Here is a 144179-nt window from a genome sequence, read left to right on the forward strand (position 1 = left end):
TATTGTCCACTACCAATCTAACTTAGGCTGCTGACAGAAAACTGTATAACTTAAATCAATCCCTTCTCCGGCTTCTTGAATGTCTGTGCTTAGCCAACTACTCACTACTTCTAAAATAGCTGAGATCACTGAGCCTACTGTTGAGTAGTCAGAGTCTAAAAGAGCTACAAGACAACAAATGGTCATGCCCCCTGGTGGCAAAAGAGTGGTAGTGGCAGTGTCAACCCCTGGTAACAAAGCATTAGTTCCCTAGCAATGATCCCCATGCCTTCAGAGCATGGCAGCAGCTCCGGTGTGGACCTTCCTATCCAACACTTGCCATTTTGACTGGTGTAGGTGGTAAAGCCCCTCAAGCAGAGCAAGAATCTCTGGCAACAAAAAGCAGCAGGGTCCTCTGGGGTGGGCCTTTGCCATTCAACACCTGCCACTTTTGGCTGGCATAGGTGATAGAGCCCCTGGATAACAGACCTAAGTGTGTCTCTCTTCCCAACAGACTGGGATAGCGGGTAGCTCCACTGGGTTGATTTGCCAGTGACTGAGAGCTTGTCAACTGTGTGGGGCTTCAGGTAATGTTTAATAGTCAAAGACTTCTTTCCCCCTGTAATAAATACTGATATAGTTGAATGTTGCATGCAAATGAGGAAGTTTGTGCTCTTTAGGACATCTATTTAAAATTTATTTTCCCAGGTTCCTGGGTGAGGGCTCAAACCATATTTAGAAAGTTAGTGTGAAACCCTTCAGTCTAAACTCTTGATTTGTTACTGTCATCCAGTGTTTGGCAGAAGGGTTACAAGACAATGGTTGCCCTGCTCCTTGTGTGATCTCACTGGGACAAACAAACTTCTGTGATACATGAAACTGGCAATGAGGAAGCAGTCCCTGTGAGCAGGATGCTTACAATGGTTTATCCTGAACTGTGAGTGCCAAGTGCTGTTAGGGGGAAAGGGTCCGCAGCACCCTGGAAGTCCAGGTCAGAGGGTCCTTCCAACTGGGTGCTTAGTGCAAACTGGTTTTCATGATGACTACCCTAGGCCTCAGTGAGGAATTTAATTTGGCCAAGACCCATTGAGTTGCTCCAATGTCCCTGTTGGATCTCATTGGGAGAAACAAGCATACACTCCACTACCTAAAAATAGCTTTCCTTCTTTAATTTTATTTATCTCTTTTTTTTCCTTCCCTAGTTCTGTTTCCCTTCCTTCCATGGTCTGCTCTGGGTTCTTGACTTCCTTATTACTGTTCCACTTGCATATTCTGAAAACAAAAAAGTGAAACTAAGCAAACCTATTGTTTATGAAATATTGTCCCCCATTTGTTTTGCCATTCCAGGGTATGGAAGGTTGCTGAGAAAAATGTGCAGTGTGTACTGGAGCTTTGCTCCAGTGGAGTGTATTTGTGAGCAACTCTGAGAAATAGCTTTAATGACCTGTGTGTCAGTGGCAGCTGAAGCATCCACATTGCTAAGTGCTCTGAAAATAAGCCAGGTTCACATTCTAAATCTGTCCTGTGAAACATATCAAAAGATATAACATCTTTATAATGTATTATTGTGTATATTCTAGAGCTCTTGTCCCAACCATCTGATGACAGGATACCTGATTTTAAACACACCACACCAAGTCTGAGAAAGCAGCCAATCACCCTCCACGGAAATACAGCCTAGAAGTTTAGGAAGTGAACATCACTGTTAAGTTTTGCTTTTTTTCTTCACATTGTTACTTTCCATTTTAAACAGCACATCTTCCACATTGGACTAATGCTGCTGTCATAGTAACTGCCTATATATGTTAGTTCAAGAAAAAATATTTTCTTCATTCACAGACTTGTTTCTTTCTTACCCATGAACCCTCCTGGCTACTCTGGCAGCCATTGCTCTACCATCTGAGAGCAGACAAACCTGAGACTTAAAGGATTTTTCAGGACTTCTGGTCTCAATGACAACACTCTAATTATTCCTGCATTTCTAATTTACTTTTGAAATGTCTTGCTTAATGATTCAAGGTAGAAGTTAGAATCCTTGCTAATATGAAATGTAACACTTTATTTAGAACTCATGGCAGAGGTGATTAACTTTTATTAGACCAACTAGATGTTTGCAAAAAAACCTACAAAAAAAACTTTAATTTTGTGAACATCTAGTTGGTCTAACAAAAGATATCACCTCTACCATCAGTTGCGATTGCTTTTGCCTCTAAACCAATACAGCTACACCCTGAATACTGAACACTTTATTTAAGAAAAGCTTGTGATACCAGAGCTCACGTTGCATTATATTTTTAGCAAACTAAATGGGTTGTTTTTGAAATTGGATCCAACATGGTTTTGCATGGCAGTGTACAGACATTTATCAAAGCTACCACACAACAGGGTGTTCTCACGGCAAAAGCTGCGGTTTAATCGGTGTTCTACCAGCAGCAACCAAAACAGCGCAGCAGAGGGCAGCAGGCAAATAAATAAGGCTGCAACTATGAAGTACAGGAAAAATCTTCCTGTGACACCACCAACTTTACAGAAAAAAACGTTGTTATTCAAGCCAACTTCTGGCCCCTAGAGAGCACACACAAATCCATACCCCACTGTTGTTGAAAGCACTGAAATAACTTAGTTGACTGCAAGGAAGTGGACTTGATTCTATGACACTCAGCAGATTTGGGAGTTTGATCAGGAGAGGGAATCACAGGGTTAAAATAAGGGTGCCACAGGAAACCCTGAATGCCAGGGCACAACTTTGGCCTCAAACGGCACTCAGCCAGGGCACTCAGGCACACTGACTAACTGTGAGGCAAATTGCTGAATACATATCAACCTCTAATACAGCCTGGCTCCTGCTACCTCTGCCTGTCGCTCTCCTTTTAGTAAGCCTGTGCAAGTCGGCAGCGATACGATCTGGCTTTGGATCCAGCCACTTCATATGGCCGCAACCCAATCCAGGAATCCTGACCAGGTTTCCACTTCGATCTGGCTGAAGTGGCTCCGAAACTTTGGAGCCGCCTCAAAGATCCGGCCAAAGGGTATAATGGGGAATCCATGAAATATTTATAACTTTGTTGTTTTTTGTCCAATTTGGATGCAACGAGCAGAGATGGTAGCCTCTGGTGAGAGCATGAAACCTGCTAAGTTTCAAGATCGGTTCAGGGGTTTGGGGGGGAACTGTACCCCAGATTCTTGAAAACCAAACTCAGCTGTGTGTTACAACACAGGGGGGTCAAAACTGCAAGGACAGTAGCTCTTACTGAGGCCACAAAGCCTGCCAAGTTTCAAGGAGATAGGTGCAGAGGTTTGGGGGGAACTGCACCTCAAGCCGCGGACAAGCAAAACTTGTGCCATGGGTGACAGTGTGTGTGTTAAAGCACAGCAGGGTGACAGCTGCAGGGATGGTAGTCCCCACTGTGGCCACGACACCTGCCAGCTGTTGAGGAGATGGGTGAAGGGGGGTTCTGGGGCCCTGTACCCCTAGCTACTGACAGGCAAAACTCGTGCCAAGATTGTCCCTGTCTTGTGGCAGTAGATTGTTTGTATTGATTCTTTCTTCTCCTTAGCCTGGTTTTGTAGGTGCTAATTGATGCTCATTAAGTCATTATGTAGTAGCTAGGTCCTGTGTTTCCTGGAGTCCCTGGTCCCTGAGTGAATCACGATTGATTGATTGATTGATTGATTGATTGATTAGTAACTGGGGACACAGTAGTTTAGCAGCCAGGCCTGCAACAGTCTCCCCTCCATGCCCCAAGATAGACACAGTCAGTCCCACAAGCACCCATGGCACCAGTTTTGCTTGTCCGCAGCTTGAGGGGCAGTTCCCCCCAAACCTATGCACCGATTTTATTGAAACTTGGCAGGCTTTGCGGCCTCAGTAAGAGCTACCACCCCTGCAGTTTTGACCCCCCTGTGTTGTAACACGTAGAAGTGACAGCAGTTTTGCTTTCAATAATTTGGGGTGCAGTTGCCCCCAAACCCCTGCACCGATCTTCTTGAAACTTGGCAGCCTTTGTGGCCTCAGTAAGAGCAGTTTTCATCCTGCTATGTTGTAATGCCTAGACGTGACATGAGTTTTGCTTTCAAGAATTTGGGCAGCTCTTCCCCCCACACACCTACACCAATCTTCTTGAAGCTTGGAAGGCTTCATACTCTCTGTAGTCTACCACCCCTGAAAATTTCGTCCAAATCGGACAAAAAACAACAACGTTATAGATATTTTATTTTTCCCCCATTATACCCTATGGCTGGATCTCCAAGGTGGCTCTAAGGTGCTTTGGGAAGCCAAACGAGGCTAGCGCTTTGACCCGGGTGTGCTGCTTTGGACCCCAAAGCGCCCGAAGCTTCTCCGGATCTGAAGCTCTGTCTGAAGCCTCACACAGCCCTACCTTACCAGCCACATGTGGCTCTTGTGGCCCCTCACATGTGCTTCAGGTCCAAATCAGCTGTGAAGCCCAGACAGACTTTGGGTGACAAGAGAAGTGGAAAAAAATTACTCGGGGTTGCAGGAAGCCTTTGTATACCTTTAGAGATAATGTGTACTCAGTAACTGCAATGGCATTTTACCTGGTTGAAGTGTAGGCATGTAAGTGCACCTACATGTGTAAGTACAATTGTGAAATAAGAAGCCAAGTAAAATTGTGCTTAGCAAGGTAGGTGCATAAACAGGGTCTTAGTGGTATTTAAACATGTACATGGCAAAAGAGGATTCTGCCCCCTTTCCCCCACAAAAATGCTTTGGTTACTATCATAGCAATAACTACTAACGAAATTCAGACTAGATTGAAAATCCTCTGCAGAACTGGCTTAATAGTTTTACTTTGATTGTGTAACTGTTTACTGACTTTCCACAATGGTAACCTATTTGTGTCAGTTCTTATCACACTACCATGCCTGAGGCCAGTCTAAAGGTTGCTGGAAAGCCTGAGAGAGGAATCTGTGCATCCCTTTTGCCCCAGAAATAATAGGAATGTTACTTTCATTACTAGCATTCAGCTTGTAGCACTTTGAATTGCAACTTTGAATTGCTAAAATATAAAAATAAACAGATAGCATACACTGTTCTTTTTCTATCTCGATCATTTATACTACAAGAGCTGGACAAAATTCCCATGCTTTTGTTGTCACCCATATATAAAATATTCCACTGTGATACTAAACTAAGGATAGTAGCAATGTAGAAGATCACACTCTGTAAGCATAATATCAGCTCAGACAGACTGCAGAGTAAGGTGGAGATACTCTGCCCCACAGAGCTGCTTAGTTCCATAAGTGTGAAGCATAATTTGAAAACCCCAGTTAAAAAGTGCAAAATACATCTTTTTCTTGGCCAGCAGCTTGTCTCCCGGTTAGCTTTCCAGTGAGTTGCTATCAGAAGCAAACCAGTAGGGATCCTGTCTGCTCCAAAACACAAAAGCTTCAGTGAGCATGACAAGGCTCCCTTATTCTGTGCCCAGCTCAAACCTGGCTGCAAATGAATGTTTCTTCTCAAAGGTGTCTTTTCATAACTGTATAGACATTGCATAGCATATAGTAAACATGCTCAGGAGAAAAAAGCTGCTTTTGTTTCAGCCATTTTCTCTGCTTTTAATTTATTCTGTTATTTATGAGAGTGAAAAAGAGGCCAGTCAGTAATCCTAAATTCGGTGTTTCATTTTTTAATTTTTCTCTCTTTTGCTTCTTGTGAATAAAATGTTGCATTTCCATACCATGCTACTAGTATTATGGTAGCACTTACAAATCTGTATTAGCACTAGTGATAATTACTATATAACGGTAGCACAGAAATTATGTTTTTCTTTATTAAAAGTGTAACCAACATACTTTTATGCTTTTTTATTCCTTGTGAGATATTTCTAGACAGAGAATTATACATGCCTGTGTGCTAAAAACATAAGGAGAAGACAGAAGGAGGTGCACAGCCAAAAGGTAAGAGGTATATAGTTTTGATTAAAGTTTTGCATCTATGTGAATGGCAATGAAAGGATCTTCATCATTATTACTAATCTGGAAATTAGCTGTGCCATCATTAGCAACATCAACTTCTAATCCAGTGCAGTAGTCATCCTTTTCTCCAGAAATAACATCACAGTAAGTGCCAGCAGGAAGGCCAGTTTGCAGTGTTACATTCAAGTACCTATGTAAAAGCAGAAATGAAATGTGTTATTCAGATGTGCAAATGCAACTACTTGTCCGACTATAAAGCTTCATGTGATGACTGTGGGCCTCTAGTCCACCCTCCCTCCCATCCCCAAACTCAAGGTTGGATCATCCCTTTCTAAAATATTCCAATCAAGTGTTTGTCTAACTTGCTCTTAAAAAAAAAGCTTCCAAGGAAGGAGATTCTACAGCCTCTTTAGGTAGCCTGTTCAAATACTTAAGCACCCTTACAGTGAGAAAATTCTTCCTAACATCTAGCCTAAATTTCCTTTGCTGCAATTCAAAACCATTGTTTCTTGTTCTGTCTCCTCCATACAACCACTCTCCATATAACCACCCTAAGTTTCCTCCTCTCTAAACAAAATAGTTATTTCAACCTTTTCTCTTAAGTTAGGATTCCTAATTCTCAATTTTTTTTTTTTTTGCTCTCCACTGGATTATTTTTATTTTGTCCATGTGTTTCTTCAAGTATCAAGCTCCAAACTGGATGTGGGACTCCAGTACCTCTAAACCAGGGTTCTGCAACCTTTTTTAAATAGTGTACCCCTTCTGGGTACACTTATGGCAGAGTGGGGGGGCGGTGGCCGCCAGACACAGAGCAGAAGGGGGGCTTGTACGCAGCAGTGGCGCGGGATGGTGGATGGCAGTGACAGCGAGCTCCCCCATCCCCCCCCATGTCCAGCCGGCTGGGTGGCACCTCAGCAGCCCAGAGAGGCTGTGACGCCTGCTCCTGGGAGGCAGTAGCACAGGGTGGTGGGTGGCAGCACTCCGTCCCCACCCACTCACCCACCCCACTTTCCAGGTACCCCCAAGGGTATGCACACTAGGGTTGTGTGAAGCTTTGGTCACCAATTCAATTCAGAGGAGATTTGGCCCAATTCAGAGAATCAATTCAGAAAAGATTAAGGGAGATTCAGAGGGATTCAGAGTTTCGGATTGGCTAGGCAGAGACAGGCACAACTGGGTGATTGCAGGTTCTCCCACAGGTCCACCAGCTGTGTCTGCCTCTCCTGGGGTAGAGGCAGCCACGGGAGAAGCCGCCGTGGCTGCTCCACCTGTCCCCAGCCTCCCAGCACTTAAAAAAAAAAAAAAAAAAAAGAAAGAAGGAAAGAAAAGCTCCACACATATTGGCTGCAGCAGCAGGGATCAGGGCCTCTGAGGGCTTGTGGCAGAGCCCCCCAGCATAGCGTGGGGCAGCAGGGGTAGCACGGATTGCCGCCCCTCCTCCGCCAGGCACCTATGCAGCAGCTACTCCATGGCACAGGTGCAGTGTGGCTCAGCTGGATGCCGTGCGCTGTTTGGGAGCTAGGGCCGCCAGGGCTGAGTGGGATCCTGTACTGCCAAAAACAATACCAATAGCTGTCACTACTCTCAATCCATTTTCTATTTACTTCCCTAAAATCATCTCTTTTATCCCTTCCCCATTTTTCTCTCCATACAGATTCCCATTTATGGTCAAAGATCTCTCATCTGCATAATGAGGTATATACAGCTGACCAGCCTTTTTATTGCTGAGTTTGAGTCTAATGATCAGGAAACAGCAGCAGAGTGGTATACTTTCTTGAAAGAGCTTTTAGGACAGAAGAGGTAAGTAAGTCTGAATTTGTAACAGATTATAGTTCTGAGCTGTCCCATAGTTTATAATTCTCCATGAAAGGGATAAGAGCCATGAATGGTCCCATTACAACACTGTGGTAGACAGTTCTTTCCATTGGCCAGGGGATAACCTTGCTTCTCAACCTCTTGACCCCAACTACTTACCAATCATCATTATTGAAAACAATAAATCCTTTATTTCCACGTCCAAAGGCCACTTGATTGCTATTATTGTCCCACCAGTTAGAGAAAGGTTGTCCATCAACCACATTTCGGAAAATAACCATGTTCCTGAAAAAAGAAATGCATGGACTTGACCAACATGAAAATATACCCTCTGCACCTCTACCATCCGGTGAAAAAACACATGGGGAACTATATTACCTGTATTTAAATTTACCTCTACTGTGTCCTACCTTATTTGGCGCCATCGATGTTCACAGACCCAGCCATTTCCACAAGTGGTATCTGGATTAATTGTAACAGGTTTGGTTGTTCCATCCTCAAAGCTTGGTGGTCCCATCCAATCATTAATATCCTTTTGTTAAACATAAAAATAGAACACTGAATTAATCTGCTGGGGATGGCGGGTGGCAGCTAGCAAGGGTGGTAAGGCCAGCTGTAACATTCAGAGTAAAATTCATTCCCACACACAGAGGAAATGCAAGGCTCAACAATCACTCAAGTTCTAATCCTGTCCTAAGGTGTCGGTCCTGTACTGTCCCTCCACACAGGGGTCCATTTTATTCTACTCAATTTATTTCCAAATGATAGAAACATACCTTTCCATTCTGGAAATATCTTGGCCACCGAAAACTTGACATCACACGTGTAAATCCATAAGGATGGGCAAGCATGAAGCCCATTGCCATTTTATATTGTCTGAAGTAAAAAAAAAAAAATAATGAAATGAGAATAAGGAATGGGAAACAATGAAAAGAAAGACAGGTTCACACAGATGACCCTCACCTGGAATCCCAGAAGGTTAAAATGGAGGCTCCACCTGCACCGTGTCCTCTCTGGTTGTCATGATTATCCACAAAGACAAGTGCTTTATCAGAAGGCATAAATCCCCAGCCTTCTCCCCAGTTCCTAAGCAGACAATGGAAGAGTTAGATCCTTTGAAAATAATCATTTATGCATGCTGGATTGTAGTGATTAGAGTAAAAGATTTTTGTTTTTTCACCTTAAATAAGCCATCTTTTCTCCATTCCATTTCCGTATGACTGTCCCCAGTTTTGCACCATATTTGAATTCAGTCACTCGGCCATTTTCAAAGTACTCGCTGCTTTTGATTGATTCTCCACCTAAGTCAATTACCTGGTTGAAGTGAAAAATGTTGGTTATATACTCCAGAGTATTGAAAAGGACATATAGCAAATAACTCCAAATGGTAGATTTAGGTGAGAAAAAGTCAGTTGGGACAACAGAAATGCTTCAGTTTATTTGCTAATCTCCAGCTAACTATTTCTTTAAAAATGCAGTGTTGTTGAGCAAAATTAAGAATGCCTGGTTTTTCCCCAACATCATTGCCATGAGTAGTAGATTTAGGAAATAAATCACCATCGCCATAATCAAAATGAGCAGTTTGAGGATAAAGAGAATAAAATCACAGTTTTGACATTAAGGGGCCATTGCTAAGAGATTTGGGTCCATAAATTGAATTAACATTTTAAATTATTAGCTCTCCTAGAGATAATTAGGAATCTGATAGGTTTCCCAAGTCACTGTGTGTTCTATACTAACACAAACAACCGCATAACACAAAGCTGTTAATATAGTGGTCGAGTTGCATACCAAAATAAGGTGGGTTTCCTGTTTCCACTAGCCTTGTCAAAAATCTCTCCTTGTAATATCCTGGCTACCATTTCATAGCAATTTGGATTTCCTTGTTGTTCTGGTAACCTTGTTATTTAATGGTTTTAGCTTAAATGGCTCTTCTCTGTTTACTTCCCCCATGTATTTATAGGCAGAAAACAGAGCAGGGTGGTACTTCAGAAACTAACTTGTTTCCTATCTTCTGCCTGAGCTCAGATTGACTAATTTGGCAAATTACCATATTTATTTGAATCAAAAGCAAGGTTTTGGTTTTCATTCAGCATAGGGAAAAAATCCTTTTGTCTTGGATTTGAGTACAAGGTAGGGCAGCAGGTGGCTGCTGCATCCCCAGCTCCAGCCCAGGGACAAATTTAGGATGATAATTAGGTTATTTACTAGGAAAATTATAAATTTATAAATTTCCCTTGTGAAGAATTTAAATAGTGGTGGGTTGTCTTAAAGTCCAAGTCATCTTGGACTTGGTGAGTTTTCCTTTGTGTTATTAAATTTCATCCCATTTATAGTCCAGTCCTCAGGGTCATTCAGTTCTTTCTATAGAATATCTCAGTCCTCTTCTGTACTGATAATAATCTTCCAACTATCAATAAATTTAATTAGCAAGGTCCTGTATTGTGCACCAGTGTTGCTAATCAAAATATTAAATAAGATTAGGTTTAAGACTGATATTTTAGAAGCTCCACTAGTAACCTCCCTACAGGACACTAGTTCTGCTTTCAATATAAACAAGTTAGTCATTTAGCCTTTAAATCCCCTTAGTCAGTTTCTAACACACCTTTCAATTCTTATATTAATCCTCACCTCTATCTTCACAAGTATTTCCCATGTGGCACCATCTTCAAATACATTAGCAGATATCAAGACAGATTAGATCTACCACATTTCCCTTGATAGCTGACCTCTTACACAAAGGAAGCTTTTGTGCTAGTTTAGCATGATCTACTTTTCATCGGCTCGTGTTACATTTTATCCCAGTTTTGTATTTATTTCTGTGTCTAATTATTCTTTCCTTCCAAATTCATTCTAAAGTCTTGGAGGTCAGGCCAAAGAGACTGTACTGCCCTGGATCATTCCCTCCATCCCCACCCCTTTCTTAAGTGTATATATATATATTTGCAAGAAGCAAAGGTGTTTGTGGATGACATTTTTTATTGGAACAACTGAATGATTGGGATAGACTTAGACAAGCTTTTGTATACAATATATTCTTATTCACATAATAAATTTCTGTTTTCCAAGCATATGTTACCATACCTAGAAAAAAACTGATTCATTAGAATACCTTGCTATCAGACTTGTAATTCCATGTGTTATTGTTCACATTTTCTTTAATGGAAATTATCCAGTTTCTTTGACCCAAACATATTAAACTATTTGAGTTCTGCTTTCATCCCCAATATGGTAATATCTATTTCCATACATTCATTCCTGTTACCCATCTTGCCTGTGTCCCCTTATCTTATCTTATATTCCTTACTGAAATCAACAGAAAAGCATACATTTAGGTACAGCAGAAAAACTAAATGCATCTGTAAACCTGATTTCCCTGCCACTGCATAGCACACCCATTTCCTCTCCCTTATTCTCTCGCTTTATCTCTCCTTCCTTATGACTAAAGCCCACTGTAACTACTAATTTTAACTCATCCTGACTTAGTTCCTAAAATGTAAAGTGAGCATTGCCATAAGTAGTTTAAAGATAAACAATAACCTTGTTTTTGAACTCATTTCCTACTTCTTATAAGGATCTCTGTTTATATCTAATGCCAATTTTAGGAGAAGAGGTTATTTATCCAGTTAGGTATAGCGCTATTCCTTAGGCTTTTCTGTGCTTTGTTATGTAAAGACCAGTGAATTTTTATTTCTTTTTCTATTTTCTCATTTACAGATAAAAGTGGTGCAACATTCAATTAGTGAGAGCTGGATGCAAGGAGGAGGGACTGGAATGAGGAAGGGCTGGATGAAGGAGGGGTTGGAACAAGGAATAAAACCCAACAACTGGAACTGACCAATTTTTTAAATTAAATTTGAAAGAAAACAAATTCCAAATTGTTTCCAACGGGGGGAAGGGTATTTTTGTATCAAAATTTCTACATGAGCTAAAAATTTCAAGAAAAGGAAAAAAATAGAAAACTGACACATACTGCTTCTGAAATGAAATATTCTCCCTGAGAGCCCAGCTGAAGTCAACTGCAATTGACTCCTAATCAGCTTCATTGCAGTTCTAACCTTTTCACTGAAATTTAAGAGACTGCCAGATAGCACAGATTACAGCAACAGGAAATTAAACTTCTGAGACCTGATTCTCTTAATGTACCATTTACGTATTTAAAGTGTGAGTATGCATAAAAGCCAAGTGGGAAGTCTTCTCTCCACGGAGGTCAGGTTTTGACGTGGATCTCAGTGAGACCTGTATTTCACCCCAACTGTTTCCAAGGTATTGTGACTTCTAAACCAGAAGAATCCAGTTGTGGAAACCAAACACTGCACATGAATATTTAGATCTTAAGTCTCTGCCTCAATTCACAGGAGCTGCAGTTCTGCAAGGTGCTGAACACTTGGGTACAGATTCAACAAAAAACTAAAGCAGGATTGAGCACACACTGTATTTGGATAAAAACAACCATTGTTGCTTTAGAAAAAAATAAAAGTAAATTACCTCTTGGTAAATGAAAGGTCTTGATCCTGAAGGAAACCAATCGGTATTTAAATCTTTCAGTTTATCTAAAATTGCCTTCATGTCCCCAGGCCACATGTGCTTGGTAGCATCAATTCTGAAGCCTGCTACACCAATATCAATGAGGTAGTTCATGTATTCAGCAATCTTTGAGCGTACGTAGTCTTTCTCCAGTGCAAGATCAAGAAGACTAACCAGACGGCAGTCACGGACCTGTTTAAAAAAGCCTAGACGTTGATTTGAATCCTTTTTAATACAACATGATAAATCTAGTGTTCTAAACATCTTTTTTTCATTTGTCATTGGAAGTCACATCACAATGGAGGATTAACAAATCCCCGGTTTATCTGTTAGGCCCAAATCTCCGCTACGTGTTATGCAGTACAATTGTTTATATTGGCAGATAATAGGCATTGTTAATAATATTTTACACTTACTTTGTGATTTAGAGAAAAAAAGAACTGAAAAGAACTCAATTAATTCTGTACTCAGACATTTTTCAGGTAAACATAGATCACTAATAGAAGCCATTTTTACTTCACATTATTTACAGACAAAACAATGTTGTTTGCTTCCAGAGCACATGTTACTTTTCTCTTGACATGCATGTGATATTTTCTTGGAAGTGGATTAATTCCAAAAGTTTTCCATAAATATCATTTTAAAATTTGAAACACATTCACCTTGTTTATGCCCTTTTTGTCTCTTTCCAGTTAGAAATATTATAAGTTTACTGACATGAATTTTCCTTGAAATAAAAGTATTTTTAGAATATATGTGGAAAGTTAATTTCTGATGCACACTTGAGATTAATTAGATTTGAAATCCAATTTTGAAAGAAATTCAAAACCCACTTGACAATGAAAACAACATTATATACCTTACGCATCCAACTGCAGTTGGCATTTCAAATGCTTCTAAAAGGCTCCAGATCCCAATGCATAAATCTTATTTACAGAGATTACTTTTTAATTATCTTGAAAAACACAGTAATTTATAAGAAAATTATTGCCTAATCACAAACAGAAATAACTAGAACTTCAATAGTGATTGCCAAGGACTTATTTTCCCAGTTTCAATATTTCTGTAGGTCCTATTCTCCTATGTTATTTATGCTGTTTTAATCACTTTCATTAATTAAATAAACAGGAGACTATGTTATGTAAGGTATTTTCTCTCTATTGTTCTGAGCTATTCTCTGACCAGTAAACACCTCAGTTTTACTAATAAGACTAGTGAGGAAGAGTGGGAAAGGAAAAACATGGGGAAAGAAAGAGAAAAATATATTTCACAGTTCAGTTTACCTGTTCAAGATCCCAGTAATTTTCGATGTCCCCACTTCCAGTTTTACACTTGCCATCATTAAAGTCCCAGCCTGAGTACGGCACAGCAGGAAAATCTCTTGTCTTTGCATTGAAATAACTTCCACAGGTTGCATTGTTTTCAGAGCCAAGACCAGATCCACACATGTGGTTTACTACAGCATCCACATAAATATGAACCTAAAGAGCAGAGTTTACACTTCATTTTAATGGAACCATTTTCTGGACTGTCATTGACTGTATTATTCCCCCAGCCTCCACTTTTTTGATCAGTAGGGGCCAATCTTTTAGGCAGGTGTGCCACAAATTTGTCCCACTCTGATACCTTTCCCCAGTCGGATTGGCTGTTCCCTTCCCTACCCAGTGCTCCTTGCCTGGTCTGCTCTTTTGCTCTTTGCTTCCTTCCTTCTCTGTGCTCCCTGCCCAATCTGCTGCTTTGTTTTCTGCTCCCTGCTGCGTCTGCCACTGTACTGCCTGTCCCCTCCCTGGTCTGTCACATGCCATGTAACAGGTTGTCCATCCCTGCTTTTCATTATGCACACCTTTCCTTTTTCCATTTAAAATGCTTTCCTTCATTAAATATTATTTGTGTATTTTTCCTAATGTATTTTCCTAAATATCCAGCACCAATGACGCCATTCTATGATATGCATCTCACTGTTAAAGTGAGAGAGAGACTGTTTTGGGGACAAATGTGCTTCTTTTTCCTCTGACATGCCCATAGCTTTCCTCTCAAGTTCCCTTTAACATCGCTGATTTTGAATGCTAACAATTTACAGACCACCATTAATATGGTAATAAAAAATAACATGACTTCATGTACCATGCATCTAACTGCAGAGTCCTTCCATCCCCAACTGCTCCTAACTCAGTTTAAGTGAGAGATTTTCACTTATAACTAATTGTTAGGAATAGGCAATGGCTGAAATGCTTTTCCTCACTTCTAATGGGCTAAGCAAGCCTTCAGACCTAAAATACCTTCCGTATCCTCCACACTATTAACATAGGAGGAATTTCAAATAACACTTACACTAACGTTATTGCATCTGGTTACCATGTCTATAAATTCATCTTCATTACCAGATCGTGTACAAAGCTTGTAGCTGATTGGCTGGTATCTTTCCCACCAGGGTCTCCATGGATTAGTAATGATAACATTTTCACTTGGAGGAGATATCTGTGAATGAAATGATGTCACTTGATAATGCATCATCATTATTTATCTGTTCACAAATCTATTAAAAAGAACACAAAGACAGAGAATCAGGCCTTCTATCACTCTTACACAGTGAGTGCATCTACACATGAAGTTAGTCATGATTAAAGTTACTGTGCATTAGCCTAATGTGCTGTAACTGATTTTTGGCAGGTGTCTACATGTGCAGGCAACTGGCACTAAAGTTAGCACCAGTTCCCTCTAGTCTTGCCATGTCCCCCTGAGGCTACTGGGAGGAGCTCCAGCCTCCAGCCACATGGCTACCATGTTGAAACTAAAGTGAGCTGCCAGCACTTTAAAAGCAGGCTGGACAAATACCTTGCTGAGCTCATTTGAGACCAATTACCTCTGACCCATGGCAGGGGACCGGACTTGGTGATCTTATAGGTCCCTTCCGGTCCTTCTTTTTATGATTCTATGATCTTGGGAACTCTGATCCCTGGACAGCCCCTTCCCTGCCAAGGAGCTTTATGCCCAATTCAGGGCAGCACAAGACAGCTCCCTCTTTGCCCACCTGCCTCCCCATGCCATGGCTACTCCAGCCCCTGCCCATGACAACCAGCCCCCCACACTCCTGCTAGCTATGGTGATGCTGGCCCCAGCAGGTCCCACTGCCCAGACCCCAGGAAAGCAGCACACCTGCTAGCAGAGGTCAGGGCACTGGCTGTGGAAGGCCCTGGCCAACCCTCTCCTCCTGCACTCCCTTCTTCAGCTCACCTGCCTCACTGGTCACACACCTCTTACCCCCTACCCACTTCCAGCACCACTCTCAGGATACAGACATGGTTGAAACAAAAATACTTTATTTCCCTAACAACACCCACCCCCATCCCTTCCCCCATAACAAACAGAGCCCTCTACCCCCACCCCCTCAACCAACAGAGCCCTTCTGCCACCCTCCCCACCCACCAACAATAAAAAATTCACTTACAAATGGAAAACTATTTACAAATGGAAAGCTACTTACAAATAGAAAGCTACAATATTTTTGGTGCTCCAGCCCAGAGTGGGGGGCCATGGTGGTGATGCAGGGAAAGCCCCAGAGCAGGTGTCCAGTATGTCAGGCTTAGGATGTTTCCCTGTGGGTCTGGGGGCCATGGTAAGTGGGTGGCAGCTTCATGCACGGCCAGGTCTTCAAGTACGTGGTATGGGAGAAAGCAGTGTGGCTGGGGCCAGGTGGGTGGCAGTATGTCCAGGACGGGGGCCAGGCACAGGGGTTTGGTGGGCACAAGGTGCTACAAGATCTCCTCTCAGGGCCAGGTGGGGGGGGGCAGTGGGAGTAGGGTGCACACATGTAGATGTGTGCCCATGCTGCATTGTAAAATTAGGTTAATGCACATTAATGTGTCTCATGTAGATATGGCTAGTGATTCTCAACTCTTTAAGGCTCAAGGTACCCCTTGCAAAATGCTATGTGTGCATGCATACTCCTATATCAATAAGAAAGTAGTGCAGAATAATCCCATGATCCCATGTCCTAATCACAGGTACATCCTCACAGTTTAAAACGGTGATACTGGCTCACAATCAAAAATACTAACTATTTAACATTCATTTGCACTTCCAGGAGTTTAAAATGGGTTAGCTCAGGAGTTGTCAACTGTGAGTACGTGTATCCCTGGTGGTACTTGGGGAAGTGGGGGTACTAGGGAAGTGCACCACCATGCACCATGCCTAGCTGCTGCCGCCACGCATTGCCATTGCCTGCCGGCAGTAGCAGGCAGCAGCAGCACTAGCATTCCCCCCAGTCAACAGGCTCCTGGGGGACCCCCCTCCCCTGCTCATCAACCGGCTGCCTGGGGACCCCTTCCCTGCTCGTCAACCGGCTGCTGGGGGATCCCCCCACTGCTTGTCCAGTGGGTACAGTCCAGGAGGGGTACCCACCAGAAGGAGTACACTCCTTTAAAAAGTTTGAAAACTTTCATTTAGTGGCATTCTGATATTGGGGTTTAGCTTGGAAAAAAATAAGTTTGCTGGAGCTAAGCAGATGGGCATTTTCCAATTCTTGGCTGAATCTAGTTTTTGCTTAAGCAGCCTTCTTTCTGAAGGTACTTTGTCTGTCATTGTTTTGTTTCTTTTTTATTCCTGCCTTAAAAACTTCCTTTAATTTAACTGTAATCAGGCAGCATAACATCATACAGATAAAATAAGGTATAGATGATCATCTTAAAATAATAATGGATCTCCCAGTCTTCACAGCAGTAAATAAAGATTCATTTGGTACTTTGCATATTAAGGAATTAGAATTTCAGTGACAGAATACAAAATATATACCTTTTGGAATGCTGAAATAAATTATCCCCTTGATTATAGCAAATTTAGAAACATACCTTTTAGAAATATACTGGTTTTCTTTTCCTTACTTAAAGCCTATGCTTTGTTAAATTAGATTTAAAATTTAAATTAGTGAAAAAGTTATGTAAGCTATGAAGCAATGTTAGTCTGCTAATATAAGGCTACATACCTGAACTCCACCAAACCCATTAGGTGCTAAGTAGCGTTCACATTCAAGAGCAATATCAGTCCAACTCCATTCAAAGAGATGGACAATAGATGTCCTCCCAGGTCTTGTATTTGGATTGTATTGTGCCCAACCAAGTGCTACAGTTGCTAGCAAAAAGAGGATCCTCATGGTGATTTCAATAATAGATTCTGCTTTTCTCAGTACATATTTGAATTCCTGAAAGAGGGCAAAGTACATGTTACAAATTAAACATTTAAATGATTGGCTATTTTTGCATGTTATTTGTTTAACTTGTTGACCTTTTGTTGGACTATTTTAGAATCATCATCCAGAGAAGGTATACCACAACTTGTCACAATAACAAACTTTAATACATGTTACTAGGTAGGACTCAGGCCTGGTTTGTGTTTTCTTTAGTATCTTAGCAGATTTTTGTTTGTTTGTTCTAATTATATTCATCCCACTCTTAATGTGGCCATAGTTATACTGACAAAGGTGGAACATAGCTTGTTTTTCTTCCAGAGAGTTTTATAAGTGCTTGCATATGAGTAAATTCAGGCTACTTTTAACTGTATCGTTATAGTTAAAGCAGTACACCTTGTGCACACAGATAAGACATTAACACTTTTATTTCTTAATGCTGTCTGAAAATTCAGTATTTCAGAGAGCTGTGGTGCGCCTGTAGACAGACACAACAGTTATACCAATGTCAAAGGATAATGATACAAGCTCTTTAAATGCAACTGACAGAGTTGCATGATGCTGTAGTGCTACAACTAGCAAAACTGCTCCAGCATTAACCATGTTTCATACAGGGTCAAAATTAGGGTAATTTAACTAACTCTGTATCAGCACAAGATCATGCAAATGTAAGTTAAATCAGAATGTGTTCTCAAGCAGCCATTCCCCTCTGCTTTCAGAGTGGCTGAAACATACAAACATCCATACCCTCGTTGACAAAATCAAACCTGAACCTAGCACTCAGTTATATAACACTAACGAGATGTACCTGGGGATTTTGGCACTGTGGGCAAGGTTTATGGGGGGAAGGGAAGCAGGTACTGAGGGCAAGAGAGGGCAGGGGCAGGGGCAGGGGCCACCTGATTGGGGACTCCTACTAGAGACTCAACAGACTAGGGATGTTTCTGTGGCTGCTGCTCCAGCATAATCTCATAGAAACATAAACAATTAGGGTTAGAAGGGACCTCAAAGCAGGACCATCCCCAACTAGATCATTTCAGCTAAGGCTTTGTCAAGCCAGCCCTTAAAAACCTCCAAAGATGGAGATTCCATCATCTTTCTAGGTAACCTGTTTCAGTGCTTCACTACCCTCCTAGTGAGAAAGTTTTTTTTTTCCTAATACTCAAACTAAACCTCTCTTGCTGCAACTTAAGACCATTGCTCCTTATTTTGTAATCTGTCACCATTGACAACAGTCTAGTTCCATCTTCCTTGGAACCACCCTTCAGGCAATTAAAGGCTGCTATCAAATGGCCATGCTCCATGGGACTGCCATTCTGGAATCCCATCTTACAAGCTCATGTTAAATCAACTCAAAAAGCACAGACTGTGAAGGCTTAATTTTTTGGGTTTCTCACAAGGTCTTCACTTTTAAATAAACTGGGAAAAGGCTACTAAAAACTGTAATCTGGTATGATGTGGTAGAATGAGACAAGGTCTATGTAAAAGTCAAATAAACTTTCTACTATCTAACAATCCTCTCTTTACTTGGAATAAAATTATTGAAGAAGAAAAGCAACCTGTCTCAATCTTTGTTGTTTCATTCTTTCAAACTTGTTTAATTGAAGTGTGCCAGTTACTGTTGCTATCAGCTGTCCTTTTATTTGTCATAATTGGGAAAAGAGCTACTTAGAATGAATCATTTAACAATTTTTGCCCATATTTTCTGCTTATGAACAAAACAGATTAATGAAATTATTTATTTGCAACTGTTAGTTTAGAACATGTTTCAGCCTAGGAATCGTTTATGAGCAGGGTTCATTTTCTGTATTGATCCTTGTGTTATGTCAGCTTGTTCACATGATATGGGTTCTTTGCTTTGACTGGAAGCATGTCTAACAAAAAGCAAGAATACACAACGTAACTCCTATATCTTTGATTTTCTATGGAGGGGGGCGGGATGACACCATTTACAGGTCCAACAATCTTTTATGACACTTTCAAACATTTTCTTTTCTAGCCATTTGAGTTGCATTTTGTTTTGGACATTGCTGCTAGTAAAGTCAAGCAATTTCATGCTTTTTTTTTTTTAGAGAGTTGCATAGTTTTAGCTACAAGAGAACAGTTATATGTTCTGGGCCATCAAAGTAATGATGCAGATAAAACGTGACAAAAGCTATAAAATAGCAAAAAAATAACCAAAAAAAAAAAGTCTGGCAGGAGGTTTAATGGGCAAGTATAATGAGTTCCTTGCGATGAGGTGGATGATTGATCAAAATTCACTAGGAGATTTTGAAAACCCCAATACATCCTAACAATTCTAGCTCCGGAGTGCTTGTAAATAGAATGTAAAGACCAGAAAGACCCCACTACTCCAGGTTGATGGAGAGGGCTCACAAGATTTCAACTGAAAAGATACAAGAGAGGTTGACTCTGAAAATCAGATTGAAACCTTCTGGAGATTACAGAGTGGTCACTTTTTTCTGCTTGGTAAAAAAACAAAGCAAAAAAACCCTCCCCGCAAAAAGAAAAAAAAAGGGAAATGACACTTATAGTGGGCTTACTTACAACAGAGCAGGGCAAGGAATAAGTGAGTGTTGAATTCTCCGAAATCATGCAGCCTTTCCCAATCTCAAGATGTCTTCTCCCAATTCACATATTAACAAACGTCAGTCTTTTAAGCTTATTTTAAATATATGGTTCTAACTAATGTGTTAGCTGAATTAAAACATGTCTGGTATAAGTTGATATTAGAGCTGGGTGAAATAGCACCGTTCCATTTCAACTTCCATTTTGACATTTTGATGGGACAGCGTTTCATTTAGAGTTTAATTTAATTTCAAAACCACTGTTGCATTTTGTTTCGTTGAAACTGTTTCACTGTTGCAAAGCTGTTTCGACATTTTGCCCATAGGCTATAATGGGGAAGCATAAAAGTGGAGATCAAGCACCCTGATGGAAAATAAGTGGAGACACCAAGCAATAACAGTGCACCAGAATGAGCGCATACCAAAAATCTATCAAAGAGAACAACAGAATAAACACCACCTGTCTCCAATCTCTCAGGCCTGATCTCAAAGAGAATTTACAAACCACTTTTCACAGATAAGCCTATTTACTGAACTTCATCAGTCTCCTAGGTACAGAAAGTCATGGACTCAATATAGACATTTGAATTCTGACATGCTACAACCCACCAGACAGCTGACTCCCCAGGTACCTCTCCACTTTTACCTGTGCTGCTAACATCCCTCTTCCCCCACCTGAGCCTAGCCTGTCCCTCACCCCATCATGCCTCCATTTCCATTTTCACTGGCTGCCTTTCTTGCCTGCATTGCATGCCAGCCTCTGGCTTCTTTACTATTCCTGCCATCCAGGAACAGCATTACACACACACCAACTGCAAGTGCTTCCTCAGCCTGACAAAGGGTTTTTCAACCCGAAAGTTGGCTGAGCTCACTTGGAGCCTCACAACTCCAATGCAACCAGCAAGCCTCAAGCCTGTCCAAGATGTGACAGGCCAGGACTGTGTGTGTGCATGTGTTAGCTAGAGATTATGGCACTTCCTACCCATCTTTCACCAGGGAGATCCTCGGTCCTGGCATTTCCTGGGGCTGCTGTGCCACCAGCAGTCCCACCAGGCCTGCCCAACCCTGGCAGAGTGCAGTTTTAGCAGTTATGCCCAGGATCTGGGGCCTTCGGCTTCTCCATACCCCAGTCCAAACTTCCAAGTTTGTCCTGGCATGGAAGCTCAGGAGGAATATGTTCTTCCCCTGCTGGCTGGTGATGGAGTAAGTGCCACTTCCAGCTCTGAGAGCCCCATTAAATGGCTTTTAAAAAATTAAAAATGGAAATAGGTATGGACAGAGTGAAGAGGGTGGCATTCGTTCTGCCTACACCTGGAGCTTCGGGAATATCAGCAGCAGGAGGTTCACCTTGAGGAACACCAGCTGCTCCACCAAACCAGGATCCAAACAGGTGCAGTGGGGTATCACTACATCCCCATCAATGTTGAATTCTCTCACTTGGAACACTGGTCAGTGGACAGGACAGGTGTTTGTGGGCAATAATGGCCAGATCTGGCCACATCTGTCTGCAACTTACCCAATAGGCCAAGGGATTGCACAGCAGCAGCTCCACATCCTCGGCGAAATAGGCAGCCACCAAGGCCAGAGTGCTACCTGCCTGATGGGGATCTGGTGCATCTGGACCCCACCATGGAACCATGCCCTTGGCCCACATTGGCAGTGCCTGTCGTGGAGGAGGAGACTGGCTGGTGGATGGTGTTCTAGCATGGGACAGTGGATCCCCCTCTTCCATGTGTACCTGCCTCCACCATTCTGCCTCTCTGACTGTCTTCACCAGCACCTCCATTCACTGATCCAGGGTTTGGCTGCTGCATATGCTGCTACATGAGCCATACTGGACTGCAAGAGTTCAAGCCATTTCCTGATGCTCTCCTTCAGCTGCCTCCCCAGTGCCTGCATGTCTACTGACAGCAGCTTGTCCTAGCCAGGAACAGTGATCCCCTGGAAGCTCTCCATTTGGCTTTTCAGTTCCTTCACTACAGGAATCATCTGGCTAAGGAGGGCATCAGTGGAGTGCTGAGGGTCTCAGTGGCCTCGAGGAAGGGCTTGAAGACCACCACCATCTGGGAGATGGTATCCCACTCAGCTCTGTTAAGGGGGCTGCTGATCCAAATCTCCCCAAGCAAGGCCATCTCATGGATGGTCTTCTGTTGCTTCACCAACATCTTGAGCATCAGGTACGTGGAGTTCCATCAAGTCTCAACGTCCTGCACGATTTTGTGCTGTGGGATGTTCAGCTCTGCTTGTTTGTCCCACAGCATCTTGCTTCCATGATGCTCTGGTGGAAGTATCCTGCCACCTTCCTGCATTTCAAAATGAGCTTGCTAGTGCCATCACCAGCAGCCCTGCCCCCCTCCAAGGCACCCATGACAATGAGGTGGAACTTGTGTGCCACACAATGGATGCCAACAAAGTTGGCATTATGGACCACCTTGACCATATTGGTCCCATTGTTGGTGACCATGAAGCTGCAGGTGAGTTCACCCTGCCCAGTGAGCCACCTCTGCACCAAGTGGTTCATGGCGCCCACAATCTCTGTTGCCATGTTGGACTCATCCATCACCTCGGCTTGAAGGAGAGCTCACTGACGGCCTGACTGGTCACACCAGTGCCCTGTGACAGAGAGGTACGTGTACTCTCCACCCCAGCTGCTCCAGATGTCTGAGGTGAAGTGTAAGGCCACCTGCAGCCCTGCCTTATGCAGCTCCTCCCTCAAGTACTCCCTGCATGACTCATACAGGGAGGGTAACACTGTCCTACTGAAGGTGGCGCATGTGGGCACTTGGTAGGATGGGGCCACAAGTGCCATGAGCCGCCTTAACCCTGGCTGCTCAACTAAGCAGGACTGGCCATCGATACCAAACATCTCCCCAATGCTCTGGGTGATCTTGCTTGCCCTTGCAACGCATCCCCCTTTCTATCCTTCTTTCCCTGACTGTTCCAGGGTGGTCTGCCTCTGCTTGGGAGGTACAGGGGCTTTAGAGCAAGAGGGGGACTTCCCTTTGGGTACACTCCCACTGGTGCCATGCTAAAGAAGAGCAAGGGCAAGCGGGTGGTGCCTGCAGAGATGTATCAGCATCCCTGTGGTGCTCATGTGTTTTGTTCCCTGGCTGGTTTTGGCTCAGCAGTGCAGGTGGATAGCATACGTGGGATCATCTGCCAGCTCAAAATGATCCCACACCATGCTACCTGCTCGCTTCTGGGGTGTGGGTCTATGTGTCACTGCAATATCGCCTTCCTTAGCAGGCAGAGGCACAGCAACAGGGTCAACTCAGCTGAGCCGCTTGCCTCCACAACCTTTACCTCAGCCTCCTCTGAAGTACCTTCTGGGCAAGAAAACCTGGCTCTAGGGGAAGCTTGAGGGGTGTGGAGCACAAATTTCCCCCTCCTTCCCCAGAATTTCCTTTTCTAGATCCAGCTTCAGCTCCAGCTCTTCCTCTTGCACTGGACGGCTCAGCATGGGAAGTGAAATGGGGGTAGAGGAGACTGTCATGTGTGCTGGTGCTGCTGCTTGTTGTCATGGTGGTGAAGGTGGGGTTTATGGCTGCTCATCTTGGAGGGGATGCAGTCTCAGGCACAGGCAGTGGCACTGGCACTGCTCCCTTCTCCTTGCTGCATCTGGAAGCCTCATCCCTGCTAGCTGTAGGAAAGAGGCTGCATCTTAGTTTGGAGGGTGGGGAGACTATACTTTTCCCTCTACCCTCTACCACTCCTCTCTGAAGGCTTGCCAGCTGCCTTTCCACCATGTTTCATGGTGCATTTCATAGTGTCTTATTATATATATTTGTTCCTATATAAATTCTAAAATGTATGCAAGATGCTGCAAAGTATAAATGTATAGACATAAATATAAATGCTTCTCGTTTCCTATATAAATTCTATAGTGTAATATTCAAAAATTGAAAAGAAGAAATAAATGAATATAATAATAAAATAAAAGGGTATAGAAGAAAGCAAAAGGTATTGTGGAATCCCACTTGCTAGGCTAGCAAGTAGAGAATCATTCTAATCAATGGTACTAGTAGCCTTTGCCGTGTAACACTCCTGAGCTGCTGGAAGATAGCTCAGTAACTGTCAGACCGCAAGGCAGAAAGCAGGCCAGTTCAAACAATGCTGCTTGTTATGCCCTTTTTCCATCCCTCCCCCAGACCACTGGAATTGGAAAGGACCTCAGGGAAGAATCACAGTCACTGGCTAGCTACACAGTCAATATGAGAACAGTCCTTCCCTTCTCTTCCCCCTCCCTCTCCTTACTTTGTTTTCCTGCAGGGAAACCCAGCTTGAGCTTTGAAATGTGAAACATTTCAAAACTTTTGAAAAGTTTCGACTTCCCTCATTTCATTTCAAGGCTGTTTTAAAGCCCTTTGAGTTTCATTTCGATTTTGCTGTTTTGAGAAATGAGTTGAAACACCATTAAAACAAAACAGCTGGTGAAATTTTGCACAGCCCTAGTTGATATGCAAATGTCACAAAAAATAAGGCAGAAAAAACATGACAATTGCAGAAGATGAAAATTCTCAGGAAACAAAAATTAGACTGTCAATATTACTTTCTTATCTTAGTGTTTTGAACTTTATTTTAGAAAGGTGTTATAATACCCTATGCAAATTTCCAAGATTTCAGTAGGTCTAGATTAGAATTTTGTTAATTCAGCACTGACCAACATTAAAAATGTTTTTCAAATCTGTTTGAGATGCATTTAATGGAAAATGGTTTAAAGAAGTTTGTGGAAAGAGGGCTGTATGCATGTATGTATGAACTAAAGCAGCACAAACCGTAATAACTCTTCTTGCATGCTTTCATAATTTAACTGATCTAGATGTGTTTTAAATCAATAAAGACAGAGCATCTCATCAGAGGTAACTCCATTTTACTTGCACAATTGCCTCACTGATCCTTATTTTGTTTTCTCATCAGTTAATCTGGCTTAATGTGAACCGAGTAACACAGTCAAATTTAATCAAAAGTGCCATGTAGAAACCAGATCTGTTACATCCGAGATGTATCTTAAGCAGAACTTAGATGTCTTCAGAGGAAAGTAATTCAATTACCATGTAATCATTTTAGAATTTCTCTAATCATTAATTTGTTATCTGAATGTTGCAGTTTTCAGTTTTTTAACGCTTGTTAAAAGATACACTATTCCCAAATATGGAGTTCTTGTAGGACCATTAATTTTAGGTCATATTCAGGAGGCTTTCAGTACACAAAGTAAATTACAAGCAGACTGAAATTTATATATTTAGTTATAAATTTAAGATACTTTCAATAGTTTTCCTATTTCCTCACAGATTTTTACATTCTTCATTTCAGAAGAGGTACAACTGTAATCAGTCATCTGACTAACAAACGAAAGGAAAACACTTAAAAAATCCAGTAAATAATGGAAATGATTTTAACTCTTTACAAGACTCCTTGAAAATCCTGTCAGTAAACAGTACTCTCTTATTTTTGCTCTCTGTTATTCTCTTTGGGATCCATGATTAAAACAAAACATATTTAAATTGTGCTATTTAATGTATTTTAGAAGAGGGACCTTTTATAAACTCCAAAAACCTGGTTGATATAAGTATTTACCTCGACTTATTACTCAATTTTTAAATTCACATTTGTCTCTGAACATAACCTATTTCTATTCTTAGCACTTAATAATGGATTTTTAAAATTTATTTTGCCTTTGTTTCCTAGCAGATAGCACCACCTTGCTGTCATACATTTCTGATCCCATGGGAATTTTTATCCTAATGTCATATTTTGGTTGCTTGTTTGTAGAAGCAACTTGCATACCACATAGTTCAGCATAAAAGAGACTTTAAAACATTTCCAACCATGCTTCTTGCTTTAAAGTTCCATTTGGCCAACAGCCTGAATCTACACCATTCTGATTGGTGATCTTGTGTGCTATACAAACTAAGACAAACTAAGCACTTAGAAGACACAGGATTAACAGCTGATTGAAACAACATAATCTGACAAGAAATGATGATAGTGACCAAATTTACTGGATCCTGCAGAGCTGCCTATTTTATTGTTGCTATAATATCTTGCCTATAAAATAAGAATGGAATGTGTCACAAACTCACATTGCTGAAGCTACACTTCTGTAATCTAGCTGAGGTTCTCCAGTGTGAAAACTGTACAGCATTAGAGCACTGTAGCTACAAGAAACACTTCTACACTGGTCCTACAAATCAAATTAGATCCAGTTTCAGAAAGCAAAGTGCCACCAAAGAGCAAAAAACACCCAAGTATGAGCAGAGCATTTTGTCTGCTAAAGAATGATACAATACAATTGGTGACACAAACTACTGAATACAAAATGTTTCAATTCCAGTCTTCTATCAACTATGCAGACATATTTCAAGAATTACTTGGAGACACAGGGATAACTCCTCAAATGGGTCAGGGTGGAGGTGCTGGAGCCTGCCTGCACCATCCCTGACCAGCAGGTAGTGGTGCTCCAGAAGCCTCCAAGGAAGCTGCTGAACTGCCCCTCTGCCATGCCTCTCTCCACTTCTCTCCTTCCCTCCCCCTTCCCTCCACCAGAGCTGCTGACTAGGGTTTTCTGCCTAGCTGGAACTGAATGGCGGGGGGAGGGGGAAGACAAAGCTACTTCAGCTGGGATACTGGGGGGGAGCCAGGCTGAGCCCGTGAGATGTGAGGAGGTATCTGTTCCAGCCCCCCCCCCCCCCACCTCCAGCCAGGCAGCAAACCCCAGCCAGCAACTCAGTGCTGCTCCCTCCTTCCTCCTCCCTTGTGCCTCTCCCTCCTCCCACTAACAACTTTGGGGTGCAGCTGGGCTGTATTAACCTAGCCCATAAGGTGTGAAAAATTACCTCTAGGGAACTTAAGTTCCCAAAGGTGTGCTGAAGCAGAGCACCTAGATTTAATACAGGGACAGGCAAACTATAACCCAGGGGCTGGATCTGGCCCATCAGGCCCTTAAACATTTTTAAAAATTAATTTTTATCTGCCCCTGGCTGCCTGTCAAAGATGACAGGCAGCCAGCAGCAGCAGGGCCCAGAAGGAGCCAGTGGCAGGACCCACCAGCTAAGCAGCAAGGTGGGGCTGGCTCCACCCCACCCCCTAGTCTCCCACCCTCAGCCCCAACAGGAAGTCTCTGTGGCTTCTGATCTCATGACCCTAGAGCTGTTTCCAACCCTCTCTCTGTCTGAGTGGAAAGTAAGATAAGATTGGGGGAAACCACTGCAAACCACCCAGAAGCCGGAAGCCCCGTTGTGCTTGCATTCAGAGTAGGAAGCAGTGGGAAGGGGGCCAGATGGAAGTGGTAATGATGGAGTGTGTGTGTGTGTGTGGGGGGGTGCTGTTTTGTAAACAGGAGGGTAATTACACTCGCATAATAATCCAAACCAAAAATCAAGTCATGAATTCACCTAATTGGCTGTGCAGGTCAAAGCACAGCATATCATGCACAGTTCTTTGGGTGTGCTAAAATTAGTGTGTCAACAGTTTTCAGTGCTTTGGGTTTTTTGTCTTAAATTTAAACAATGTATGGGAAGTACATGCTATTGTGTATTGTCTTTATATTTTAACAAGTATTACAATGAAAATAATTTATTTCCACAGAAACGTTTGAATTTGCTTGAATATAACATTTAAATCACATTAAGCGCACTGTATTTAACATTTTTCCTAATATTTCAGTTCAAATACTTGTGGCTATTTGGACATAAAATTGACATGGGTGTACTTTTTTTTTAGTTTTGTTTACTAAATAGAAGTCAAATAAACATGCTAAATCAGATCACACTGTATTTAGGACATTGGAAAATTTTCCAGAAAACCCACATCACTGTATACAGTAGGGCTGTATTTAAGCTATTATGCAGTTACCTCTAGATACAATTTGTAAACACACAAATCAATACAAAAATATTTTTAAATACAATTAAAATAAATTATAGTAGATGTTTTCTTTTTTTGTGTATGATATAGGTTTTTTTTTCCAGGTTTCAAGATTGCAGCACCCTCCCTCCTGAAAAGAGTACTTCCAGAGCAAGGGGAGGGACTTCCAGTAGCAAAGATCAGGGGTTGGGGGAAGGACTTCCGGTCCCAATATGGTGACCGGGGGTAGGGCAACTGTCAAGGGGCAGGGCTACCCATACAACCCTCAACAGCTCACCAAAACTCAGTAAGTGGCCTTCCACCTGAAATAATTTCACACCTCTGATCTAATACCTGAATTGAAGAGGGTTAATTTTTCACACAATTGACTATTTTAAAAGCACTCTGTAGCCATATATGTGTCAGCACAGCTGTAAAGCACTTTCAGCAGTGCGATCACACAAAAATGTAACTTGTGTAAGCACCCAAGATTTCAAATGTAAGACTTCCTTCTTCAGGTGTTTCATCATAGGGAGGCAAATACAACATTGTGAAAAACAGGAGAAGGGATGAGGCGAGAAAAATTCTTAGGGGTAGCAGATGCATAATTAGCAGAAGAAAAGAAGTCTATTACGGATAGATCAAGGCCTGCCCAAAAGGAGGAGGTTTAGTCTCACCTTCCCTGTGTAAGAAGAATTGAGGAGCTGGATATATGAGAGTGAGGAATTTGCTCCTAATGGTGTGCATCTATGTCTCTTTTATAGTTTTTTCTGTGCATTCTGGTGCACAGTTGCTGTTTTATTTCACCCATGTAGATGTCATAAAGGTGCTTAGTGCATTGGATCAGGTATGTTACATTTTGGGAAAGGCATGCATTGGAATCATCAGAATCCATAATGCGTCTAACACCTTCTGGATCCTGATGGAATGAACTCACAGAAAAAAATATAAAATTTCTCAAAAATCAACCACTTCCTCTCTGACCTCACTATCCTTGTGGTCAAGGGCAATCTACCTAACACCATTCAAAGGCAAATTTAGGAACAAAAATTCATAAACTGACTGGACCCTAAAGAACCAGATAACGCACCGATATTGGTTTTATGGCACATTATATTCTTTCCACATAGGAAATGTGAGAATGACCCTCCTCCATTCTGGTAGGTTTGATCTCCCAACAATCAGCTTTTCTGCTACTAAGTGTATACCTGCTACCCTTGAGAATTTCTCTCACCCCATCCCCTCTCCTGTTTTTCACTATGCTGGTGCCATAATCTTGAATTTGAAAGCTTTTTTAACTTTATCCCAACTACAGTTAGTCCAATAAAAGATAGCACCTTAGAACCCTTGCCTCTTACACAATGTCCAGACCATCACAGCTACAACATGACTCTTACACTACTGTAGCTGAGAAACGTGATTTTCAGTTGTCTTCTCACTCATTTGCCATCAAAGATTGTCAACAGTATAAAATTGATACAGCACATGTGTAAAACTTATGAAATACCACCTTTTGCAATGGTAGTTAGCAATTATGTTCTAGAGTTACCACCCTTATACAGAGAAATGATATAAGGAACTTCAAAGTCTCTAGCCCTGAATGTAAGTCACCTTCATGTCACTTGCATTATTTTTCCCACCTCTGCAAAACGGCCATTTTTTATTACATCAGCATATATGTGGATAGCCCAAAATTTAGGGGACAATTATTTAAATAATTGTTGGGGATACATTATTAAAAAAAAGGAACAAAACAAAAAAAAAACTGCAAGGGAAGAATTCTGTTTAATCGGAGAAATCCATTTTGTATCTACTTAGCATATTCAAGGTCCCTTTGCATGTAAAAGGCTATGGACTTTGCACTGAAGTGACTCTCTCAGGGCTGCTTCATAAGCAGAATCTGATGGGAGTCAAATGGAACAAAAGGGAGACACACCAGAAAAATCTAGCCAGATTTTCATTTTTCTATATAAAATGAAATTACGTTCTCATATCCCAAATTCTTCATGGTATGTCAAATTCTTATTTTTACTAGAAGGTTGTAGTGGAAAACATCTGGATTGTTTTACTCCAATATCAAGAATTAGACTGCTTTAACTTTCATAGCCTAACATCTGCCTGAAATCTAGTGATAAATTATAGGCCTGTGTGAAGTGGCTAGTATTCGCTTTGGATTTGGCCAATTAGGGGGACAGTGATTTGATTTGGTGATTTGCACTGTCCTGGACCGATTTGGCCAAATCTGAATCAGCGATTCGGCTGCTTCGGAGAACTTTGAATCAATTTGGGCCTTTTTATTGGTCCCGATTTGATTGGATTTGGAGATTTGGTCACCAGATCAGGCCAAATCTCCTCCAATTCAAATCAGCACCCGAAGTTTGCACAACCCCAATAGACTACTATATTAGAAACTGATATATGTTGTACTGTATAAGATAGCAAGTGTAATTTAAACAATTTAATGTGTATAAGACATTCATATTGAAAGCAAGTGAGACTAGGTTTTCATTTTGTTTATCCATTGTCTGGAAAGCAGTCTTCCAGAAGTGGTGTAAATAAATAAATAAAAGATAATTTAGCATAGGGGTGGGCAGTCTGACCTGCAGGCTGGATCAGGCCTGTGGCAGACTCCATTTCCCAGCGACCCCTGCCTGTGTTGTTGCGGCTAGTTTCCATGGACACCCCAGCAGCAGTGGGGCTTTGACAGCACAGGAACAGGGTTTCTATGGAGACCAGCCCCAGCAGTGCTGGCAGGGCAGGGAGCTGCTGCAGGGCTGGGATCTTGCAGCAGTGATGTGGTCTGGCACCAGAGAACAGTGCTGCTACAGAACTGTGATCTGCTGCCCGCATGCCCCAGGCAAATCGTAGCTCTGCCCTGCGCTATCACAACCACAAGATCTGAGCCCCAGCCCCAGAGCAGCTCCTCAGCCAGCCGTGTACCCTGCCAGCTCTGCCGGGGCTGGTCTCCATGGAAACCCTGGTCTCACACTGTCACAGTCCTGCTACTGCTGTGGTCTCCATGGAATGTGGCTGCAGTGACGTGGGCACAGGCTGCTGGAAATGGGAGTATGGCCACCGGCTGGATCCACTATTTTGCCCATTCCTGATTTCCTGCTTAAAGTGTATACTTTAAAAAACCCACGAGGAAACAAAACTTATTCCTAAGTAGGGGAAGACTGTGTAAGATTAGAGAGGGAAGACTGACCTGGTGGTAAAGGACACGCTTTTCCAGTATACTTGAAGGCTGCTACTAAAGTTTTGTAACATTTCAGCTTCCATTAAACGATTTTGTATTCAGGTTTTATCTTTATAAAGATGTGATTCTATACATATAAAAACTCTAGCATAGTGGTTCTCAGCCTTTTCTGGACCAGGACTCATTTGTAAACATCAATGGCCAGTCCTGACCCAGCGCCCTCCACGCCCAGCCTGTTGCCCCCTCACCTCCAGCCCCCCCCAGTGTGTGCGGAAGGCGGGGCTGTAAGCAGCCCCTTGCAGCCTAGAACTCTGCCAGTCAGGAAGGGACAAACCAGAGTTTCCCATGTTTTTATTCTTCAGAAACGAATCTGTTTTTAAAGGTTTTTTTTGTAATCCTTTCAAATACTCTGGCAACCCAGATTGAGAAATACTGCTCTATGACAGCAAAAGCACAATGAGCTGATAGGAAAAGGGCAGAACAAGTGGCATTGACTAACAGTTGCCTGAAGGCATGACAGTGGGCTGTGAAAGGTATTAGAATGCCTACTTACCAAAATGCAATGTTCATTTAAGACAGGGGTTTTCAACCTTTTTTAACAAGTGTACCCCTTCTGCCTCATAGCTTCAGCTCATGTACTGCTTTATATTTTTGTCTTGTTTTTAAGGCAGGGGGGAGGGGGCAAAATTAAGGCCCCCCCGGTGTGAGGAGGGGAGCCAGGGCAGAAGTAGGACAGAGCTGTGACAGCAGCTCATTTGGGAGGTGGGAGGGGAGAGATCCCACCACTATGTGCACCCCAGAAGAAGCCTGGGGCATGTGTGACCCCCAGGTATGTGTGCAGGGTGGAGGCAGCTACCGTTGCAGTCCGGACTCTGCACTCCGCTGCTGCTGTCCCAAGAGCCGTGCGATGCCATGTGCCTGCTGCCACCAGGTGGGCAGGGGATATACATAAATGCAGATGCAGTTTTCCCCACCACCACCCAGATGTGTGGGGGGAGGGGTCAGGGGAAAAGGGGAAGGGCTGGAGGAAGGGGGCCAGATCCAGACCCCCAGTGTAGGGGGGAGTGGGACAGCGGCAAATGAGGCCTGGGCTGGGCCATGGCAGCCCAATGGCACATCCAGGGGCATGGCAGGGTGAGGGGGTCCCACTGCTGCATGCACTGTGGGGGAAACAAGAGGGGGCATGTGCCCCCCTGATGTGTATAGGATGAGGGTGGGCTGGGCTCTGCTCTGTCTCTGCACCTCGTTGCTGCTACTTCGAGACTGGTGCAATGCCGGGCTGCTCCCCGCCCAGTGACAGGATGCACTTGGCTGTCACACTGTGCTCAAAGCAAGCAGCAGCACCACGACACAGAGGGTCTGAATGGCAGGGGGCAAGGGGAAGTATTCTGTACCTGCTCCTAGGAGCAGGGCTGAGGGGAGGAGGGTGGCAAGGGCAGCAGCACCCCTCTGTGGACTGCCACCCCTCACTGCCACTGTGCCCTACTTTCCCATGGCCGGTTGACCACACAGCTCTCTAGGCTGCTAATGGGCCTTGCCCCCGGCCAAAGACATGCCATGAGCCTTGCCCTCGGCCAGTGACATGACACCCAACAGCAGCTCATAAAGTTGCACGTGCAACTGGCCATGCAAAAGCAGCATGAGGCAGTGGCTACCGTGTGCAAACCCCTCCGGTGAAGATGGGCAGTGCCTGGGAGGCTCACAGAGGTGAACTGATACCCTCAACCCCCTGGCCCTGCTCCTGAGAACAAGCACAGGAACACACTATTCCCCCTGCCCCCACTGTTGAGACCCTTGCAGCTCTGCAGGAAAGGGGTGGCTGCAGTGCCTCCTCACTGTCAGCTATTGGCTGAGGGCATTTGGGGCCAATCAGAAAAGTGAGCCGAGGTGGGGGGTGGGGAGGTGCCACAATGTGCCCCATGTTGCTGGCAGCACCCAGCATGCCCCTCCCCCTCCCCTGGGTAAGTGGCAAAGTGTGGAAATGGAGTGGGGGGGACACCGCTGCCACATCCCGGGGCATGCTCCATCCACACCCACCTGTACCCCCTATGCCCTTTCTAAGTAGCCCACGGGGTATGTGTACTCTTGGCTGACAACCCGATTTAAGACATAGTGACAAAAAAATTTTTAAAAAAATGCAGTTTAAGCATTCTGCTGAGTGTTTTCATAAACATCTTGCTCCTCTGGAATTTGGGGCTGATTTTCACAGAAATAGGGAAAAAAAGTTTGAAAGGACCTCAGGTGATCAACAAGTCCAACTCCTACTCAAAGCAAGATTATTGCTAACTAAACCATTTCATCCAAGTGCTTGTGTAATCTGCTTTTTAACTTCCAATGATGGAGACTCCAGAACCCTTTGGGTAATCTATTCCAGTGTTTAATGCTAACCTAAGAGTTCAAACGTTCCTTGTAGTATGCATCCTAAATTCCACATTACAGAAAATTGTTAAATCTTGTTCTGAAATCTTTGCAACATTATAAAGGCATGAAAACAGTCTAGAACTATTCTCTTTATAACAACCACTCATGTATTTAAGGACTGTTATCAAATCCCCCTCAAGTTTTCTCTTTTTCAGACTAAATAATCCCAATTGTTCCAATCTTTGATTTGTGTAATGTGTAACCTTATTTTGACCCATTTTAGAATCCAAGAGGAGATAATTATTGCTCATCCTGAGTACTGTGTTAAAAATAAGTTAATTAGTTTGTGCAGCTAATACACTGGATATATGAACAGTGCTTCAATTTTTTTTTCTGGTTGTATTTAGCTAATTTGACCAACATGACTGTGGCTTTAAAACTATAACAAAAAACTGAAACAAAGAACTCCCAAAACCAATTCCTTCCCCGCCCCCAATTCAGTTACCAAACAAATTCATGTGTCTGGTTACTAAAATTTAGATACAAGAAAGCATATGGAAATTAGCTGGTTTTTAAGAGTGGGAGAAAACACCTCTCAGCATAAACGCTTTTGCAGTCACTAAGAGTTTCAGTTCTTTTTGTTCACCTGGTGAGACTTATTTGAAAGACTATGAAAGTGAAGGCTACCTACACTCTTTTGTTTAAACAGGCTGTTTCCAAAATGCCTACTCACTGCTTTATTCTATTGTTTCAAGCCCACATACTCTGCTCAGAAATACGCACAGTAGCTCAGCAAGTGTATTGAAAAGTGTTCTTTGAAAACTTAAAATGTATGTCATCCTAATCTTCCCTACATACCTCTATGTATAAGGATTAAGGAACATAACAAATAATCCATCTTAAATTCAAATTAAAACATTTTGAAAGAAATACAAATGAAAGGAAACTTGATTGCTTCTTGCACGCTGGATCTGCAAGGTCGAGTGAGTGGCAGCAGCATGGCAGTTAACACAGCCATTGGCCCTCCCCGTCCCACCCTCCCCATTGCCAATATGTCTATTGGGCCTCTGTAGCTGGAAATTTGCTGACAGACCCCATCCCAAATTTACTGGCACCTCAATCAGTCCCATGGGAACCCCAGTTCCAAACTTTAGTTTCTAGCACTTCTGGTTCAATAACAGACCAAGACTAGTAATTTACACCAAACCCCTGTTTTAGCTGTTCTTAAATTATTACTGGCTCCTGCTTTATTGACTTTGCTTAGCAGAGTCATTTTCGCTACTCAAAGGACCACAAAGTGTTGAGATGCAGAAGAAATGGAGCTGCTGACATCAACAACAGAAACATGCTACCAACCATAAGTTAAAACACTAGTTTTTATTTCATTTGGTGGTAGGGAGGGGAGATGGACTATATAAAGAGTTCTCCTCCTCAGCCCTGTTTTCAGACAGAAAGCAGCATATCAGCATGCTCAAGGCAGAAAACAATTTGCTCTCAAATCTGCAAATGCTGATTCTGACTAGTCACAACAGGTCATAAATCAAGTACAGGGTAACATATGGTCCACGAATAAAAGAAAGATGTAAAATACACCAGCATTTTACTATGAAAAAAAAAGGAAATGCCTCATTGCTGAAAAGAGACAGACCGTCACAAAATGAAGAGCAAGAAATAATTTATTAGAGATTTAACAAGCAGGCTAACATATATTTTTCATGTAAGTCTTCTGATAGACTGTGGTTGGTTTAAAAGCATTTTAAAAGAACATAAGTATGTTCTGTTTTAAATGCATTTGAAATGTTACTACGCACTGTTCCATGCTCCTGTTGAACACACTGCTTCTTCCCACAGCTGGATAGCACTTGAAAGATATGGAACACAAAAGGGACCTGGAACATTATAAAGGCATGTTAAAAGTATATATGATGAGAAAATAACTGTTATTTTCTGACAAGTAGACAGGAAAGTTGGAAAAAATATTCAGAAGATTAGTGACTCATTTCTGGAACAGCTAAGTTAAACTTGCTATATACAGTACATATTATGGTTTGTATTTGATTAAAAATGTTAAATCACAATACAGTAGCAATATGGAATTTACAAGAAAATATAAATCACTATCCACAAACATTACCAAACCTGGAAAACAATCCGAGATGACAAATAGATAACAACGGATAATACAAATTCAGCTTCTCTCTGTATTAATTCATTGTGAGATATTACTAAATTTTCTGTTCTTTAAGGGAGAAACTGAAAGAATAAACTTGCTGCATATTTCCTCCCATGATTTTGGATAAAACTAATCATTAAACAATACTTAAAAACGCAGAAGCAAGGTATCTTTTTTACAACTATTTATAATCAATCTGAAATAAATTCTAACAGCATGATACTGAGAGATTAACAAAAGAAAAGAAAAAAAGAGTAGGGCCAGATTCTCAGCTGGTGTAAATTAGCATAGCTGCACCTAAATCAATGGAATAATTTCAGTTTATACCAGCTGAAAATCTGGACCATGAAATAAAAAGTTTTATGAAGTTTGAGAAGGAGCAGGAAGGAAAGGCCACATTTTGAGAACAGAAATCTATCGTGCGTCTCTTTAAATAAACAACTGACTCTGCACTAACTTGTTCCTTGAAAAAAAATCCCTTAAAATTTTAAGTTATTTGTATTACCAGATGTTCAAAACTGTTAAAAAAAACCCAAAACAACAGAATTCCTCCCTGAATCTATGCTAGAAGAAAACTGAGGTATTTGTTATGGAAAACATTGTACAAAAAAGGATACAACAAGAAAGGATACACTCTGCATGACAGTATTACTGCAGTATTTACGCAGGAATGTTTCTAAAGAAGAACAGCAGAATGTGGTTTAATTTTACTTGATTCTCAGTATTGTATTTACATAACTTTATACTACCTATCAATAGCACGAATGCCTTTTTGACAAGAAACTAGTTTTTGATCTCTTATCTCCAAAATTTAGGAGCACTTGTGTATGTACCAAAACTGACTCCTCACTCAGAAACAAGGAATACTCTTAATTACTTCAGGGTTTGTTCAGACAATGCCAAAATGTTCTGCCATGAATCAGTTCTCTGATGTTTACACGTTTGTATTTTAGAGGGTGTTTTTTTTAATTTCCAACAGTTCCCCAAGCTACTATAGCTTCAATGCAGTCTTTCAGGGTTACTTTTTCCACAGCGAAAGCTGGTGACCTATGCAACATCAACTTTTTCTATATAGCTAAGATCCCATACATCTGACATTTTATTAATATCAAATTTTGGCATCCAGCTATTCATAAAAATATTAGCTAGTATGACAGCTAACATATTGCGGTCAATAAAATCAGGGGGTGGGCATTTTTATTCTTTTGGAAAACTCATGCGTTACAGAATAGTCATAAAAGGAGACAGTAACACCTGGAATAATTACTGTCAGTTAAATTTAGCTATTGTCAATATTTAGTTTTAAAACATGATTAACACTAGTGACAGTAACTAATTTTCAAGTGTGCCATGAAAAAAATGCATTAATCAGTTTAAAAGTCCAACATATGCAATATTTAAGATTCACATTTTACAGTTTTGGTTATATATTTCAGTTGTGTCAGGGCTATCCAACTAGCAGCCTCTGGGCTGCATGCAGCTGTGAGGGGTTAATGTGCATCTCCTGGGCTCTCACCCAGTTACTGTTCCCTGCCATCCCTCCAGCTGCAGCATGTTACATGGTACAGCCCATCATGCTGGTACAGCCTGTGGTCCAGCATGCCTGCCAAGTACAGTGTGGCAGGGATGCCATGGCAGGGGAACTTGTGATGAGGCAGCCTCCAGGGTGTGTAACCCCTAGTTGGACAGCTCTGAGTAATGTTATAAAATCTACTTTTCAAACTGAATCGTTTGATCCTTGCAGATCCATATTTCTTATCATAAAGGTGTATCATATTTTTCATCAAACTGATTTACATTTTGGGCATGCATATGCCACCCCAGTAGCATGCCAAGGATTGTAGAGGTATGCTGCTCTGCGCATGCTACCTCCTGAAATAGGTAATGCTTATCAAAGCACCCATACCCTTTGGTTCCTGGTGAGCACAGAAAAAAAAAAAAAAATCAAATAAAAATAGGGTCCAGGGCCACTATTTGTAGACAAATTGAGATCATTCAATCTTAAGGATAGTTAGCCCTCCAACTTTACTGCCATTTTGAAATGGCCTACTGTCTTTATACAACAGAAGATCCCAGAACACAAACCACAACACTGAAGAAGCTGTTTTGATCACAACTCAAGTTTTAAGACTTTTACTCGGCTAACTGCAATTTTAATCCATTTGAATTGAGAATAAGTCTCTCAGAAGTTTGACAGCTATGAATTAATTATAAATACATAATGAATGACTGAAGTCCTTTTTTGTAACTTGAATGTTAAATAAAATGTATATTTAGTGAATTGGAAATAGGACTTTTCATACAAAAAAAAAGTTTGGAAGCCTACAATTTCACTATAATATATAAAAGTTCAATGTTTACCAATAAGGGTCTCCAATATCCATTTAAATATATTTTTTTGGACTCATCATGATATCGGAAATAATCTTAAAAAGGGTTTATGCCCCAAAGGAAAAGTTTATTTGTGCCTTTGTCCATATTAGAATTAAGCCAAGTTTTATTTTTATCTTTCTAATAATGAATATACATATAAATATCTGTTAGCAGCATTTACTTTTAATCTGAACAAATTAAATTTCTAACATTAAGTGTGACCAAAAGCCCAAACTGCACATTATCTCTGTAATGCCCAAACCACAAGATTCTAAAGGAATCCAATAAAAAAGTTGCATATATTACATAAATATGACCTCCAATGGATATTATTATTAGTATTTTAATAAATACCATTCCAATTACAGTAACATCAAAAGTCACAAAACCATAACTTTAACCAAACATCCTGTAAACTTTGCATTAGAAACAAGAAATTATTTTATCTTTATGGTCTGTCAGTTGGCCTAAATCAGTTTGACTATTTTTGATCTGCTTGCAGATATTTAAAAAAACAAACAACCAACCAAAAAATGCTCTTTAATTTAAGCAGAGTGCTCCCATCCTGAGCTGCACACATGCCCAGAAGAGGTAATGCCTCAGTTGGACCCAGCTCGCCTCACATCTGTAAAGATCAGGTGCTTTAGTGGGGCTTTTTTGACACTCATCTAATAGCTGATTGAATCCTCTTTAGCTAAAAGCGCCAAAAGTCCTGCTGAAGTGCCCAATCTATACAAATGTTGTAGAGCTGGGTCAAAATAATGCGCTGTGCCTTCCAGTAAAGCATGTTTGGTTGTCTTTCCAAGACTGCAAGCAGCCATACATACTATATTGTTTGTATATCATATTGCAATTTGACTGCACTCATTTGAAGTAGGGCAACTTGAGAAGAAGTAGATGCAATGCTGGTATATTCAGCTAATGCTTCAGTATTCAAGCCCTAAAACCTTACGTATGGTAAGAAAGGCAGGATAAGGTGCACCTTGTAACTGAATGTAGTTTCTCTATAAGGTGCACTCTTATCCTGCGCCTTCTTACCCCGCCTTCTGTCTGAATTCAGACTAATATGGCTAAATACCTCTCTAAGCTAGGAAACAGCACCATATTTAATAACATATTAAAACAATAACTGCTGCTTGTGGAACAATCCACAAATATATTTTTAAATGTAAATGTCCTCAACCGTAATAAAGTGTCTTGACATCAGGTGAACCAAAACATTTCCTGACAAAATGTTAGATTCTAGCTTTCACAAAGCTTCTATGCAGCAGCGCACAGAACCCATATCCCAAATGCAGAATTACCAAAGCAAGGACTCCCTTAGAGATGTCATCAGGAAAAATGAAATACTGTTATATGAGGTTACTGTACCAAAGCAGTAACTTCAACAAGCATATAGACCTACTAGGTTATGATCTGAAGAATTAAACTGAAGGCAGTCCTGGTCTCTTTTCAATGCCACAAATCCCTGACAAACTGCAGGGTCCGTGGTCACGTATTTCTTTAAAACTATTTTAATTGTTTGCTGGTTTGAGTGGGAAAAAAAGAATTCAATAATTAGCAGGAATGCTAGGAGTTGAGTACTGGAACATGGTTAGCATGCTTCTAAAGGAAGAGGCAGAAGGTTAACCAAGCAAGACTGACAAGTCTCACTTTATATACCAGCTTACCAGTAAATGGAAACAGAGTGACATTTTATTCTTTCCGGTAATCTACAGGTCCAGATTTAGTCGTCTGTGGGTGCAGACAGAAGTGACAATTTTTCGCTCAACCTGACCACAGAAAGAGATTGAGGACCCCACAATGGGGAACAGAGTGGGACTGGGGCAGGTGTTACCTAGCCAGAGTGGGCTGTGGGACAGCCATGAGTGGCTCATTCGGGTGGGGTGGGGGGGGATGGGAAGGGGACACACTGCTCCTACTGCTGCATGCACCCCTGGGGGAAACACAGGGGGTGTGTGCCCCCAGATGGGTGTGGGGTGAAGGCAGGCTGCCGTGGCAGGCTGGGCACAGGGGTGGCACTGGGGTCTTTCCCGTGGTGCAGGGGGGAGGGTCGGCCTGGGCTTGTGCTCACGGTGAGCGGCAATGGTGCTGGGAGGGAGGTTACAGGGGGGCTGTGGTGAATTCCAGGGTGGCTGTAGCCTACCCCGTAGCACCCCTCCCAGCACTGCCGTTGCCCACCCTGAGCACAGCCCTGGCTCAACTCCTCCACTGGGAAGAGCCCAGTGCCACCCCTGACCTCAGTCCACAGCAGCAGCATGACTTCACCCTGCGCGCAAATCTGGTGAGCACATGCCCCCTGGTGCCTCCCCCAGGGGCTGCACACAGCAGCGGGAACCACACCCCACCCTGTGGATGAGCTGCTTGTAGCTCTGTTCCATGCTCCACCCAGGCAACTTCTACTCCTGCCCCAGGCCCACTCCTTCCCTTGCCACAGGGCCCTCTGTCGGCCCCTGCAATACCCCTTCTCTCCCTCCCTCTACCGCCCAACAGACTTAGCAGCTAAATGCTACTCTCCAAGCTGCTGGGCTGCATATTGGCAATTGGATCAGTATTGGCTGACATGACTTTTTAACAATCGGCCAAAATCAGGTTTTGGCTGACTCCATTTTGGGGCATTTAAGACTGCTACATATCCAGAAGGGGCATGCATACAGGCCTTGGCTACTTGTCATACACAGTTAACCTTGTGCACTGTGTTACACAACCATAAACAGAATGCCAACCTGTGTGGAAGTGACATTTCTGGCAGTTAGATAACCAAAATGTCATGTAAATGCCAGGATGACTAAATCTACACATGCTGATGACTAAAGGAACAGACAACTGTTCAAAGGGCCTTATGTAAGGAAAATGTTTCTTTGTAGTCTCAAACTGTTCCGTTTTCTTTCTCACTAAAAACTACTTACCCTATTATTCTATTTTTTTCTTTTCCCTTCATTGGAGTCTTGCTTTGGTCTAGCAGATCGAGCAAATTGCTAAGCTTCTGTTAAGGATTCTAAGTTGAAGTGCAAGTAGAAATTATTAGCAAGAAACCAGAATCAAATTATAGCACAGAAATGTTAATCCTCTAAAATATAAATAATTTTTTAGAGAATAAACCTATCTTAAAAGACTCTTACTGGCTGGAGTCTCTCCATGGCAACTCTCTCTACACACAGCCATCCCCTTCCCCCTTAAGGCACCACGTGGGGGAAAAAGAGAAATCATCTTGGTCTGAGTGCACCAAGAGTACTCGTATGTTGGGAAGGGAGGGGAACAGGATGGATGGGTTGGGACAGGGTGGGGTAAGATAGGCTAGTGATACAGTGGTATTTTTACCTGTTTCCCAGTACAACAATCTCTTCCTCTGGTCGCTTCTGCAAATGATTTATCACTGGTGTCTCTCTTAAAATACTCTCTGAATTTGAATTTCTGTTACATTACATGATTTTATCTGAATCTAAAGGCTGAACAGGAACAATCCCCCAACTACAACCTATAGTTGTACTGTAAAGACAAAGTTGTAGAGACCAAATCACAATTTTCCATAATCCCTGATTCTGCAGACACTTACAAATAAAGTTAAGCAAATGTGTGAGTAACTATACTGAAATGAACAGGGCAATTAACACTTAAGTCAAGCATATAAGTGTTTAGAAGACAGGAGTGCTAATTAATAATAAAGACACATAAGGGAAGATTTTTATTATAAACCTTAAGTCCCTAGACAATTACTTCCCTATTGCAAACTGAAAGTCCACCTAATATTTTTCAATGATATGACTCTTTTATGTCAGATAAAAAATAAAAACTCTCTTTTTAATAAGAGATGCATGTTTTTTCCATAATCATTAAACTAAAAACCTCAAGAGCCAGGAAACTAAGTCTTGGGAACTGCCCTAAATTTAAAAACTAATATAAAAGTACTTGGCAAAAGGATACAACCACCATAGGTTTTTCAAACAAAACAAATCCATTTGCTTCCTTTAAAGCCTTAGTAGCTGCTTTTTCATTTGGAAGTCCAATAAAAGCTTGTCCTTTCATGCGGCCTTCTTTCATCAAGCGTATATCAAACCTAGAAAGAAAGAAAGAAAGAATTTAGCTCTGAGCCACTCCTCATACCTGCCTATATTTCAAATGTATGTAAATATAACAAACTATGGAATGAAAGAAGATGGCAGTAATACCTAAACTATAGAAATATGAGACTCTATCAAATACCACCAATTCCTTGTTCTGGAAAAAATACAGTGGTCTAGGCAAACAGGAATTCATTGCATCACTGAAACAAATATTAAGTACATACACAAACAACTCACTTAAGAAATGTCTAGCACCATCTATGATTTCACAGTCACTACAATTCCACGTTTTGGCCGATTTATCCTGACATTAGTGACAGTAACCTAAAGCACAGTATTAGAGTCTTAGCAACAGAGTCATTCCATTTGTAGCTGGCAGGCATGTGTCCATAGTGTTTAATCAAAAGGTTAATAGATGATAATGGTTCTATAAGGCTTTATAATCAATGGATTACTCAATATTTGTGCTATGCATAAATGAAAGTTTACCTATCGAAGAAAACACAATGTTTACGGTAATAGGAATTGCAGCTCAATATGAGATAGATTTAAGCTTTTTGTATTGAAGTATGATTATGAAAGTGTTTTCATCATCTATTACATTTTTACAAAACACTCTCCTACTCAAAGCAAGAATATATTTTCTAATGAGCCTGATTTTCTCTTACAAAAACTAGAAGCAGAAAAAAAAAAGAGTAAATATAACTATCTTCAACTGTAGCTGTAAAATTTGGGATGCAACTTAAATTTATTAAGCAACAAAAAAACTTACATATTTCGTTCAGTTTCTGACTGAAAATCAATGTATCTTCCAAAAATAAACTTGAGGTCCTGGAATTCAAAATATGCTTAGATAAGTAAAGATAGCGAACAAGATAAAACCAATGTAACATCTTGGGGCGCATACACTTGTTACCTATACCTTATCTACATTTAAGCAGCTCACTAAGCCATGTGAATGCAGATCAGAAGCAGCAGAGAAGCTAGAGTAAGTAACTCAGGGTGGGAGGTGGAGTTGGGTGGGATCGGAGGGGCTAGCAGGTCCACAGGGAACTCTGTCCAGAGGCTGGGAGCTAAAAATAGCCCAGTCAGGGGCAGGAGGTAGGAATAGCCAGTCTCAGGGCTGGGCAAAAGGATGGGCTTTCCTAGCCCCAAGGCTGTGCTCTGAACGCATAGACATTCACTAGATCGGGCTAACCCATTTCTGATCTTAGTTCACCTCCTCAGAATTAATTCTGATCAGGCCTGTAATTTTTTGCCAAATTTAACTTCCCTTATTAGGCATGATTAGGCAGCTGCATTTAAACGTAATTTCCATACATACCCTTGATAAATTTTTACTTACCTTTTCTTGAACTTGTCTAGCTAAATTCTTCACATAAATCCTGCAATTTGGATCACCTGGTTCATAATTTTTGAAAACAGAAAGTCTTTCCATTTCTTGAATGAGGCAAGAAGATAAAAAAAAAAAAATCAACAATCTTCATGCTTGATACATTGATATTTTTGTACAGTGCAACAAAAATATAATTTAAGGATGCTTCTAAGTATAATAGTACTGAAATGTACCCCACACTTTAAAACAAAACAAAAAAAATACATGTTTAAATAATTGATTTATGTAACACAATTTGCTATTCATTAAAAGATTATTTAATCTCAGGATACCTTCTCTAGAAAGCCTGCTTTTTTCTAGTTCCCTTCTAGAAATAAATTCTGATGGCATATCTTCTTCATCATCATCTTCGGTTGCCATTTTATCATCTGAGCTAGGAGCTGGGAAGATCTTGCCAAACCCTGCATTGCTGATTTCTTCTGTGGTTACAAGATCTAAACATTGAATACAATATTATATAAATAGTTTGTAAACATATACATGTTGAAATGAGAAGGAACACACTTTTTATGGAGAGGGTCTGAATATAGCAGACATTTAGTACACATGTAATCAGTATACATTTTTTGCATATCCTTGAAAAACAGTCTGCCCTAAATCCCTACTTGACAGAAGACATCTGTTCCATGTAATGCTCCAAGATTTACTTTGTTAGAGATAATACTTTCCAGAAAACAGCAAAGGCACACACGGAGCCAGGTACAGACACCATTCTCTCTCTGGCCACCACTGGCATTATTGTGTTTGTAAAGTTTTTTGCTTTGTTCTGTAAAGATATCTAAAGGAACTTCATAAAAACTAAAATATTGGGAAATATAGAGTTAAGGACAATGCCATAAGAAATGTTCCTGCTGCAGCACTATAAAAAGTAATGGCGTATATTAGTGAAGCACATCTAGGGGGCATTCCATATGAGGAGTAGAAACCACAAAAAGGCTGTTTTTGTCCAGTCTAAAAAAAGTAGTATAATCACACACTAAAAATACCCTCAAATGTTGTTATTCCCCACTTGACTTAAATGCTGTAAGATTAAAAAAAAAAGAAAGCAAGCCCATAATCCACTTTCAGTAAACACAGACATAATGTTTTCTAGTGCTAAGCATCCTAGAATTTTAAAATGTTGCCAATCCAGCATTCTAACACTAAATCCTTGGGGGGAGGGAAGATCTGCAAGTGGCATTTTAAATTTATTTGATATCGATGAACCTGTGAAATCCTTAAAGGAAATTCACACTTTATTAAGCAAAATGTAAATCACTAATTGTCATTTGACACAATGTAAAACAATATTGAACTTGATTGTTGTTCAAGTGCTAAAATGTTTCAAACTGCATAACAGAAGAATTTAAAGGGTTAGCTTTCTTACCATTGCTTTGTTCTCTCTCCAAGCTTTTCTGAAGAACAGTTGGGATGTCTGCAGTAATATGAAACTCTATTTTTTTATGGCCTACAGGTTGGGGTTGTTCAAACACATCTGAAGGTGATAGTGCAGGGTGCAAATTACTGTTTAAAATAATAACATGTTAATCATTTAAAAACTAAACTGTTATTCCAAAGTAATGGGTTAAAGAATATATAATGCAGTAGTATAAGAGTCTTAATTCTAATTTAGTTTCTTAATATACCAAGTTTTGGGGGTGTTGGTTGTAGCTGTGTTGGTCTAAGGACATAGGCAAACCAGGTTCTTTTGGTAAATGTGCTATCTTTTATTAGACCAACTGAATAGATGGAAAAACTGTTCTTTACAAGCTTTTGGGCACAAGTATCTTTTCTTCAGGCATATGGAGAGTATGCTGGTGTTTGTGTACTCTCTAAAGTTAAATACAAGCTTAAGCCAATATGCAAAATGAAGGTCTGCAAACACGCAAATGTGGCAGGGAAGATCAGGAGGATAGGAGTTAATGAGTGAGACAGGTAGGTGACGAGGTGGAGGGACACAACACACAAAAGAGGGGGATGCTGACCGGTAATAAAGTGTAGCTGGTCAAATGAAGAGACATTACCTGGGATTATCGGATTGCAGGCAGGTGCCATAAATCCCATGTCTATATTTAGTCCACAATTTTTTTTTTTGTATCCAAGAGATTTATGAAGTGAAGTTCATAGGCTAAGTATAAACAGTATTAACCTCATACATCCGATGTGCTCAGGACCGAGCACATGCCGGAAATTTGAAAATGCCAGATTTTTTAAACTGGCACAGCATTTAGTCCCAGAGCAATGGTCACACATGGAGGCGGCAGTGCAGGGTGATGAATGGCAGCGGCTGCTGCTACATGCAAGCTTCCCCCCTCCACATCCGAGAGGGCAGAGCATAGTGGCCACCGGTCCCGAAGCAATGGGGGGGGAGGGGGGTGGCAGATTTTTGATAATGCCAGATTTTTGATATCCGGATTTATGAGGTTATCTCGTATTTTTTTTCTAAGTGTGCAGGGAGAAATATACATTGCTTTTGCAAAGCAAACATATTTAACAGTAAATCATAATGAAATATGTATAAAATCGGAGAAGTCAAGGCATTTAAACAAAAGGCGATTGTTCTGTGTATCTACAGCTACTAGAAATGGCCCAACTCTCAAATTCAGGCTCACACTTCAACTTTGGCTGTGATATGGATCTGTGAATGATCTGGAGTTTTGTAAAAGTTTATTTCAGACTAGGGCACTTTAATCAGTTGGCAGAAATAAAGGAGAAATAGGGATTTGACTATAGCAACTTTCCCAGTACAGGAATTATAACTATGACACTAACTTGATATCAGACCAGCTTCAAGTCTAGCAGCTCTTAAAGTAAGATGCAAATGTCATCTGTTCAGACACTTGTTTAAATCAGCAGGACCTATTTCAGGCCATTACCCTGAAGCAGGACTCTGCACATTAGATGTTTTAAGGTGTAAGAATTACTGTTGAATAGTCAAAGAGCAGAGGTGTAACTGGTCGGTTTCTGCCTTGCAGCACTGGAATGGATGCCAGGGGTCAAGGCTCCAGGCATGAAGAACAAGGGCAGGACACCGCCACTTGCAACAGCCATGTCTCCCATTGTGGCTGACAAAGGAACTCCTGATACTGCAGAGCAAGAGCTTCAAGTCTCCCTGCTTCCATTCTAGCACCCTGCCTATACTGAATGACCTGACTACCCACCCTTAGTTACACTACTAACATGGGGAATGTCTTATAGTCACTCCTTTTACTCAGCACAAGAAAAGCATTAAAAAAATGATCATATCATACAAACCTGTGGGAAGCCGGTGGGGGGAAATTCAGTAAGTCTTTAATTTTTCGCTTTTTTCTCACACCACGCCTCTTTGTGGTTATTGGTCTTTTAGGTTGAAGTGTTGCTAGTTCCATTAATTTTGTTATTCTAAATTTTTAACGTAATAAAAACATCCAAAATAATTAAATTTCATCTTAATTATGTATTATTAAGGTAGTTTGTGCACATTTAAAATACTAATTTCCATCCAAACGCAGCGTGACAAAACCCATATTTAAAAAAAAGTCCTACTACTGAATAAAAATAAAATTAAGAAACTGAATAACTGTACAATAAACTTTTAAACTGCTTAAATGTATATAAATACACAATAGCCTCATTAAACAAAAACAGCATAAAATCCAATGTATAGACTAAATTTGACTGGAAATCAATATGCCTAAGTTACAAAATATAATAAAAATGAACACTTGTTTTAGGGAAGTAATTTTAAAAATGTACAAATGCTAAACAAGATTAAAGCAATTAAAAGTGACTTTCAAAATCACTATCAATCACCTCTGTATCCTACAAATGTGAAGTTTTAACTAAATGTCTCTTGCACATTACTTATATTAATTTAATAATGCTACTTTGTAAAACAGTTTAAAACTAATCTGGTAATAGTAATCATAGAAATATAAAAGTCTCATTAATAAATTATGACTTGAAAAAAAATAAACTATTCAAACAAACCTAATTAGAAACTATTTTAATGTTACTTAAGTGCTAAACTTGGTCATTCAAGTAATTTAAACTTTTTTGGGGGTTGGAGGCAACAGATGGAAGGCAACCAATGTTTTTATAAACTATACTAAGGCTTAGCTATGTGTATGCGGTACATCATACATAATCCATTTCTGGCATTAGAAGTCAGACAACCCTACATACTGGCTTCACTGCGGGGCAACAGGTAGAGAAAGTTCAGCTTTTCATAATTATCACAGAGTTAAGCAGTAATCTAAAATCCAAAACCAAATTTCACCAAGACAAAAGGAGAACACATGCATCATATTCAACTGACAAATCCATGAGGATGACTACTCAGAGCTAGGGTGGTTGGAAATCTAGCATCTCAAGTCTCAGACCATAAACTAGATTATCTACATCTTGCCAATAAACAAAGATTCTTCTGAATCAGTTTTGGAAAGGACTGGAAGAATACAAATATAAGAAAGCCAGTAGAATACAAATATAAGAAAGCCAGTAATGACAGTTTGGCCTATGTAAGCACTTTCTTCTTTATGCTGACTGAACCCTAAAAGTGCTCTCTGCCTTGGAAAATATATTAAGACCATAACTTCTTTAAAACTGTCTGGCAAAACCAGAAGAATAGATGAGGAGCTTCTGATCACACAAGGTTGGGACATATGTAACACCTATGCCAGTGTTACTGAAGCTTAAACCTGAAGTCAGACTTAAACCTGAAGAAATCTATTAAACAGGTTTCAAAGCTTCCAGGAAAGGTGCAGAAGTGTATCTAAAAAATCAAGTATTGTTGTGAGCTGCTTTAGTGTTTCAAGTGGACATCAATCATTCCATGACATGGGTCTGATTGATCCTCAAGGCATCCCACACTTCATCATTCACCTCCACTACTGCTGTAACTGGACACTCTAACCCATGGCCAGAACTCTACTACCCTTTCCCCCAACCTGCTTTTTTGTTGCCACTTTTTTTAATCAATGAATTCCCTTGCACTGCTTGTTCAATAAAAACGATCTTTCTAAGAGCCAGCTGTGTCCTCACTCCCTATCTGACATGGCCCCTCATGCCACCCCACCCTGCTTCTAGGCATCTCAAGTCAGAGGTGGGTCAAGTGCAAGCTATGAACTTTACTGAACTTGTTTAGGAGAAAAGCAGAAAAAAACCCTGTAAATGCTCCTAGTTAAAGGTCACCTACCCAAAGTGTAGGTACAAGCACTCTCCCCACTAACTGCAGCCTAAGAATCATCCTGTGCTGGGTGCTTACTCCCATCCCTGCTAGAGCCACAGCACTTCAACATCTATAAGGTACCTGTTCTACCTAGGATGCTAAAATATAGCACATGCGTGGACCCCTCTACCCTGCGACAATTGTGAACCAGTTCCCAACCAGTCACACTTTGGAATAGTTTAACTGTTATGCGTGTCCGCACTCACAAGTGATGCTTCTGGAGGCCAGGAGATGCAAAGACTGATTTCTGCTGGACTGGAATATTAAGGGAAAAAAGCTTACGAAAAAGTCTTTTACTGACTATAGTTACAAACCTCTTTTTTTCCGCTTCATCACTTTCATATTCTGATTCTTCACCGCTAGTTACTTGATCTTCCTCCTCGTCAGGCAAAGGAGGTTCCTCGGGAGGCAGTGGTGGGATTGGGGGAGGTGGCGCAGGCACTGGCAAATATTCTTCATACTAATCAGAAAAGGGAAAGAAAGAAATATTGTAGCTTTTAGTTACTGACCTTTAGAAAACTCACTCAAAACTCTAAGATACTAGCAAAATGCTACTCTCCTCAAACTGAAATGAGGAAAGAACACTAATTGAAGCATTTCACAAAATAAGGGGAAATGACCAGCTTCTCTGAGATTACTTTTTCATTCAGAGTGCTATGGCCTTGCAAAAAGGGATATGGTACAAACACATGGCAAGGAGCCAGAGGATCCAAAATTCAAACTTTAGTTCTTTACTCTGAATTTCTTCTGGTTTTGGACAAGCCACAAATTCTCTATTTCTTAAAACAATGGGTAACAGCTTGCAACAGGTATGGTGAGGATTACTTATCAATTACAAAGACAAAATCTATACTAGAATAGTGTGATAATCAGTTTTCCTTGAAAATAAACCCATACCTGATGTTGGGAATCTTGATGCACTTCACAGTAAAGAACACAACAACTTGAATGAACCAAAGGAGGACAGTATCACATGGTGCTAAAGTCAAAATAAAATGAAGACACTGAAGTGTCTTGTAGATGCTGCTCAGAAAAGAGGACTAGGCATTTCCAACTGTTACCAATTTTAATCCAAGAACACACATAATTTTCAATTCTGTAGAACTCAAGCACAGGGTAATAATTCCCAGAATACGCCACCTGAGTTCTCTGGGCAACGTGACCCTGTATATCAGCTATCCACCAAATGGTCAGCATGAACAGATATGATATGTCAATTCAAGTTGAGTGCACCTATACCGGGGTGGGCAATTATTTTGGGTGGAGGGCCACCTACTGAGTTTTGGCAAGCCATTGAGGGCTGACAGGCAGTCAGGGGCAGATAAATAATCATTTTCTAAATGTCTTATGGGCCCTGTGGGCTGGATAGAACGGCCTAGCAGGCTGCATCCAGAACACAGGCCGCATTTTGCCCAACCCTGACCTATGCCCTACCCTTAGGTAGTAGGAATTACAGTAGATCCCTTCCTATCTTAACTTGTGGGCTATGTCAGAAGAGGGCAGGGAGCAAAAACTGAATTAGGAAAAGGCAACTCAGATATCCTGGCAGCAGAAGTAGAAGCAATGGAGGAGTGGCTATTGGGCAGAACCCCACAAGCTGAGCTGGGTGTTAAGCTCTCAAAAGCCACCAGTTGGAAAGCCCTGGATTGTGGCAGTCCTCCTCTCATCTGATTCACAGCAGCAAAGAAACAGTCTTCATCACCAAAACCAGTCCTGCGGCAAAGCAAGTAAAACCCAGAAACTCCATATAATCACATCAGTAGTTTGAATTTCATTCATATTCTCGATGAATGCACAGATCAAAGTATGAGCAGGTCAAAGAACATCTCATGTTTTAGTTACTCAGTGAACCAACAGGGGAAGGACTCTAACTACATTTAATTTTTCTTTTGATTACTAAAGATATTGCCCCCACTGCTATAATCTCTGTTACTCTTAATGTTCTGAAGTTATGGTCAACAGTTTTATTTCTGATACTGTTAAGGTAACCTCATTTCATTTCTGAAAGACAACAGACATATACAACTTAACTTGGATACCAAACTAAGCCCTTCAATGACTAGCAAAAAATCAGCAGCTGAAACAAAAACAGAATTTCACAAGACATGGCAGACACATTCATTTAACATACCAGGAAAGAGGTGTAAACATACAAAAATTTACCATTGGAGGTCGAGCTGTAATTGGTCCAAATGGTGGGGGTAGGTTCATTTTATTCATAAGATGAAGCACCTCAAATAATAAAAATTAAGATATTTTCTTCAGATACAGCTTTCTTAGTGCAATGATTTCTCTGTAATAAGTTTTTAGCATTCCACATAATAAATGACACAACTCAAAACATATACATTTTTACAACAGTTATGTTCGTCAACTATAAATATGGTATCAGTATAAACTATCTGTAATCTTCACTCCCTATTCCACTAGAATTGGAACAAACTAAGATGTTCCTCGATGTTGGTCCTTCAAGCTGCTCTGCCTAATTTTATAGCATTGAGCGTCTTGAACGTTTACTGCCAGTTTTACTGAGACAACAACCATTACTAAATATACAAATGCTGCAGGTTTGTTGAGTAAGATGCTCTTCTTTGGTTATTTCCAAGCAGAAGTGCACTTGCAAGCTCTTTCAGTAATAAAAAGTTATTACTGAAGCAATTTGGGTTTGCTTCATTTGGTTTTGGTTTGTTCATGGCAAGTTAGGGTTTTTTGTTTGTTTTTTGGGTTTTTGTTTTTACATTTTGGACACATTGCCCAGTAGTTGAGAGAGAGGGGTGTTCACAACGTTTTTAAGAATAGGTTAGCCCAGGAGGATACTGATAGGGATGATCTTGCTTGAGCATGAAGCTGGACCAGACAATCTCCTGAGATACCTTCCAGCCCTACTTTTCTATGATACCAATCTTTGCCAATATTAAATTATTCATAATCCTACGCACTAGAAGTTTTGGCAGGTTTTAATCAACATAGGTCTGTTGAAGTAAGAGCTGTGTTAATTTACATCATGTGAAAACCTGACCCTATATAAACTTCATCTTCCGAAGTCAATATGCTGCTGTTAGAAAAAAACCCAAACAAACAGATGAAGTGTGCTAGCCAATGAATGCAAGCAGGTAACATCTGAAAGTGGTTATACCAAACCAGAGCAGAAGACTAGCTCAGAACAAATTTAAACTGTTGAGTATTAGAGTCAAACAATTACAAAGGTCATATGGAGTGGAATTTTCATTGCCATTAAAACTAAATTCATTTCTGGTCAGTCAAGTATTTTTATGTTTATCCTAACTATTTCATAGTAAAGAATAAATATTTGGAACACTGTGGCACTGGAAAATTAAAACATAAATATACGAAGAAGCTACAGCAATGCTGATTTGTAGGCCCATTGTAAACATAAGGGCTATCCAACTGGCAGCATGGGGGCTGCACATAATCTGCAAATGGTTAATATGCAACCCGTGGGACTTAGCAGCAGCCTCTCCCACTGCTGCACAGCTGGATAGACCCCAGGGGTTCATGCAATGCCTGTGGAGCCTGCATGGCAGGGGTGGAGGGATCATGTGGTGCCAATTCAGCCTGCACAGTAAGAGGGCCTACATGCTGCTGGTGAAGATTGTGTGGTAGGGGGATCCCATATGTAGGTCTGCACAACATGGGCTAAAGGTAACAGACTGTCATGTTACATCTTGACCTAGGCTTCATCTTTGTAGCAATGACGCAAGTCAAACACACACAGTAATAAGTAGGGCTGTGCAAAGCTTCGGTAGTCAATTTGATATGGAGATTTAGCTCGATCAGCTGCCCAATCCCTGAATCCAAATTGAACCAGAAACCTCCAAATCAATTTGGACAGATTTGGGGCTGATTTGGAGATTCAACCATAGGCTACACAGGTTTCCCCTTTATAATGTAACAAATAGGGACAGGTTCCCAAGGTGGTGAAGGAGGGAGGGAGGCTGGGACTCGGGAAAGGGCAAGGGGAGGGGTGCTGTTCCCAGGACTGCACCATGCTACATCTGTCCCCACTCACCCCAGCTCCTGGGCTGTGCCACGCTGTGGTGCAGGCAGTTAGTGTTGGCTGCTCCCAGGGTCACTGAGGCAGGGGCTGGGGGAGTAGCAGCAAGCGGAGCCCCGGGTGGTGCAGGATGCAGCACAGCATGTCTTCAACTTCACCTAGCCCCTGCTGCAGTGGCCCCAGAAGCGACCAGCATAAGTTGCAACAGGAATTGTCAGTAGGTGCAGGGGAGGGGACAGGGCACACCTCTTGCTGTTCCGTGCCTCTCAGGAGGGCTGTGGGCTAGGGGGATGTGTTAGGCTCTTCCTGGTGGCACTCTTGCCCAGATCTGCATGTGGGATGACACCAGGCTGCTGCTGCAGGCTGGGGCCGGCAGTGGCACTGGGCTGATTCTTCCTGGTGCTTGGGGAGTGCACGCTGAGCATGTGGAACAGCCCAGTGAGCAGCCTACGCCAGCTGCCTTCAGCTGCTGGGCTGTACCCTCCAGGGCTCTGCTTGTCCCCACTCATCCCAGCTCCTAATGCAGCAGACCCAGGAACAGCCGACACTACCTGCCTACACCACAGCACAGTGCAGCCCAGGAACTGGGGTGAGTGGGGACAAGTGGAGCCCCGGGGGGTATGAGGCACGGTGCAGCTCAGTGGCTGCAGGCCACTGGCATTGGCTGCTCCCAAAGCAGCTGCAGCAGGGGCTGGGGTGACTGGGGCCCTGACCCCACGGCCCTTCCCCCTCCCACCACAGACTTACTTGCTGGGGGGCGGGGGTGTGCCCATGCCAATCGCATAAGAGTGAATTTACCTTGCATATAGCACATTTTGGGTATAAAAAGAGTCATTGCAAAGGAGTGAATTTGCATATACATAATTTGCATAAATCAAAGGAAAACCTGTAGGGAAAAACTCTGCTAGGTGTAAAGTGGCTTAGCCCCAAAGTATAACCAAATATGGGAAAACTGTATTAGATATGTACTCTGGTTACACAAAGAAACTTCAGACTTCTCCAAAACTCAAGAGAAAAGAAGGACCTACCTACCCAAAGTCCCCAAGGGAACAGAGAAAAAAGCCTGGCCAGTGGACATGTTTTCCCCTTGAATCCAAGGCTATATAGGCAGTGTCTTTATTCATGCAAATAAATCTTTGTGTATCTTAATAAAGTTTTCCAGTTGTGACCAGAACAGTCTCAATGGTCATCAGCTCACTCTCAATCCAGTTAAAATCTAAAGGAACACTAATGGGGGAAAAGGGGGGGAGGGAGGAAAGGAAGGGGGCAGTACACATAGTGGGGGGTGGAGAATCTCACAGGGGTCTCTCTCTGCAGCATGCAAGCCATATGCTGGTGCCATACCCAACCCTCACCCATGCTGAAGTTATATCCCTCATATATACATTAAATCACACTAAAGAAAATAATGGTGGTTCCCCGCTTCTTCACTCACCTGTACATAAAATTTTGGCACGCTTGCCAAAGCGTGTGCTATATTTGCTAGGATTGCACTTGAAGGTGGTGGATAAAGGTATTTGAGGCAAGAATTTATAGGAAACGCGAGCCTGGGGCAAAAATAAACATACCAACATTTAGCATCAATAAACCAGTAATTATATTATCACACAGAAAATTTGACATTTATCAGTAAAATTAAAGAACTTCTGACCTACCAGTCTTAAAATCCATCCTTATTATAGCTAGGTTATGGCAAATGGAATGCAGCACTACATAAAATTAAGGAATTTCAGGTAAGAAAATAGAGTAGTTAACAGTGTCTCAAGTCAGGCAGAACACAGGGTAGGGTTGCATCTTAAAGACTACAGATTCACAGAAGTTTAGGGCTGGAAGGGACCTCATGAGATTACCGAGTCTAGCCCCCCTGCTCTTTCTGAACTAATTTATTCAGAAAGGCACAAGATACCATAAGCAGCAGTCAACTTCTTCAGATGTTATGAACAGATTTGGCTAATAGAGAAGGGGCCCTAATGGTATTTTCTAAACTGAAGTAAATACAAAGGATAGAGAAAGACAGAAAGAAGGAAGAGTCACTTCTGAGAAGTGAATTTGAGTTGAAGGGATTAAAGGGGATAAATAAAGCAGTTAACCCACTGAAGGGTATAAGTGTGAAAACTAGCCCAGGTAAATGGGATAAGAATGAAGAATCTCTGCTGAGATTCCTTAAAGAAGATGAAGGAAGCAAAACTTTGCAAAATTACACAGTCCAACAACAACCATGAAACCTGTGGCAGCACCACTAACTTATCCAGCAATACTCTCATCCCCACCAAGGTGTCTATACCATTCCACAGATCTTCCTTCTGCTCCACTATCCAGCTCAATAAGGAACAGCTGTATGGAAACCTCAAGGCTTTTTTCACAGCTGTAGACCAAGAAAATATTTCTATGACAGAGCCATACAATGATCAACCCAGGGCAGACTTAACTCCTACACAGCACAGGCAGAAAATCCACTCCTGGACTTCATCTGAGGACCACTGCCCCACCCTTGCCCTGCACATAATACAACCTCAGAATGGAAAGCCATGCTCAGCCTTAAAAACAACCCTGATATTATCATACAACAAGTTAACAAGGTGGGTGCCACTGTAGTCATGTACAAAACAGCATACATACAGGAAGCTGAGAGACCTTCCTAACATGGAGTTTTACAAATTCTGGACCAGGGATCCCATGGAACAATATCACGGGAAACTAACACAACCTCTTAAAGACAATATTTGTGCAAACACAGGAGAACATTTATGATTCCACCTGCCAGGAACCCAGGCCAGACATCTTTTATTTATTACCCAAGAGCCACAAAACTGGCAACACAAGATGCCCTATTGTCTCTGGCATTGGCACATCACTGAAGGAGTTTCTGGTTATGTGGATCCTATCCTATTCCTATACACCACTGGAGCTGCCAGCTATTTGAAACAAAACAGATTCCCTAAAGAAACTAGGGTCCACTGAAAAGCTTCCAGCAAACACCATTTTAGCTAATAGAGATCATATTTCTATATACAAACATCCATAATGTGGATGGATTACAAAACAAAGAACATCATCACCCATGACAACATTGCTTCTGCTTCCATCACACTCTCCCAGTTTGCCCTCACACACAACTATTTCAGATCCCTATACCTATAAAAGAACAGCAATGTTATGAGCCACATGTTTAGTCCTGCAGCATGATCATGTATTTATGATAGACCTTGAATCTGTTTCATCCACAACTGCCTTCTCATTCACCTACTACACTTATGAGCTTTGGCTTATGGCATGATTAACTTGCAACATAAATTGCATTATACCACAGATTCAGCCAATTTAGGGAAACCAGGCACAAAGTTGTTCCAAACACAATGTAAAACATCTTTGTGCCTGATTTATATTGCCCCTTAAATTAAACATGTGACATGTCTAGTTTGGAGGCAGTATTAAATGAGATTCTCAAGGGGTCTGTCCTCTGTCCAGTAGCATTTAATGACTTCATTAATGATGTGGAGGATGAGACTGAGTACACACTTGGAAAACTGCAGACTACACTAAGTTGGTGGAGCTGCAGATACTCTGGAGGTCTAGGATCCAGAATTACATGGACAAATTAGAGAAATGGTCTGCAATTAGATGGAGTTAACAAGGACAAGTGCAAAATCCTGCACTTGGGATTAGGGGTGCACCAACAGAGAATTTGTGGGCTGATACTGATGGCTGATTTTTAATGAAACGTATCAGTCAATACTGATCCAATATGCATCCAGGCGGCATGAAGAGAGGCATCTGGAAGGTAAGTCTGTTGTAGGGAAAGGGGCAAGTGGGGAGGGGACGGGTGGGGGCAGACTGAGAACCCCACGGTGAGGGAGGGATTGACGCTAGGGCAGGGCTCCCATATCTAGTTTTGGGCCCTACACTTCAAGGATGTAGACAGTGTGGAAACAGTCCAGCATAGAGTAACAAAACTGATTAGGGGGCTGTCACTGTGCGCTGGGGTTGCACCGAGCTCTTTCTGGCAGCAGGGTTAGGCCAGACTGCGCTCAGGATGAGTGGTGGCACCCCAAGAGGGAGAAGACTATAGGGGGGACTGCAGCTACCCCAAGATTTCCCGCAGCCTTCCCAGCCTCTCCTCCCAGTGCCACTGCTGCCCACCCCGAGTGCAGCCCAGCCCAGCCCAGCCCCTCCACCAGAAAGAGGTCAGCATCACCCCAGCCCCAGCTCGCAGCTGCAGCCCAACCCCACCCTGTGCGCAGATTTGGGGGGTACGTACTTCCCATGCCCTCCCAGGGTGCATGTAGCAGCAGGAGCTGCCAACCCCTCCCCACACTCCGTGACGGTCTACTCAGCTCTGTCCCACACCCTGACCTGGCTGTGCAGTACCCAACCCTGCCCCAGCCCTGCTCCCTCCCTCCCTCACTACTGGGGCCTTGATTTGCACCCCTCCCCAATGCCCCTTCTCCTGCAACAGGTTTGCCAGCTGAACCTCGGTGCTCTCCACACTGCCAGGCTGCACTTCTGGCCACCTGCATGCTGACTTCTGTTGCTCGCATGCACAAGGCATTTATCAGTGGCCTTATCAGCCACATCAGCCTAAAAAAGCCAATTACCAATACTGTCCATTTTTCTTATACCGATGTCAATCCAATATGGGACTGATATATCTGTGTACCTCTACTTGGGCTGGAATAACTGCATGTACAAATACAGAGGGGGGAATGATTGGCTAGGTTGCAGAGAAGGACATGGGGGCTACAAGAGACCATAAGCTGAATATGAGTCAACAGTGTGATTTTGCTGCAAAAAAAAAAAAAAAAAAAAAAAAAAAAAAAAAAAAAGCCAATAGCATACTGGGTTGTATTAAGTGTCACTTACAAATCAAGGGAAGGGATTCTGTCACTCTGCTCAGCATTGGTAAGGCCTCACCTACCTAGAATAGTGTGTCTAGTTTTTGGCCCCACACTCCAAGAGAGATGTAAACAGGGTGGAAAGAGTCCAGCACAGAGCAACAAAACTAATTAAGGCCAGGAAGGCATGACTTATGAGGTAAAGCTGGAAAAACTAGATTTATTTAGTCTGGAGAAAAGACTTCAGGGGATCTGATAATAGTCTTCAAGTACCTGAAGGACTATTAGAGAGAGAACACTGATGGGCTTTCCTCTATGGCTGTAGGGGACAAGACTAGAAGCTGATTGTTTGCATTGTCTAAGTCTGGAACTGTATACAGGACTGTCCAGGGACTATGCTGATAATCAGCTGATTGCAGGCATCAGCCCAACCCACCCTTAGGTCCCAAGGCTACCCCCAACCCAATCACAGGGATTGGGCTAGGGTCAACCCTGGGGTCTGAGACAGTGCTGCCCCTTACCTGATCCATGGGATTAGGCTGGGGTCGATCCCATGTTCCAGTTTGGTCCCGGAAGTTGTGTGATTTGGATCTGAAGAATTTTATGATCCATCTAAAACACTGCAAGTCTGCCCATATGCATCTGGCATGCTAGGACTCAAGATTTTGGGGAGGGGACAAAATTTCCCCAGAACACAATCCCGCCATTATTTTAACATTTTACAGGGACCAAATGCATATCAGTGACAGCTTCATCATATAGATACACAGGAATGAAAATAGAGAAAGCCTACCAGAACTTTAAAAACTTCCACTCCTCAATCAGACTGACTCTTGAATACTCCATCCAACATACTTGTATCTTAACACACCAATACCCAACTTCACAATGGCTGCATCACCACAGTATCACATTATTTGCACTGGCTTTTATAATCCAGATGTCCCTGAATGGGTTAAATGCTTTATTTTTCTCTTTTAATCTCTTGAACCCATCTTGTCCTCTCTAAGCAGTATGCTCTCCCTCTACCCCCTCTACCCTTAGAAAGAAGTAAGTTAAATACAATTTACAATGCCCGCTCATTGGCTTACAGCATGTAAGGAAGTAGACCGTTGCCTGAGGAAGTATATGCCATTTTTAAAGTATTAGTCTTTAAGGGTGCCTATACATGACTGAGTCGGCTCTGCATTCTAATTTGAATGCTCTAGCATTACCACAGCATCATGTGTATAAACGCTTGAGGGTTTAAAAATGGCCACAGAGGGCGGGGAGGGAGGGGGCATCATCAAATGAGTTTTAGTTAAAGCATCCCATGGCCATTTTGAAACGCACAGGGACTTCATATATATGACACTGTGGTTTTTTAATTAAAGCAGCTGTGTTTGAAACACACTTAACCCGCCCCCGCCCCTCCCCCGAGCAGGTGTACGGGCACCCTAAGGTGCCACCTTGCTCCGTCTTGTAACTAGGAAAAGAAAAACGCAGAAATTCTGATGTTCAAGATTTAGCTTTATTATTCAGTTATAATTAATGAAACTAAAAGGTTGTTGGAGGGATGTTAAACCTCATGCAGGGTTTAAATCAATTTCCATAAGATTAGACTGAAAGCAGGGCATAGATTTACTCTACTACCTGCCAACCATAGGAATTTCCATATCTTCCTCGTAAGTATCTTGAGAATGGCCAGTATCCTTTCTAAGACAGAATACTGGGTTACATAAGAGTTTTGCTATGATTCAGTATGGCAATTCCTATGCCAAAACTATTTAACAAGGCTATAGGCAAATTTGAACTTTCATTCATAATGATTTGGAAATAAACTGTGCATGCATCAGGGCAGGGTGGCACTTTATAGTCCAATCTGTTTAGAGGCATGAGCTTTTACAAACTACAGTCTAATTTGTCATACGCTACGAATAGATTCGCAGAGAGTAGGTGTACTAAAAAGAACATTTTATATATTCACATTAAGGCAATCTGTAAACACTAAACTTTACTCAGATATTTAGTTAAGACTATCCATAGGTATATGCAGAACAGGAGCCTTATTCAGTTACTTCAGTTTCCAAAGAACAAAACTGCTCAGTAGAATAAGAGTAAGTACTAACCCATGGCTCGGAGCAATTCCATTCTCTATTATAGGAAAGCTTGGCTCTTTCCTTTCTTTTTCTTCTTTTACTGGCTCTTCTAAACTGAAAAATAAGGCAGTATTAATTAAAAAGTGGGCAGAATGCAATAAAATATACAATACACAATGCCTTGCATATGAAATATTTCACCTGCTACATTATAAAATCTATTCTACTGTGACTTAGACCTATGGAATCTGCCCTGAGCTCTTGAAAAACTAGCAAATGTACACATGCCACTATTTATTATTTTTGCAAATGAAGTATTAAATGGAAGACATATTCAAGTCATGCTCTTCTTTGGTAAAATAACTATAGCATTTAAAATCAACAGTGCTAGAAAGAAGCAGAATTTGCAAAATACTACCTACTTGTGAAGTCTGAGTACCATATTTATCCACATTCAAGACAACTTTAAATCTAAGATAACATACCCACACTCACTGCCCTCCACCAACCTGCCCATCTCCATGCTGTAACCCCTAGCACCTGCCTACGCCTCCAACAACCTGGTTGTTCCCAGGTGACCCGAGTACAGGGGATGCCTCAGAGTGGCTCCTGTCCTGTGCTTCAGGAAGAAGCTGTGTGGGGAGCCTGACTTGGGCGGGAACAGTGGCAGTGACACACAGGTTCCTCACTCCAGTGCCAGCTCCCTATCCCCCATCCCATCTCCTCCAATGGCAACAGGCAGGTGCTTTAAGGAATAATTTGCATGCCACTGTCCCTGACCAAGTCAGGTTCCCTGTACAGCTACTCCCTGCAACATAGGGCAGGTCAGGAGCAACTCTGGGGCTTCCCCTTCACCCGAATCAGCTGGGGATGCTGCCACTCTCCACAGCTCCCAGCTACAATAGTTCCATGCTTGATTCTAAGACAAGGTATTTTTCCCCCTCTGTTGAGTGGAGAAAAACCCTGGTCTGGGAATTAAGTGAATATGGAAATTAAACATTTTAGTATCCCATACAAATTGTTAAAGGTAATTTAACGGTATTTGAAGTGACTCTGTGCTAAGCTCTATGAACAGTAACTGTGTCAATGTACAGCTCCCTAAAGGAAAGATGGAATCTGACTCTTTAAGTAGATATGCAGTGGAGGAGAGCTCAAGGAACCTCCTCATATTGTGTGCACTGCCTAACTACAAAGAAAATTGTAGCCCTTGGGCTGAAAGAAATGAAAGAGATGTTTAATGCCTAGTCCATGGTATGGTGATCAGTTCATGTATAGCTTCTTGAAGGACTAGTCAACCCAGGCAGTGTGGTGAAATTAAACCTGAAGGGAAAAATTCAGACAGGAACTGGATCCTCAGTTTACAGTTTTATACATGCCTTTACAGTTAAAACTATAACCAAATCTGCTATTATTTTTAAGTGAACATGATTTCTTTTGTGATGTATTGCAAATTGCTAAAACAAAATATTACAAAAGCCATTTATAATTTCCTGTACTGAGGTATATGTAATTTAGTTATAATACTGAATTTTGACAGAAATTACCCACATACCTTTTGCTCTTCTCCAAGGGTGCAGGATGGCTAAGTACATGAACACTATCTTGTTCCTTTGCAAATTCAACAACTAAGGTGTGACCTAAAATTTTCAACTGATGCAATCTTGACAAAGCCTTCAAAAGATTATAGAATAAGGAAACAAAAAGATTCATTTAGGCTATTCAGAAAATAAATATTAAAATATATTAAATATACAGATTAAAACTTGCATAGTACCTTCTGAGGTCCATTATCTTTCCCTTTTTCTGACAGTCTAGCTCTCACTATTGCTATCACATAATCTGACTTTTGGTAATAAATCTCTCCTTTATGAAGCTACAAACTGAATCTTAGTGTGATACTTGACAATATGGATGCAACCTAATTTGGGGGATAAAGGGCAACAATCACTTTGTTATTTATTTTCTGAAATGCTTAGGCTGTGAAAAGTTAAGACTTCAGTGATTATGTGGTTTATTTTTAGCTTGCCAATACCAAAGAGACCTAATTTCTTTTAAAACTAGACATTGCATTTCAAAAAACTGATGCAATGTAGTTGGTTATCCTTCAGAAAAGATATCAAAATGTTATTAAACCAAATTCTTAACCAGCTAGTTTGCCGTGCTCTCAGTAAAATAAAAGATGCCATGGTATCTTATTAATTTTAACTAACACAAATTAAAATAAGAAAACACCTCAAACATTAAACAACTTCTTCAAAAGCAGAGTTTCACCAATTCTGCAAAAGCAAATGAAGCTTCACCAGTTCTTTTCCGAATGTGTCAACAAAGCAATGAAATAAAGTAGCAGCTGATACAATATGCAGCACAGTCCACTTTAATACATACCAGATGCGTATAATTTAACTGTGTCATATACCACAACTTAAATTATAACCAATATTGATTATATGTAAAAAAGCTTTTGCAGTCAACTGATGAAGTGCATAGCATCTTTTCAGTCCACTGCTTATCTTGTAATGAATAGGACTCCAGTTCACTGCATATCAATTAGTATAAGACAGGGGTGCACTGATACATTGGTCCGTATCATGTAGGCGCCGATAAAAGGAAAATTGACATGGTCAGCAATTGACTTTTTTTGGTTGACGTGCCCAATAAAATTGCCAATAAATGCCATGTGCACATGCACAGCCACAGCATGCACAGGGCCAGAAGTGAAGCCCAACACCTTGAAGAGCAGCATCTGGCCAATAAGTCTGTGGGGGGGAAGAAGCGAGGAAGCGGGGAGAGAAAAGAGGCATGGTGGGGCAGATCAAGGCCCGGCTGTGAGAAAGGGAGGGGAAGTGGAACTAGGAACGAGGCAGGTGCTGCCCAGCCAGGGCAGAGGACATAGCTGTGAGTGGCTCGCCCAGGGAGAGGAGGGAGGTACCCCAGGGAAGGCATGAGGGCCACGTGTCCCTCGGACCTGCACACAGGGTGAGGGCGGGCTGCCACTGTAGGCTCGGGTTGGGCTCTTCCTGGCAGGGGTTGGGCCAGGACTGTGCTTGGGCCAGGCAGCAGTGGCACTAGGCAAGAGGGCTATGGGGTGGGCTACAGCCCCCACACCAAATGCCACCACCACGTGCCCAGGGTGCAGCTTCAGCCCAAACCCTGCCAGGATGAGCTCGACGCTGCCCCCAGCCCCAGCCTGCAGCAGCGGGAACAGCGCCCCCACCCCAGTCGAGCCACTCGCAGCTTTGCCCCTTGCCTTGTCCCACCTCGGCAGAACCTAACCTAGCCCCAGCTCCGCTCCTTCCCCTCACTGCAGGGCCTCGATCTGTGCCCCCCGCAACTCCAATTCCCTCTCCACGGTCTTACTGGCCAGACGCTGCTCTCCAAGTTGCCAGGGTGCATTCCTGGCTGTATGCTTGCTGCCTCTGCACGTATGCACGTGGTATTGATCGACAACGTTACTGGCAAAATCAGTCAAAAAAACCAAAAAAGCTGACTGCCGATAATGTAAATTTTCCTTTTATTGGTGCTGATACAATATGAACTGATGTATCAGTGTACTGTAATAGTGAAAATGGAAGCAACTGTGCAAAGGCTGTTACTAAAAACTTGAAAATGAACAGAGCTAGTTAGCTTCATAGCTGCTATTTCCCATAGTTTTCAACCCATCTTACAGCAGTTCTGAAAATGACTGACTCCTGTCATTTTCAAGGCTTTTAATAGCAGCCCTGAAACTGATACTAGAAGCCTTGAAAATAAAGGGAGCTAGTCAGTTCTGGAGCTTTTACTATCACAGCACTGACAGTCTCGTGTACTTATTGAGAATTGAGTCTTGATCTGCAGCTCACAGATAACGTTATCATATTTGTAGTTTTGTAATAAAGAAATATAGAGCCACCTAAAGTCAACTGATGCATTTTATGACACTTCCTTGAACACTTCAGTCTACAGCATGGCTTGATGACTAGAATATTAGATATGTATTCTGGAGACCAGGATTTAAATCACAATTTATGAAAATGGTATTTAAAATATAAGTACAACTACCAGGGCTCCCTTGTCCATACTATACCTGGTACATAGTAACGTGGTACTTTACCGTAACCGTTTCATTATTTTTCAAGGCACAGTGTTGATTATGCACATGTACCAATATTTCCGAAGGCCTCTGTCATGGCAAATGACTGTGATGGGAGATACAAATTTGTTTGCCCTATCCAAACTTTTCATATAATAGTGTTACAAGCAAATACACACATGCGCATATACACACATGGAGTATTTTTTTCTATTTTGGTATTTATTTTGCAGCTTTTTCCTTGACTCTCATTACTGGAGGACTCATGAATTATTAAGGCATAGGTATAATTTTTGAAAAGTGCTTTGTTAAAACATTTGATGACATTGCAAATACAAACCTTTGCAGCTGCATTTTCATTGGGAAAAGTGGCAAAGGCTGTATGTTTCTGAAAAATAAATACAGGCATTACTTTTCTATTACACTGACCTAAAAAGTTTTATCCCATTGATTAAATATTTATTAAGGAATTAAGATTAAAAATTACATACAAATTAAATTGAAAAATCTATTCCCATACTTGCAGGTTCCAAGTTTTTGACCAATCAATTGAATAAATATAAATTTAGAGGAAGAGATGGAAGACAAGGGAGCATGGGCTCAAAAAAAGGACAACAGCTTCCTGGGCCCAGATCAACAGAGAAATCCTGAACGAAGTAGAAGAGTTTGGAGGGGAGGAATGGAATGAATATATACCAACCTATGTAAATGCTGATATATCTACAGTTAAATAAATGCTGGGGTATTTATTTGGCTCTGATTTGTACAACGAATATATCGTTTTAAGAAGATGGTATATTAAACTTGTTTAACACCGGGGTTCTCCTAACAATCAAAATACTTTTCAACAGTGTCACTTGACACAGCGTCAAAACAATTTACATATACTGCATTTCACAATTTGAGACGCTTATTTATCATCATACATAGTTAATACCTCCTTCCCAAGCAAAGACTAAATCTCTGGCATGGTATGCCTAACCCAGTGAGGAGGAGAGAGGGGAAAATAGGCGGAGAGCAGGTTGCTGAAACCACAACTCCTTTGTAAAATTTTGATCCATTTCTGTTCCAAAACAACCTTTAAGATTTCAAAGTTTAGACTCCAGTTTTGTTAGCTTGCAGCAGTTTATGCTGTAATCCTATAAACGTTAACACACATGCTCAACTTCAAGCCATATCTGGTCTTAATCAAAAAGAATTAAAAATCTTTTGGAGGACAACAAAAGAAAATTCTCATTTCAAGATTAAACCAAAACATGTTGTAACAGGACATATTTCCTAGATGACAGAAAAGGATCCATGTTTTAATGTTGATATTAACAGTAAGATTTTCTTTTTAAATTAAAATCTAACTTGACTATGAAATACATTAAGTCCTAAACTTATTCTGTCAAACCATTTAAATATATAACCCTATACCTGGAACCTTGAGGTAAATCTTCTTAAACCTGATGCATGTCATCTACTGCATTAAAAGCTAAATCCTGGGAGGACCCAGACACTATGCAAAGATATCACAGGAAGAAGATCCCTAGCCTGTGATCCCAGGAAATACTATCACTTACTATCCAGTGAGCCCAGCTGACCTCCCACACCTATTTTAATTGGCTGCTTGACACATATTATGAGCAAAACATTTATCTAGCAAGTATATATTATTCACCATTTCTAACACTATAATATACCATTCACTGGAATATGCTAATCTATATTAATCTTAAATAAACATATAGATCTATACTGTATCTTCCACAGCAGCAGGAAGATGAGTAAAAGCTCTATTTAGTTGTAAATTTAGATGCAACAACTTACAATAGTTATAGCAAATGAAATGAGAACAGAACTTTCTTTAGAAAATTACTAAAGCACAACTTAAAAAATTATTAAAAACTACTAATTTATATCAAGGCATTTTACTTTGCAAATTAAATTAAATTGCTACAGGACATGCCACTTAGCAGCAGTCCATGCTTCCATCATATTTGGTAGATTTAAAGGCTCTGCTATGCGTCTTACAAAAAAACTTCACAACTACAAGACTTCCAGTTTCAAGTATTTTAGAATATATATTCTTGATTCACCAGGGCTTAACAGTTTTCAGTTCCAATCTGAAAACAACTGCTTCTACTTTTACTGTTTACATTTAAACCCGTTATGCAACAATGCAAAAAAAAATTAGAAGAAGTGATCATCAACATACCACCACCAGGGCTGGTGTTATTATTTAAACAGACTAATAATTCAGAAGTAAATTATGATCCTAACGTAAGTTTTTTGTGGACAGCCTCCTGTATATTTTGGGCAGCCTAGCAACTTCTTGGAGCTAGGAGTACAGGTGGGTTATCTCTATAGGGAGCTCAATGCAGGCCAGATGTGTAAACATAGTCAAGACTATCGATGATTTCAAACCACCGCAATTTGAAAAAGTTACCATTCAATGTGCATTTGTGTAGATCCTCACAAAAGGATCAGAGCTGTATTCCTAACATACCGACAAATAATACTTTCATAGATTTTCTCTTTTCTTTTCTAACGTAAAAAAAAAAGGGCAGAAAGTCCATATAAGTGATAATCTCATATGGTAGTGCTGGAGCAATGAAGTAGCTGTAACAATCAAAGAATTATGCAAGCAAGGATTTTTTGTAGGGTGATATCTTTTATTGGACCAACTGTATGGGTTGAAATAAAGTGAGACAAGCTTTTGCACGCAAGACATTGTTCATCAGGTCTGACCCATCTAACTTTATGCCAATCATGCTAGTTAGTCCAATAGAATAGAATATATCACCTCCCACAAACCCTTCACTGCCCTTAAAATCTCTAGTCATTTAGGAACAGGTCAACATTTCACCAAAGCAAAACTTCATGTAGAAAGGTAAGACTGTTTTCAGCAGAATTATGGAATTTTTCCTCTTTAGCTTAGTGCAATGTTTTAATACTGTAGTGCTCAAAACTTTTGGCCCCGTGGGACAGATTAATGGCATAAGAGCAGTGCCGGGTCATGCCCTGGTTCCCAGCAATACCCCCCTTCTGCCACCTGAGAGCTGGGATTGGGTCTTGGGGACCTGGTGCCAGCCCCTGCTGCAAGAATTAAGTCCTGGGGGCCAGGCACCACTCCCCCCACCTGCGATTGAGTTCACCACTTCCTCCTAATGTTTTCATGCTGGGATTGGACCATGGGGCCTAGTACTGCCCCTGCCTGGCACTGGGTCCAAAACAGAGGGAGAGGTTGGGGCTTCCCATGGCTCTGGAGATTTCACAGCAGGGGAGCAGTGCCACCACTCTCCCACCGCCAAACTTCCAGACCCAAGGGAAGCCCAACAGGCAGGATGGCAGGACACCACAGGCCAGATCTGTCCTGCTGGCTGGGGGGTTGAACACCCTCGTTTTAACAGTGCTGTATATTAAAAAGTAAATCACTTTGGCTGTGTGAAAGGAGGCGGTGGGAACATGCAGCGAGCAGTTACCTTCCCCTTCAAATGACCCCTCCCAGTTGGTTGGAATCAGAGACCCGAGCAACCACATGGGGGAGCCTGGGGTTTACGTTTGAGGGGAAGGTAAACTCCTCTGCCGTCCCACTCAGTTGCCACCAGCAGCTGCACTGGTGGAGAGGGAGCTTTGCTGAAGGCCATCCCCACCCCCCGACCAAGGCAGAACCGACCTAGGCAGTCCCCACAACGAAGACACCCGCCGGCTCCGAGCCCGCAGCGGGCCGAGAGGGATCAACACCCCGCTCAGGCCGGAGATGGGGGATGGACCATCACCCCCCCTACCGGTGGGCGATTGCACGGCGGGAGCCGGGCCGGACCGCCCTGCCCTACCCTACCCTACCCTACCAGCCGCCCATGGTCCGACAAGACGCGCGTGGACACGGCCCCGAAGTGCCTCAGCAGCTCCTCCTTCTCCGCCGCCGTCAGCTCGGCAGGCAGGTGCCGCACCAGCAGCGTCCGGCCGCTTCGCCGGCCCGTGCCCCCCGCCTTGGCAGCAGCAGCTGCCTCCTCTGCGCAGCCCGGCGCCGCCATCCCCGCCGCGGCCGGGCCAAGGCGCGGGACAGCAACCCGGAAGCGCTATCCGCGGGGCATCGCCAGGGGACAGCAATTCTCGCGAGAACGCGCAGCGGCGGAAAGGGCGGGCGCGCCTGGAATCTCTCAACGCTCGCGAGACCTGCTGGGACCAGGTCATGCGCCCGGGCGCGGGGCGGTGGTGTGGCCTGAGCTTGCGTTGGCCCAAACGAGCCGCAGGCGGAGGAGGTGGTGGGTTGCCTGTAGGAGAGCCCAGGCGTGGGTGCCGCCTCCACCCTGTGCGCAAGCAGAGCAACCTGCGTGGCCCTGGTGCCTGAGCATGGCGCCCAGAGGCATTTAGCTTGGCCTGCGTTCCTGTGGGCAGACCACAGGGGAGCTGAGGGGCCTGAGCCTTGTGGCAGTACAGTCCTGGCCCCTTCCCCGCCTTCATTGTCAGCAGTCCTTCGGAGTTGTGGATGCTGTCCGTCAGGCTTGAGAGGTCCTCGGGTGACTGAGGAGCCTGATTCTGGATGCATGCTCTTTTTGGCAATGGGGGCATGTTGTTGCATGGGGGAGTGGAATTTACAGCCCCAGCTTGGTCTCCTTTTCCTTCCTGGGCCGTTCTGCCTCAGTACTGAACGTTGGGCCTTGAGGTGGTGTGCGCCTTGGTGGACCAGGTGGCGCCACACTGAATGGTCAGCAGCTTGCTCCTCCCAGCTGTTGGTGTCGATGCTTCTGTGCTTGAGGGCAACCTTGAGTGTGTCCTTGTACCATTTCCTTTGGCCATCCTTTGGGCAATGGTCAACGGAGAGCTGAGGAAAGAGCCTAGCAAGGAGGAGGCTCTCGGACATCTGGATGCAGTGGCCCGTCCCTCAGAGTTTATTTCTCAAGAGCAACGGTTTGATGCTAGTGGACGCAGCTTCATGGAGGATGCTTGCATTGGTCTGGCAGTCCTCCCATTTGATTCTCCAGGATTTGACAAACGCACTGCTGGTGAAAGCTCTTGAGGGTCTTAATGTGGCATCAGTAGATGGTCCAGGTTTCACTACAGTAGAGGAGACCAAGGCAGTGGAGCCCTGGCCCCTTCCCTGTCTTGCACCTAGAGGTACACCTGCATCCACCAGTGGCAGTGAGCTGGGCCAGAACTCCATGGACCCTGGTGCAGCTGCTTGCAGCTTCCCCACCACCTGCTCCTTTTGGTACTGTAGTACTTTAAAATAATTTTTGCCAGAGTTTGGGGTACAGCCAGAGAGAGGGTGGAGGAACATAGTTCCAGCAGTGCCAGGAGTCATTCTGGGCACTGCACAGGTACATGAGAAGGAGGTTCATGGATTGTCTAAGCCCTGCATTGCCCTTTTCCCCCCTGCAGGTCATCAGCCTGGTGGGTTCGTATGCTTCACAACCCACCTCTCAGGGCCAGAGCTGGCCACTGCTTCCCAGCAGTGTCTCAGAGCCAGCAGGGAAGTGGCTGAGGCCCATCTGGACACTGCACACATGGTGAGGTGTCTAAGTCCTCCATGGGCTGGAACCCTATGCACTGGAGAACCCAGACACAGGGGAGTCCCAGAATCCAGACTGCCTGGGGGGGATACTTCTCCTGTACAGGCTCCTAAGAAGCAGCCTCCCCCCACTCCCCTCCCCACACATGCACACTCTGCCTGCTACCAGGCACTTCAGGGAGGTTGGGAAATGGATGCAAGTGCTAAGCCTGAGTGCAAGGCTTCCATGGTCCCCAATCTCCCTCCTGGACCTGGTGCATCTGTAGCAAGGCAGCACCTCACCACCAGGCACAGCTGTACTGGGCATGCAAGCCAACATTAGGGACCCTCCTCCTCTAGGGACCCTTTGCATCGGAGCGGAAGAGGGCACACCCTCATGCCTCCACTACCTATGCACAGCAGCGTGGGGAAGCCCCTATCTCCACAATCCAGATTGCGTGGGGCTTGCACTGTCCTGTTTTCTTGTCCCACAAAAGCTCCCAGGCAGCAGCTCCCTGCACTCTGTCTACTACTGGGCACTGCAAGGAGGCAGGGAAAGGGGTGCCTAAGCCCTGTACCTGGCAGGACTTCCTTGGTCCCTGATCTGCCTCCTGTCTGAGAGGGCACATCTCCCACCCTACCCCCACCTGTACACTGAAGCACAGGCAGGCAAGCCTCTTTCCCCCCGTGCCCTGCTCCCCTGATCAGTGCACTGCCACCTTCCAGAAAGAGGGCTGGATGCCTGAGACCCTTGCAATTCACCAAGACCCCAACACGCAGGAGGCGACTGGGAGTAGCCCAAGTCCCCCTGCATGACACGACACCCCACCTGAAAAAGCCCTGACCCCCAGGACTGCTTTCAGCAGCACAAGACCCCACTTCTGCATCACTGCTTGGCTATTGCCTTCTCCCCATACCCCCAAAAGTGGGCAGCCCCCCAAGAACGCAAGCCCTGGAGTCCCAGATATGGTCACAACAGTCCCCTGTGGTCACTGGCTGCTGCTGCAAACTCCTGGGTTTTTGGAGGGTTTTTTTTGTTTTTGTTTTTACAAACCTCAGTGACATGGGTTAATGGAAAAAGCAGAGAAGATACAGTACAAATACTTTGTCAACTGAAAAATTTTCAAGCTTTATCCGTGTAATGAGGGTTTTTTATGTAATGAGGGAAGAGGTGTCCGTGGTCCCCAACAATGAAAAGTCCCCACGTCCCCAACGATAAAAAATATAAAATCCACATAGATTTTATCCAAATAGACCACAGTATGAACATAAGACGGCAGTGCGATGCTGTAGCCAGTAAGGCAAATAATACTCTGGCATGCATCGATCGATGCATCTCCAGCAAAACCATGGAGTCAGCACTGGTGAGACTGCAGCTGGAGTACTGCATCCAGTTTTGGGCACTGCACTTTACAAAGACACGGACAAGCTTGAGAGAGTCCAAAGAAGAGCCACCCATATGATCAGAGTCTTACATGGCAAGCCATCCGAGGAAAGGCTGGGACTCTTCATTCTGAAGAAAAGAAGGATGAGAGAGGACCTGGTAGCAGCTTACCACTACACTAGGGGAGTGCATCAAAGGCTCCGGTTCACCAGGGCACCTGAGGGGAAAACTAGGAGTAATGGCCACAAACTCCTGGAAGACTGATTCAGGATCAACATTAGGAAAAACTTCTTCTAATGTACAGGCATGCACTATACATAATTAGGTATCCAGGTTGTAGCTATATTGGTCTAGAGGAAAAAGTAATCAGGGCTTATGGTAGAGGGGTGATATATTTTATTAGACCAACAAGATTTTTGCAAAAAAAATTCTTTAATTGAACTTCCATTTCTACCCAGGAGAACTTTCACAATCTTTTCTCCGGTGCCTGATGAAGGGTGTTTGTATCAGAAAGCTTGCAATTAACAATATTTTTTTTTGTAAAAACCTTGTTGGTTTGATAAAAGATATCACCTCTACTGATTGCTATACATTATTGTATTTTTAGTCGCTATATTTTTTCCCTCCAATTGATCAGTTATCTTTTTTGTGTAACCCTAATTCTTCTCTAAACTAATAGGGCATAACATTTCAAATTTTCTGCTGGTGACTGAATTGAGTAGCTTTTAGACTAAGCAGTGCTCTGTCTCCTCAAGATAAGTGACAGTCTAATGCTTCTCAGAACTACCTGACTCATGATGCCCTGTCAGGACCGATTTGGAAAGTGCAGTTTGGATTTTCCCTTCTTTATCCTGCCTTACTCCCACCCAAAAATAGTCCATAATTGTAGGAGAAAGTAGGATAGATAACAGAAATGTGTTTCATTTCAGGGGTGGAGGTTGGTTTGGGTTTTTCTGAGTTTTTTGAAGAATGAAAGTGTGAGGCTTTTTAAAAGATGACATGGAAAAAGCAAAGCCTACCATGTGAAGGATTAGATACCCAGCTCTCCAGACCTGTGACTAAATTTACTTAATATCTGTCAGAATACATTTATTTGTTCATTTATTTTTTCATTCTGTTGTTTTGGGGAGGGGGACGTTAATTAAATTGTATCTGCCTTTTTTTCAAAGTGGTAAAAAATGTCCTGGTTTAATCAGTCAAAGACATTTCACCATAGTATATGTCTATTCCTCATGAACTATAATTTATCATATAGTCCCCAGTGATAGTTTTGTTTAATTTCAGATTTGCAGGATTAAAAAATCTGAGTGTCAAGTGACTTTGATGTTTTTATGCAGTGCAATAGATACAAAAGCCAGGAGACATTTAAGTGCATTCGTAAATCTAGCCTAATCTAAACATACTGATACGACTGAACCTTGGTTCTCTGTTGAGTTTAAGCATGCCTTAAGAATGGTATGTTTTCACATGTTGACAAAAATATTCAGTTATTTTGCTGATTCTAAGCATGCACCATTTAGAGCAGAAGTTTTCAGTCAGTAGGAAATGATGCTCTAACCAGCAGGTAAAGGAGACAAACAGCTTATAGGTGGAGCAGCACTAGTTCTTGATAACAGAGTTAGCAGTTTACTTCTCCAACAGGCCCCACTACAGAGAAAAAGTCTCCTCTACTGTACCGTTGCCTGACCTACCCCTGACCTCCCCCTCACGCCACAGAGCAAATGACATGGGTGAACTGAGACATGGCCTTTAGATTATATAGGGAGTAGGGTGGGGCCAGGAATCCTTAAACTGAACTAATTACCATTGCCAACAGTAGTTCTTTGAAAGCTGCCAGATATGAAGCAGGGGCTATGGGCAGCCCAAGCCCATTGCCCAAGAGAAATGACCAGTTTGTGACTCTAGCACAAGGGCAGGCAAAGTCCAGCCCACGGGCTGGATTGGGCCTGTGGTGGACTCCACTTCCCAGCAGCCCCTACCCAGCATTGCTGCAGCTGGTTTCCATGGAAAACCCAGCAGTGATGGTGCCATGACAGCCCAGGGCAAACGTTTCTGTAGAGACTGGCCCAAGCAGTGCAGGCAGGGCATGCATCTGAGCGGAGAGGTGTTCTGTGGCTGGGATCTTGCAGTGGTGACACCATAGTCTAGAGCCAGTGCAGAACTGCAATCTGCTGCCCTTCTGTCCCAGGCAGGGGTGATGCAGGTAGTGGATTGCAGCTCTGTCATGGCTCTGGACCACTCTAGGGAGGAAAAAGAGCAGAGGGAGCTCATTAAGGGGGTTGCCAAGCCAGCACTGGAGGGTGGGGCAGGTGTATTGGAGCCTCCCCACCATGGGGCGGGGAAGGGCTCTCCCTGGATTGGCTCCAGATTGTAGCTTGATCACTCACCCACCCTCCGGACCCAACAGCTAACATCTGGTTCAGGAGTACTGGCTTTACTCATGGCACTTTCTGTGAAGCACCATGAGATAGACCAGGGAACTGCACTTTTGGCTGGAAGGCTTGATGGTCTGGGTACTCTGCCACCTGCTGGTGGCATTTCAGTAGCAGTAAAATCCCTAAGAGGTGATGTACCTACTTATAAATCTTATCAGTTTATGTGTGGACACTTCTGTCCAGCAACATTTTTTGGAAAAGGTTAAGTGCTATGTCCATTCATCCTCAGTTTCTAAGCCCAAAGCTATTCTGGTCATGCTCGGCATCACTGAAGAAATCATAGAATCAATGAATCGGAAGGGACCTCGACAGATCATCTAGTCCATCCCCCTGCCATGGGCAGGAAGGAGCACTGGGAGTGCGAGGGGTCATAAGACCCCAGCCAGGTGCCTATCCAGTCTCCTCTTGAAGATTTCCAGGGAAGGTGAAAGCACCACGTCTCTGGGAAGCCTATTCCAGGCTCTGACCACCCTTACAGTGAAGTAGTTCTTCCTAATATCTAACCTAAACCTATCCTCCCTCAGCTTGTGGCCATTGTTCCTAGTGACTCCAACGGGGGCCCTGGTGAACAGACCCTCCCCGAGTCCCTGCTGGTGGCCCCTGATAAGGTTGTAGGCAGCCACAAGATCTATCCTTAGTCTCCTCTTGTAGAGACTGAAGAGATCCAGGTCCCTCAGCCTCTCCTCATAGGGCTGGCCATGGAGGCCCTCAACCACACGAGTGGCCGTCCTCTGGACCCTCTCCAGGTTCCCCACATCCTTCTTGAAGTGGGGCACCCAGGACTGGACACAGTGCTCCAGCTGCAGCCTGACCAGCACTGCATAGAGAGGGAGCAAGACCTCTCTGGACCTGTTAGTGATACAACCACAAGACTGTACCCTTACTACAATAATCATAGTGCGTCAGTAGGTGCATCTACATGTGTGCTTTACTGCAGAGCTGACTAATAAGGTCTGCAATAAAGTGTCACAATCTACATGTGTGCCCATATTAGGGAGCAGTAAATTGATTAGCTCTGACGTTGGATAGTACTGTTTGGGACAAGTACTATTCTCCAGTGGAGTAGTTACGTGCACTGAAATGCACGTATAAATGGTGACCAGGGCTGGCTGGGTCACAAGGTTGCTACAGTGCAAGGGCTGCCTGCCAGCTAGCCCTGCACTGTAGCACCATCATGCTCCAACCAGCCTCTCCGTCCCACGTTGAGCTGGGGCGGAGCAGTCAGGTCCCAGGCTGACACTCGAGGAGCAGGCACTTCAGTGCACTGCAACAAAACATAACTGCATCATAAACATTTCTCTGTTTAACTTGTTTCTTATTTATGAAAATGAGGAAAGGGATAAAGAAGATGACAAAATTAAGCAGAAGGAGAAAGCAAAAATGTTAAGAAACCATGCATTCATTTTACAATTACCTGCCAATGCGCATTGTCAGTCCCACCAGTGTAGAGTGGGTACAAAACTGTAAAACTACAAATTGGGCCCCAGATTTGTATTTAACCACTAGATGATGCTGTGACTCCAATTATATATGAAGGTGGAAATCTTCAGAGCTTCATACAGCCCTCTCATTATCCATTTGTTTATCCTCTGCAACCTTTTATATAAACCTATATACATCTTTCATATTTTTAACTTTTTTAATATATTATATTTTGAACAATTTTTCTAGCTATTTAATTGGTCTAATAAAAGATATCACATCTACGCATGTTATTCAGTATGACTTCTGGTTGGTATACAGCATGGGCTAAGCTTAGGATACATTACATAATGTAGTTTTATATAATATGAAATTACATGCAGAAAACTATTATCTTTCCCTGGCTCTATTTCATATTTTTTCTTGGGACAAATAGTCCTTAAAAACTACATATTTTACTGTCATGTCTGCAACTTTTACTCATCATATTCAACTCAATGTTCATTCTGGTTTGCCAACATCAAACAAAAAGCTGTTTAGAAGATACCTTGATCCTGATCAAAATGAAAGAATTCCTTTTTTCATGTTTTCTAACTATATTTAGTGTTAAAGATGACAATGTCTGCTCCTCTGGTACGTCTAGAATATACAACAATTTGTTCATGATAGAATCTTAGAAAAGTAGGTTTAGAAGGAATATCAGGGTTATTTAGTGAAGTTCCACCTCCTTGCTCATGGCAGGATCATGCTTGTCTGAATGGTCGTAGAAAAGTGTTCATCTAACTTGTTCTTAAAAGCTTTCAAGGATAGAGATACTACAGCGTCTCTAGGTAATCTCTTCCAATGCTTATTGCACTCAGTGTGAGAATATTGTTTGTTTCTATATCAACTTAAATTTCCTTTGTTGCAGTTTGAGCCAAAATAGTTTGTTGCGAAAACAAGATCAGACATACAAATGGTAAGAACATCCAGAGTTACTGTAGATAGTATTAACATAATTAGAATATAAATCTTGATGTTATAGAGCATAACCTTGGAATTCAGAGCGTAACAGGAATTTAACTATTGGGATCACTTAATTATAGTGTGTGGTGTTTTTTGTTTTGTTTTTATGGATATGACATGCATACAGTAAGTCCCTAGACATGGTGGGGCAGGACCAAAACACTGGGAGCCTTAAGAGCCAGTTTGCCATTTTTTCTTAGAAAGAGTGCTCCCTTTTCCCATAAGTGATCCTGTAGCTTTCAGACTACTGAGTAAAGCATTAATCAAAACTATTTCAGCATTCTTGGTTATAATAGCGCACCATAAGTGTCCTTTCTTTTTTTTAAGCCTCACTTGTAGTTCTTCTCCAGGTGGGGGGAGTGGTTATAAACTATTTATTCAGGGCTTATAACACTTAATAGTTCATTTATGTCAAAATGAGTGCACCCGCCGGGTCTTGATCATACAGTCTCTTGCCGCCTTGCCCAGGGACCTGGTGGTAACCTTTCGCTCCGTCCCTTAAGGGAGTGGCCCACAATCTCCCGTTTCAGGCGGTCTTCCCCCTCCTTATCCCGCCTGCCACGGCTTTGATGATATTTCAGTGGTGGAGGGGTCCGATTGCCTGATGCCAGCTGCCTCCCCAAGGTCAAAGCGCGATGTTCTTTGCGAGGCTCCAACCTCCCCTGTACCTCGCCCTAGACCCAGCCTCAGCGGTGTGCTATCGTGGTTGCCGACGGCTGACTCTCACTCGATGTAGGATCCCTCTGGGTTCCAGCTGGGCTCACGCAGGGGCCCAGGAAGCCCTGGTTCCTTCCTGGCTAGTCTGACCTTTAGTGACCTTGGCTCCCTCTAACTTTAGAGCCCCAAACAATAATAATAAAGATAATAACACTAACGAACAAGCCACAATAGTAATGACAATAATAATAAACTAACCACAAGGCTACAGGAACCCCCTCCAGCTCCCTCCACAACCTTTCCTAGGCCAATGTTTAGGTATGCCTACTGCAGTGCTATCTCCCTTAATCTAAATGCCCTTCCCCTTGTAGGGTACTGGGCAATGCCACGGATCCCGCCCCCCCACAAAATATGCTAAGCTCCCTAGCAAAGGAATCTTCCTTTAACGAGCTTCAGTCAGGGTTCTTTGTCCTGGACGTGGGGTCTCAGTCCATCCTCCTGTAAGGATCCCCTCTTAATTCTTATGTCTGTCGACCTCCACCTGAGTTGACAAAGCCTTTAGTCTCAGCTCTCCATGCGCCCCCAGGGTTACATACAGTCGGGACACCTGGGTCTTGTCAGGTCCGACGGCAGGGTCTTTCCCTGGGCACAATTCAGATTCCTCCTGTGAGTCGAAAGCAACGTTCCCTAGCTCCTCCACCTTCTTAGTGCACTCTGGAGCTCTTCTCCCCAGGCTCTCTTGCCGCCTCCCCTCCTCTTCTGCCTACTCACTCTCCCTTCTTATCCCCCTGAGCTGGTTCTCCTCCCCCTCTCTCCCAGCTGTTTCTCCTTTAAACAAACTGCAGCTAATGAGTCGCGTGGGTCCCACTGCCGCTCTCCGCTCCGCCGCGATTCCTGCCGCTGCTTCTAGCCCCGCCACGATTCCTGCCGCCAGTAAGTTGTTTTTGTTTATTCTTTCTTCCTCTTTCCTTTCCCAGTGGTGCGCTGCCCCCCAGGGTACCCCTTGGACCCTTCGGGGTTCGTGCCTTCGCCATGCCCGGGACAATGAGAAAAAAGAGGATTTATAGCTAGAATCTCTATTTTTTTAAAAAATCCATAGCATTGTGTTTAACTAATTGTATTCTATTTAGCATATTAGAGATGATAAATTGATAAATATTTAATTTTGTTCTTTGTTTATAAATAATGTTACATATGTTTCCTGCAAGGCTACTAGACTTCCACTGGTTAGGAGAGACTCCTTCCCTGCAACTGGGGTACTCATTAACATTTTAAATCAACATTTTTAAACATGGTTTCTCAGGAATTATTGATTTGAATTACAGTGAATTACTTGTGTAAATCATAGGAGAGAGTAACACATTTCATGGGTGGGTTCTAGGGAAAATGGTAGATTTCATCCTTGTACTGATTAATGAAAGTGTCTCAAAAGAGCCATTTATATAAAATGGGTCAAGTTGCTTTATTCTGAGACAGTCAAATTTCACCCTGGGTAGTGACATAGTTAAATATTTTAAAGCCCTTTTAAAGCACTCTGTAACCATGCACTGTTATTAAGTCATGGCTGTAGAGCACTTTTAGGGACCAAATTGGGCAAAATTTGTCATTTCTGTCTGTGACTCCAGTACCTAGGAAAGTGTAACATAATACATAACTAAAGAAAAACTGTAGGTCTATGAAAAACAGAATATTCATATGGGTTAAATTTAATCCTGGTGGATGTGTCTACACATTAAATTAATTTGATACAAGAAACTCTGGCACAATTTTAAGCCAGTGTGGAGCAGCTCTGGTTATCAGGGAGGCCGGGGGGGCCAGGGCTGTTTCTGCCCAGCTCAGTGTGTTGCAGGGGAACTGGCTAGGGCATGAGGGTGCTACAGTGCAGCCCCGCACTGTAGCACCCTTGTGCCCCAGCCAGCCCCAGTCATTTTCTACATGTCAGTTGTGGCAAAGTAAATAACTCCACTGTAGAACAATACTTGTGTCGGGCAGTACTATCCTATGGTGGAGTTAATTAGTTTGGCTGAAGGGTTGCACTCAGAGGGTGGTGGTGGATGGGGCATATTCAACCTGGGGAGAAGTGGGCAGCGGAGCCCCCCAGGGCTCAGTGCTTGGCCCCACGCTGTTCAATCTCTGTATCAGATTTGGACGACAGGGTGAAAAGCACCCTGTTTAATTTTGCTGATGATATCAAAATTTGGGGTGAGGTGAGCACACTAGTGGGGAAGGAAAGACTGCAGCAAGACTTGGATAGGTTACAGGGGTGGGCTAGCAAAAACAGGATGCACTTCAACACTGACAAGTGCAGGGTGCTGCACTTGGGCAGTAGTAACCAGCAGCACACTTATAAGATGGGAAACTCCCTCCTTGAGAGCACGGAGGCAGAAAGGGATCTTGGAGTCTATTAACTCCAAGGTGAACATGGACTGACAATGTAAGGTCACGGTTGGCAGGGCTAACCGGACCTTGTCGTGCATCCACAGGTGCATCTCTAGCAGGGCCAAGGAGGTGATCCTCCCCCTCTATGCAACACTGGTCAGGCCATAGCTGGAGTACTGCATCCAGTTCTGGGCGCCCCACTTCAGGAGGGATGTGGGCAACATTGAGAGGGTCCAGAGGAGGGCCACCTGAATGATCCGGGGACTACAGGGCAGACTCTACAATGAGAGACTGCGGGACCTGAACCTTCACAAGAGAAGGCTGAGGGGGGACCTGGTGGCCGTCTATAAACTCACTAGGGGGAACCAGAAGGGTTTGGGAGAGACCTTGTTTCCCCTAGCGCCCCCTGGCATAACAAGGAATAACGGCCACAAGTTGTTGGAGAGGAAGTTTAGATTAGACATCTGTAAGAACTACTTCACAGTCAGGGCAGCTAGGATCTGGAACCAACTTCCAAGGGAAGTGGTGCTGGCTCCTACCCTGGGGGTCTTTAAGAGGAGTCTTGATGCCTACCCAGCTGGGATCATTTGAGCCCAGTTTTTTCTTTTTTCTTTTTCTCCCACTCTGGAAGGGGGACGGACTTGCAGTGGGACACCTTGTGCTGCCGCTAGTTGTCCCAGGGAATGTCTCTACCACGCACACTCTGGTATACAGCAGGTTACCCTGGGTCAGGTAGGGGAGGCTTGGGCCAGCACTGGGCTGGTCTCAGCATCCTTACCTGGAGCCCTGGAGGCTTTCTAAGGCTCCAGCAGTGGTGATCCTGCCACTCAGAGCCTGGCAAGCAGCTGGAGCATGGCTCTGGCTAGCCAGGCTCCGGTTTTGAGTGGGATGTGTTAGCCCTGTATGTGTCGCTCCCCTTTTAAAATTTTTTTTGCATACGTTTTTTTGAGTCCCAGATATACAGGGGTCAATCCCTCCATGGTGCTCCCTTGCAGTGTGGAGAATAGCTGAATGTACAGTATGTGGCAACACAGAGATGTCACGCATACTACACAGCTGTGCTTGTCTGGATGTGGCCCCTGGGTGCATCTACATAAGTTCTTTTGTATCACTTACATTTCATATAGGCCTAGATTGCACTAGGTCATATTTCACTCCTGTTTCTCCCACTTGTAATTCCCTAATCGGCACTTCTGTCTAAAAAGCCTTCATTCTGTTGATGGTTTAAACTAAACAAACCAAAACAGAATGGCTTTAAATTAAGGTTATTGCACAACAGAGAAAAAAAAAGTCTTAAAATATTAAGTATGTCCTTACAAATATTTTCAGGAACCATGGTCTTTTATTTGAATGATTAAATTTGACTATTTAGTCTTGCCTCCTAGTGAACCTAAACAAAAATGTTATATGTTAACAACAATATTAAGAACCAATGGGGAAACTTGGCATTTTGCATATTTAGAAAAACCTTTGTTCTAACTTACTAATCCATTCAACCCACCATTAGAATAAGAGATTCCTGTCTGCAGTTCAGAATATCTCAGTAGATAAATTTTAAAATGTACTGGGACCAGAGGAGTCAGTATATATAAGATGTGAATGCCAAATAGCAGATTTTAATTTATAATCTGCCATTTTCATTAAAGCAGTGGTAATGACCCATTGCCCTGAGGAATCAGTTCTTTGCCATGCAAGGGGAGCATATATACATTCTTCCACTGGAGCACAAACACAATCATGACTGCCTTACCTTTCCAAGCATCTTTGGAGTTTATTATTTCTTAAAACTAAGAAACTCCTTCGTGGAACTGAATACTTGAAACAATAGTAGCTTCCCAAATACAGACTCATGAGATACTGCCCTCCACAAAGACACATGAAAGGCATAAGTGGAAAAAGACCTTGCTTTGGCTATTGTTCTGTGATGGCTGAAAGAGAAAGAAAAGATTATGAGCGATGAGATGTAAAGCAATCAGGAAGCAACAGACTCAGGTTGAACTAGCCCTGAGAATGTGGCCTGGAGAAAAGCTTGCAGAGAGAGCTGTTGGTTGCTGCACGCTGCCGGAAACGTGGAGCTGCCAAGATACTGTTTCTTGTTGTTTGGTTCCTGCTGTGCCCAAAGAAAGTGAAGCTGGAGCATTCTTTGTAAGTTTACCTGACCATCAATGTCTCCTCCTAATAGAAACTCATACATACTAGGGGACAGTAATCTTTATGCTGAGCTTAAAGTTTTATGACAAATACTTTGAAGAGGTTACATGGCAAAGTTTTTTGTCCTCTCCTCAACCACCATACCACTATGCTGGGGCCAACCCCAATCTTGTCTCAATGTAACTGTATATTTTTTTATAGATTTCATAACTTATATTGCAGTGTGATTTAAAAATCACTTGATCAATATGGGGAGCTCATCTTCCAATGTAAGAAATATTGCTGGAGTCAGGTCTCTCACCTCCCTCCCCTGCCCATTTAGTACAATTGGTGTATATTTTGTTGTGTTTTCTTACCTCCAGATTGGAAAAGGGAAGTTATTGATGGATTGCCTTTCATGATAATACTTTGCGTATGCTTTGGCTATTAATAATGCAGAAGGCACATCTCATCTACTTTGAAAGAACTGCAGGGAAGGTTAGTGAAATGCTACACTTACAATAAAAATCTCTGACATTCTAATGTCTGTTCTTTATTTATTTTTCTTATTTATTTTTACATCTGCTGGAGCAAATCAAGCTTCATGCATAGATTTTACAAAGCAAGAACTTTTAATCTACATCTCTAAAACTGTCCTTATATTCTCTGAGACCTGGTCTGTAACAGTAGGAAAAGGTGGCCAGTTCTTGACAACTGAATGTAACAGGGGCTACAGCTGTGCTCCATGAAATTAAGTTCATTCTTCTTTTTTTTAAGGAGTTGGTAACAGGAGTATGGCTAACTGGTGAATATGAGTTCTTGGGGATCAGGAAGGTGGCCAAAGAGTATTGATGGGGCCAGAGCAGATTACATGTAGTATTGTCTTTTACATGCTCTCAGAGTAATAGCAGCTCCCACCCCAAACACATTTTATGTATCTGTGGAATTATTTGAATTCCTCATGAGTAGAAACTTCACAAAATACAAATAATACTTTTCTCCCATCTGTTTCTCTCCCTCCTTGTATTGCTACAATATGAGGGAACTTCTGTCTTTGTTTCTTTTCTCTGTTTGCTCATATGGAACCTTCCCTCTGCATTTTTTCCCATATTCTCTAAATAGCCTTTTCCTCTTGTACTTCATATACCTGTGTTTTCATCCATTTAACTATGCCGTAGCTTCCTTTCCCTACAATTACAGGGGCCTGCATGCTTCTATTTTTATTTTCCTTTGAAGTGGTGTTGACTGCTGAGGCTTGTATGTTCTTTCCTGTCGTAGCAAATCTCCTCCCTTTCTTGACATTCATCACAGTGAAACATCTGTCTTCTAGAATCTAGATCTTCATTTTGTGATTTAGAGGCTAGATGAGTGGTTCATTTATGGATTACCTTCTTGGCTTGTACCAAAAATCTACTTGTCTTATGCCTCTTCTGGTTAATGCTTTCAGCAAACATTAAATGATGAATATGTGCTGCTTTCTACTTTAGATGCCTCAGGATTACTGGACACTTAAAAGAAAAGATGGACCACATTGAGCAAACTAGGCTTATGAATGTGTGCAAGTAACTAAATGGGTGAAAATGTGAGCATGCCTGCATTTAAGCCCTGCAGTGAATTACAGATATAAACATGTACCTAGTCACTGTTGCTTAGTTAAAAGTTTTGAAATGTATCCTTTTATAATGTGTGACAGGCTGGCTGACAGTGATCTGGCCCAGGGCTTTTGAATGGGCAAAAGATGATTGGAAGACTGGGATTCTCTTTCCTCATCAATCTGGTAATGATTTGGCCCAAGGGTTTTTAAGGGGTAAACGATGATTGGAGGACTTGGAATTCCGTTTCCGCACCAATCAGGTCCCAGAGACTCCTCCCCCCCCCCCCCATGTCCCCTGATTGGCCCCTTGGGTCACCTGGAGGGGGATAAAAGGAGCAGCATGGGCTGACTCAGGAGAGATCAGTGAGGGACAACAAGGAAGGAGCTTCACAGAGCTGGCAAGAGCTAAGCTAGCAGGGTAGGAGCAATGCCATAGAAGAGCCTGAAAGAGCAGGACCTGCAGGCAGCAGTGGGAGTCTCAGCAGCGTGGCGTGCAGCCAGCAGGAGAGGCTCCCCACTGGGTTTCAGGATCCCCTGGGAGAGGCTGCAGCCAGCAGGAGAGGCTCCCCTCTGCTCCAGCAAGGATCTGAGCAGTGACCTGAGAGATTCCCAGCTCTGCTTCTAGCTCTCTAATCAGAGGCCAGGCAACTCAACATGAGGCCAGGGCTCCAGGAAGGTCAAGACCCCTAGCAGGGTGGAGCAGTGTCACCAGTGTTGGTTACATGGCAGCATTTCTGCCTACAACGTGGGAGATTTGGGTTCAAGTCCCAGCTGAGGTGACTTAGGGTGAGTGAGCTAACAAGAAGCAAGTCTTCTTGCAGTAGAAAGGGGCCATTGTGCTTTCTCCCACTGTAGGTACCAAGGCCCTATATTTCTTTGTCATTTGACATTTTGCATTTTGTGCCTTTTTTTTATTTCACCAACCCGTATTGTTTGTTCTGCTGTTTGTGTTTTATATTTTGTTAACCCTGTCTTTTTTTGTCAATGATTGTACATGTCTAACCTTTGTTGAATCCTGCCCCCTTGGGGGATTGTAGCATCCACTATACCCTCTGATTTATGCCTGTTATGTTCCCAGTATTAAAAGGTATATGGTTAAATCCCCATTGGTGGTCTGGCTCTGCTCTATAGGGGGAGGAGAGTCCCTACACCTCCCACAGCGCTTGTGCACCTGCTTTGATCCCTTCAATTGGAGAGGGGGTACCTCTTGGAGTACCACCTGGGTTACAGATGTATTGGGTGAAATAAATAGATCATTTGATACAGTAATACAGATTTCCCTTCATATTCTTCATGCAGTACTTTTCAGCTTTCTTTAATACATGTGTGAGAACTGTAAACAGGTAGAATCAAGGGACATCCTACACTTGATAAATATTAGGTTAATTCCAGTTTCTCTCAGTGATCATATCATCCAAAAATATTGAGCAGAGCTTGAGGAAGATCTTTAAAGTAGTAGTTCTAACCCACAGCCCCCTGGTCCTTCAGGGGCCCCTCACCTCCAAAGCACAGCCCCCTGCCCACTTCCAGGCCATGCCAATGCCCCTCACTCCTGATCCAGTCTTTTGCCCCGCTCCAGCCCCGCCAGAGGGGGCCCCCAGCTGCCTCTGTCCTGCTCAGGCCAAAGCATGAGCAGAAAGTGCGGATCCCTGCATGTATGGGCTCTGGCCCAGGAATGCAGCTTCCTGCTGCAAATGACTGCCCCCCACCTCCTTCCCTTGCTGAAGGGCCAGATGATTTCTCCCCCACTCTCCCTGCCCTACTGCAGTCCCATGACGAGCTACTGTCCCTAGCGCTGGCACACACGCATGTCCAGCCCCTCCCCCTGCCGCACCCCTCCAGACAGTCCTCTGGACCTCCATCCCCCACTCCCCATACATACCTGAGTCTAGTGGCTGGGGCTGCTCCCACGAACCAGCCTTGCTCTATGCTGGCCACATGCATCTGCACACCCAGACACACATGTACCCACTGCCTCCACTTGCAGCCTGGAATAATGTTCAGCATGCAAGGGGAAATCTGTGCTTTCACAGGTTTTTCTGGGGACCTGCTCACAAACCTTTCAAAATTTCTTGTGACTCACTTTTGGGTTGCAACCCACTGGTTGAGAAACATTGTTTTACATGATCTTCTCTTTAGGTATGAAATATTTTTTTGAAGAATGTTTTCTACTACACAAATCAGTATGTGATGTGTTTCGGGAGTACCTGAACAAACTCGAGAGATTTGCCATTTAGACATAATGGAAACTAATGTTATATTAGAAATATAAGTAAATAATATAGTTGTTGGTTGGCCTATAATGGAACATGAAGAAATCATGAAGCTTATTCCATTTGGGGGAAAAATGTTTTAAAATATAAACTGCATTCCTACTGTAAGGGCGCTTGTCTACATTACACCTCTCCTGTTACAACATTAGACTTTTCCTGTGTCCATATAACAAAAATCGCAATAAGCTAGCTAAATCACATCTGTGTATCCATGTTATCAATTATTTTATCATTTTAGTGGGGGGGGAGGGAGGGAAGGGGTAATTTAAAACACCTCTGACATTTTATTTTTAGCTCCTAAATTTCTTCCATGAGGGTTATTTTTATCATTTTAAATATGTAACATGGATCTGACATGCCCGAAAATGTGATTTTCCCTGCTTTGCAAGTATTGCACCACCAGGTGTTGCTTGGGTTCACTTGTAAATCCACAGAAATCTATGGAAGTTCATCTAACTTCTCCTGCACTGATTCAACCAGATGCCAGGTGCTAATCTTGCCAATTTTTTTCTGATTATTTTATTGCTTATATTAGACTACTGAAAAATGAGATTTCCAAAAAAGGCATGTTCTGCCTTTTCACACGCATGTTGCTTCTGGCTGTCTTTATCAGCCTCAGCCACATTCCACCCAGACCCCAAACTTTTTTTTCCCTGTTCCTGCACCCCTGCCCCTGTGTTCCTCCCAACAGTGCTGCTATCCCCCACCCACCCCTGCTGTGCTGCCTTTTGCTTATCACAGAGATCCGGCTGGCCAAGCCAGCCTCAGCCTCTTTCCATCTGGACCCCAAACTTTTTTTCCCTGCTCCTGCCCAGAGTTGGGGGGGCACCTTTGCTCCCATGTTCCCCTATTTTCCTGCTCCTCTTCCAACCCCTTTACATTTTCCTTAGTTCCAGCAAGCACACACAAAGCCATATTGTATTAAAAAAAATAATAACCTACATTAACTTAAATATTAACAAACACATACTTAAGTTAATCACATAATCTAACGTTTACAAAGAAAGAAAGAAAGACTTTTGACTTTTAACAGACGTTTATTCTGGGGAGGGTGACAAATGGTGGGCAGTAGAAATCACGGACAGGTTGGTCCGAGGATCTGGGCCTCGAGGACGAGGCCTAGGCTCATGACCTGCAAGGCCTGCCCGCACACTTTAGACAGAAAAACCAAAAACACAAAGAACAAAAGAAGTATTTACATATATACATATCTTGGCAGTGGGGACACTCAGGGGGGCCTCATGCTATCAGAGGCTGGCCTGCCTGGACAAAGCCTAAGGTCTCAGCTCACTGGGTGTGCCTCTGCACCTTGAGGAGCTGGTGGCATCACAGGGCAAGAAGCAGGCATCCTGCCTCAACTCAGAACAGTGCCCCCTTGACAGCTCAGCGTTCCTCAAAGGTGGACACCGTCCGCTGGAGGACTGCATGCTCGAATTCAAGAGAGAGGTGGGCCTGCACCAGCAGGTGGAAAAGCTGCAGGGCATCGTGCATCCCGGACCCAGTAAGCCGGTTTTGCCGGCTCTTCAGGGTGGCCATCTTGGCCTGGCCCACCAGGAAATTGGCCAGGCTGACTGCAGCCTGCTCAGCCGTCCGGTACGGGACGGAGTAGACATAGGTTTCCTCTGAGAAGTCCTGGCCCAGTGCCCAAAGCAGCAACCCAAGGGTAGCAAAGAGCGGCTGCAGCTGGGGACAGTCAAGGAAGGCATGAAAAATGTCCTCTTCCAGCACCCCTGGGCAGAAGGGACAGGCCACCAAGGCCACCAGGTCCAGATGGCACACAAAGGTGCCAGTGGCCAGGATGCCATGCACCAATCTCCACTGCAGATCGCCGGTCTTCTTGGCAGTAGGCGCCTTGTACAGCATGCACCACGCTGGGGTCCCGGGCCATGCCAGGCGCCGCTACCACATGGTGTTGGGGTGGCCAGCCAGCACCTGGGCATGCTGGGTGTGCACCACCCACACAAAGAGTCCCTTCCGGGCAGCATGCCAAAGGGGCAGCCCATATTGCTGCTGGGCGGCACAGGGAGCCTGAGCAATGTGTTGGACCAGTCAGCCAGCTCACTGGCCACCGCTGGGTTGACCAGCAGTGGTGGGAAGGCACCACCTGCGGCATCTGTGTTGGGGAGGGCCTGGTGAGCCTGGAGGTAGCCTTCTAGGGCGGTCGCCGCTTTTGTTGGGAGGGCGGCCCTAACAACCTGCAAAAGCTGGCCCATGGTGCGGACGGAGCACAGTGTCATCCGGGCAGCAAGGGCTTTGGGTGACAGCCAGCCTGACTGAGCAGGGTCCAGAAGGTGCCCCAGGCAAGTGGTGTGCACCTCGATGAGAGCAGCCACGAGGCTGGTGGAGGCCAGACTCGGCATGACATGCTGCAGGGCCAGGTTGTGGACCAGGGGCTCCTGAAGCACTTGCGGGAAATGCAGGTGCCTGGCTTGGGGACAGAAATGGAAGACAGCCCGCCAGGCCTGCGCCATGCTGTGGTAGAACGAGGGAAGGACCACCCCGTTCAGGAAGGTGAGGCCCCCCACTCAGTGCAGGAACCAGCATGCCAGCTGGCGCCACAGAAGGTGGCCCTTGGCATACAGGAGCCGCAAGAGGGCTTGCAAGTGGTAGGTGGCCACTCTGTTGACCAGGTCAATCAGGCCCTGGACCCCCTCGGTGGTGGGCAGGTAAAGGGCAGCTCATGGGACCCAGTGGCATCCATCCCAGAGGAAGTCCACTAGGAGCCACTACAGTCTCTCAAGTAGTTCCGGCAAAGGGTCCAGCACAGCGCAGTGGTGCCACAGGGTCACCGCCACCAGGTTGTTGGTGATGAGGACCTGGCCGTGGTAGGAGAGGGTGGGCAAGCGCCAGTGCTGCAGGACAGGTCTCCACTCCCTCCACCAGGTCCTCCCAGTTGCGGGCTGCAAAGGCCAGAGGCCCCAGGAACACTCCCAGGGCTTTGAGGCCTTCCCAGTGCCAGGTGAGGCCCCTGGCAGGTCCAGAGGTGGTTTGCCGGTCTACATCCTGAACAGGAGCGTGTCACTCTTGCCCCAGTTGATGCAGGTCAACGCAGCGAGCTTGTAGATGCGTTGGCAGTCCGCCAGGGCCTGCACATCCTCCTGGCTGCCCAAGAAGACTGTCACGTTGTCCACGTATGCTGTCAGCCAGATCGGGAAGCCAGTGGTCAGGCCCAGTGCCGGTGGCAGGGCTAAGCCGGTCAAGCAACATCACAGAGCATGCAGCAGTGGTTCAATGGCCAGTGCGTACAGCATGCCCGAGAGGGGGCTGCCCTGGCATATGCCGTGACACACTGGGAACGGGGAGCACAGTACGCCATTCACCTTGAGCAGGCTGGAAGCGATGTGGTACAGGACCCAGAGGTCTGCGATGAAGAGAGGCCCAAAGCCAAAAGCCTCAAGGGTGCCGAGCAGTTACTGGTGGTCAACATGATTGAAGGCCTTCTCCTGGTCCAGGGAGACCAAGCCGACATTCAGGCCAAAAAGCTCCGCAGCCATGTGCAGGTCATGCAGCAGAAACAGGTTGTCCTGGATAGTCCTGCCCAGGACACAGTAGCTCTGCTCCGGCCCGATGACGGAGGCCACGACTTCAGAAAGCCAATGTCTTCTCCAGGACCTTATAGTCAGCGCACAGAATGGAGACGGGCCACCAGTTCTTAAGGCTGCCGAGATCCCCCTTCTTGGGCAGCAAGTTGAGCACTGGCTGGCGCCACCTGGTCAGGAGGGTCCCTTCAGTGAGGCTCTCGCAGAAAACATGGAGGAGGCTGGGCCCAAGGAGAGGCCAGAAGGCTTTGTAAAATTCAACGGGCAGTCCATCAAGGCCCAGAGCCCTGCTTGAGGCAAGCCCCCCCACAGCAGCCTCGAGTTCTGCCAAAGAGGGTTCATGCTCCAGGGCCTTGACTTGCAAAGCACTGAGGCACGGCAGGTCCTTATGCAGCTGCTGAGCGGCCTGTGGACAAATGGGGTCTGCTGCAAACAAGTCCCGATAGAAGGTGACGGCATGCCCCCGCACTTCGCCCATGTCTGTGAGCAGCCATCCCTCCATGGTCTTGAGATCTAACGTCTTTGCCGCAGCCCGCTGCCTCTCCAGGCCAAAAAAGAAGCCGGTCAGGGCGTTGGCCTCTGTCAACTCCCGGCACAAACCCGCGCACTGCGGGCCACACCCTCCGCCAGCTCCTGCAGGCACTTCATGCGGAACAGGAGGCTCTCGAGGAGTACCATGTCATTGCCCATGTGGAGCAGGGCTAACTCAAGCTCTGCCACGTCCTCCTCCAGTTCCTGGGTGCAGTGGCGGATTTCGCTTGCAGCCAGCTGGGAATACTGCTGGCAGAATGCCCGAATCTGGGTCTTCTCCATGTCCTACCACAGCTGCCAGGAGGGGTAGTCTGCTTGCGCAGCTTCCCAGCTCCTCCAGAAGTGGGCAAAGCAGTCCTGTAGCAGGCTGATGTTGAGGCACCAGTAAGGGGCCCGTGTGCATGCTCTGCCAGGCAGGCTCAGTTCTCAGCAGACCAGGGCCTGGTCTGAAAGTCCCGATGGAATGATGTGACTGCTGTGTAGTAACGGCAGGTGGTGCTGGGTGATGTAAATATGGTCAAGGTGAGCCATGGCGATCCCACTCATCTTTTCCCAGGTGTATTGGTGCACATCAGCGTGGAGCATCCACCAGGCGTCAATGAGATCCACTGCCTCCAGCACAATCCGCAGCTTGCGGGCTGAAGGCAGGTGCAGCTCCAGCCCCATCCAGTCTAACAGCACATAGACGGTGCAATTGAAATCCCCACCCACAAGGAGCAGGTCATCGTTCTCTCTGGAGTCACCCAGGAGATCGCCCAGGGTCTCTAGGAAGGCTACCCTCTCTCTTCCATCGGTGGGCACGTAGACGTTGATGAGGAGCAAGCTCTGGTGTGCCAGGGTGACACAGATGGTCAGCAGCCAGCTGGAGACAACCTCTCGTGCCACTGCCCCTCAATATGCGGGTCGAGGACTGTCTCTGGGAGATCGATCCCCATCCGCTTTGGGGGGCAAATGTCACCCTGCTCCCAGGGCCACTTGCGGCGCTTGGAGGGCAGGCACTCTATCTCCTCCTCAGCCTCAGTGGGCAGGGGAGTGGGCAGGGGGGTGGCAGGACCCTCTGCTGTCTCCTGTGCCTCATGCTGGGGAGGCAGGCACTCTCTCTCTGCCTTGCCGTTCACAAGCCCCACGAGCTGGAATGGGGGCAAAGGGTTGCCAGACGTTTCTGGGACAACCTCAGTCATGGCGTGAGGTGGTGGGGTTTCCGGGGGGCAGGCAGGGTGGAGTCAGGTTCCCTGGCTACATTTTCCCCGGTGCTGTCAGAGGCAGGCCCCAAAGGGGCAGGCGCTCCTTTAGAAGCTCCTTTTTGCCTCTTGCTCTTAGCTTTCTTGGATGCAGCTGGCACCTCCCCTGAAGGGGGTGGGCTGCGCTGCTTGGGGTTCGCCACCTCTGGGTCCACCGCCTCGACTGAGGCAGGGGTGGAGGAAGGTGGAGGGGAGGTCTTGGTTGCTCTGCATGACGGAGCCCCAGCGCCTGAGATGCCAGCCACCCAGGTGGAACTGGGACAGGGAGGGACTGGGAGGACTCCCCAGCCCCTCCACCGGGTGGGGCATCAGCCACGACAGGGGCAGGAGAAACCTAGGAGGACATCCCAAGCCACCCCCCCCAGCTGGCATTCCAATGCCAGAGGGGTCAATCACCCTTGGTGGAGCAGGGGTGGGGGGGGCTTAGAGGATCCCCCAACCCCACCTTTTGATAAGGTTCCCACACCAGAAGTGGATGTGCCATCCCCCTGTGCAGGTGCAGCAGCAGCCAGTGCCCTGACTAACTGCCCCAGTGGGCACAGGGCAGCCAGGTGGGAGCTGCCGCCACAGCAGTGGCATGAATTGCCACCCTGGGAGAAGTACACCACATAGGGCCTCCCATCCAACACGATGGTCATGGACAGAGGCAGTTTCTGGGTGCCACCCATGAGGAGCATGAACACCTGCCCTGCTCCCCATGGTCAGCCTATGCCAGGGGCTGTTGGGGGCACCATAGCACTCAAGCACTTTGGTGAGGTCTCGGTCTGGCAGGTGTGGGGGGACATTGGAAGCCACCACATGCACTGCCAAGGTCTCCAGGGGCATAACCAAGTGGTGGACCCCCAAGATTTCCAGCCCTGCTGCACACACCTCCCTCACCAGGTGGGAGAGCTCAAATATACGATGGGCACTGAGTTTACCTGGGAGGTGTACCAGACGCTCCAGCATCCCAGCAGGTCCGCCAAAGCTCCAGTACAGTCCTCCACCCTGACGTGGAGAGGGGCGTGCATCCGCAGGCCGTGGCTGAGGGGAAGGTCCGCAGAGACATCCCCATGCCAAGTGCCCTGGCTGCTGGCAGCCATCCTGGGCAGGAGAAGGTTAACTCTCCCACAGAGGCTGCTACAGGGGGAAAATAAAAGCCTCAAACTGAAGCTGGGGACTGGGAGGGGGCTAAAACAGCCCCCAGATTTGACTTTAGGAAGAGCAGCCCTGAAGGGGCTGTAGGCAGGAGGAGATGGCAGAGACCAAGGTAAGGGTCTCTGCAGGAGGGAGGCAGCAGGAATCAAAGGGAGAGCACAGATGGGGGTGGGGGAGGGACAGGGCAAACGCTGCCAGAGCCCAGGGGAAAACGCTCAGAAAGAGGGGGAAAGGGGCAGAGAGGGGGGTCCCCGAGCACAGGTTGGGGAGAGGCAAGGTTTGAGGGGGTGGGGAGAGGAACAGGAGGGGCAGGGAGTGCGGGAGAATGCGCAGAAGGCACCTGAGCTGCAGAAGCTCAGAAAGGCTTCACCTGTCAGCAGCCATCTTGAAAGAAAGAAAGAAAGAAGAAGTTTTCTTCTTCCTCCATCATCACACTACTCTGCCAGGTTTCACTCCTGCCAAAAAGAAATTTGAAATTTGTATTATACAGTGTGTAGTGTCTGGTTGCTTAATATGAGAATCCAAGTACTTGGAGTTTCTTATCACAGGACATAACTGTATTTAACAACTCTTTCCATTACATACATAACTAAGTAATGAATCTGTCTCCCCATTGATACCAGTCCTCTACTGTCTGTGTTGCTGCATCTCTACTGTTAGGCCTTCAAGGACCTGTCAGGGGATATGACACTGAGCAGTTAGCCCATTCCAAAAATTCAACTCCAAATCACTGTCCTTTTGCAAGCTACCCTACTATCTGCCAACTTACTACTGTCCTTGACTCTTCTTTGTCCCCAAAGCACAGGTGTCCGCTGCAATCCCACTGGCCCCATGCTGGGAAGGTGGTTGTACTGCAGCATGTATGCAGTGGTGTGCACTACAATTCGGGGGGCAAGGAGTAGATTATCCATATTACCCATGGAGTGGGTAGGGAAGTACCCCAAATGACTGCCTGTGCCTGCTTAGTAGGTTGGCACACTGGGCGGTGGAAAGGCACCTTGCTGCCCATCTTGCTGCAGCATCTCTCTGTCTTCCTGCCCCATACCTAATTTATGCTACATTATGTAGGGTGTTTCCCCTAATACCTTTGTAAAGGCTTAATGGCTGGTTATCTACTTGGTAAGTGCCCTCAGCCATAAGAGACTAGCCTTGGTCATGCTGGCCCCCAAGCTTGCTGTGACCATCTTTGGGATTCATATTATTGGCTTCCACCCTGCATCACCCCACCCAGCATCTTGTATGGAAAATAAAAATGAAGAACACTTTTTAAAGTCCTTTTGTGATACTTTATTTCTATCAGGGATTTCAAAAAAAATTCTAAAGTAGATAGAGAAAAAAGAGAGTTATAGATTGTGGAGATAACCTGAGTCACACAGACTCCGTGAATCCCCCGGTATATTGAAGTGCAACCTGCTTTGCAAATACTGGGTTGGCAGTACATGAGGGAGAGAGAAGCACATTAATCCTGGGGGGTCATAGAAAACTTGTGTAACAAGAACCTGCTCCCCCACAAGATAGTCCCCTCCTGCACCCTCCCCGGTCACATCAGCATCCCCCTCCTCCTAATCATCATCATCCCTGAAGCGCTTTGGGGCTCTCCTCTTGCAGTTACATAAAGCACGGCTCTCCTTTGCAAGAGATTGGAGAATTTTGGGGGGTGGGCTACTTTCAATGCTGCTCCCAGTACTTTGGCATTCATGAAACTCTGTTACAAACTCCTGTCTGAACCTTTGATCCCCTCTCAAAATAAGATCAATCTTCTGATTTAATTTCTTAAAACATTGTACCATGTCATTACTAATACATTTCATAACCTCCAAATTGGCTTGCTCACTACACTTTAACACATCGAACAAATCTTTCAATTCGTATGTCATTTCTGCACTGGACATAGCCATGCTTTCAGATGCATCTGTCAGTAGATAAAGAATACTTTCCTTAGCTTTTCATTGATTTTTTCAATAATTACGTTGACACTGAGTGTTAGTAGCTGCTCTTGAAGATGAAGATGTAGGAGCACCTCTCCACAGAGAAAAAGAAAGCTCTTATCAGTTCTTGAACATTTATAAAGAACAGTGAGTCATTCTTAGATTATTTTAACAGGACTGCCACTTCAAGAATTACCACTGACAGCCTATTATCTCTCACCCAACCATCTTCTTAAGTCTGTACCCAAAAAATATTTTTCCCAGCACCACAGCATGCACCCTGCTTCCCAGGGTGCACATTGAAGCAAGGTCTGTGCCTCCCCATGATGCATGCACACCCTGCACCAAAAATGAGCTACCTCTGCAGGTAGTTGCAGCAGCCAGCCCTTGCTGCAGTGGCCCTGCCGGGGGTGAAAGCCTGGAGCTCCGCTCCCCCTGGAAGTAGCTACAGCCCCGCAGGCACATACAGAGTGTCCAGGTGCAGCATTTGCCACAGCAAGCGGCACCATGTTCTCTCTCCATCCCTCACCCCGAGTTTATATGAGTATAAATCTGTAAAACCGAAAATCCAGAACACTAAAAATACCAGTAGTGTTACTTACAAGTTATCCCTCATGAAAATAGCGGAGTCTCCATCTCAGGACTCTGCCATTGTGTCCCTGACAAGTCCTGTGACACAATGATGGTTGAGTCAGAGTTCTCTTCCTCATCATGAACAGGAGAGTTATTTCTTTCAAGCATCTGTTGAGCCTCCTGAGTGTCTGGTACCAAAAGGCATGGGTTCACTACAGTAGAGGGGGAGTTAATTTCTGGCTACATGCCAAAGAGGTCCCTTGAGCAGTCCCAAGTGAAGTCATTGGTCTGTGACTGATTCTGTTCTTGAGGAGGAGGCTGATTGCATGGAACTTGCAAAGTAGCTGTGGCTTGACAAGTACTTTGGCACTGGGGAGTTTCTGGTTCCTCGTGATGTATACCTCTTGTCCCAAACTTGGTCACACAAGCCTCAGAAGCATCTCTTTTAAGGATGATAGACAACTTGTCATAAAATGGAATAGTTCTGCTGAAGCACTGGACTGAGAATTATTGTTCTTTATGTGATGGAAGGCACTCTTTAAGGCCTTCATCTTACTGTGACACTGTTCCCAGTTGCATTTGATGCCAAGTTGCTCTAGTTATTCAGAAATAGAGACAAAAACAGGTTTATTCCTGCAGCTTATCAGTTATGTCATGACACTCCCTTCACTCCAGACATCAATCAGTGCCTCAACTTCTGCATAAGTCCAGATTGGTCCAGTTTTGGTCCCTGAAGAATCCATCATGTCTTCCAAAATGTGACTTTTCTTGCTTCCCTCCATGGCCAACAAAACACAAAGCAGGGCAGATGATACGCTCTATAGCCTGCGCCTGCTGTTAGGACCTGTTCTAGAACCTGTACTGGGACGTGTGAACCTTTTATCAAGAGAGGCATAAAAGAAGTGTGATTTGTCAAATCTCCAGACATTTGAGGCAATTTTTCACTTTTCATAGTTTAGCCCATGTTATTCAGAAGCATACTCACAACCACTATTGTGCTGAAAATTCTTGAAAATGTTGGGTGATCACTTCAGGTGAGAAACCATGAAGCTCTTCAAATGGCTCAATGACACTCATTTCCTTTACATATGTGGACCAAGACAAATCCTTTTCTACAAGGGTGATTAGGGTTTGCTCTTACAGAGTGTGTGGTGGGGGCAGGGAATGGTAGGGAGGTGGGTGGTCCAAAAGAGCTCTCTCATGCATGGGACATGTATAGTTTGTTCAAGAGTGTTCAAGCACACAGGCTGCTGTCACGGGGCGGGGTCCTAGGAGTGGCCGTGATCTCTCCTAGCACCCCCTACTGTGCCAAGTTGGTGTCAATGCACCCTCGTTCTCACCCACCACATCTTTGATGTTAAGAGTATTAAGGGAGGCTGCCTTTTGTCCTCCTTGACATGGTACCCCTGACGTACTCCAGTCTGTGCCCCATCTAAGGTGCCTCTGTGCACTCACGCCTTAAGGGCAACGCATGGCTCCTACCACTCCTGATACCATGCCCCAAGCCTCGCAGATGTACCGGACGTTGTCTAGTCAAATCCTGTCTGTGCCCTCGTGGCCACCCCTGACTCCTCACGGGTTCCCTGGGCTTGTCTTCCCCTGGCCCAAGCCCTCACAAGCTCTCTGGCCTCTTTCTCAAATGGCCTGCATCCTCACAGACGCTCTCTGGCCTCTCCTTCCTTGCAGTCGCCTGCGCTCCCCGTGGACGCTCCCTGGCCGCTCTCACGCCAAGCCCGCACCGGGCCTTCTCTCGCTACATCAGCTACAACTCAAAGCTAAGCCTCCTGGCTAAAACATAAACTCTACGCCATCAGGCAATTTATCATCCCAAATCCCTACCAGGGCTTCCTCCACCTAGTCCCCTCACACGGAAGCTGTTCAGGCCTTCAGACTTCTCTACTCTACTTGTTCCAACAGAGCTCCTTCTTCCTCAGCTGCAAGAGGGAAACTGCCTCTGTCCTCAGCCTGGCTTGTTTATATAGGCCAGGCCCTGCCCCGTTCTGATCAGCTGACCAAACTGCGGTTGCCCCAGCAACCGGCACCTGTCCTTCTTTCTAGGAGCAGGGCACTTCAGTGTCCTGCAACACAGCACCTCCCCCTTTAAGTTCGAGTGTTACTAGGAGCAGGGCACAGAAGTGCTCTGCGACAGCTACCATTTTTGGTATGTGGTAACATCTCAGCTCTTTTCAAGAGATACAGGCAACCTTCAGTTGCAGGGAACACATGATTTCAGTAGCCATTGACCTTTAAATGACAGGAGCGATTTCATGCTAATCTAGGACTTTTTGCAGACATTTAAGACAGAGGTTATGCCACAGGCCAAAATCTTGCTAAAGACAATGTCTTCCTTGAATCCTAAGGGACTAAGGAGAAAGCAGAGGTTAATCTTGAAAGCTGTTGAGCATTCACATTGCAGGCATATGGTTCTACTGATGGGATTCAGCAATTTGATGTACCTCTGGTCTAGTATTTTAAAAACTCATGAAGAGCCAACTCTGCAGGTTTGCTGCGAGGAGGATGCTGTTATTTGAAGCGGGAAAGCTGTTCTTGCATTGCAACAAACAGCAAGTGTGGTTGCTGAAGGCTATAGCTGCTTCCTGGCCATACATTCAGGGCAAGCCTCGTAAGATATGGGCACAGTGAAACAGCTCACACTGGTGGGAAAGAATAGTCATGTCAACGTGGAATGATGACCAGTGGCTGGAAACATGCAGAATGAACAAAGAGACCTTCTTCCACATTGTTAGCTTGCTGAACCCACACATCCAGCGTCAGAGGACTGTCAGGCAGAAGCCCATAAGCCCAGAGAAGCATGTTGACATGGCCATCATGAAACTGGCCACTCCAACAAGCCCTCGCCACATTGTGAATCAGTTTGGTGTGGCTACCTGCACTGCTGGGAGGGCCATCAATGAGGTTTGCCAACTGTTACAGGACCTGGCAGCAAACAAATTCATATGCCTAACTAACACCGGCAAGGTGCTGGAAGGATACCACAAAATGGGCTTTCCTAACTGCATGGGAGCACTTGACAGCACACACATTCCCATCCTAAACCGGTTCCAGGACAACCGTTCATTCATAAACAGAAAGGGGTTTCCTCCTGTGATTCTGCAAGCCATCATGGACCACAGAGGCAGATTTCATAGTTTCATAGTTTCTAGGATCAGAAGGGACCTAAGCAGATCATCTAGTCCGACCCCCTGCCATGGCAGGAAAGAATACTGGGGTCAAACAACCCCAGCAAGATGCTCATTTAACCTCCTCTTAAAACCCCCCAGAGTAAGAGCTTGCACCACTTCTCTTGGAAGTTGGTTCCAGACCCTAGCCACCCTGACTGTGAAGTAGCACCTCCTGATATCTAACCTAAACCTACCCTCTGCCAGCTTGTGACCGTTATTCCTGGTCACTCCTGGCGGTGCTCAGGGGAACAGTGACTCCCCCAATGCCTGCTGATCCCCCCTGACTAGTTTATAACAAGCCACAAGATCCCCCTTCAGCCTTCTCTTTTGGAGGCTGAACTGGTTCAGGTCCCATAGCCTCTCCTCATAGGGCCTGCCTTGTTGTCCCCTGATCATACGAGTGGCCCTCCTCTGGACCCTCTCCATGCCGTCAACATCACTCTTGAAGTGTGGCGCCCAGAACTGGACGCAGTACTCCAACTGTGGCCTGACCAGTGCCGCATAGAGGGGGAGGATCACCTCCCTGGACCTGCTCGAGATGCATCTGTGGATGCATGATAAGGTGCGGTTGGCCTTCCTGACTGCCTCCCCACACTGCCGGCCCATGTTCATCTTAGAGTCAATGATGACCCCAAGATCCTTTTCCACTTCTGTGCTGACAAGAGGGGAGTTCCCTAACCTGTAGATATGGTGCTGGTTTTTCCTCCGGAGGTGCATCACCTTGCACTTCTCTGTGTTGAAACCCATCCTGTTCTCATCCGCCCACCCTTGTAACCTGTCTGGGTCTGATTGTAGCCTGTTGCATCCTTCTAGTGTGCCCACATCCCCCCACATCTTTGTGTCATCAGCAAATTTGAACAGGGTGCTTTTTACCCCCTCGTCCAAATCACTGATGAAGATGTTGAACAATGCAGGCCCGAGGACCGAGCCCTGCGGAACCCCACTGCCCACGTCCTTCCAGAAGGACCCATCCACTACCACCCTCTGGGTGCGGCCTTCAGCCAGTTGGCGACCCATTTGACTGTGTGGGTGTCTACACCACAGCCCCCCAGTTTCTTGATGAGAACGGGGTGAGAGACAGTGTCAAAAGCCTTCCAGAAGTCCAGGAAGATTATATCCACTGCTACCCCTGCATCTAGTGATCTGGTGATCTGATCATAAAAGGCCACCAGGTTGGTCTGACAGGACATGCCACTGATGAACCCGTGTTGGTTGCCCCTAAGCATGCAGTCCCTTGCTGGCCCCTCCTGGATGTGTGCCAGAATAATTTTCTCGAACAGCTTGCCTAGGCTAGAGGTAAGACTAACCGGCCTAAAGTTTCCCAGGTCCTCCTTCCTTCCTTTTTTGAAGATGGGAACCACGTTGGCCCTCTTCCAGTCCTCCGGTACCTCACCAGAGCACCACGAGTGCTTGTAAAGCTGTGCCAGGGGACTTGCAATGACCTCGGCCAGTTCCTTTAGAACTCTAGGGTGGAGATCATCCGGACCGGCTGACTTGAATACGTCCAACCCCTCCAGAAGCTCCCTAACTAAATCCTTGCTAACCCGTGGCCCAGGTGTGCCTCCCCCGGGGCCTGTGGCGGGCCCAGCAGGGAGGTGGCTGTTCTGGTCCCTACTTAGGAAGACGGAGGCAAAGAAATTGTTAAACATGTTAGCTTTGCCGTCTGGTGTGATGACCAAATTTCCCAATGTGTTCTGCAAGGGCCCCACATTACCTGGAACCTTCTTTTTACCCCCCATGTATTTAAAAAAGGACTTCTTATTGTCCTTAATCTGAAGCTAGTCCCAGTTCCATCTCTGCCTTGTCCTTCCTAACTACCCCCCTACATCCCCGAACAAGTACAGAATAGTCCTCCCTGGTGATGACCCCTTCTTTCCATTGGGTGTAAGCCTCCTTTTTAGCAAGGAGACATTCCTGGATGCTTTTGGTGAGCCATGGAGGCTTGTGTGCTCTCCTGCTCCCTTTGATCCTCGTTGGGATTACCTTCCTTTGGGCTTGGAGGATTGTCTCCTTAAGGAGCGACCATTGTCCGTGGACACCTTGCTCCCCTCCCCTCCGGGACCTCAGCGCTTCTCCAACTATCCTCCTTAGCTCGTTGAAGTTTGCCCTCCTAAAATCTAGGGCTGCTGCCTTACTGCATGCCTTTGCCACCTTGCGCTGGATGATGAATTCCAGCAGGCGATGATCACTGTCGCCCAGGTGGTCGAGCACCCACAGCCCCCTCACCAGGTCATCACCCGTGGTCAGCACTAGGTCCAACAAGGTGTCTCCCCTGGTGGGGCTGTGCACCTCCTGGGTTAGATGGAGGTCCTGCACTCTGTCCAAGAACCTACGTGAGTGTTCAGACCTGGATGACTGTTCTTCTCAGCAGATGTCCGGGAAGTTCAGGTCCCCCATGACTACCACATCTTTAGCCTTCACTACCTCTGTGAGCTGACCCAAGAATTCCTGGTCAAGCTCTTCTCCCTGGTGGGAGGTCTGTAGTAGACTCCCACCATTAAGTCTCTTTCCCCTCGACTGCCTTGTACTCTAACCCAAAGCACTTCAGAGTGTTCCTCCCCTGACTCCTTGGTAATTGACAAGGATGTGTATTCCTCCTTAATATAGAGTGCCACACCCCCACCTCTCTTTCCTATCCTGTCCCTCCTGTACAGCCTATAGCCCTTGACATTCAGCGCCCAAACATGCGTTGAGTCCCGCCACGTTTCCGTAACCCCCACTATGTCCGGGCTGGTGTCAGCCAGGAGGAGGGTGAGTTCCTCCTGCTTGTTACCCATACTACGAGCATTTGTGTAGAGGCATTTGAGGCCTCCTGTGGATGTGTGTACTGACCCCCTAGTCCCAGCGTTACCCTGGCCCCTATCTCTTACCTGTTTATTCACTTCACTTATTGGTCTGGGCTGGGCTGTAGTTGTGGGTGCTGTTTGGTTTGGCAGTCTGATGTTTCCTCCACCCTCATCTTCCCCTTCCCCCAACGAGCCTAATTTAAAGCCTGCTGGAGGAGGTCCGCCAGCCTAGAAGAGAACACATGCTTACCTTTAGGGGAAACATTTACAAACATTTACATGGGATCGGCAGGAAGCGCACATGATGCTCATGTGTTTCAAAACTCGCTGCTGCTGAGATGATGGACAAGGGCCAATATGTCCCAGGACTGGAAAAGGTTGTCATCTGGGGTGTTTCAGTGCCCTCCCCAATACTAGCTGATGCAGCATATGAGCTCCTGCCCTGGCTCATGAAGCCGTATGCAGGGTGAGCGACCCACAGAAATTGCTGTTCAATAAGCAGCTAAGTGAGCGCTGCATTTGCATAAAGTGTGCATTTGGGTGCTTGAAAGCCCATTGGAGATCACTCAACTATAGGCTAGAAGTTGATGAGGATAACATTACCCTTTACATAGTGCCAGCATGTATCCTGCATAATATCTGTGAAACCAAGGATAAGGTCTTCAGTGACATTTAGAGAGATCAGTTGAGAGAATTGACACAAGCCTCAACCTTCGCTAGCAGAGAAGCAGTTGAGCACGAGGGGGATAGAGATACAGGCAAATAGCAGATGTGGTGCTGTGATCAGAAATTGTCTGGCAGCACACATAGGTGCCACTCTGTAGGGGGAAAGTGCTCCGTAATTGTGTGAATTGACCCTTTTTATCATTAAAGTTCCATTTTGTATTAATTTATCATTGAATAAAGTCCATCTTATAAAAAGTTGTCTTGTATAATGGGTTCATAATGGGGTTTCAGTGAGGTCTCTGCAGCAGGCAACTTGAGAAGACAAGCAGGTCTAAAACCAGTATGGGAACATGACTGCAAACTGTAATAGGATTCACATGCAAATAGACTAATTGATTCAACAATAGCCTGGTAACCACCACCCTCTTCTCCCACAGTGCAGCCTGCCATTTCTGGCTACTGTGTATGTGGTGATTGGTGGGGGAGTGGGGAGGAATACATTGCGCCTGGGTAGTTTTTTCTTTCTTCACCTCAGTGTGGGTGTTAGGTCATGCTGGCCATTTGTGTTGATCGAAGGGGGGAAAGGGAGTTGGAGTAGGCTGATTGTGGCCCCCCGGCACCGCTTTGGGGGGTAGCTGTCCTGGGCAAGGGGATCCCCAGTAACCAAGGAATCCTGATGATCCTCAATAACAACCACTGCCCAACCGCTGGAAAAATTCCTTACAGTTTGATATAATACAAATGAGAGAAGACACAGGATTTGTTCTGTTTTACATACAAATTTATGTAGTACTGTTTCCATTGAGGCTTTAGATAAACCATGAGTTGCATTTTTACATTTACATTTTTGCATTACATTTTTATAAGCCCAAGTATTGATATGTTTTTACATACATGGGGGAAGCAACAAGGGGAGGAGGCTAGGAGGGCCTGTCCAGGGAGGAGAGGGCATGTAGGCTAGCACCAACCAGGGGTGCTAAGACAGAGCCCCCCAGCCATGGGAAAAAAGAGCTGTTGGTATTCAAGTGCTGAAGTTGGCTGAAAACGGGGGGTTTTTTTGTGAAGAGAATAATATATAACAAAGTTGTTATATTATATTATATATATATATATATATATCTCACATATATTATATTATATTATATTATATTATATTATATTATATTATATTAAAAAAAAACCCAGAGGAGGGTTTTTTTTCCCCAGACACAGCCCCAGCTAGGAAGCAAGAGGCAAGCAAAGAGCTTGCCAACAGTTCCCAGGAATGTTAATATACTATGATCTGGAGAAGCTGAGTCAGAACAGGATGCCCAGCTTGAACTCCTACATCAATAGGACTGGCTGAGTGTGTGTGGGTGGGTGTGTGGGTGCTTGGTTGTATTAGAAGGCCCACAATGGAGTGGGAAAGCTGGTTTGCCCTTAATAGTGAAAAACTGGCTGGAAAACTGGGGGTTTTTTTGTAAAAGGAATAACATTATATCACAAAGTTTTCTTTCAACCAACACTGTTCAAACATGCATGTAGTCTTGGTCTTCGGTTTTAGGGAAAACCTTTTTTTTATGTTATCCAAGAAAACAAAAAGAAAGCTGTTCTTTGCAGTGAAAGAACTGAGCATTTTGAGCACCCATTTTCACCAGCACAAAGCCGTGTGTGTGCAGCCGGAGGAAGAGGGAGTGAGGAGTGAGGCCCTTTCCTGGTAGAGATTAACCAGGTTTCAGACCTGAGGAAAGCATTTCTTGCAGTGCAAGAAAATGTGTGCGCACACACAAGCTGGGATGCCATTGGTCTAAGTGGTGAAGCATAGGCAAAAGGGAGGGAGGCAAGAAGGGAGGGAGAGAGGTAGCACATGTAGCCCACAAATTGACATTCCTGGTGAAATAGAGCCAAGTCAGGCATGGGCCTGGAGTGACAATCTGGGCAGGGGACTTTTTTAAAACAATGATAATAACATGCATGTTTGAATGTATGTATGTATGTAAGTGTATGTGTTAGAATAAATGAATACCTGGGAGTCAAGTGGTCAGGAGGCTTGGAGGGACTGTGTAAATTGTGTTCCAAGTTGTTGGAAAAACTGCACTATAGCAGTAATGAGAGGAGAGGGCACATTGGCCAGCACCAACCAGGAGTGCTGAGAGGGAGCCCCTAGCCATGGGAAAGCACGTGGGGGAACAGGCTAGAATGAGCGTTCTCAAAGAAGCAGCACTATAGCAAGAGTGGGGGCAGGCATGCAGGCCAGCACCAACCAGGGTGCTGAGCGGGAGACACAAACCAAGCATAATTACCTGGAATAATTACCTGGGCTACATGAAAAGACAAACAAAGAAAAAGGAGCATTACCTACATGATCCTTGAAATGAGCTAATGAAGCAAATTTCAGTAAGTAGCTGCTCGGAAAAGGTGCTGTGCCACTCAGGAGCAAGCATCCCACAGATCTGAGTCCTTGTGCCTCTGGTGTGTTGCCATCTCTCATCCACCTCAAAAGTCTACAGCGTACACACCCCAGTCAGTCACTGCTCCATGAATTTATAGGCACTCAAGGAGCCAGACACCCTCTTCCCCACCTGCCTTGTTCTGGTGTAAAAAAAACCCAGAAGAAACACCCTTGCACCGGCCTGGTAAGTGCACAGAAATTTCTCACCAAAATATGCAGGGCTTTGCACGGAGAGGTTTGGGGCCAAAAAAAAGCACCCAAGTGCCCTGTGCAACTTGCATCCAGGAAAAGCAAAGGGCACTGGGCTAGGGCAGGGGGTTATGCCCTTTGGGACCCCAGAGCCAGGGGAGAGGCAATGTTTTGAGCACACTTGGGGATAGCCCGAAGAGTACCCTGCACCCAGCCCCTGTAGAAACAGTGTGCCCCTTGAAGGGTGCCCTCCCCTGCCTTCACCCAGCCTTGGGAGATGCTTGTGTACACTTGGAAAGCCCTGCGGGGCTTTGCAAGGAAACATTTGGCACCAAAAATAAGTGCCTGAGCAGCCTGTGCTTAGGGGTTAGCTTTGCATGGAAAGATTTTGTGCCTCAGCCCCCCAAGCACCCTGTGCAACTTGCACCCAGGAAAAAAGAGTTTCAGAAGTGCTGCGGCTGGGCGTTTCTTGTCCAAAAGTGCTGCCTGGCAGTAAGATAGGACTGAAAAGGCATGAGGGTAAAATTGTTCTGACATGTCCTCTAGTGCTTTTTACTAGTCATAGCATAATAAGCACTTACATGGTAAATCACGTTCATGTTACTTATTTAGCCATCTTAAACTAAGAAAGAAAAATTAAACCAGGAACATTTTTAGCACTTAAACGCCGAGTATGTGTACAAAGGCCCTAAGAGAGAGAAACAGTTTAAACTCACAAAGCACACTAAGCTTCTGGGTCATGCTTTTGCAAGAGGTAAACTTTTATATTGTATTTTTTTAAAACTTTAAGATCCAAGGAAAATCTCTATTAAAAAAAATTGGTTGCAAAAAACTGTAATACCTCCAGGAAAACATGTTCCACTTCCCAAACTGACTTTGATAAATGAAAAGCTAAAGTGACCTTGACTTTTGTAAATCCTTTAAAACGTACCATGTACCCTCAGGATGTAAAATTCCATTTTAGAACTAATTCTTACATTAGGCACTCATAGGTGCTACTCTAGCCAATTTAAAATGAATTCAGTGTGAGAGGAAAATGTTTAAAAATATCCTAAAAATGGAAACATACATCAAATGCCATTGAAACAGAGTAGATACTGTTTACTGAAATTACATCCAATTGCAAGTTTTAGAGCTTTCTTGCAACTTTTGTGACTACCTTATATACATGCTCACTAAGACTGAATACTTCAGTCCTTACACAAGCAAAACTCCTGCTGACCTCCATAGCTTTGCTCAGGTACAGATTGCAAAATTTGACCCTACGGGCCAGATGTTATTCCACCTATTGGTTATATATGTGGTCTTAGGCATCTAAATGCAATCTACCTTATTCAAAATCCCTGAAAATACACATTACCTCTATGTTTGTAACAACTGTCATCTTATGGCCGAATTGCTAATTCTCCAAATCAGCATCAAATCTTCAGATTCAGATTCAGCTGAATTGAATCAGGGACAGTGATCCAAATCAACTGATTGAATCACTGTCCCTGATTCAGATCAAATCCAAATGTGAATCAAATACAGCCCATTTTGCACACCCCATTGGATTTATATCCCACCCTACACAGAAAGGCTCAGGGTGGCTCATATATGTGAAACTTTTTGTACAACTTGATACCACACAGCGGCCAAAGGAGAATTATAAATGTCTTGTACAAACCAGGGCACAGGAGAAGGGAGCAACAGGCTACAGATTGTTAGATTCTACCATGTCAATATGTAAGCTTTAGTCAATGTTTGAGTGAAGTTACCATATTTTCTTGCATACCATACACCCCAAGCTAAGACAAGCTCCTTGTTTTTGGAAGACTGAATGTAGAGGGGGTGGAATCCAGGGATATAATTAGTAAGCAGGAAAGGGAGCTACTGCTTAGCATCAGAGGAAAGGAGGGAAGAGAGCTGGGAGTCTTACTGGGTCAGACCAATGGTCCATCTGGCTCAGTCTCCAACAGTGACAGAAGTGAGTGCTATACAGGGCGAGCATCAAACCAGATATCTCTGGACTGTTCTAGTCCCTATTCAATACCCTCCCTAGCATCTGCCATGTGTTGATTTAAAGAAGCCAGAGGAAACATCTCTAACCATTCTGTTCAATAGTCATTACTAGGTCTATCATCCATTAATTTATCCAATCCCTTTTTCAATCTGGATATGCTATCTGCCTCCACCACCTCCTGTGGCAATGAATTCACAAGTTAACTATGCATTGCTTAAACAATATTCTTTCTCTTGTAAATGCATGGGAGGAAGAGAGCCTTTCTGCAAAAGCATGCTGCAGTCTCCCATAACCTTAAGCAGTTGACAGTTACCCAGATCTGTCTCTTTCATAGATGAGCTTGGTGGTGTCACAGTCTTTTAAATATCTAATATGCTTCAGCACAGCTTTCTGCAAATGAAGTACAGTACCACCAGGAGAATGCTTTTTCCTTTCTAGTATTAAATTAGTAGCTCTCAGGTCTTAAAGTTCTTTCAATAGCCTAGGGCCAGGTGTATTCTCTGTGCATTGGCTCAGCTTCCTATTGCACTGAGTGAGCGTATACAGGACACCATCTCTTTGTATAGAGCAATCTGCTTCTTGTGCAGCTGGACAGGTGTCCTGAGCACTCATTGCATCTTCTTTTTTCTGTTTCAGACGATTCCTTTAAGGAGATGAGAAGAAATCAGATTCTTAGTCCCACTGTGTGCTTGAACCATTTATTTTGTTTGGTTTATTTACTGCAGCTACAAAGTTTTCTTCCCTTTTTGGGTACTTGCAATAGACCCAGGCACAATCTTGGCCCTAACACTGGTTCCAATCACATTTTTAAAGACATAATGTTTGTGAAGTCTTGCAAACATGAGCAAAGGTTCCCACATACTGTTAAAACATGCATATTTGTAATATATATGGTCTATATCACATGGCATATCATTATATGCATAATTGTTATATATAAAATATACACACTATAATTTCACTGTATGTGTGCATGTATGTATGTAAGGGGATTATATTTATTATAATTATTTAATGTATTATTATTCATTACTTAATATGTTATATACAATTCCATACTGGTATCACTTGTTAGCTCTTGATGATGTCATGCTTTCTATCAAAACTGCAGTGAATACATTGCATAGAGTAGCCACTCAGGCTAGGAGAATAGAGTACCCAATCTCTGCCTACTGAGAGTGGCTGACTTTTGGCTACTAGAACAAACACAAATAGAAGATACGCACCATTTCATGTCAGTAATTATGTACTTGAAAGGCCTTTAAATCTGGGGTGTCCATAGGCTGATTCCAGAATGTGGATATGCTCCATCTGGCCTTCAGTGTTCCTGGCAGGCCAGAGATTTGGGGCCAGGGCCAGCAGGGGATGGACTTCTGCAGATTCCAAGACTCTGGGGCCCTGCTGGAAATTGCTGTTGGAAGCAGGCAGACAACTGAGGGCTGTGCCAACACAGCTCTGCTTGCCCTATAGCACCTTTGGGCTGCCACCTCTTGGCCTGCTGCCATTCACCCCCTGGCTCCTTGCCTTGCTGCTGCCACCACCTATGCTGCCTCCATGGCAGAAAGCGGCTGTTTGGCTTGTAGCCACTTGCCCCATCACTGTAGCTATTGCTTCTACCATCACCCTGGAAGTTGCTGGCACAGCCATTGGCCCAGCAGATTTGGCCCATGAGGAGCCCCATGTTTCAAATCTAGCCCAGGTCATGAGGTGCTTAAATAAATCATTGGATAATTTTGGACAAGCCCATAAAATGTACCAAATTTGTTCATTCTCTTGCCAGTGATTCTAAAGTTTACTTTGGTTTAGAAAGCCTATTTCAAAAACATGTTGAGATTTGGTGTATATAAAATATTTTATTTTGAAGAGATCGTAGGAAATGACTGCTAGAAATAACAATGTTTCCAATGTTATGTATGTTCAATAATTTCTCCTATTTTTCCTTCAGCATTGATAACGGTCACATTGTATCAAGCTGTTATTACCTATAAATATTTACTGAAAAATGAATTTCATTTCCATGATTGATATGGGTGATTTTGTGTTGGTGACCATCTGGGAGACATCTGTTAAACTGTAATCTCTCACTGTAATCTCTCACAGACCAGACATATAGTCTTACTGTATGTTTGTAAGGTTCTGAGTAAACTTACAGTGCTATGAAAGTTGCATTCAATAAATAAATACAAAACAATAAAAAACTAATAATTAAGACTTAAACAATGTATCCATCAGATTCCATCCATAACTGTTGATAGGAAGGAGTATGTGAGAATGGTAGTCTTCACTGGAAGAAATTAAAGGAATAGGGCAGCTTTTCGTTCTATATCCAGAGCAGGTGCAGCTACACCCCTCTTTTTGGATTGCACTGCACCACGGGATCCTATGGGGACTTTTTAAAATTCATAAAGCATGTGAAAATCTTGCCTCCCTTCCCCTTTCTGCTCAAAGGCACCCTCTGCCCCTTCTTCTCTACTCCACCCCCCACAACTGTCCCTGATGCCCAGGGGGCAGAGAAGCACCAGAGCCATTTTTGTGTGCTACTGTTTTTGCAGGTGCTAGCTGTAGATCTTTATAAATTATTTTATTTTTAGTTTTAAGAAAACATAGAGATAATGAGAGGGAGCACTGTAGGTACAGGTCTGGACTCAGTAAAGCACATAAGGAAGATAAATAAATGCTGAGTTCTTTTCTAACAGTTTGGAAAGCTACAGTAAGGATTGGGAAACATGAAGAAACTCTTTAATGTGTTTCAGTTGTGAACCAGGGTAGACAGATCCATACTTTCATTTTCTAAATATTATAATTTGGCTTGTTTTATTTTATAATTATAAACTGAGCTGGTGGGAAAAAAAATAAGAAAGATTCATGAAAGTAATGGTCATGCTACATTGTAAACTTTTTGAATTGAAAGTAAGACATATTTCAAGAACCTGCAGATGTTTTTAAACAGGAAGATAGTTTAACAATTCTGTGTTTTGGGGAACATATCTTCTATTTATTGAATGTCCTGGCATGATAAATATGAAGACATTAACTATTTAATGGAAGCCTTGTCTGTCTTCATTACTGTAGCAGGATGCATATGTCTTACTACATTTAAATCACTCACCGTTGAAGTAGAGTAATTCTGTTGTATCATATACTATAAAATAAGTCTGTCATCACAGCTTAACACTACAATTCTTTACCATAGACAGAATGGATTACCTTCTTATAGGTAGAAGGTAGATTTCATAGACATTAGGGCTGGAAAGGACTTTGGAAGATCATCCAGTCCAGCCCCCTGCCCCAGGGGCAGGAAGTCAGCAGGGGTCATAGGATCCCAGCAAGATAAACATCCAAATTTCTCTTGAAGGTGTTCAAAGTAGGTGCTTGAACCACCTCTGGTGGCAGTCTATTCCAGACCTTGGGGGCTTGGACTTTAAAGAAGTTCTTCTTATATTCAACATTTCAGCATATATTTGTGTATGTAATATATCATGTTTGCTAGCTTTATAAAAGAAGTTCAAAAGGGCAATGTGAGGGAATGAGGTACAGGAATAGGTTGCCTTTAGTTCATATAATTATGCTAAAATAAGAAACAGATAAGTCAGTAGTTAAAATATCCTCTTCCAAATAAGATCTGATTAGTTCAAAATATTTTTCCTTTTTATCACATACAGCAATCACATTATGGATGCATAATATAATTAGAGATTTATAGGCCATGCTTCCAAAGCCCAAATGGTAGCTGACAGCAAAAGAAAATAGTAAGATTCACATTATGTAAGGCTACAGCTGATTGTTAGTGATAAGAAGGGCCGGTCCTGGAGTAGATATTTTAGGTGCACAAAACATGTAGCCTTGGCCCTTCATTTGTATGTGATGTTTTATGATGCTCACTCTGTTAATAAAACATGAATGAAATTTTATTTCATATACTTAATGTTTGTGCTTGGAAATACATTGGACCATTCCAACATAACCCTGCACTGGGCTTGTGTATACTGACTTTGCTTCATGCGCATTTCTGGTATGCATCATATCTCAAGCAGTCACAATGATGCTTGGACCTCCTGAGATACACAAGGGGGCAGAATGAATCTGAATTTAAATTTTATGATAGCTGTTACTGATCAGTATCCTAGTTACTATTTTGCTGTCTAGTATATGGGCAGAATAGCAATCCAATAAAATCCTGTTGATTTTGCAGACCTGGCAATGTAAGACACCATTCTACATGTCCTACCTGTGCATGGCTTATCTGGAATGATTCTGACCACTTTGGCCACATATTTGTATACTTGTGAAAGCATCCCTGTAAACTAGTTGTTCATGCATTTTATAGTGTATATTTTTTATAATATAATTGTAACAGGGAGCCAGGAAATCCTGTTACTTTGGGAGAGAGATTTCCACAGAAAGGGCCCCAGGCAGCTGAACAGGGATAAATTAACAGGAAAGAAGGCAGCAAGGGAGCAACTGAAGCCAAGGTGCAGTGAGCTGCCTGTTAATATGGGGGAGGGGGGCAATTGCAGCAGGTCAGGAGAACACCTGACCAGAAGGGGAGGAACCCAGGGGATATAAGCCTGGGTTCCTGAGGAAGAGGGGCAGTGCAGCCCTGCAGGAAGGTACTCCTAAGGCTAAGAGCCAGAGTGGAGAGGTGGCTTGCCAGTGCTGGCCAGTGGCAGGAGAGCCAGAGAGGGACTTTGGGTATGTGAGTTTAAAGCAATGGCTTGTATTTTTGTTTTAGTTTTTAATCAGAAGACCTGATGTGACCAATAGGGGATAGGAGACCACAGGGGTGTTGCAGGGGAACCCAGCATATAGGCCTTCCAGGACCTGGTGGGTTGTGTGGGGCAGAAGCCCAACCACTTTAGAGTCAGGAATCAGCAGTCCTACAGAGGCAGGTGGCTCAGGAAGCTGAACCCAGTTAAAGAGCCAGAGGCAGGAATACAGGGAGAGCAGCCTTGCCCTGGGTCAGGGATGCTAAGAGGGCTAATTTTGCATATATGTGAGCACCTTGCAGGGGCCAGGGTTTCCAGGAGGCTTGGACAAGGTGCAAGACAGAGTTGAGGAACCTAGAGACTGGAGACACAGAGAGGGCTGAGGCTGTGATTGCTGGGCCCGAACCAATGAGTCAAGCATGGGCAAATGGTGCTTCCTCAGTCAGGGGGAGGGGCGTACTTGCCTCCCTAGCGGCCAGTCAGCAACTTGGGGGGTCCCCCCGTGGCCAACTGTGCTGACCTGGAAGTGCCAGTGGTGCTTCTCCTGGTGCCCCCACTTCCTACCAGCACTCTTGGGGGGCACCATTGCTCCAGCCTGCCTGACCTACCCATCACCTAAGCAGGGAAGGCTTGTTGTCAGGGGGTGCACCAGCACCCTCAGAAGGTGCATGTGCACCCCATGCTCCCTGCTACACCTCACTACTGGAGCCAGGGCTGGAAACCTGCAGCTAGAATAAAGTGGGGCTAAAGCCAAGAGAGCTGAGAGCTCTATAGGAAGACCAAACTGTGGACAGAGTAACATCTGTGAGGTATGGGCATGGATATAGGGGTGGACAGAGGTCACGAATAGCTTGTGAGACAACTGGTGCCTTGGGGCACCTACAAAGCTAGGTAGGCCACAAATAAGTATCCCAGGGACAAGGCAGAGCCAAACTGGGTTCACTCTGGGACCCTGGGAGATTAGCAGTCCCTTTTACCCCTTTTATACAATTACATCAAGTTGTGGCAGGTGTGTGAGAAGGGAGGGGACCCTGAGGAGCTGGAGTGGAGGGCACAAGTCAAGGGCCATCAGAGGGCATCATGGCTGCCTTCAGGGGCCAGGACCTGCTACGACAATGTTAAATGTTTCTCTAAAAGTCCAGTCCACATACACTCTGTTTCATAGAAGCAGGGTAGAGTTATAGCATTGCCAGAGCTAGGGTGTGTAAAAAGTCTTCATTTTACATTGCTATAGAAGGATTGAATTTTCACTGAAACAATGTATTCAGGCCCATTCAGGAAGCAAGCTGAGTTTCCTTCCTTTTGTGCAGCTGGCCTCCAAAGGCGACAGGAAATTGAGTCTGTGGGCTTGCCTGAGCCTATTTAGAATTGAAGGAGGCAGTAGGAAGATGCTTTCTGATAGATACCAGATTCTTCATTATGTGAAATAGAGCATCAGATAAAAAGCCGAATAGGAAAGTTTCATCCAGCTGGTGCTTGTCTTTTGCTGACTGGACATTAGATACAGAGTTCAACGTTTCCCCAGCAGTTCAGAAAGCCTTTGCAAAAAAGAGCTTATCCAATGATGTCCATTCTTATTTACTTCACTTCACACTTGAGTAAATGTCTGTACAAGCAAAAAGACAACTGGAAATCAGGCCCATGCTTGAAATTAACATGGGTCAATAATGTGGTCCAGAATGTTTACAGGCAGGAATGTTCACAGAAACTGAATTTTAAGTCAATATCGTAGAGCAGGTGATGAGCGGAGACTGCTGACTTCACTAATAAAAGTAAGAAGCAAGGATTTTGGGGGGCGTAATCTGTACAGTTGGGATAAATTTAGAGAGATGACCGGAAAGTTTCCAAATCTTTTCTAACTTTATCCCAGCTATATAGTTGTTCCAATAAAACTGTCGCTCCAAAAAATCCTTGCCTGTTGCATAATTCTTGGACCATTATGACTACAGCATCTCTTTAATACTATCTTCACTAATAAATCTAATTTATTAGTAGCTTTAACAAATAACCTGAAAATTATATAGACCCATTTTGTGTAAGTCTGTTTTCTTGCTACAAGTATCCTTGATCATCTCTCAGCTTGTAACATCATGTCTAAAACTTGGCCTCAACCTTGGAATTAGATTCACATAATTCCAAAGTTCCATTCCTAGATTGCAGGACCTAAGCAATGGGACCTAATCTATAGCCTTTTCAATTCAAAGTGATTTTTTTTTAGTAACTTAAGTAGGCTTTGAATAAAGCCTATGGATTATAAGCCTACTGGGACAGGGCTATCTCTTACTCTCTGTCTGCGCAGAATCTTCTAGTCATCACTTCAAGACAAAAGATAAACATCAACGGGAATATTTGAATGCTCGTGGCGCACGGGTCAAGTCCCGGAGGACTGGAAAAGGGCCAATGTGGTTCCCATTTTCAAGAAGGGGAGGAAGGAGGACCCGGGCAACTATAGGCCAGTTAGTCTCACCTCCATCCTTGGCAAAGTCTTTGAAAAAATTATCAAGGCTCACATTTGTGAGAGCCTGGCAGGGCAAGTTATGCTGAGGGGAAACCAGCATGGGTTCGTGGCAGGCAGATCGTGCCTGACCAATCTAGTCTCTTTTTATGACCAGGTTACAAAACGCCTCGACGCAGGAGGAGGGGTGGATGTCGTATACTTGGACTTCAGTAAGGCCTTTGATACAGTATCCCACCCCATACTGGTGAACAAGTTAAAGGGGCTGTGACTTGGATGACTGCACAATCCGGTGGGTGGAGAATTGGCTGGAGGGTCGCACCCAGAGAGTCGTGGTGGATGGGTCGGTTTCGACCTGGAAGGGTGTGGGCAGTGGGGTCCCGCAGGGCTCGGTCCTTGGACCGATACTCTTTAATGTCTTCATCAGCGACTTGGATGAGGGAGTGAAATGTACTTTGTCCAAGTTTGCAGATGACACTAAGCTATGGGGCAAAGTGGACATGCCGGAGGGCAGGGAGCAGCTGCAAGCAGACCTGGACAGGTTAGACAAGTGGGCAGAAAACAACAGAATGCAGTTCAACAAGGAGAAATGCAAAGTGCTGCATCTAGGGAGGAAAAATGTCCAGCACACCTACAGCCTAGGAAATGACCTGCTGGGTGGCACGGAAGTGGAAAGGGATCTTGGAGTCCTAGTGGACTCCAAGATGAACATGAGTCGGCAGTGTAATGAAACCATCAGAAAAGCCAATGGCACTTTATCGTGCATCAGCAGATGCATGACAAATAAGTCCAAGGAGGTGATACTTCCCCTCTATCGGGCGCTGGTCAGACCGCAGCTGGAGTACTGCGTGCAATTCTGGGTGCCGCACTTCACGAAGGATGCGGATAATCTGGAGAGGGTCCAGAGAAGGGCCACTCGTATGGTTAAGGGCATGCAGGCCAAGCCCTACGAGGAGAGACTAGAGAAACTGGACCTTTTCAGCCTCCGCAAGAGAAGGTTGAGAGGCGACCTGGTGGCTGCCTATAAGTTCATCAGGGGGGCACAGAAGGGAATTGGTGAGTATTTATTCACCAAGGCCCCCCCGGGGGTTACAAGAAATAATGGCCCCAAGCTAGAAGAGAGCAGATTTAGATTGGATATTAGGAGGAACTTCTTCACAGTTCGAGTGGCCAAGGTCTGGAACGGGCTCCCAAGGGAGGTGGTGCTCTCCCCTACCCTGGGGGTCTTCAAGCGAAGGCTAGATGTGTATCTAGCTGGGGTAATGTAGGCCCAGCACTCTTTCCTGCTTATGCAGGGGGTCGGACTCGATGATCTATTGAGGTCCCTTCTGACACTAGCATCTATGAATAAGAACATTTGAAGAAGGTTCAAATGTCAAGCTTGTTGGATATGCTCAATTAAATGCCTCAAAATAATCCACAGATCAAGGATTTTTCAATGAACAGCTATGAAAAGAAAATGACAAATTCAAGAAAACAGCACAATTCTTGAATAGAAGCTAAAATGGTCAAATAAGTAATTTAAATAAATTTATTTGGATATTACATGTTATTTCATTCTTTGTAATTAAGAATTCTACCTATGAGATATAATCACTGTTTACTGGATATATATATGGGCTAGATCAGGGCCAGAGCTGTGGTGAAGGGTAAGCAGTAGCTGGGGGGGAGGCAATGGGAGGGCCAAGTGGCAGGGGGTCCATAGAGACTGGCGGGGCTGTTCATGAAACAAGCAGGACATGTGACAGGCACTGAGGGGGGTGCCAAGGGTTCTGGTGGCAGGGGGACAAGTATTGGAGTGGACAAGCTTCAGGGGGAAAGGGGTAGGGGGAATGTGAGGCCTTCTGATACCCCTGACACTTACCCCTCCCCCCCACTCCCTACCTCCTCACTACCATCCCTTCTGGCACAGCTTGTGTCCCTGCCCCTGCTTTCCCCATTGCAGCAGTAATAGGAGATAAATTTAAGATGATCCTCCAGTAATTAGATTCTATACATGGAAAATTATTTAAAAATTAGAAATACAATTTCCTTGTATAGATTGTAATTACTGGGGAGTCATCTTTAATTTGAAATTGGCTTGGATTCAGGTAGATGCGGTAATACCGACCCAGTCCAGCTTTCATATTCTAAACCGAGTTTGTAATGGTGGCAGCTAGAAGAAGTAACATAACTTTTCTATTTATATATACACAGCATTTGAAATAAAAAGGTCCCTATAAATCACAGTTCCCTTCCCTTTTATGAAAACAATATTATTATATTTGCTGCACATTTAAAAGCATAACATCATAATAAGCACACAAAATTGGTTATAAATAATGGGTACAACTTTGTACGTTCTGGTTTGTCATTACAAATATCAGAGATAGAAAGATAATTCTAGTTCAAAAATTTTTTAAAAAGAAATTTTTCATACACTATCCTATAAGCCTTCATTATTTGGACCAGCAAAGCCATAGCTGTTACCCTGTCAGTCTAAATAATCTAGGTAAGGAAGCTTAATTTCTCTTTTGTCATTCCAACAAAAGACCATTTTTCTATGGTTCGCAAAGTTCCCATCTGCTGAGCTGAATGTCATGAAGTATGAGGGTTATAACATTTTCCCTGACAGCGCTAATTGTCCTAGTGTTATGCGTATGTTATATGACCCTTCATAAGAGGTAGCTGGAATATAGATAGTACCGTGTGTTTCTGAAAAGGCCAGTGCTACAAAGGAGAGACCATATAAAGCTATCAAAAAGAAACAATGGTTGCTTTTTTGTCAAGAAAAAATGACTGTGGGAGAAATGTAATTCTGTTAACAGTAAGCACTCAGATTTGTATGCTGAAATTCTTCACAAATAAGTCATTATACAATTATATGTATGTTAAGACAAGGGCTGGCAACCTTTGGCCTTTACAGGCCATACTTGCAACCTAGCCCCCTGCTGTGGCCTGTAACACATCTTCCCTCCCTCCCCCCCCATCCTTTCCCACCCTACAGTGATCAGTGAGGGGGAATAGATTTTAAAAAGGCAGGTTCCAGGACCCCAGGGATGCCTTCTCTTCTGTAACAGAGGCTGCCTATACACATACTCCAGTGCATCCTAATTAAAATGCTTCAGAGCATTACGTGATCGATACTGTTCTACATTCTAATTAGAATGTTCCAAAATAGCCTTATCATCACATGTATTAATCCCCACGCATTTCAAAATGACTACTGGAGTGCTTTAACTAAATCTCATTGAATGAGTTTTTGTTAAAGCATGGAGCCATTTCGAAATGCAGGGGGCGGGGCGCTTAATACACCTGTTAAGGTGTTTTAATTAGAGTAGCTCTCTGAGAACTGCTTTAATTAAAATGTGCCCTCCCCCCACACATACCTCTGAGCACATGTATGGGCAGCCATAAAGACTAAACTGAACACAATAGACAACAGGACTCCTAGGGTCACCCCTCCTCTGCTGCTGTGGCTGGAGTGTGCAGCCAATTCCATGAGCTGCCACAAGCTGGATCTAGTCTCTTCATAAGCCTGATCCTGCCTATATCTTGTAGAAGTGTCACATTCATTGGTGACACATAGGGGGTGCATGCGGGTACACGTGCACCCCCTGAGCTTGGCAGTGCACCCCCTTCAAAAAGGCACCGCTGACATTGCTGATGGTGTCTGTGAGCAGTCACCACTTGTCACCCCTCCCCTTGCCACTGACATCATCAGTGGCATCTGCAGGCAGTCCCTAAATGCTGCTGGATGCTGTCGACACTGCCAGCGGCGTCTGTGGGCGATTGTCGACCACCGGTTGGCTATCACCACCCTCCCGCCACCAATAGCACCAGAGCTGCCTGCAGGAGCTCACTGTGCCCCCTTCCCCAGCCTCCAGGGACAGGCAGTGTTCATGGTCACACTGTTTTTTAAGCCACAAAAATATATTTAAGCCGTATAGTGATAATAAACCTAAATGACAGAATGAAGACAAACAGAGGTAATACAAAATATTATGGCTAATGTGTTACAGCCAAAATTTTGAAGAAGTACTGTTAACTGAGCAAAGGATAGGGTGACTGCAAGTGTCCTCCAAAGGTTGTACATATTTCAGTAGATGCCTTTCAAGCTGATGCACATGATGTAGAGTTTTCATGCCTCCAGTATATTTTGTGTAGCACATGCAAAACAAAGTTGGGGAAGAGATGTTAATCAAAACTCCAAGCTGCACAAAACATTTAAAGCCATTACAGACAGAAGAGCAGGTGATCTTATGAAATATCAGATGTGTACTGGCCAGTGAGACTGAACATTGCTAGGGCCTTTGCCTAGTTCCTAAACTCTTTGATGGAAAAATGTTAGAAAAAAGGTCTACATGTATGCTTTGTGACTACTGAAGTCCATGTATCTTGTATCATTTGACTTAATGGGGCCAGGATTTCACTTGTTTGAGCTATGCCCTCACTATCCAAAACGTTTTTTTTGTTTGTTTGTTTTTGGGAGGGGGGTTGCAATGAAATATAAACTGTAATAGTTATTTCAGGAAGAAGCAGGGCTCCTAAGATGCATGTTAGTCAAATGTAAAATGAAATTAATGAGGAGCTCAAAATCTCCATTAACTTTTAAGACAAGGTTCTTTGAGTAAATCTGATATCTTTTATTAGACTAATTTAAATATTTGGGAAAAAAATATTTAAGCAAGCTTTTGGGTTTAAGGAAGTTTCTGCAGTTGGTGAAGATACCTGACTGCCTATCTTGTATTCATACCAGCCCAGTCTCTGGCTTCTTTACTTTTCATCCCATCCAGGAAGAGCACATACCAACTGCAGAGACTTCCTCAGCCTGATGAAGGGTTTTTAAACCTAAAAGCTTGCTTAAATATTTTTTCCCAACTATTTAAATTGATCTAATAAAAGGTATCAGATTCACCCAAAGAACTCTGTCTGCCTATGTCCTTAGACCAACACGGCTACAACATACACCCCATTAACTTTCAATTGTTGAATATTAACAGTAAAACTTACAAATACCAAAGAACCATACAGTGAAATAAAACATGGGTTTTTCAAGACATAGAGGAGGAAGTTAGGAAACAAGGGATAACTATTCAAATATCTTTACAGTTCATGCAGCCTTTCAAATACAGATTAAATTCGAAATATTTTAAACAAATATCTTTTAAGCAAATATTACATTGCATCCTCTAAAACAAGGGAGGTCATAGAACTGGTCAATGGCTCCTTGATCTTGGAACTTGTTTTATCCCAGTCTTGGCAGAGTTTAGAGCAGTCTGTTTCATTATCTGGCAATGGCTTCAAAAGCACATCTGTGATCTTGGTTAGTCTGAGTATATTGAAGGTTGGCTTAAGAGGGCTTTAATTTGTTCCTTTTGTACATATGATTTTGTTGGTGGTGTTCCAAGCAGAAGAATGACTGGGAAGAGACTAAGGGGGAAGGCTGTCTTTGCATACAAGTATCATAGTATCATAGTGCTTAGGGTCAGAAGGGACCTAAACAGATTATCAGGTCCGACCCCCTGCCCTGGGCAGGAATGAGTGCTGGGGTCATAAGACCTCAGCCAAATATCTATCCAGCCTCCTCTTGAAGACCCCCAAGGTAGGAGAGAGCACTACCTCCCTTGGGAGTCCATTCCAGAGCATGGCAGCCCTAACCGTGAAGTAATGCCTCCTGATGTCCATCTTGAACCTTCTTTCTAACAATTTGTGGCCATTATTCCTAGTAACTTCCAGTGGTGCCTGGGGGAACAGCGTCTCACCCAATTTCCACTAGCTCTCCCAGTGAATTTGTAAATGGCCACCAGATCCCCTCTCAGCCTTCTCTTGTGGAGACTGAATAGATTCAGGCCCTTTAGCCTCTCTTTCTAGGGCCTGACCCACTGCCCCTTGACCTTGCAAGTGGCCCTCCTCTGGAATCTCTCAATGCTAGCCACATCTCTCTTGAAGTGCGGCACCCAGAACTGGATGCAGTACTCCAACTGTAGCCTGACCAATGCCGCATAGAGGGAAACGCTTACCTCCCTGGACCTGCTTGTGGTGGATCTGTAGGTGCATGACAAGATGCGGTTAGCCTTACTGACTGCTTCCTTGCATTGGCATCTCATGTTCACCCTAGAGTCAACAATGACTCCAAGATCCCTTTCTACCACCGCATTGACAAGAAGGGTGTTCCCCAGCCTCTCAGTGTGTTCCTGGTTCCCTCTCCCTAGATGCAGTACCCTGCACTTGTTTGCATTGAATTCCATCCTATTCTCATCCACCCACCTCTGTAACCTGTCTAGATCTAGCTGGATTCTGTCCCTCCCCTCCAGCATACCTACCTTGCCCCACATCTTAGTGTCATCAGTGAATTTGGACAGTGTGCTTACCACACCCACATCCAGATCACTGATAAAGATGTTGTACAGTACAGGCCCCAGGACTGAGCCCTGGGGGACTCCACTACCCACAGACCTCTAGGTCGAAAATGACCCACCACCACCACTCTCTGGGTGTAACCATCTAGCCAATTTGCCACCCATCTGACTGTAGGCATTGATGCCGCAGTCATCTCGTTTTTTTAAAGAATGTGGTGAGAAACCATGTCAAAGGCCTTCTTAAAGTCCAGGAAGATGACATCCATCTCGATGCCCTCGTCCAGGGACTTTGTGACCTGATCATAAAAGGAAACCAGGTTAGTCAAGCAGGATCTGCCCTTAATGAGCCCATGTTGGTTGCCCCTGAGAATTACCTCCCCTGCTGGTCCCTTGCAGATGTGTTCCTTGATAATTTTCTCAAAGGCCTTCCCAAGAACTGAGGTGAGACTGACTGGCCTATAATTGCCAGGGTCCTCCTTCCTCCCTTTCTTGTAAAATGGGACCACATTGGCCCTTTTCCAATCCTCTGGTACCTGGCCAGAGCCCCACAAGCGCTCATACAACTGTGCCATGGGCCCCGCTAAGACCCCCGCCAATTCCTTCAGCAACCTTGGGTGAAGAGTATCTGGATCTCCTGATTTAAATATGTCTAGCCTCTCCAAAAGTTCCCTAACTAGGTCATCCCTGACCCTAGGCATGGCGGTGCCTCCATAATCCTAGTAGGGGAGATATCCTGGTCCCTGTTCAGGAATATGGAGGCAAAGAATTCATTAAAGAGGTCAGCTTTTTCATTTGCTGCAATCAACAGATTGCCAGGCCTGTCCTGTAAGGGCCCCACATTACCTGGTGTCTTCTTCTTACTCCCTGTGTATTTGAAAAAGGTCTTTTTGCTATCCCTAATTCTGGTTGCTATCCCTAGCTCCATCTCTGCCTTGGCCTTCCTAACAGCCTCCCTGCAATCATGAGCAATGGAGCTGTAATATTCCTTGGTGATAGCCCTTTGCTTCCACTGTTTGTATGCCTCCTTTTTTGCCCTCATGCATTCCTGGATCCCTTTGCTGAGCCATGGGGCTTTTTTAGCATTCCTGCCCGCCTTGGTGCACATGGGGACTGACTCCCTTTGAGCTCAGAGGATCGTCTCCTGGAGGAGAAACCAACCATCTTGGACTCCTGATGACCCCAATGCTTCTCCTACTAATCTTATTAATTCATTGAAGTTGGCCCTCTTGAAGTTGAGGACTTTTGCCTTACTGCTTGCTTTCACCACCTTGCACTGGACAGTAAATTCCAGCAGGTGATAATCACTGTTGCTCAGGTGATCAAGTACCCTCAGACCACTCACCAGGTCGTTGTCTGTGGCAAGGATCAAATCCAGCAAGGCATTTCCCCTGGTGGGACTATGCACCTCTCAGGTTAGGTGGAGGTCCTGTATCCCAGCTAGGAACCTATGTGAGTGGTCAGACCTGCCTGACTGCTCCTCCCAGCAGGTGTCTGGCTAGTTTAGGTCACCCATGACAACCACATCCCTTGCCTTTACAGCCTCCGTGAGCTGACCTGAGAATTCCAGGTCCAGCTCATCCCTCTGGTGAGCTGGTCTGTAGTAAACACCCACTATCAAGTCCCTTTCCTCAAGACCCCCTTACATTCTTACCCAGAGTGACTCAGTTTGCCCCTCCTCTGACTTCATCCTGATCATCTAAGACATGTGTTGCTCTTTAACATAGAGTGCTACACCCCCCACTTTTTTTCCTGCTCTGTCTCACCTGTACAGCCCGTAGTCCTCGATGTCCACTGCCCAGTTGTGGGTAGAATCCCACCAGATTTCCGTGAGCCCCACTAGGTCTGGATTTTTGCTAGCTAGCAGGGGGGCAAATTCCTCCTGCTTATTCCCCATGCTTTAAGCATTTGTGTAGAGGCATTTGAGGCCTCCTGTAGGTGCACGTACCTCCCCCTTGTTCTTAAACCTGCCGTGGCCCCTGTCACTTACCTGGGTACTACCGGCGCACATCCGCTGGCTTGACGGCGAAATGTCCTTATGATCCTCTGCATCCCCATATCCCGGCGAGCCTAGTTTAAAGCTCACTGTATAAGATCAGACAAGCTCACTAACCTAATGAGGAGGGCTCTAAACTAGGTTCACATGGGGATAGGGAAAAGAGCCCAGAGATAAGAGCCAGAGGACCTGAATAAAAACATAGTGAGGGGATGAAATAGCAGAAACTTTAACAATGTTCTCAGGGAGAAAATAGGATAATCAATGAATTATCTGAAATATTTATGTACCATAATTACTTGAATCTAAGATGATTTTCCCCACCCCTATTTATCATAAAATACAAAAATCCCCTTGTATTGGATTTGAGTACCAGCCCAGGGCATGTGGATGCTCTGGTTCTAGGTCCAGCTCAAACCTGTGCCTGGGGCTGCAGCCAGAGCTTGAGCCACCACCTGCTGCAGGTTGGAGCCAGCACTGCCACTATCGTTGCTGCTGCAGTGGTTCCAAGTCTAGGCCCAGAGGCATGGGTCAGGGATTAGGTGGTGGTATGGGTCATGGGGCAGAGGGAAGCATAGATCAAGGTTTGGGTGGTGGTTCGATTAAGGGATCAGGTAACAGCATGGGTCCAGAGCCAGTGCCATGAGTCAGGAATCAGGTAATTGTATGGGTCTAGGGGTAGGCAGCAGCACAGGTAGGGGTTTGGGTAGGCTGGGGCTGAAGCTGCTGTTGCTGTTGTGTAGCTGGGGCCAGAGCTGCCGCTCTGCCTGGTCAGGACCAGGATGGAACTGTGTGCTCCATGTCCTGGGCTGGAGCCAGAGCTGCCACATAGAGTAAGCAGGGATGGGGGGCAGGCAAACGACAAGTGATTGGGGGTCAGACAGAAGGGAGTAAAGTTGCCTCAGGTGAAGGCACCAGGGGGGACAAGTAGCAGAGGGGGGAAAGACAGTATGGGTCAGACACTGGGGTGGGGAGGCAAGTGGCAAGGAGGGCAGGCAGAGGGGCAGGGGCCAAACCACTTGGTTCCCCACCTCCTTCCTCTCCACAGCTGTTTTCTCTGCCTCCTGCTGCTTCTGTTTTCCTTACTGAAATGGTGGTGGAGACAAATTTAATCTCGTCCATTCTCCTGAAACCATAACCATTATTGGTCTCATGGGGTAACTTATTACCCCAACCACATAAACAAAATGGAACCAGTGACAATAGTATAAATGTACAAAAACTATTTATTAAACATACAGATTACTTGAAAGAGTATTTATGATGATTTGAACCCAAAATATTATTTAACTGGAACTACAGACAAAATTTAAACTTTTTTTTAGAGTTTCAAAATATGAATGAACAATTTGCTAAGTCTGAAGTTCACACTGTTTTCAAACTACAATCATTTCCAAAAACATTTCTTGTTTTATCTAAATATTGCATTCCTCATAAAACAGCAGTGATGTACGGGTGCATACAAGCAAATCACCTACAATCTTCACATTGTTTCTGGGTTTTGTGGTCATCTGTCCTTGGACAAAAAGCGCAATGTCTAGTCATGCTTGCAGAAGGTTCTACTGGGGTGTGTTGTGGCAATTTGTAATTTAGGGCAGACTTGACAAACTTAGTCAGATTATGTGGATCCATCATTCTTTGTTTTATTTGTCTGTTGATCAACTGTTCTCTAAGCTCCTGCAAGAAAAAAGCACCATCTTCTTAAATGTGATTTTGTTTCCAGTTTGCGTTGTGGCCTAGCCAAATGATGAGGCTGCCAACAGCAGCCACATACAGCATATTGAAACATAGTGTAATTGGCCACCTGTTGATTTTCCATCTGCAGGTGGTCATACAGACTAAGTGGTCAAGGTTAGCCACTTGACCCTTGTTTTTATTGTAGTCATGGATCATGTTCAGCTTTCTTTGCTCTACCCACTGACAGGCCATAGTGCATGCTTGCAAACAGTAAACTTGTTTGGGACATAGGAAACTAGAGTTCCCTATCAAAAGCAAAACGGGATTAAAAAAAGTTTCCCTTCTTTTGATTTGCTTGCATTTAGTTTGAGATATTAGCCTTGTTTTTTCTGAATCGTACCCACATAGGTCAAGTCCTGCTGTAGCAGTCTTTCTGCCAGGTCAGTACTTGTGAAGAAACTGTCACCCACAATATTCTTTCCTGTCTTGTACTAGGGATGAACCAATTTTTCAACGATCTGGATACTAAGATTACCTTGGTGTGGAGCTTCTGGTTGCTTGCCCAGGTAGATGTCTCCAGACATGGGGAATGATGTTGCTGCATCACAGCACCACTAAATTTTCAAGTCATATTTGGCAGGCTTGCTGGGCATATTCTGTCTGAAGGGACAGCAACCCTTGAACACAGTGAGGTGCTCATCAACCACCAGTTGTATTCCTGGAATATATCATTTCCTGAGATGCTCCATAAATTGTGTCCAGATGTATCTGAAGGCAGAAAGCTTGTCCATGGTTTTCCTCATTTGTCAGTTTGTTGTCAAATCTCAGGTAGTTGGTGATTTGATGGAATCATTTTAAACTCATGGTGGCACGGAAGCAAGGACACCCGGTGCATTGGTCCCACAGCTCCTCTAGTGCCTTGTGACCACCGTAGTATAGATCACTCAGCAGTAGGAAGCCAATGTAGGCTTTCATTTCTGTTTCATCCAGTTTTTCCCCCTCCTTTCTATTTTCAGGATGGCTATCATTCCACTCCCTGAATCTTATTTTTGCCTCTCTGTTTGTTTTTCTTATGACAACAGTCAAGTTATCTTGTGAGAGAACAGGTAGAACATTTCCACCACTGTGTCTTTATTGATTTCTTTTGCTGGCCCAGCACTTCCATGGATTATGTCCTTGGCTGTTCTCCGATGATGTATTAGCTGTGGACTTTATTCCCACACTCTGCCTTTCCTTCCTCTAAAGGTGTCAGAATCTGCAATTTTTTTTGGGGGGGGGTGGCAGTGGTTCTGCTCCATGTCCTGATGTACCTCTCCTTGGTCTTCCACAGTGGTCCCAGGCTGGTTCTCTTCCCTTTCCTACTGGAAGTGTTGGCATCACTTCTGCTTGTGGCTTCTCATCAGAGCTGGATGAAGCTTCCATAGACACATGGTCTTCTTCCTCTGAACAATCTCCCATGTCTGGAACAATGTCAGCATCCTCACTGCCTTGGGATAAGATTTAATCAGTGGATGTGTCGCTGTCATCCCTGGTTACCTACGCAAAACAGGTTTCAGCACTGAATATGCACTGCCTTCTCATCCTGGACTGCAGAAAAAAAAATTATTACTGCTGAATGCATATAAATAACAATCAAAAACAAGTTCTGTCCACCTATGCCGTCACAGAAGCAAGTCTGTTGACTGCAGGCTACCTGCCTGAAGCTGGGGTCTAGTGCATTTGGACCTCAGCATTGAAGTCATGCCCATGGCCAAAATTGGCAGTGGCTGGTGTGGAGGAGACTGGCTGGTGCTGGTGCTGGCACTGGGAGTGCTGGCACGGGAAAGTGGATCCCCCACTTCCACGTCCCCTTACCTCCGCACTTCAGCCTCCCTGACTTTGTTCACCAGCACCTGTGTCCAGTGATCAAGGGGCTTGGGACTGCCAGTGCACATGCTTCCCTTCAACCTTGGGTCACACATGCCCGCCATCATGTGGACCATACTGGACCACAAGGGATCCAGCCGTCTTCTGATGCCCTCCTTCAGCTGCCTCACCAGTGCCTGCACATCTGGTGACAGTGGCCTGCCCCAGCCAGGAACATTGATCCCCTGGACCTTCTACATTTGGTTCTCCAGTACCCTCACTAGGGGAATCCCTTGGCTGAGGAGGGCATTGCCAACACTAAGGGTCTCTGTGGCCTCAAGGAAGGGCTTGAGTACCAGCAAGATCTAGGAAATGGTACCCCACTCAGCTCTGTTCAGGGGGGCACTGATCCAAATATCCCCAAGCAAGGCCATCTTATGGATGGCCTTCTGTTGCTCCACCAACCTTTGGAGCATCAGATATGTGGAGTTCCACTGGGTTTCCATATCCTGTATGATTCTGTGCTGTGGGATGCACAGCTCTGCCTGTTTCTCCTGCAGCATCTTGCCCTCCTTGATGCTGCGGTGGAAGTAGCCCGCCACCTTCCTGCATTTCAAAATCAGCTGGCTTGCAGCAGTACTGGTGGTGGCACCAGCACCGGCAGCCCTGTCCCCTTCCAAGGCATCCTTCACTATTAGGCGCAGCCTGTGTGCCACACAGCAGATGCCAACAAAGTTGGCATCACGGACAGCCTTTACTATATTGGCCCTGTTGTCAGTGACCATGAATCCGCAGGTGAGTTTGGTCTGCCCAACGAGCCAACCCTGCACCATGCGGTTCATGGCCTCCATGATCTACCTTGCTGTGTGGGACTCATCCAGCACTTTGGCTTGCAGTAGAGCCCAGCAACGGCCTGACTGATTGCACCAGTGCCCTGCGAGGGAGAGGTAGGCATGATCACCATCCTGGCTGCTCCAGATGTTGGAGCTGAAGTTAAAGGCTACCTGCAGCTCTGCCTTGCACAGCTCCTCCCTCAAGTAATCCCTACATACCTCATACAGGGAGGGCACCACCATCCTGCTAAAGGTGATAAGTGCGGGCACTTTGTAAAATGGGGCCAAAAGTGCTATGACCCACCTGAACCCTAGCTGCTCAACTAGGGAGGAGGGCTGGATATCCAGAGCAAGCATCTCCCCAGTGCTCTAGATGATCTCACTCACCTTGGGAACATGCCCCCCTTTCTGTCCACCTTTCCCCCACTGGTCACAGAGGCAGGGTGGCCTGCCTCTGCCGGGGGGAAGGGGGCTTTGGAGCAAGTGGGGGACTTCCCTTTCAGCACACTCACACTAGTGCCGGGCTGACCAGGAAGAAGGGCAAGGGGGTGGTGCCTCCTCAGATGCAGCAGCATCTCTGTGGTGGAGAAGTGCCTCACATCCTTGCCATGGTTCATGTGCCTTCAGCAGTGCTGGCAGATGGCAAACCTGGGATCATCTGCCACCCCAAAATGATCCCACACTATACTACTTCTGCTTCTGGGTTGAGGGTGAGGATCCTGCATTTTTCCCCTTCTCAGCAAGCTGGGGCTTAACAGCAGGAGGAACTGACTCAGCTGAGCCACTTGCCTTCACAACCTCAGCCTCCTCTCAGGTACTGCTTTCTGAAGGAGACCTGGGTCTAGGGGAAACTTGAGGGGTGTGGAGTACAAACTCTGATTCCCCCACAGTCCCCAGAATTGCTTGAGGCAGCGCGCTCAGCATCCCTCGTTCCAGCTCCAGCTCCTCCTCTGGCAGTGGGAGGCTCATGCTGAGAGCTGAAATTGGGGTGGAGGAGACAGTGAATTCCACTGCTGGTGCCCACTTCTGGACTGAGCGGAGGTGCTGCAGGTGCAGGGACGTCAGGTGCAGACACTGCTCCCACCTCCTGGCTTCCACTGGCAGCACTGATGTGTTTGGGATGGGGGGGGCGGGGCTTGCAGCTCTAACTCTTCCCCTACCCCCTCTCCCTCCTCTGCCAGAAGACCTGGCACCTGCCTTTCCAGCATGCTTCATATTGATCTTTGCTATGCTGCAAAAGGTCTCTCTGTGTGTGTGAATCCTTTTGTACTGTGCATTTTATTCCCTCTGTTCTGTGTGTGCACTGGCCTCTTCTTTGTTTGCTTCACTGTTAAGGGTTATGTAAAATTTGTGTGCTGTCTGTCTTCTTCTGCTATGAATATCTGATTTTTCTCTATATTGTCTCTATGTATGTGTGTGCAAGCAATCTGTGCCTACCTGCACAGTGATAGAGCATACTAGCAGAGAAAACACACCTTTCTTTTTGCAAAGTTTCCAAAAAAAAGTAAATATAAATTTAGAGAAATAAACTGAATAGCAATACTACTAATAATTTAATAGAATAGCTAAGCTAAGCTAAGCTAAATCCTCCCCATTCCTTTGTAACAAGAAAAAGGAGCAGGCAAGTTCAACTACTACTGAGCTAGCAAGCCACAATGCATCAGTCTGAGCATTCCTCTGTCACAAAGTTGCTGACAGGGAACAAGCTGGGAAAAGGCACAGAATGCCTCCAAACAGAGACTTTTATGCTGTTTCTAGTCCCACCCCACAGACGTTGCCTTGCCCCACACAGATCTGGGGGCACGTGTCTCCCATGCCTCCCAGGGTGCAGCAGAAGGAGCCATGTCCCAGGACAAGCCACTCATAGCTTGTCCCTGTGCCCTGCTGGCTGTGCAGTGCCTGGCCCTCCCCAAGCCCCAGCCCCAATCCCTCCCCCCCCCCCCCGCTGCAGCCAATAGAAGCCCTCAGCCAGGCTGCCTTGTGGCCCAGGTTTGGGCAGGCTAAGCCCCATTAGTCCCCTACCTTCCTCCACCTATGGCTGGGAGGCAGCTGCCTTGGAGGCCAGACAGCTTCCCCCCAACCAGAGATCAGGGCCTGACTTTGGTGCTCCCTGCCAGCCCAGGGCTGACACCAGGGAAGCCTGGAGCTCCCCCAGGCTGCAGTAGTGTGGCACAGCAGGGCTGGAGTAGCCCTGCACTGAACTATTTTCCCTGGGAGCCAATTCGCTCCTGACAGCAGCACAAGTAGACACCCTGCTGGGGAAATCTTACTGCACAGTATTTTACTGCACAGTAAGATTTCTGGGCATTGATTGCACATATACAATGTTAATCGGTGTTAGTGCTAGCTCAAGTTTGGAGCAGTTGCATGTTCAGATCAGCTGGGACCTGGAGGATTGAAAGTTAAGAATTCCCCTCACCGCCCCCCCATTCCAGACAGGCTTCCTCCTTGCCCCCTGGGGCTTTTCTGGTTCCCCAGCCCTATGCTTAGGGTCCGGCACCCCTCCCCCACAGCTTACTTGTAACTGCCCACATTGCTGCCAAGGGAAGCAGGCAAGGAAAGTTTAACCTGTCTACCTTGCCCCTGTTACCACCACTGCTGGTCTGTGGATCTTCCCCAGACTAAGCCTGTCCCAGACAGCAGTGGCAGCAGTGGTGGCTAGGCAGGGAAGTTATCCCTTCTCTGCCTATTCCCCAGGACAGACAGCACGGGCAGCTATAAATAAGGGCGGACCAGGAGGGCATTGAGTGGGGATCTGGGGTGCTAGATAAGGCAAAGGGGGCACTGGGCCTAATACAGGCCAGCAGAAGAATGGGGGAGGAGGGGTTGTCCACAGTATCCTGGAACCTAGTGATGCTTAAAGCGGTTCGTTTCTCTGGAGGCCACCAAAATCACAGACACACACTCATTAGATGGCACAAAAGGTATATTTGCAAATAAGGTCAGAGCAGAGTCAAAAACTCAGATTACTCTGAACCCACCAAGGAATTTTGCAGGCTGTATTTATCTTTTTCCTCCTGGGCACGTGTGCAGAAACAGGAACTCTTACAGCTCACTTCCGTTTCATACAAGCATACATGTGGTTACATCACTACATACATCGCATGTATAGTATAATTAACTACTTAAGTATGCAGGGCGGAGAGGTAAATATGCATCAGCTGATTAAGCATGCTCAGAGACTACTGTAGGTCACCAAGAGTTTAAACGCCCCCCCGCTTTCAAGGACACAGTCAGTTGAATTCCAGCTTCTGTAATCTGTATGAGAAAGGCTAGGGAGAAGCTGGGGGAGAGTCTGCGATTTAGTATAAGAAAAGCTGTGGCAAGGCTGGGCAAGGAAAAAAGTCCTTGGCAGTGTTTCTTTCTTATCAGATGCAAGATGCAAGCTGTGCATTTCTAACAATACTCCATTTCTAACAGAGTGGATACACAGAAGTGTAAAACAAGGTACATAACACTAGTGCAAAATGGCAGTGGGATCACTACCACTCTCCAAGTTAACAGACTTCATCAGATACGGGGCCTTATTACACAGTAATTTTGAGTGGCTCCTGGAACTTTTAACCCCTTGATTGTCTACACATTAACACCTGAAACTGGTTTTAAGTACTTATTTTGCCCCTGTGCTAGGCACCACCTTCGTGTGAACACCTCACCTTCCCCCCTTTCCTGCTGGCCCAGATCAAGCCCACTGCCTCCCTTGCCCTCTCCAGCACTCTAGATGACTGCTAACTGCCCTGCACACCATCCTCTGCTAATTTGTGGCTGCCCATGTTGTCTGTCCTGGGGAAGCAGGCAGAGAAGGAATATCTTGTCTGCCCTACTGCCCCTGCTGCTGCTCTATGGAGCAAAAGAGGAGCAGCCTAGTAATAGCGGTGTCAGCACAGGCAAATTAACCCTTCCTTGCCTGCTCCCCTGGGACAAAGTGTAGGCAGTCACAAATAAATAATGCCCCGGGGCAGGGGTGGTGAGAGGCAGGAGGCACGCTGAAGGGTGGGGTGGGAGCCCCAGGGACAATGGGAAAAGCCTGAAATGGGAAAGGGGTATTCTTAACTTTCAGTCCTCTGGGCCCCAGCTGGCCTGAAAGTGTGACTGCTCCAAACTCAAGCTAGCACTAACACAGATCTACATTTGTACAGCTCACAGCATAAGGTATAACAAGACCCTCAGATTTAAGATTTGGTTTTCCCCTGTGCAGCTGTACTACTACCAAGCCTACTTTGCGATGCAATTAATTGTGAAGGGTGTGCCTCTTACAAATTCAAAAAAGTTCATTGATGTTGTCATGCCTTAAAGTTCTTCCTGGAATGTAATTTGGGACAGGCTGAGGGCTGGCTTTGTGACAGTGTATTTCACTGATTAGAAATACTTTGGCACTCCATGATTATTTCCTGCCTTTGCCCATTTTCCAGTTTTCAAGTAGGATGCAACGTGCCCATTTTTATAATTTCTCTTACCAATAGAATCCATTCCAAACAATTTAAACAAAATCTCCATAGATCATAGTTCCTTTAAAAAAAAGTCTTTTAGAATATGCCACTGGATAGAGTAGTAAGAGTAAGACCTCCTCTCTCAGACATGCTGAACTTCCAGTAGAATTTAATGTACATTCAAGAGTTCCTTAGCAATAATGTGCAGATTCAGAATTATTCCAGCAATAAAGAATCTATGATACATATTCAAGGATAGTATTTAGTTCTGCTTTAAGTATATTTATATTTATTTAGCTATTGATATTCATTTAAATTTATTTTTATTTATGTAAATACATATTAACTCCTTATGAAAATATGTGTGTATCTATATAAAATGTGTATACACATGTTCTCATAAGGAGTAAACAAAATTCCACTATTCTGTGCACTATAAGTTCTTAGATATGTTTTCTTTTGACTTGGGTATATTGTCCTAACTTATTATGAGTGCATAACTATAGGCACAACACAGAGAAACATCATGAGGTCAGATCCCAGGCTACTGCACTTGACAGCACAGTTTGGGGAGGAGGTCATAAGCCCTCAGTGGTGAAAGAACAGGTTAAGGACTATTTAGAAAAGCTGGATTGGTACAAGTCCATGGGGCCAGATGCAGTGCATCTGAGGGTGCTGAGTGAGTTGGCTGATGTCATTGCAGAGCTGCAGGCTACTATTTTTGAAAACTCATGGCAATTAGGGAATGTCTTAGATAATTGGAAAAGAGCAAATACAGTGCCAATCTTTAAGAACAGGAAGAAGGAGGATCCAGGGAATTACAGACCAGTCAACCTCACCTCAGCCCTTGGAAAAATCATGGAGCAGGTCCTCAAGGAATCCATTTCTAAGCACTTGGAAGAGAAGAAGGTGATTGTTAGGAATAGTCAGCATGGGCTCACCACAGGCCCACTGAGCCGTATTAGTAAGACTGTTGCAAGCAGATCGAGGGAAGTAATTATTCTATTCTATTTTACATGGATGAGACCCCGTCAGGACTACGGTGCCCAGTTCTGGGCCCCCCCAAAGGATATGGACAAATTGAAGAGAGTCCAGCAGAGAGCACTGAAGATGGGTCAGGGGCTGGGGCACACAATTTCTGAGGAGAGGCTGAGTGTTGTTTAGTTTGGCAAAGAGAAGACTAAGAGGGGATGTGATAGAAGCTTTTGACTACCTGAAGGGTGGTTCCAAAGAGCTAGACTGTTCTCAGTGGTGACAGATGACAGAACAAGGAGCAATGGTCTCACATTGCAGCATGGGAGACTTAGGCTGGATATTAAGAAAAACTTTCTCACTAGGAGGGTGGTGAAGCACTAGTACAAGTTACCTAGAGAGGTGATGGAAACTCCATCTTTGGAAGTTTTTAAGTCTCAGCTTGAGAAAGTCCTGGCTGGGATGATCTAGTTGGATATGGTCCTACTTTGAGCAGGGGGTTGGACTAGATGACCTCCTGAGGTCCCTTCTGATCCTAATTTTCTATGATTCTGTGATCAGGGATGGCTGATGTGATAAGGTTAATGAATTAAGGTAATCGCTTGCTCTCTCTTGCTCTCCACTGAGTGGTACTTATTCTGGTTAGCACCCCCATTTTCATCCAATAGGGCTACTATGTGATTCAGCAGGAGTTGAAGAATCAGTGACTTGGGATATTTTCACTGTGGAACAATCAGAAATGCTTGTAAAACTTCATATCTTGGTCACACATTTTTACAGGCCATAGTATTTGTAAATACAAGAAAATGCTTATAATCCCATTCTGCCACTATGTTTTTCTGGATCTGAACTTTTTGAAGTAAATATGTAACCCAGCCATCTGGGTTCATTCAGTTCATTACTCTTTTCATGGTAGTTTTAATGCTGAAGAACTCTAAACAATGGGTTAAAACAGCTAATGAAATCTTGTATTTAGCTACTTTATGTATGTTTTCTTTAAAATTCAGTATTTTTAAAGAAAATTGTGTGATCTCATTTTCCAATTTTACTACAGTAGTTGATCATAAAACAAAATATTTTCTATCAAGTGGAGTTTCTTATTTACTGAGTTTACATTTTTTTATTGTTTCCCTTTGCAGCTGACTTGATAAAATAAACAAACTCAACAACGTACATTTAACAAGTCCTGAAATGAATGAAAGCCATATGGTTTTAAAGTGCTGGGTGTAGTATTTATACTGTGCACAACCATTTGTAATCTGTGGTATAAATCCCTGGAAGTCACAGAAAAAGGAACCACATAATTCTATAAATTATAGTACAAGCCTCAGAGAAGGCATAGCTGAACTTGACTTTATGCCAGATAGCTCATTCTGGTCACATATACAGCAATATCTTTCCTCTCTTACACGTCCTCCTAGACACAGTTAGGACTTACTCTCTAAAGAACTGTCAAGACTGCAAATTTCCCAAAGGACCTCATTTTTATAACTGATTCCTAGGTTGCCCTAAATCTCTACCTATCTACAGAACCATTAATTCTGCAGCATAGGTTCAGCTTAGAGCTAAATAATTTTTCAAGTGTTTATGCAAGGATATTACTTTTTTTTCCTTCTAGTTGTGTATCTTCAGGCTAGAGATGACCATAATAAGATAATGGCATTGACTTAATGTGCATTATTATCTACAGTGACAACTCTTTTGGGTGGACGAGGGTATCCAAGATAGCAATCCCAAATTTTAAAACAAGGCAAAACAGCTTTCCTATCCCCTCCTAATAAGCATACAAAATAACATTATAGAGTATTATGTTACTTAAAAACCCACTGTGGTGAATACAATTGAATCAGTTTGGATAATCGTCTAAGAATAGATTTGATGTAATTCATTCTAGTTACTGTAAACCAGGGGTTCTTGACCATTTTAGACTCAAGGCACCCCTCATTCGACTTGAAGCATCCCTCAGAAAATGGCAGCTCTTGGCTTACATGTACGTGCATGCTTATGCACAAAAAATGATAGGACGGTTCGGCACATCAATGTTAGAATTGCACAGCTTACATCTTGCTCTTGATAAGAAAGAAATACTGTCTAAGGCTTCTCTCCCCCAGTCCCTCCTTACCCTTTCACATGCTGATTACAAAAACCAGTTTAGGCTATAATTCAACTGCATGGCCTTGGGGGGGGAATGAACCTTTGATGAACTCTTGTGGTTTTGAGCATGCTTAATGAGCTGTTGCATATTTATCTCTCCGCCCCGTATACTCAAATAGCTAATTATATTATACATGCGATGTATGTGATGATGTAGTTACATGTATGTTTTTATGAAACGGAAGTAGGCTGCAGGAACTCCTGTGTCTGCACACGTGCCCAGGAGAGAGAAGATAAATGCCACTTGCAAACACAATTAGTTCGTTAGAGGTGATCTGAGCAGCAAGCTTGCTCCACTCTAACCTTTGCTTGCAAGCAAATAGACCCTTAAGTGCTGACTGATGTCTGTGTGTCTGTCATCTCTGCACACCTCCAGGGAACGAACCGCCGTTTGTGCAACAATTTGGTGAGCCAGGCAGGAGCCTCCTGGACCACCCCGGGACCCAGTGACAAGATCATCCCTGCCGCCACGGGGAGTGCACACCGAGCTGCCTTTTTGGGCTCGCCCAGGGGGTTTGAGACGTGAATCGGGGTACCCGGGAGGTTAAAGGCTACCTGTGTAAAATTCTTGGTTTCTGAGGACACCAGACACACATTCCGGCATTCCAATCGAGATCTCTAGGATACTTGAGTGAGTATACAAATTCCCTTGCCCAATTTGGTTTTTGGATCTGGGGACAAAGAGACTTGTTCGATTTGGTTTTGTTCCGGGGATTCTTTTGGTCCAGAGTTTGGTGTGTGTTGGACGCACTTTTGCAGACGGTCTTTGACTCGGATCTTTTGGTGCATGCTTTCTGGTATTTGGTGTGCGTTGGACACACTCTTGTGGGCATTAAAATGGGTGCGGGTAGCTCCCGTGTAGAAAACTCAAGTACTCCTCTGGGTTGTGTTTTACAGAACTTTAGCAAATTTACAAAGCAGGCAGGTGAAGATGAAAAAGGATGATTTAATTAAGTTTTGTCAACTCGAGTGGCCAACATTCGGGGTCCACTGGACCCTGAAAGGATCCTTTGTAGTGAAAGAAGTGATGGCCGTCTATGGGGTAATTATGCAGGATGGACACTGAGATTAGTTCCCTTACATAGACTGTTGGTCAGAAGTGGTCCGAGATCAGCCACCTCGGATTAAGAAATGCTTAGTAAAGTCTCACATGATGGTTGTTAAAGGAAAGACCCAAGGAGGACCGCCTGTACTCCCTGAGTCTAATGGGCGGGAGGGGATCCTGAATTGGCTGAGTATCGGGTTCGTTCTCCGGTCACCCTGACAAGTAGCGAGGATGAATCAGACACCTCCCCAGGACTCAGTCCCTCTGCACCACCGCTCCCTCCCTCAGGGAAACCACCACTGGTGTATCAAAATATACCTAAAGACTCAGAGCGAGTGCCTCAGCCAAGTGCCCCATCTGAATCAGGGAATAAGGGCTATAATTTGTGCAATATTGTAGAATCATGGCCGGTGCTGAACTGCCCAATGCGAGAGGTTATCGGAGAGAGGGGCAATGCAACTTTTGTCTACACCCCATTTAGTACTTCAGATCTATTCAATTGGAAGAATCAGAGCCCCTCTTTTCGTGAAGACCCTGAAAAGATGAGGGACTTGTTTCGATCCATTGGGCAAACCCATCGACCCACTTGGGCTGATGTCCAGATGATGCTCCAAACCCTCCTGACCCCTGAGGAGAGGAGATTAGTATTGGGGATGGCAGAGCGCATTGCAGCAGCCAGGGTAGAAGCGGAGGGAACCGCTGGTCGTGCCTTGCGTGATACCTGCCCTATTGAGGAACCGGGATGGGATAATCATGCCGCAGCAGGAAGAGAGCTGAGTGCACAGTATCTGGGGATTATAGTGGAAGCAATGGGGAAGGCAGTGCTCCGGGTTACTAATCTGTTTAAATTGTATGAAGTGAGACAGGGAAAAGAAGAGGATCCCTCAGCCTTCCTAGGGAGGCTGTACGAGGCGTTCTGCAAGTTTTTGGACCTAGATCCAGAAGCCCCAGATAATCAACGCATGGTAAATCTTATGTTTATTGGTCAATCCGCTGCTGATATTCGTAGGAAGCTACAGAAAACTGAGGGAGGTCCCGGGAAACCGATTTCAGAGCTGGTGGAAATCGCATATAAGGTATATGGGAATCGTGAGGAAGCGCAGGAGCCCAAGGAGGATAAAAAGGCTCAGCGACAGATGGCAGTGCTGGAGGCTGCTATATTTGGAGGTAACCCTGGAAAGACTGGGATACAGAAAGGGAAAGGAGGAAGAGTGGGAGCAGACGTATGTGCTTACTGTAGGGAGAAAGGACACTGGAAGAGGGAATGCCCAAAGTTGAAGGAGAAGAGAGAGGGTGAACCAAGGGGTCGCCTCATGCGGGCAGAGGAAAAGGGTGAGGACACAGAATGAAGGGGACAGGGATCTAAGACCTCTACCCTTCGGGTTGGAGCCCGAGAAGATCCCATGGTAATTATTAGGGTTGGTGGCAGAGACTTTGAAGCCTTGGTTGATACTAGGGATACATTTTCAATGATTCCAGAAAACTCCCCCCGTGCAGGAACTAGCGAACAGCATGTTCTTGTGGAAGGGACTGAGGGAACGCAATCCCGACTCCCTGTTTGTAAGCCACTCCTCACCAAAGTGGGGAACCATTTGCTTCAGCACTCCTTTGTATATTCTCCAAGTTGCCCGGTTGCACTACTTGGGCGGGACCTACTCACAAAGCTGCAAGCTGAGATATTTTTCAGAGATGACCAGATGGTGGTCCAGTTAACTGTCAAGCAGAGCTCAAACTCTCAGATGGCTCTCCTGGAGGACCGACGCCCTGTAGTAAGTTCTGAAGATCACATGACTGGAGTAGACCCTTCGGTATGGGCTGATGGAACCCCTGTGCGAGCTAAGTCAGTCTCCCCGGTAAGGATCATACTCAAGGATGGGGAGGGGCCCATTCGGGTAAAGCAGTATCCACTCAGCCGAGCGGCCAGGGTTGGACTCAAGCCGTTAATAGAGAAATACAAGAAGTACGGATGGCTAGTGGAAGGGTCCTCACCATATAATACCCCCATTCTTGGAGTGCCGAAGGCAGATGGGGTCTCATATAGACTGGTCCAAGACCTGCGAGCAGTAAATAAGAAGGTTCTTTCAGACCACCCTGTAGTCCCGAACCCACACACGATTTTGACACAAGTACCGGGGGAAGTCGAAATATTTTCAGTGTTAGATTTGAAAGATGCTTTCTTCTCCATTCCCCTTCACCGAGAGAGTCAAAAATTGTTTGCTTTTGAATGGGAGGACCCAGATACTTTCCATAAAGCCCAGCTCATGTGGACAGTTCTCCCACAAGGATTCATAGCAGCCCCCCATATTTTCGGACTTGCCCTTCAGAAGGACTTGGAGGAGTGGAAGGGATCACACCCCGCAGTAACTCTCCTCCAGTATGTGGATGAACTGCTGGTTGCAAGCCCAAATTTGCAACTCTGCGAGGAAGCCACCAGATCACTGCTAAACACTCTAGGGGAAAAAGGATATAAGGTCTCTAGAGAGAAAGCCCAAATATGTCAGCCTCAAGTTACATTTCTGGGATATAAGCTCTCAAAGGGAGTCAGAGCCCTGAGTGCGGATCGCATACAGGCAATCCAAGGTCTAACCCCACCTAAGTCACCCAAGGAGCTGCGGGCATTCCTAGGGCTAACTGGGTTCTGTCGACTATGAATACCAGATTATGGTGGGAAGGCTAGACCACTGTATGACTCCCTGACTAAGGAGAGTCTCACTGAATGGAAATGGATTAAAGAAATGCAGCACGCCTTTGATCTGCTTAAGGCAGCATTAACCCAGCCCCCTGCCCTGGCCATCCCAAATAATAAAAAGCCATATCGACTGTATATTCATGAGAATCAAGGGGTTGCATCAGGGGTGCTGACGCAACCATCAGGCCCAACTTGGAGACCCGTGGGATATTACTCAAAGGTTCTAGATCCAGTTGCGCTCGGGTGGCCAGCCTGTCTTCGGGCTGTGGCAGCCACAGCAGTGGTTGTCGAAGAAGCCCAGAAGATAGTCATGGGTGCGGACATGGAAATACACACCCCACATGGAGTTCCCCAGATTCTAGGGACTGAGGGAGGAAAGTTTCTCAACCCCTCCAGACAATTACGGTATGAGATATTTTTGCTCTCTAATCCAGGACTTACTTTCAAACATACTACAGCCTTGAACCCTGCAACCTTGCTGCCAGAACCAGGGAGACCAACGCATGACTGCCTTGAGATCCTGAATGAAACCACACAGGTGTGACCTGATCTTGCTGAGGACCCAATTGAAAACCCAGATGCTGAATACTTCATAAACGGCTCCAGCTCTGTCATCGATAGAAAAAGACGAACAGGATGTGCAGTGGTAACCTTGGATAAGGTACTATGAAGGGAGAGTCATGATACCTAGGCCATTGCTTTGGGAGGTGCTGCACCAGCTCCATGCAAGTACCCATATGGGAGGCTTGGCTATGGGTGATCTAGTGATCCACCAAGCAGTAGGCCCAGGGCTATATGTAGAAGCTCAGTGTATTGCTACCAAGTACATCACATGTCAGAAAGGTAAACCCTCAAACGAAACCTCCTGTGCCAATGGGAGGTAGACCCTGGGCAGTGTACCCTGGACAAGCATGGCAGACTGATTTTGCCGAGCTCCCACGATCTGGACATCATAGGTTTTTACTTGTCATGGTAGACCAGCTCTCCGGTTGGGTCAAAGCATGGCCCACCAGGACTGCCACTGCAGCTACAGTAGTGAAGTATCTGTTGCAGGAGATCATTCCCCGGTATTCTCTGCCCGAATCCATCGAGTCGGATCAAGGACAACACTTTGTGGGAAAGGTAGTTCAAGAAGTCGCACAAGCCCTCAAGATCACTTGGAAACTACACACACCATGGAGACCACAGAATTCAGGACAAGTGGAACGCATGAATAGGACCTTAAAAACTCTACTCACCAAGATCTGTATTGAAGCACACCTTAAGTGGCCTCAGGCATTGCCGCTAGCTCTTACTTGCATTCGAAACACTCCCCGACAAGGCATCAAATTAACCCCATATGAAATTATGTTTGACATCCCTCCTCGGGTCTTACCTCCTGGGATGCGAGAAAATGTAACTTTTGAATTAGGTAATAGCGAGCTTCACATGTATGTTATTGCTTTGCAGTCTGTCTTGTCTTCTCTTCACAGGTATGCAGCCTCCTTTCAACGTCTGCCTTTAGACGTTCCGGTATATAAATTCCGCCCGGGAGACTGGGTCTTGGTGCAGCGGTGGAAAAAGGAACCTTTGACTGAGCAGTGGAGTGGCCCTTTCCAGGTACTTTTAACAACCCACACTGCTGTAAAGATTGCTGACCATGACCGTTGGATACACCATACCCATGTGAAACGACATCCACGAGCGTCAGAGGACACCAGCTCCCAGGATGAGCTCACTCCAGAGGCTGAGCCGTCCTTGGAACAAGAAGCCAGTAGGTGGAGCTGTGAACCTACTGGTGATCTCCAAGTGCACCTGAGGCGGCTTAGTCAGAGTCCAGAAAATCAGATAAGGAAGTAACAAAGGAAAAGTTTAGGCTATATTCAATCTCAAGACAGGGAGGATATGGCGGGAGTCTTAATATGCCTTGTTGTTATCTATGTAGTAAAGGAGACAGGATTGAGCAGCCCTAGCCGCCACCCGATATCCCCGTTCCCCCCAATTGCTCCCCCAGAAGCAAATTTGTATGTTGACATGATGGAAAGAATTACAGGTACTTTCAGTCTCACCAACTGCTGGGCCTGTGGGGGACTCCAAGAGGTCGGAGGACGGTGGCCTTGGAGGACTTTTCCTTTGGCCCCAAAGTGGTTGGTAAGTAGTAAGGCGGATGTTAAGAGTACTAGTTAAGAATGGGAAGCAGAAAGCATCTTGAGGGGGGAATATTGTTAGAATTGCACAGCTTGCATCTTGCTCTTGATAAGAAAAGAACACTGCCCAAGGTTCCTCTTTCATCCTCCTTACTCTTTCACATGCTGATTACAGAAACTGGAATTTAACTGAATAGCCTTGGGGAATGAACTGTTGATGAACTCTTGTGGTATTGAGCATGCTTAATTAGCTGTTGCATATTTACCTCTCCGCCCCCCCACTCAAATAACTAATTATACTATACATGCGATGTATGTGATGATGTAGTTACATGTATGTTTGTATGAAACGGAAGTAAGCTGCAAGAACTTCTGTGTCTGCGCACGCGCCCAGGAGATTTGAGAAGATAAATGCCGTTTGCAAACACAATCAAGGGTCAGAGTTGATTTGAGCATCTAGCTCTGCTCTGACCTTTGCTTGCAAGCAAATAGACCCTTAAGTGCCGACTGATGTCTGTGTGTCTGTGATCTCTGCGCGCCTCCAGGGAACGAACCGCCATTTGTGCAACATTAATATAGCTGATAATAATAAATGTTGCTTTTTTAAGGTAAATACCAGGTTTTCTAAAAATTCTAAACCTGGTGACAATAAATACAACTTCATATACTGCCTACGTTCTTGTGTATTCTTTTTTGTTAGGCATGTTGTGATGAGAGAGAGAAAAGAGAGGGGAAAGAAAGAAGAGAGAGGGGAGAGGGGAGAGAGAGGAGAGAAGGGAAAGCAGGGGAAAGAAGAGAGGAGAAGAAGGAGAGAAGAGAGAGGGAGAGGGAAGAGAGATTGAGAAGAAGAAGGAAGAGAGATTGAGAGGGAGGGAGAAGAGGGGGATAGAGAGGGATATGGAAGACAAAAGAGACGGAGAGAGCCATGGGGAGAAGCAGGCAAGGGGGGGGCGGGAATTAAGGGCAAGCTGGCCTGGCTGAGCATTTGGGAATGTGGCAGCCGAAGGACAGTGGAGACCAGGTGGGGAGCAGGAGCTGCTCCAGGGGTCTGCAGACTCAGTCCGCAGGGGGATGCCAAGTGCACCTGAGGTGGGGCCTGGCCTAGCCTGCGCAGCTCTGTGGGGATGGAGTGCAGCTGTCCTGCCCACAAGGGGATGCTACCTGGCCAGGGGCCAAACTGGCTTTGTTTTTGGAGTTACTGTAAGACTTTAGTACTCATTTAAGAAAAGTTAATTATTTTAACTAAATAAGAGATTTATTAAGAGTCTGTTCTGTTATTCCTTGTCACACAATTTTATGCTTATTTAGGTCTTTTCATACTGAATTATTTTACTGGCCAGGGCAGGATGCAGGACTTTTGAAACTTACGACCTGTAATAAGCAAGCTAAATTACAGCAAATTAAGTGCCTCATTGCTGATTATTTTCTCTTAGACTGATCTCAGAAAGATATATTAGGTAGTGTACTTGGAGTCTTTTAAAAATATCTGATACAAATCTTTAGTTACAAAAATTATAAATTTACCAAAATTCTTTGGAAAGATAAGATAACTTATCTTGTAAAAGTCACTTGACTTAGGAGAGTACATGTGTTTTAGTAATGCAACTGATTGTATAAGAAAATGTAAAATCATTTTTTCTACAGGAGATGTGATTCATTTTATAAACACTCTAACATCTCCATTCTTTAAATGTTAGACAGACCATATAACCAGAAAATATTGGTTACTTCAAAATTCATATGTATACTTTCTGAAATATACAGCTGCTTTTGTTGATTCGTATATCACTGTAAGCATTTGAATTTCCTTTGAAAAAAGTACTTGCTAATATTTTATATTTAAATGCCAGCCTTTCTATCAAAACTACCTAATACCACTTTTACATGAATAGTAAGTGGATGTTTTTTCAAATCCAGTTAGGTTATTTGCTGCTTTGTTTTATTACTTATCAAAGAAGCCATTTTAATTTTGAAATTGCTATTAATTGGATATTATTTAGGTGTTTGGCAGTGCTAAAGCTACTCCTTTACAAGCAGAGGATGAAAAAAGAAACTATCAAGGATGGCTAAAAAAAGATTAAGACAATGGCCACTTATGTTTAAAAACTTCCCTTAAAACCTGCTTCAGTCTAAAGGACTTTTGAAAGAACTTGATACAGGAAACGTGAGCATTTGGACTCAGTTCTGATACAACTACTGGGATACTTCAGCAAATGACCTGAAAAAAGAAAGATCTATCTGTAAAGACCTCCTAAGAATTTAGTACCACAAAGAGAAAAAACAATTACAGCCATTATCATGGTGTATTAGCAGATTGCATATTCATGAGTTACAGATCCTATCAAGACCATTCAATGATGCTGTTGAGCTAATATAAAGGTGACAATAGCTGATATTTGAATCCAGTCAACACTCAAAAAGAAGTGTGCCTTTTACCTTCAGAGAGACTATTAAAAAAAAGAGAATACATCTCTCTAAATCAGTGATTCTTAACCCTTTCAGACTCAACACACCCCAGAATTTAGCACAAATCATTTTTAGAAACTAATGTTTGCATAGCATAATGCATAGTATGAAAAAATAAGCATATACATATTCACAGCCAGATGCTGCTCCAACCAGTACTGGACTGACCTATATCAAGTGATACAGTTTGCTTCAGACACAGGAAACCTGCAAGTTATGTCTGATGGCCTGAAGAAAGTCCTTGGTCCAACTGTCACTAAAGGCACCCCTCTCAAGTCTGGAGATTGCAAACTAAAAATCACTGATAAAAACAAACTCTGTGGCCCGAGTCCGGACCAGGCATTCATAGCAGTGAGCCTGTCAGGAAGGTACTGGAGTTGCCAAGCACCCCAGGGCCATGGCACTGCCTCTGCACAGCAGGAGCAATGGAGCAGAGGTGCCATGCCCAGCCCTGCTGTACCCTGGTGTTCCTGCTCAACCTGACTCAGGAGGGGCCACTGTATCTTGGGATGCTGGAAGATTTCACCTTGGGTGGAATAGTTGTGGAGACTGACCACACTTTAATGGAACAGGAGCAAAAGTAGGCAGACTAAATATAATTCTGCCCTGGAATGATATAATTTTAAAATAAATGAGTGTTTTAAGATACTTAAAAGTGTTAATGTGCAGCCAATCCAGGGGTTAAGAGCTCCATAAATCACCTAAACTTACTGTGAATAAATCCCTAATAATTTAATCTAGGACATAGGGGTTTTTTTATCTTACTTGTGAAACTGTAGACAGTGTTAGAAGCTTTACTGAAGTAGAGGTAAAGAGTGACAAAATGTCAGATTGTATAGGGAGCACAGCCATACTCCAAAAGTCAAAATGAAATCAATAATTTTAACATTTACCATATTAAATCTACCTTCTGGATCATCAGTTTATGTCAATTAAATGTGGACACAATTCTTTATGCTCCAAAGTAGAACCTCATGTGGCTTTGCATTATATACATTAGAGATTGCCAGCTCAACTCAACCATATTTTGATCTGAGATTCCTCTACCAGCAAATGAATTTCTTGGAGCATAGCAATATCTAATGTCTTTAAAAAAAAAAAAAACCCAAGATAATATATTCTTCTTTTTATAGGGCTAAAGCAGATGCACTTAAAAAGGTTGACCATTGTCAATTAACTTTGGTATTCAATGTTTTAAATAAGTGCAATTTTCCGGTTTCCTTAAATCAAGTGTATGACATAACTACATAAATTGAATAAATCGATAAATAAATATTTTGTAACACTGGCATTCTTTCATACATTTCAAGCTCTTTACAGTATACTCTTGAAAATATGGAGGTAGAACAAAAAAATCAAAACAAAACAAAATAAAAAATCCAAATAAATATAAAATGCAAGAAACATTAACAGTAAATTTAGTATATGCCATGCTATTTGTGCCAGGAAGGGTTTGCCAGTTGTAACCCAAAACTCTGTACTACTGTGACGATAGAAAAAAAAAGACATTAACACCAATTAGATGAATGCCGCTCTCTGGGCACATCTATATGAGATGCATTACTGCATGGTTGCCAAATTTACTAAGTAGTAAGCACACACATCTATGCTTAAATACCCTTAATTGTGCTTAATCCTCTCTGGGGAGGCACCCTGTGGCCAGCCCCCTGCTGTGCTGCCACTGGGTCCTGAGCATGCCCCTGCCGCATGTGCCCTGGGCAGTGAGTAATGAGTTGTTTGTGCATGCTGGAGGGTGCCCAAGCCACAACATCCTGCTGCTGTTGATCCTCCTAGTTACCTGGGTACACCTGCACTTCTTGTTTGGGACCCTGAGCCCTGACAGTGTGAGGGGTAAGCCTGGGCTGCCTTACAACTTCTGACACTGCCTGGAGGGCTACCTGTGGCAACACTGAACAGCTCTACCCCTGCTGCCAAGGAGGACATTGCTGCTGTCATTGAAAGGCCCATGCCCAACCAGCTGTGGGGGAACAGGCTGCTCAGTAAAGTTTTGTACTGTGTCCTGCATCTCTGCATGCTGTGGGGGGGAACCCAGGGCCAGGGGAGCATGGGCTGGCCAGGCAGGGAGCAGGGGCAGGTGCAGGAGACAGGGTGGAGGTTGGGGTGGGGAGGATCGTCCCTCCAATTCAGGTTTTATCACATCTGGAGTTGGCTTGGCTTGTGGCTCAGCACAGTCTTCCCCATCAGTAATGGTGTACGGCTGTGGCCAGTGTCCTGGGCCCATGGTGTGTACTCTGCAGGCACCATGCCAGCCTGCCCCCGGGAAGGAGCTGGTACTACTGACAGTCAGCAGTGTCATGGCCAGCCACTCCTCATGGCAGGGTCTGGGCCTGAGGAGCAGGCAAGGAAGCCACTGGCCAGGGCTCCCTGAGCTGCTAGTGGATTGAACAGCTGGGCAAGTTGGGATGCTGAATGCCCAAGGACCCATACTTTGATGACATGTCACCAGAGGGATCAGGGAAGAGCAGGGGCTTGGGCAGGCTGCCTATGCTGGTGTAAATTGCATAGCTGAAGCCTGGGTCCTAGGGTGCCAAAATATGGGTCAGCTGCAGCATAAAGGGCATTCTCTTGTGCGCATGACTGGACCAACTATTGCACTTAGTCATGGCCACCCACTGTACCCGCAAGGCCTTGACCTTGATGTGGCAATGCCATGCTGGCTGGGACTACCCACTTTCCTGCGTCCTGTCTGACAAGGCCTCATAAATGTGGGTGTTTGAGTTCCCATCCTTCTCAAACTTCTTCTGCACCTCTGCATCACTCTAGAGCACCATGAGGTTGCCAATCTCCTCCAGGCTCCAGCTGGGGCCCCAGGTGGATGACATAGGTATTCTCATGCAGGCAGTGGTGGGCCTGGACAGGGAGAATGAGGAGAATATTGTGGGTCCCACACTGGCTCTCTGTGCACCTGCATGGCTGTCTTGCTGTTGCCGACTCTGGGCAGCTTCCAGCAGCGCACAGTGCAAGGGCATGGCACAGGACTGGGAGCCACGCAGCTAAGGATATACCCAGCAGCACCTACAGTTGCAAGTCAGGCTGCTAGGGGTGTGCAGCAGGGTGGTGGTGCTGGCCCTGCTGCACTGAGGTGGCTGTATGTGGCCATGGGGACTGGCAGGCCTGCCCAGAAACTGCAGCAAGCAGAAGTGGATTAAGACTTTTTGGGGTCTTGGGCAAAAAGAGGTTTGGAAGGAGGTTGCAATTAGAAGGAGGGGTTTTTTGGGTGGGTGGGGAGGATGGTGTAGGGGTTCTGTTTGTTGGGGAAGAAGGAGGAGACTGTATGTGTTGCAAGGAGTGGGCTCTGTGTGTTGGGGAGGGAGCAGCGAGGGATGGTCGGATGTGAACTGTGAGGGGAGTAAAGATTTCTTGCTTGGACATGTGCCTGGCATGAGTGGTGCTGAGGGACAGGCAGGGGGTAGGGGGTTGGTGGGCAATGGGGCAGCAAGCTAGAAGGGGTAGTGCTCCATGAGGTGGTCTGTCACAGCCTCCCACACCAGGTACCTTAGCTCCCATTGGCAGATTCGCAGCTCACCTGGGGCCTCATCAGGGGAGACCCGCCACTGCTGACACAGCTCGTGCTCCTGCTGCCAGGCAGCCTCCATTTGCCATGCCTCCTCTTCCCAGGCTTCACAGAACAACTCTTCCTGGGCCTCGCATATAAGGTGCAGCACACAGGCTGTGATGATGACCCAGGGGAAGTTATTCTCAGCCATTTTGTTGCAGGCAGTGAAGGAGCACCAGTGGCCCTTGAGATGGCAAAAGGAGCACCAGACGAGGGCGGTTCAGCCCAGACATCAATTAAAGTGGTCCTGATGGGGGTCCAGGTGGCCAGTGTAGGGCCTTATCAGCCAGGGCAGGAGAGGATAAGCAGT

General features: G+C 44.6%; 2 protein-coding genes across 6 annotated transcripts; both read right to left on the reverse strand.

Moving 5' to 3' along the window:
- Positions 1-5611: 5611 nt before the first annotated feature.
- LOC149864211 (pancreatic alpha-amylase-like) lies at positions 5612-35358 on the reverse strand. The gene is made up of 11 exons (XM_090048837.1): positions 35221-35358; positions 17240-17455; positions 14590-14736; positions 13542-13739; positions 12220-12450; positions 8912-9045; positions 8695-8817; positions 8508-8607; positions 8142-8263; positions 7891-8016; positions 5612-6106 (listed from the first exon to the last, which is right to left on the reverse strand). The coding sequence occupies exons 1-11, from the start codon at positions 35305-35307 to the stop codon at positions 5920-5922; spliced, it is 1671 nt and encodes a 556-aa protein (XP_089904963.1). The 5' UTR covers positions 35308-35358; the 3' UTR covers positions 5612-5919.
- Positions 35068-68296, reverse strand: RNPC3 (RNA binding region (RNP1, RRM) containing 3). 5 transcript variants are annotated; one of them, XM_090048833.1, is made up of 15 exons: positions 67429-68296; positions 63938-63985; positions 61081-61199; positions 59559-59642; positions 54054-54165; positions 50767-50835; positions 48918-49063; positions 46650-46775; positions 44782-44918; positions 43688-43849; positions 43365-43459; positions 42792-42850; positions 41880-42012; positions 40865-40933; positions 35068-35298 (listed from the first exon to the last, which is right to left on the reverse strand). In XM_090048833.1, the coding sequence occupies exons 1-14, from the start codon at positions 68155-68157 to the stop codon at positions 40874-40876; spliced, it is 2079 nt and encodes a 692-aa protein (XP_089904959.1). In that variant the 5' UTR covers positions 68158-68296; the 3' UTR covers positions 35068-35298; positions 40865-40873. The 5 variants fall into 5 exon arrangements, 4 of the variants coding, with proteins under 4 accessions (XP_089904959.1, XP_089904958.1, XP_089904961.1 ...); XM_090048832.1 differs by having other exon boundaries at positions 35068-36258; XM_090048835.1 differs by having other exon boundaries at positions 35068-36258; positions 50767-50780; positions 59559-59637; positions 67429-67697.
- Positions 68297-144179: the final 75883 nt, after the last annotated feature.

This window comes from Crocodylus siamensis, chromosome 5 (assembly GCF_052110815.1).
Source record: "Crocodylus siamensis isolate JL-2025a chromosome 5, ASM5211081v1, whole genome shotgun sequence".
In the NCBI taxonomy this organism is placed as follows: Eukaryota; Metazoa; Chordata; order Crocodylia; family Crocodylidae; genus Crocodylus; species Crocodylus siamensis.

What these genes read in the sequence shown, in the direction of transcription:
- LOC149864211 (XM_090048837.1), bottom strand. Translation starts at nt 35,307, where the DNA reads ATGTTCCAGGTCCCTTTTGTGTTCCATATCTTTCAAGTGCTATCCAGC. An exon ending in TTCAACAGGAGCATGGAACA is followed by an intron (nt 17,456 to 35,220) that starts GTGCGTAGTAAC and finishes GCCCTCTTTCAG; the next exon opens with GAATTCAAATATGTACTGAG. An exon ending in GTTTTCAATAATGATGATTG is followed by an intron (nt 6,107 to 7,890) that starts GTAAGTAGTTGG and finishes GCTTTTACATAG; the next exon opens with GTACTTGAATGTAACACTGC.
- RNPC3 (XM_090048833.1), bottom strand. Translation starts at nt 68,157, where the DNA reads ATGCCCCCATTGCCAAAAAGAGCATGCATCCAGAATCAGGCTCCTCAG. An exon ending in TGCCAAAATTTTATGTACAG is followed by an intron (nt 50,836 to 54,053) that starts GTGAGTGAAGAA and finishes TTATTATTTGAG; the next exon opens with GTGCTTCATCTTATGAATAA. An exon ending in AAGCAGGCTTTCTAGAGAAG is followed by an intron (nt 43,460 to 43,687) that starts GTATCCTGAGAT and finishes GCCTCATTCAAG; the next exon opens with AAATGGAAAGACTTTCTGTT.